Source organism: Eriocheir sinensis, chromosome 13, assembly GCF_024679095.1.
Source record: "Eriocheir sinensis breed Jianghai 21 chromosome 13, ASM2467909v1, whole genome shotgun sequence".
NCBI classification, from domain to species: Eukaryota; Metazoa; Arthropoda; class Malacostraca; order Decapoda; family Varunidae; genus Eriocheir; species Eriocheir sinensis.
The window spans coordinates 2051140-2191161 of record NC_066521.1 but is presented as its reverse complement, the minus strand read 5'-3'; the positions used below and the strand labels follow the sequence as shown (position 1 = coordinate 2191161).

General features: G+C 41.9%; 2 protein-coding genes and 2 long non-coding RNA genes across 4 annotated transcripts; 2 read left to right on the top strand and 2 right to left on the bottom strand.

The window, feature by feature from the left end:
• Positions 1-1155: 1155 nt before the first annotated feature.
• LOC126997791 (polycystic kidney disease protein 1-like 2) lies at positions 1156-16046 on the top strand. Its single transcript, XM_050859007.1, has 5 exons — positions 1156-1262; positions 1622-1787; positions 2590-2717; positions 14823-14976; positions 15852-16046. The coding sequence occupies exons 1-5, from the start codon at positions 1249-1251 to the stop codon at positions 16044-16046; spliced, it is 657 nt and encodes a 218-aa protein (XP_050714964.1). The 5' UTR covers positions 1156-1248.
• A 3784-nt stretch (positions 16047-19830) lies between these two features.
• Positions 19831-80662, top strand: LOC126997789 (polycystic kidney disease 2-like 2 protein). The gene is made up of 11 exons (XM_050859006.1): positions 19831-19853; positions 40797-40989; positions 43296-43425; positions 46827-47092; positions 54448-54626; positions 55008-55145; positions 56474-56669; positions 56773-56866; positions 64145-64156; positions 76490-76673; positions 79618-80662. The coding sequence occupies exons 1-11, from the start codon at positions 19831-19833 to the stop codon at positions 80408-80410; spliced, it is 2208 nt and encodes a 735-aa protein (XP_050714963.1). The 3' UTR covers positions 80411-80662.
• A 20456-nt stretch (positions 80663-101118) lies between these two features.
• On the bottom strand, positions 101119-105800 carry LOC126998260 (uncharacterized). The gene is made up of 3 exons (XR_007752767.1): positions 105551-105800; positions 105074-105184; positions 101119-101705 (listed from the first exon to the last, which is right to left on the bottom strand). It is a non-coding gene; the product is annotated as an uncharacterized LOC126998260 (long non-coding RNA).
• Positions 105801-105802: 2 nt separating this feature from the next.
• Positions 105803-109150, bottom strand: LOC126998259 (uncharacterized). Its single transcript, XR_007752766.1, has 3 exons — positions 108979-109150; positions 106814-107031; positions 105803-105900 (listed from the first exon to the last, which is right to left on the bottom strand). It is a non-coding gene; the product is annotated as an uncharacterized LOC126998259 (long non-coding RNA).
• Between the last annotated feature and the right edge of the window lie 30872 nt (positions 109151-140022).

The window sequence follows — 140022 nt, the reverse complement described above, 5'->3', positions numbered from 1 at the left end:
GCTGTCCTGTAGACCACCCGTGAACCCGGACTCTAGAGGAAGCCATGCAAGTGAATCAAGAACGAGTTCTGGGGGACAGCATGAGCCAAAAGAAGATGGGGCCACTATAAACACATGCCTGCGCCATGACGGGCTGGGGCCGACTACCATCGAGGCCCCTCAAGAAAGCCTACTAGCGCTATAGGCGTACACGTAAAAAAAAAAATCTTGGGTGGTACAGCTCCCGACAGGCGGGCAACTGCAGACATGGTACCGTGTCATAATTTGTCCACCCTGCGTTTGTAACCAAACCCGCGCATTCGTAGATCAGTTTGGGAAAACTCATGACAAAGGGACTGCGCACAACCCCACACCAGGCCAAGTGTTGCCATTTCAAATGTTTGCAAATGTTTGCGTATTGCTGAGGGAGAGAGACGTGCAGGATTCCCAACCGTAACGTGCATCTCCGGTGTCAGTAACAGTATTCGATGTGAAGGGTATAAAAACAAAGGATATTGATTAGCTTTCTATTACAACCTGTTCATATAAAAAAGAACGGAAGTGATAAATAAGTGAGCCTTTTTTGTTATATATATATATATATATATATATATATATATATATATATATATATATATATATATATATATATATATATATAGATAGATAGATAGATAGATAGATAGATAGATAGATAGATAGATAGATAGATAGATAGATAGATATAGATAGATAGATAGATAGATAGATAGATAGATAGGGTGTGTGTTTTGGGGGGTGCGGGCAGTACCAGTGTATGGAGCACATCACACACCAGCACACACACCGCTTCAAAGCAAAGAGCGTGAAAACTTCTGACCACATGCAGCAGAGATGATGAACATAATGTATGTTGTTATCATATATTCTGAAAGTGTGCTCCATTTTCCTTCTATCAATCGTCTTTTCCTCCTCCCTTGTCCTTTCCCGTCTACTGTCTTCTCTCACCCCTTTTTTCCTTTCCTCCTCCTCCTCTTCCACCACCTACTCCCTTCTTCATCTTTTCCTCCTTTGCTTCGTCCTCCCTCTACCTCCGCCTCCTCCTCCTCCTCCTCCTCTTCCTCTTCCTCCTCCTCATCCTCCTCCTCCTTTCTCCCTCCTCCCCCCTCCTTTATTTCCTCCCTCCTCCTCCAGATCATCCTGTCCGGAGAGTGCGGGGAGTCCGAGGTGAGGACTCTAGAGGACAAAGAGAGAAAAATATTTTGCAGGAATGGAATCGACTCGTTTGTAATGGCCGAGCCGAGGTGAGTGTTGTGATGTTTAGTTTATATGACATGGAAGCCAGACCAAGTGCTGAAGAAAAAAATCTAAAGCAAGGCCCGGCATATTATCTTCCTATAAAGAAATACATAAAGAGATAAATATAGATAGATGGACTGAAAGGTAAGTAAATGCTGAAATGGAATATATAAGTTTAGTTTCATAAATGTTTTCCTATTTCCCCTTGAACGAGTTGTCCTGATGAACCTCAAACAGTACTAATATGCACCAAATGTTAACCACTGGCTGATTTCTAATTGCAGTCATTATATAGACCCCTAAAAGATGCACCGCAGTAGTACATATTTTCCTCCTATTTATTTTTGTGTGTGTATGTAAACAGACCCCTAGGAGACCTGCAGTACCTAAGGATTTGGCATGACAACTCTGGGGAGGGTATTTTCGCCTCGTGGCAGCTGGCCTTCGTAAGCGTGAGGGACCTGCAGACACAGCACAAAACTCTCTTTATCGCAAACCGTTGGCTCGCTCTTGACCACGACGATGGAGAGGTGAGAGGTGTTGTAAGAATGTGTGTGGTAGGTGCATCTCGGGTAGCATTAGTGAGGGAAGCAAGGGATGCGGAGGAACATAGGTAAATGTGTGACGGTTAAGTGAGGAAGTTAGTATAATATTGGCAAAAAGTGCACTGACGATGAAATGAAATATGGTGAAAAACGGGAAAAGACGACATGAGGGGAGAACTGAAGTACAGGGAGGATAAGTAACACGATGGGGATGTGACAAGACCACACAAGTGTAGACTGTTGAAGTGCATGGAAGACGAACGGATCGATGGGAAGGTACAGCAGGATTTCCTAATTAACGTCTTCGACAATAATATCAAGTAACAACATATATCAAGTTTATACAGCACGGTTTGGGTTCTCTCATATAACGGATTTTTTTTGCTGGAAGGAAGCGTCTGGGCACATAATATATATATATATATATATATATATATATATATATATATATATATATATATATATATATATATATATATATATATATATATATATATATGTCAATAGAAAAAAAAATGTCAAGGAAATAGCGATATTGCAAATACACAATAATGATTTTGCATGATTAAGAAAGCACTGACAGGAGTACATTTTTGGAACCATGGAGCCATGCAAACAATATGTAGCTGGAAACAGTAAAATGGAAATCTTTGATAACATTGACATCTTGTTCTTAAAATGTGGGGAAACATCTCCGATGTATTTAGATGAAGGTATTCTTAAAAGTAATAAATAACAGAAGGAAGTGTACATCACCACGACTGTCCTGTGTCCTGACATGTTGCAGATCGACGTCACCTTGTCCTCCTCGAGCATGGATGAACTGACCAACTTCAGTCACCTGTACGAAGCCAACAAGCAGCGGGGCATAAAAGACAGACATATTTGGTTCTCTATGTTCTTCAGGCCGCCAAGGTAACCTTATGATCCTCCGTCGACAATGTCAGTGTATATAACAGTGGGCCCTGATCACGTCATAAAGTATTAATATAAGTTGGCTTATTTTAGAATATTGAAAAGAATATATCAATCATGGTTGGCTGCGGACGGAGCAGTTTTTAAAAACACAAAATTGTTGAAATCGCTGATAAACGATGCACAAGTATCTTAACACTGCTCATAGCAGCCAAATTTTTGTTTCAACTAACATGTCGAAACTTTTTGAAAAAAGGTATGTTTATCGAAAGTTTTATTTTTGTATTGAATCATCTTCATACTAGTTTGAGAGGATTAAGGAAAGATCGATATGGTCCAGTGTATACTTTCCACGGTAGGTACAAATAAGAAATAGTGCCTACAGTGTCAACAAAGATTAGTCACCCAGACTAAAAAATAAATAGTAATGGCCTGTCAAGCTCGACAAACCAAATTAATGAAAAAAAATGTTAATAATTAGTCTAGCCAGGAATGCTGGTTCGTCAGAATGACTACTGTTTTTACTAATACTTCAAAATTGGTCATACTCATCCTGATTTCAATTAGTCGGATTTATTGTCTTAAGACCTGGTTTTACATTAATATTAATCATACATATACTAATAACAATTAGTCACACTGACTGGTATTAATTCATCAGACTCACTAAAATTTGAATCCATATTTGTCAAACATTATATTCCAATGTTTGGTTATATTCCCATCCCCATCTCAGTTCACAACAAAGATCCTGTGAAACAAAATAACTATAGTTTCCAGATCTTATAAAAAAACATATAAATCATGATATTTCCATCACTCAGGCTGTGGTACAGAATCCAAGATAGACAATAATAAAAAAATACTACCATTTCTCAGTCCTCCAAGATGACTGACTCATACGAGGCAAAATCAATTATATTTCACAGGAAAAGGAGTACGGCAAAAATCCCTACCTAATCTATGATGGAAAATCTACATGTTATTCAAGCTATTGCAGATGTCCTAATGTCGCACTTCCTCCTGCTACATACATGTAGCAGGATAAAAGAGACCCTCAGGAGCAAAGGGACCCTCGCTGTGTGCATGAGCTGAAAAAAAGAAACGAGCACACACTCGCTCGCTTGCTCTCTCTTGTCAATGGGTGGAGGCCCTCCTCAGAGTAAACACACGGCAGAAGATTTCTATCCTCCTTAGTCTCTTCATTAGTTTGTTATAACCACCCCTCTACACACGACTGTGTGGTGAATGAGAGGTAAATGTACGTTGTTTTCTACCCCTTTGCCTTTACTATTTTGTTCTCAATAGGCAATCGATATTTAATTTCCATGATATGGAATTTCCAGTTAAGATTTTCAGTGATCGGGAAACTAATAATATTAATGCAGAAGAAGAATGCAGCTGAGGGTTGTTGGAGACAGGGGGACAAATACTTGGGAGAGTTTCACGAGTAGGCCATCAATAGTTTCTATGTACAGCAAGATTATCTACTTATATTTATTGCTGTTTTAATATTGTACAGCACTTGAAATCTCACTCTCTCTCTCTCTCTCTCTCTCTCTCTCTCTCTCTCTCTCTCTCTCTCTCTCTCACACACACACACACACACACACACACACACACACACTATTACTCTCCAACGTGACATCCCTCAACAACAAACTGGACGAAGTCATCACCACCATCAACACCACCAGTGTTGATGTAGCAGCCATAGCAGAAGCCTGGCAAATAACCCCTGAAACCTGCAACATCACGGGTTACCAACTATTTCACCGCCTCAGGACAGGTAAACGTGGTGGAAGATTAGTGTTGTACTGCCGCTCTGACCTTCATCCCACCCTCCTCCCTGTGGACCCCCCAGAGGGTGTGGAAGCCCTGTGGGCGAGGCTCACCCCCCCCTTCCCACCCCCGCCTCGCTGCCTCAATCATCCTCTGTCTGGTCTACCACCCTCGTCGCGCCGCCACGGCCAACCAACTCATCCTCACATCATCGACAACATGGGTGACCTCCGATCATAAGAACATAAGAACATAGGGAAACTGCAAGAGGACGGGTGGCCTACACAGGGCAGCTCCAGAATCCCCCCCACTACTCACGGTGGGTGAGGTGTAGTTACAGGGGTTACAGGTAGAGGCTTGATCCTCGTTATACCGGCGGTACTAGGCACGCATCCAGTACCCCGTCACCTTACTGCACCCACACCTCACTGCCACCTGTCGTCCTCGTCCATGTAGCTATCCAGTCTACTCTTAAAACAAGCTATCGTCCCTGCACTAACTATGTGATTGCTGAGTCTATTCCATTCCCCCTACACCCTATTACTAAACCAATGCTTGCCTATATCTCTCCTAAATCTATACTTTTCTAATTTAAATCCATTACTGCGAGTTCTATCCTGCTGGCTAATTCTCAGTACTTTACTTATATCGCCTTTGTTGTAACCCTTGACCCATTTCAATACTTCTATCAGATCTCCCCGCACTCTTCGTCTCTAGTGAATGTAAGTTTAGATGTTTCAGCCTATTTTGATATGGGAGGTTCCTCAGCCCCTGAATCATCTTGGTTATCCTCCTCTGAACTGATTCTAGCAAGTTGATGTCCATTCAAAGATTCCCCTCTGCAAAAGTGGTAATTTGTGGTGATTTTAATCAACTCAACACCAGTGAAATAGAAGAGCAGCTGAACCTCACTCAGGTAGTGGATTTTCCTACTCATGGGAGAAACACACTTGACCTCATCCTCACCGACCTCACCCAGCACTACCTCCCTCCTCAGCCACTCCCTCCCATGGGACGCAGCAACCACGCCTCCATTCTGTGGTCGCCGGCGCCTTCCACCTCACGCCCCGCACGCACTGTTGCCAAGACCTACAGACCCGTGACGGACTCAGCAGTGCGCCAGTTTGGTCAGTGGATCACACGGTACCCCTGGACTGAGGTGCTCACTGTTGAGGACGTTCAAGACAAGTGGAGTAACTACCAGCAAACCATCACCACAACACACCATCACTTCTTCCCAGAAAAATCTCAGCGCACCCACCCATCAGATGCCCCTTGGATCACACCCAGGATTAAGCGCCTCATGCAGCAACGCAACTCAGCATTCTTCACCAACCCCTCCCTCTTCAAGCATCTCCGAAACAAAGTGATACGGGAAATCAAGGCAGCAAAATTAACATACCCCAACAAGATACACAAGCTCAAGCAGGAAAACATCAGCAGGTGGTACTCCAAGATCCGTGACCTGTGTGGATTAAACAAGACCACCGCCTCCATTCCGGGTGTGGCCCACCTGCCCGCCCCGGAAGCAACTGAGGTCATTAACACCCACTTCGCCGACATCTGCCAGTCCTTGCCCAGCCTAGACCTCACCAACTCCCCGCCTACCTACCCACACCTGCACCACTCCCTTTAGTTCAAGAGTACGAGGTTGCCAACGCGCTACTCAAGCTCAAATCGAGACGCTCCACTACTCCAGCTGACCTCCCTATCAAACTTTACCAAGAATTCTCCACTGAATTAGCCACTCCTCTGTGCTCCATCTTCAACGCCTCTCTCCCTCAAAGTCAGTGTCCCGCAGACTGAAAGACAGACTACGTTACCCCCGTCCCCAAAACAAGCTCACCTCAGTCCCTCAGCGACTACAGGCCCATCGCCATCACCCCGATCCCCAGCCTGCTCTGTGAAGGTTTTATCTTCAGATGGGCCTATACTCACCTCGCCCCCCTCATGGACCAACAGCAATTTGGGAACATCAAGTCCTCCTCCACCACTCACTGCCTCATTTACCTCCTCGATTACGTCTACAGGAACCTTGAAAAACGCAAAACATCAGTGGCCCTCACCTTCGTAGACTTCCGGAAAGCCTTCGACCTCGTTCACCACACCACCGTCATCACCAAAGCCATCAGCCTCCAGCTCCACCCCAGCCAGGTGTCCTGGCTCTCTAATTTCCTCTCCCGCAGAAGTCAGGTCGTAAGGCATCAGGGAGCGACCTCCCCCCCTCAGCACCTCACCTGTGGGGTCCCTCAGGGGACCAGGATGGAACCATTATGCTTCCTGATGCTTGTAAACGACGCCATGACGGACACCAGTGCTCGGTGAAAATATGTGGACGACACCACCCTCACTACCACCATCAACAATGACAACCCGGATTACAGCCACCTCCAGCTCCTCCTTGACCGCCTCCACACTTGGACAACCGACAACAAAGTCACCCTCAACACCAACAAGACTACGATAATGCATCTCCACACCTCCTCAGAAACCCTCCCCCCTCCCTGTGTCTCCATCGACGGCCGTCCCCTCCAGGTGGTACAGTCTTTCAAGCTTCTCGGCCTCACAATTGACAACAAACTGACGTGGGGCCAACACGTCAGCTCCCTCACAAAGTCAGCCACCTACCAACTACACCTCCTCCGAAGACTGAAGAAACTGGGGACACCCGCGCGTGAGCTGGCGAGTGTGTACTCCACCTTCATACTCCCTCGGCTCACATACGCGTCCCCAGCTTGGTCATCTTCCCTCAACGCCACTCAACGCCATCAACTCGAGCGGGTGCAGAAAAGGGCGGTGCGGCTAATCCTGGGGACCGGCTATACCACCTACCAGGCGGCCTTCTCCGCCCTGCACCTCACCACCCTTCAGGCCTGCCACCAACACCTCCTCCAGCAGTTCGCCACCAAACTCCTCCACCACCCACGACACAGGAACCTGCTCCCCCCGGTAGCTCCCCCTCCCCGCTACAATGTCCGACACCACAACAAGCTGCTCCCCATACGTGCGCGCACAGACAGGTACAAGAAAAGTGCAATACCGACAATAGTGGGAATCCTCAACACATAGACACTCTACTCCTAAGTTAATTTTAAGTTTGTAATTTTAATTATCTCCATATATAATATGTATATTTTCATCTCTCGAGCTGCTCATCCCTAAATAAACCGTATATTATTATTATTATTATTATTATTATTATTATTATTATTACACACACAGACACATTTCTACTTCAACACTATTACTAGCCTATTTTTCCGTGCTTTTACTAATCCCATAACTTTCTTCCTCAACGTGGGAGATGTGTGTGTGTGTGTGTGTGTGTGTGTGTGTGTGTGTGAGAGAGAGAGAGAGAGAGAGAGAGAGAGAGAGAGAGAGAGAGAGAGAGAGAGATTCAAGGGCTGTACAATATTAAAACATAAATATATAAAAGTAGATAACATTGCTGTACATTTTTTTTCAACAACATAGGAAGCAGCTCAATTTTCGTTTTACAGCACAGAGAGCAACTCAAGGGCAACAAAAAGAGGATGTAAAAATAAGCCCGCTAACTGTTGCTCTCATATAGTGATAAGTATATATAAAGTGTCCAAAAGAGAGGTCAATTTCGGATGGAGAGGTGTCTTGATACACTCTTCTTGAAAGAGGTCAAGTCATAGGCAGGAGGAAATACAGAAGGAAGACTGTTCCAGAGTTTACCAGTAAAGGGGATGAAAGAATGGAGATGCTGGTTAACTCTTGCATAAGGGATTTGGACAGTATAGGGATGAACATGAGTAGAAAGTCGTGTGCAGCGGGGCCGCGGGAGAGGGGGAGGCATGCAGTTAGCAAGTTCAGAAGTGCAGTCAGCATGAAAATATCGATAGAAGATAGAAAGAGATGCAACATGGCGGCGGAATTTAAGAGGTAGAAGGCTGTCAGTAAGAGGAGAAGAGCTGATGAGTAGGGTTTGTTTCCCGGGATCCCGGACACTTTTCAAGGTTTAATAATTCCGGGATATTTTTGCACATCCTGGGAAATCCCGGGATGAAATTAAGTACAAAAATAGGGGCAAATTTGACTGCAGGATGGTTGTGGACTTGTGGTTCTATTTATATTTATATACAGGGTGTCCCGTGAGGAATGTGTGTGTGTGTGTGTGTGTGTGTGAAGGAAGGACTTACTGTTTAGGTATTCTCTTGATTATTATAAAGCAGCCATGGCACCCCCGTTACCCGTAACAGAGCTCGTATAATGAACACCATGTCTGCATATTCCACGTTGCTGTATGTATACGGCATTGAGATGAGCGTGACAACTTAACAAAATTACAAAAAAAGCAGCACACTTTCCCTCCTCGCGTGAGTGACCGACCTGTGACGGTTGACAGTAAACTGTCTGTCTGTCTGCCTGCCAGCACCGCTGATCGCTGTTGCCATAGTTCCCAAAGTTTTAGCTACTGATTGCTACGATGATACATAACTTTTTTTAAAGTTGTTGCGCTACTGTTGTTTTTTTAAGCTGTTGCGCCAGACATATCGAAAGCCTTTGATAGAGTCTGGCACAAGTCTTTGCTTTCTAAACTGCACTCTTTCGGATTTTATCCCTCTCTCTGTACCTTTATCTCCAGTTTCATTTCTGGCCGTTCTATTTCTGCGGTGGTAGACGGTCACTGTTCTTCCCATAAACCTATCAACAGTGGCGTTCCACAGGGCTCTGTCCTATCACCCACTCTCTTCTTGTTATTCATCAATGATCTTCTTTCCATAACACACTGTCCTGTCCACTCATACGTCGACGACTCCACACTGCATTATTCAACTTCTTTCAATAGAAGGCCATCACAACAGGAAGTACACGACTCCAGACTGGAGGCTGCAGAACGCTTAACCTCAGACCTTGCTATCATTTCCGATTGGGGCAGAAGGAACCTTGTGTCCTTCAATGCCTCTAAAACTCAATTTCTCCACCTATCAACTCGACACAATCTTCCAAACACCTATCCCCTATTCCTCGACAACACTCAGCTGTCACCATCTTCAACACTAAACATCCTCTGTCTATCCTTAACTCAAAATCTCAACTGGAAACTTCACTCTCCTCCTCGAGGTTGGGCGTTCTGTATCGTCTCCGCCAGTTCTTCTCCCCCGCGCAGTTGCTATCCATATACAGGGGCCTTGCCCGCCCTCGTATGAAGTGTGCATCTCACGTGTGGGGGGGGCTCCACTCACACAGCTCTCCTGGACAGAGTGAAGTCTAAGGCTCTTCGTCTCATCAGCTCTCCTCCTCCTACTGATAGTTTTCTACCTCTTAAATTCCGTCGCGATGTTGCCTCTCTTACTATCTTCTATCGCTATTTTCACACTGACTGCTCTTCTGAACTTGCTAACTGCATGCCTCCCCCCCTCCCGCGGCCCCGTTGCACACGACTTTCTACTCATGCTCATCCCTATACTGTCCAAACCCCTTATGCAAGAGTTAACCAGCATCTTCACTCTTCTGTTGAAAGAAGTTGAATAATGCAGAGTGGCGTCATCAGCGTATGAGTGGATAGGACAGTTTGTTAAAGAAAGAAGATCATTGATGAATAACAGGAAGAGAGTGGGTGATAGGACAGTGTCCTTTGGAACACCACTGTTGATAGGTTTAGGGGAAGAACAGTGACCGTCTACCATAGCAGAGATAGAACGGCCGGAAATGAAACTGGCGATAAAGGAACAGAGAGAAGGATATAATCCGAAAGAGGGCAGTTTAAAAAGCAAAGACTTGTGCAACAAGAAAGTGTTGAAAAAGAAATCTAGCTAACCACTGCTTCCACAAAGGACGAAATAAAGAGTAGCCATAAGAGAGGTCCGTTTCGGGTGGAGAGGTGTCTTGATACACTTCTGTTAACAGAGGTCAAGTCATAGGCAGGAGGAAATACAGACGGAGGAAGTGTAAACGAAGAGTGTAGCTGATGATGTTGATATCGGCTACTTCATGTCCAAATTCTTCATCCTTCTGACCAATCATCTTCACATTCACATCATCATGTGATGAACAAAGAAGGCCAATGAGTTGACATTCTTCATGAGCACATTCCTACCTGGCAGAGAAGTGGTCATTGTCATTTTGATGTCAGTATGTCCAGATGTACGTCTCTCACGTTCATGGGACTTGATGGAGCCCTCCTAGTACCGGTCAAAGATAGCATTCACCTCATGACTTCGAGATACTGATTTGCTGAAGTTAGCTGCCTGCTGTTCCACTGTTGCATTCTTTGGCCAGGAGACGTGGTACGGCATTGCATTACCATCAGTGAATGGTTGAATGCTTCAATAATGCAAGATGGCTGACAAGAGAGGATTTGTTGCCTTTCCTCATATCACCATATTCATCGAATAGACTGAATGGCCCCTGTGAGCACTTGTCACGAGCATTCCTGCATTCAACCTTTCTGTGTCATACACTGTCTTGTCTCCGACTCTGACATCTTCAATGACTTAATTTCAAGAAGATGAAACTGGAAGCAGTGTCTGAATCTTACAACGGCTTACTAATTTTCTTATAAAAGAAGGGGTACTTATTTGCCCCTATAAAAAATTTGGCCCAGGGGTGCCAGAGTGGCATCCGTCGGATTCTTGTTCAGAACATGTGGAAGAGTAATAAACAACCAAAAAACCTTGTAAAGCCTATACCCTAGAGCAACGTTCAGCTAAAAAAAAAAAAAAAAAAAGTTTCCTGGACTGTAATGTAGAATTGCCGGCGTAAGAATGGATAGGATAGTTTGTTTTGGAAAGTAGATAATCAGTGAACAACAGGAAGAGGTTGGGAGATGGGACAGAGCCCTGTGGGACACCACTGTTAGTACGTTTAAGGGGAAGAACAGTGCCCGTCTACAAAGCGGAGATAGAACGGCCAGAAAAGACTGATGATAAAGGAATAGAGAAAATAATAGAATCCATAGGAGGGTAGTTTGGATTTTGGAAAGCAAAGAGATGTGCCAAACTCTATCAAAGGCTTTTGATATGTCTAGCGCAACAGCAAAAGTTTCACTGAAACGACTGAGAGGATGACCAAGAGTCAGTTAGAAAGGCAAGGAGATCACCATTAGAATGCCCCTTGCAGAACCCATACTATTGATAGCCTACTCGTGAATCTCTCTCTCTCTCTCTCTCTCTCTCTCTCTCTCTCTCTCTCTCTCTCTCTCTCACACACACATTAATATTTTAACTTCAGTTCTATTAGCTTAGCTTTCCATATTTTTCTCTCATTCCGCAACAATTCCATATTTTTATCTAGAATATTGTAACGTAGAAGACGGTGTGTGTGTGTGTGTGTGTGTGTGTGTGTGTGTGTGTGTCAGGAGAGGCTATCAATAGTTTCTGTATATAGCGATAACTTATTATTATACTTATATTTTTTTTATATTGTACAACATCAATTTACCGTTTACCGTTGATGAGGTTTCAGGCCCTGCTCCGCCGCTGATGCAGCGCTCAACGAGGGCCTTAACAATCACAACGTTAGCCTCAATAATAGTCTTCGAGGCACTTATTCTCAAACATCGTAGTGAGTGATTGAGTCTTAATTGCTTTCACGAAAAATATCACATATAACCATTAGTTCAGTTTTCGTGTCTAATGTTTAATATATTATCATTAGAGTGTCACAATTAAATATCCAACGATTATTTCCAACACACTGAACATCCATCACACAAAATTTATCGTTGAGTACAGACACTGATTAATAGCCATGATCGGTCATGTTACGAATTCTCTCTATTTCAGTCTGGGGAACTACACAACACTGGTCATTCGCTGAGTGGTTGATTTCAGGCTTCTTGTACCTCACACAGTTTATGCATTTCTTCTCAGCCATAATGCATTCCTGTGATTTATGATTGCCAGCGCATTTGAAACAATTTGGGGCGTCTCTATTGGTCTTGGCAGTACAGTTGGCCTCAAGATGGCCGTATCTCTGACAATGATAGCATATAATTGCATGGTATCTGTCTCTCACTGTGTATATTCCCCATTATAATTTTAACGTCTTGATTCTTGTGAATTAGCTCTCTTACAGTTGGATCACACCTCAGAATGTAGTGCATCGTGCCGCCTGCTGCAGGCTTACTAAAAACCAGCTCAATCTTATCCTCAACACCCTCAATTGCGTGTAACAACTAACTCATTGCGGTCCAAGATGGTCTCCTTTATTTTTTCCTTGGTCTCCTCTTTATGCACATTGCATATCATGATCTTTGGTTTCATCTTTCCAACACTCTTGGTACTAATTTGCTCAACAGACTCCAGTTTTTGAGCAGCCTCATCCCTTGTGTTCTCATTATCAAAGTTTATGACAATGTTACCTCCATTTGTAAATCTTGAATCAGTTATCTGAATACCATTCAATGCCTGAGAGACTTCATCCATCATGTATGCTGCCTTCTTTTCCTGTGTAGAAGCTTTTACAAATAAGAGATTTTTCTTGACCTTGTCTCTCTTTACCACCTCAGCCCAATTGGATTCAGCATACTCAGCACGTTTAAGTGTGTCAACAACTGATCCCAGCTTATCCTGCACCTTCTCACCCCATGATTCAACTTTATCCTTAAGCACAGATATTTCCTAAGATCATTTTTGTTTGAATTCATCCAATTTTTCCACAATGCTGGTAGCCAGAAATGCTTTAAGGAGGCAAGGGGTGCATATCCAATTTATTTTACCTATTATCCAGGTTGATCCCAGACAAATTAGCACACTTCACATGACACCACCTAGTGCACAAACACCTTCCTGTCCACTTCTCTCCTGGGAATTTTGCACAAACATAACACAAATCCCCCAGTCCCTTGGCCCTAGCAGCCATGTGGACACTGTGCGGGGCTAGGCGCAACACACCCGCTCAGCACCACGGTCACTCACACACACACACTCTCTCTCTCTCTCTCTCTCTCTCTCTCTCTCTCTCTCTCTCTCTCTCTCTCTCTCTCTCTCTCTCTCTCTCTCACACACACACACACACACACACACATATGGTCTCCCATGTTAAAATGTAGAGAAATAAGTAAATAGTTGTGGGATTGATAAAAACTCGGAAAGCTAGGCCAACAGAGTTAGTTTTTTTATGTGCGAGGCGACATTACCCACTGTAACACTTTTTCATTGATATTTGTAATATATATTGTACAGCACTGGCCATTTTAACATTGGACACTGATCGCTATATAACACAATAAATATAATAGTAGGCGTTGTGTATCGATCGTGTCAACCAGATTTTTTTCCCCATAACTTGATTATCTCCATATACAAGGCGTTGGGATGGACTGTGCATATCGTGTGACGAGGGGTTCCACACAGCCCTTTCGGACAGTCAAAGGTTCCCCAACTCTAAATGACAGCCTTCTATTTATTAATTCAATTTTTATTTGTAGGCACATTGCTTAGCTAGATCACATGTATTAGCACTCTTACTTCGACAATGTGCATATAAATGCCACCCAACTTGTATTAATGAGTTTTGCCCGCTAAAATGTGATGTGTGTGGATAATTAACAATAATTATGCCTAAATGATTTTTTTTTTCTTAATTGTGACAACTCTAGCCTGATTGCATGCAATTTTCTAATGTAATATTGCTCCCTCGGGTATTACACTCCCAACGTTGCTTCTGATTCACAGACATATCTTTTTTTTTTTTCATTAAATGACTTCAGGCATCTTATAATTTGTCATTGAGAAAATATCCTTCATATAAGGAATACTGATTAATGTAATGCACATCTCGCTCATCTTTATACCTGATGTCAAATCAATCAGAAAGATTTTCATCATTGCGTATCTCGTATTTCTTCTCAATTCCTTCTTCTCATGCTTCTAGACATATCCCTAACTCAATTTTATTCGTTATTTGTCAACAAAATTGTATCATTATTTAGTTTATTTAGGTGAGGTATCTGCAAGTTTCACAAATTTTTGGGGTATACTTTTTATTTCATAAAAAAATCAATGTATAGTATGTTTGCCATTGTTGAGCAAATATTTCCTTTTATATATTGTTTTGTAAAAATAACGAGATCTTTTGAAAATTGCTAAGTATTTTTTTTTTTTGGGGGGGGGCTTCATTAATGAAAAAAGTATTTGGTTATTTTTTTCATAAGATAAAAAAATGATTAAATAAATAATATAAATTATGTTTCTGTAATTAAGAAGGATAATTAAATTAATGCGATAAGTTCTAGAGAAATGTCTTGATAGTGCTTTAACAAAAAACAGCGAACTGAGAGACATATTTCAAAGATGTTAACATGATGCAAAGTGTGAGTGCAGTGTTACAAAGTAATGTCTACTGACCCAGGTCTCGGTACACTCGTGTGGAGCGCACTGCAGTGTGTGCATGCTTTGTCTACCTCTCGATGTTATGCAGTGCCATGTGGTACTCCACCATCCCTGATGAACCGATGGGTCAAGGCTTCTTCGTACTTGGGCCTTTCTCTTTGACTACTGAAAAGGTAAGGATGCATGTTCGCCCACTGATAAGACTTTGTGACTTAGTCCTTTCACATCCTAATGCCATACTAAGGATGGTTTGATTAATCTGTTTCTATACCATTAACTGAGCTTTGACATACATCACAAATCCATGGTACTCTACTGTATGGCATAAACCAATTGAGTAGCTAACATTACAGCAGGTCTTCGTTTAGTTTCAATGTATATCTGAAAGTTTTTTTCGACACAAGGAAGTTCAAACTACAACATGAAAACAAATGTAAGGCCTCGGCCACACCCCTCGCACCCACCCCCGTCGACGCACACGAGGGATGAGGTGAATTGTTTTTATAAATAGTTCCGTGCTTCACTTATTTGGCATTTTATGAAAAATCTGTATACCACATCGCGTTCAGGAGGCTTTTCTTTGTAAGATAGAAGAGTTTATTTCAGTACTCATTTCATAGCCGCTGCAAATAGTAGCTATACGTAAAGTGTGTCATAAACATTACAGAGGGATTCTTTAACTTCAACTAGTCACAATTTATTTAGTTTTTGTTTTACTGAGTTTTCACAAACATGTTCGGGTTCTGTAATCACTGCTGCGTTAACCAAAATGTCCTATCCAGTGTATGAGTTGAGTTATGGTAATTAATATCGAAACATGTCTGATGTCACTCCTTCTGACCCAGCGATCTCGCGCGAAAAAAGGTCTTCGTCAACTCTCCCTGCTTCCTCGCTTATCACCTTTACCTTTACCCTTACCCTTACCTGCTAGCTGCCAGTGTGGCCACCTCGATTAATTATAATGGAGAGAGAGAGAGAGAGAGAGAGAGAGAGAGAGAGAGAGAGAGAGAGAGAGAGAGAGAGAGATGGCACCCCTTAATTTGTACAGGCATCAGTGGGCTTGGCTTCTCTTCTTGTGGTCTACCCAGTGATCCAGCTCATCATTTGGCTGTACAGGACGTCACAGCCACGGGTGAAGCCATACTCCAGAGCCTTCACCGCCAGGCATGACCAGCAGCAGTGTCAAAGTAAGTGGACCCTTCACACTTCACAGACTCCTCTGCCTTCGTGTCAGAAAGAGTAAACCCTTTATACTTCACGTGCTCTTCAAATATCATGCTATAGTAATCGATCACTTCACTCTTCAAGGACTTTACAATTACTTAATGCTGGAAGACACCTGCCTCCGAACATTTGTTGGCGAACACGTTAGAAACACATTGACAATATGCTGCAAGCATGTTACCTAACTAACTTTCGAGTTGCATAGGCAAGGGGGAGCGTCGCCTCACACATCTGTCGCCTCCAACCACGACGGTCCCCACGCAGTTACCCTTCCCATTTAAAGCCACTTTTGGCAGGATCGATCAACATGCCCCACCCATGAATTACGTGGGCATCCCTTTGGTCTCTTCCTTCTTTAGGGTAGACGTCCGGGAAGTCTCCCTCGTGCCAAATAACCGGAAATGGAGAGCACGGACTAGGCTGGCGACAGACCTCGATTATGTTTCATGAAGCAGTAGCTGGTTCGGCACAGTCGCCACTGCGATACCCCATAATCTTGCGAAGGCACTTGGCACCAAAGGCACCTACACGCCTCCTCATGTCGCTGTTCACTGTCTCACATCCATCTATAGAGTAAGACAGGGGGCATAAAGGAATTAAGCACTGAATCCTTGTCGCCTGCATAAATATCGTGTTGAGCGACTCCATAACACCGTGGGCAAGGCAATTCCACCGAGTGACTTAATAACAACCCCACCACTGTTATGTACTACGCTATCAAGGTATGTGAAAGTTTCAGTGACTTTAATGTATTCACCACATGCCTGAAAAGACTGAGCGGTGGCATCCGGTAAACCTCCAAACGACTGGCTAGTTTTTGTTTTTGTTTTTTTTCATCAGAGGATGCGGCTCAAGGGCAACAAAAAGAGTACAAAAAAAAGCCCGCTACTCGCTGCTCCCACAAAAGTAGAAAGTAAAGAGTAGCCAAAAGAGAGGTCAATTTCAGGTGGTGTCTTGATCCACTCTTCTTGAAAGAGGTCAAGTCATAGGCAGGAGGAAATACAGACGAAGGAAGACTGTTCCAGAGTTTACCAGTGAAGGGGATGAAAGAATGAAGATGCTGGTTAACTCTTGCATAAGGAGTTTGGACAGTATAGGGATGAGCATGTGTAGAAAGTCGTGTGCAGCGGGGCTGCGAGAAGGGGGGAGGCGTGCTGTTAGCAAGTTCAGAAGAGCAGTCAGCATGAAAATATCGATAGAAGATAGAAAGAGAGGCAACATGGTGGCGGAATTTAAGAGGTAGAAGGCTGTCAGTAAGAGGAGAGCTGATGAGACGAAGAGCCTTAGGCCCGTACCAAGAGTCATAAAGGTCGAGCCGCGTATCTTCCCTTCGACAATGTAGGCACGGCCTCAGACCGTGCCTTCAATCCTTACCACAAGTCGCTCGGTAAGGTAAATGCACATACACACACTGCAATCTTCTTCTCACCTACCAGATCTAATGCACTCACACACATACAAACACACAGTGCTATTCATGGAGGTGCTATTACAGCCATAATATTGTCCGTTTCATTCCGTCTGTCCACTCATGAACGTAGATGTGGCACCTGCGCATTGTGAGTTTATGATTGCGTGAAGATCATTTGAATGTTTGTGCATTCAAAAAATCCTCAAACCATCGTATATGAACCGCAAACAGAAGATTTGCATCGATATAATATACCATACAAGGACACGAAGAAACAATTTGTATATCAAATAGTATATAATTTGATCATACTCGAACGATCTATAGCCTTTCAGATACTCATATTTCATCTCATTAAGAGATATAAAGTGACATACGACTCTGCAAGTGTCTATACATAAGGAATTTTGATGTTGCATGTTTAAATAACATGGGTGGCCTAATATATTCGAAATAGCCTAGCATCGCATTCAACAGTTATTATTTAGTATTTCATATTTTTTTTCCATTATTTATCATTATTTGCATGCAGTAAATTATTAAGATACCCTTTGTTTGCACTTGCAGAGCCAGATGTCTTAAATGAAATGAGAAAGAATTTGAAAAACAATAGATCGTTGGAGAATGTGAGCCACGAAGGTTCCCGCCTGCTGGCTGGTTCCTCTGTGATTTGAAGGCGCGTGCTGTTGTAAACAAGACAAACATATTCGCTGCAACTATAATATACGACTTTCCAATTAGGGAAAATATTTTCTCAGGTTGTTTTAACTGAACCGTAACTATTTGCCACACCAAATTTGGAAAATAAACACATTTTTCCTTGAAGGTATGAGGGAAGACACGCGATAGACCTTGCCTTCCCTTCGTCTCTCCAGCAGACCTTCGTTCCAAAAATGCTAGTGACTATAGGTGCGCACCGTTCTTCCCTGCGATCTTCGTCGCTAAACTTTCGTGACTCTTGGTACAGCTCTTAGGGCCGTTTCACAGTCGTTTTGTTTGTTTTGATCGTTACCAATGGCGGTGATCGCCGCTATAGAATATCCACTTTAAACTAGCCGGTGGGATAGTGGCGGCTACGGGATTAACCTAGCCCCGCACCTTACCACACACTCTCAACACCTCTCGCTTCCTCTGCACCCGCCACTACTCCATCGGCCAGTTTCACGTGGAAAACTATAGAGTCGATCGGCGCCATTGGTAACGATCAAAACAAACAAAACGACTGTGAAAGCGCCCCATAGACTCCACTCTGTCCAGAAGAGCTATGTGAGTAGAGCCCCCCACACGTGAGATGCATACTCCATACGAGGGCGGACAAGGCATATATATGGAAAGCATATGTGCGGGGGAGAAGAACTGGTGGAGACGATACAGAACGCCCAACCTCGAGGAAGCTGATTTAGTAAGAGAGGAGATGTGAAGTTTCCAGTTGAGATTTTGAGTTAAGGATAGACTGAGGATATTTAGTGTTGAAGAAGGTGACAGCTGGATATTGTCGAAGATTGTGTCAAGTTTATAGGTGGAGACACTGGGTTTTTGAGGCATTGAAGGACACAAACTTCCTTTTACCCCATCGGAAATGATAGCAAGGTCTGAGATTAAGCGCTCTGCAGCCTCCAGTCTGGAGTCTTGTAATTCCTGTTGAGAGGGTCTTCTTTTGAAAGAAGTTGACTATTGCAACGTTTAGTCATCAGCGTATGAGTGGATTGGACAGTTTGTTATGGAAAGATCATTGATAAGTAACAGGAAGAGAGTGGGTGATAGGACAGAGCCCTGTGGAACACCAGTGTTGATAGGTTTAGGGGAAGAACAGTGATCTTCTACCACAGCAGAGATAGAACGGCCGGAAAGGAAACTGGAGATAAAGGAACAGAGAGAGGGATATAATCCGAAAGAGGGCAGTTTAGAAAGCAAAGACTTGTGCCAGACTCTATCGAAAGCTTTCGATATGTCTAGCGCAACTGTTGTTAGGAGATCTTCACTCTCAGTGTCTTTGCTTCTTAATGCACCACTTCAAGAGTCATCACCAAGACTCAAGCGATTCAGCGAGAAGTACATAAACAACATAAACAAGGTCAATCATATCGGTGATGCCAATAGATAATCCGCAATGATTTGATCAGTAACTTGGATTAATATTCAGTATATTCAAGTTATTGAAAAGATAGGGAGAAAGGCCATACCCCTGCCTCACTCCTTAATTGACAGGGAAGAAGTCGGAAGCGCCTTCCCCACACTTTACAGCACTCTCAATCCCAGAGTAAAGGTCGTCGTCATTGATCCTTGAATTAATGTCAATGATCCGAAGAATGTTCCAGAGTGCCTCATGATGCACTGAGTCAAACACCTTGAGATCAACATTGGTTGCGAGTAGCCATTGTCAATACCCACGATGGGGTTCCACAAGGACAAGAAGTGCTAGATGCAGTATTTTTTAAAATTTATTTACTAGGCTTGACCCCAGATTGATCAGGTCTCTCAAACTTTACAAAATGAGATCGAATTCACAACAGATGAGCGAGCACCTTGCCCGGCACACTGAGCAGTGTAATAACACGGTAATTGCGGTAAGAGGTGGAGTAGGTAGGAAGACACCTACCGAACGGGCGCAAACCACTCCCGGTGAGGTATATATGGGAGGTGAGAAGGGAGCTGAAGCCCTCCAAAGACCCTTCCCATGTCCTCACTAACCGTTTCCCTATTGTCTTACCAACACCGGAGAGAAGTTCAGCATACTCTCTAAAGACAGATCCTCTCTCTATCCACACCACACTACATTCACACAACATATACACCTTTTCCCAAAATTCAAATTTCAAAATGGCACACCTACATCATGTCTCGGAGTCCCCGCCTGGGCGGGGGGGGACCACAAATTTCCACAGGGAGGACTCCCTTTCTGGCTGCCGACCCGAGAGGTGTCTTGATAACTCCTCAAATCTCTTTCTTCTCAATTTCTGCAACATTCGCGGTCTTCGGTCTAATTTTCATTCTGTGGAACACCATCTCTCTTCCTCTAAGCCTCACCTTCTCTTCCTCACCGAAACACAGGTTTCTGAGGCTACTGACAGTAATCTTTACTCTGTTCCCTCCTACTATCTCTATCTTAAATTTCAATCCAAAGCTGGATGTTGCGCCTGCGTGCACAACGACATCACTTGCTTTCGTGCCTACAACCTTGATTCTTCAGAATTTTCCACCATGTTCATTGTCATTCTATTACTAAATGCATCGGTGCTGTTTACCTCTCACCTAACTCTACTAACTATGTAAAATTCTTTGACTATTTGAACTCTAAAGTGGAGCACATATTGACCCACTCTCACTTCGCTGAAATCTCCATCCTAGGAGATTTCAATGTTCACCACCAGCTTTGGCTTCCATCCTCTTTCACTGACCAGCCTGGTGAACAAGCCTACAACTTTGCTATCCTCAACGAATTAGAGCAGTTGGTCCAGCACCCTACACGTATTCCCGACCGTCTTGGAGACAGGCCCAACATTCTAGACCTCTTCCTTACCTCAAACCCTTCTGCTTATTCTGTCAAACTGTTCTCTCCGTTGGGCTCCTCCGATCCTCCGATCTTCGTAAGACTCCGATCAATTCTAAATATTCTGACTGGACTGAAATCTCGGCGGAAACAGATATTGATAAATATTGGGGGGCCTTCACCACAATATTGAACAATGCCATAAGCATATGCGTACCCTATCGAAACAGACGTTCAGCTTTTAAAAAGAAACCCAAATGGTGGAATAACGAAATTCAAAATAGCCTATCTCTTAAAAAACGCGTATACAGTAGATACATAATTATCAACTCAGAGTGAGGCTGACAAACGAGAGTTGGACAGAATTCGCCGCGAAACCAAGAAATTAATAAAACGGAGCAAGAAAAATCTTGAAGAATATATAGCGGAAACGTGTAAATCTAATCCTAAAGAATTTTTTAGCTATGTAAATAATAAAATGTCACTCACTTGTGGTATCGGACCGCTTGCCAATGATAATGGAAACCACACGAACGATGAAAATGAAATGGCAACAATCCTAAATAACTTTTTCGCATCCGTATTTACCGACGAAGATTGTTTATCACCTCAACCACCGGAGGTTAGAAGGACCGAAAAGATGTTAAGTGGCGTGCTCATCGTAGAAAGAGACATTTTACGCACAATTGAAAATATTAAAGTAAGCAAAGCTCCTGGTCCAGACAAAATTACCCCCAGGGTCTTAATAGAAATCAAACATCAAATTTGTAAACCGCTCTCCATCATATTCAATAAATCTTTAACAGCTGGAAAACTTCCGTCGGATTGGAAACTTGCAAATGTCACACCAATTTTCAAAAAGGGGGACAAGTCTCATCCAGGAAACTATCGACCAATTAGCCTGACATCGATTGTTTGTAAGTTAATGGAGACTATCATTCACGACAATATGGTGAAATTTTTCGAAGAAAATAATATGATAAATAATTCGCAACATGGCTTCCGTAGTAAACGTTCGTGTTTAACTAACTTACTTGTTTTTTTTCATTATATTTTTGAGGTGTTCGATGAAAGCAGATCAGTAGATATCATATGTCTGGATTTTCATAAGGCATTTGATAAGGTCACCCACCAACGATTGCTCAGCAAACTATTGGCGCACGGTATCTCGGGTAACATTCAAAATTGGCTTGTGGACTGGCTCTCTGAGCGGAAACAGAGAGTAGTTCTAAACGGTGTTACATCTAACTGGCTTGACGTCGGAAGCGGCGTACCTCAAGGATCAGTGCTTGGCCCCATGCTCTTCTTAATTTATGTTAATGATATCGATGATGGGCTCACTTGCAAAGTATCAAAATTTGCTGATGACACAAAAATTTCTAGTAAAGTAACTGCGACACTCGACGAAGAAGCTTTACAATCAGATCTAGATCGACTTGCACGTTGGGCCAATCAATCTCAAATGAAATTTAACGTTGACAAATGTAAAGTGTTGCACATCGGAAAAAATAACAATCGCGTTCGGTACGTAGTGAATGGCCAACAACTTTCTGCAGTAAGTAAAGAAAAGGATCTTGGAATCACTATATCAAGCGATTTAAAGCCCGGTCAGCGTTGCTCAGAGATAGTTAAAACTGCAAACAAATTGGTTGGCTTCATCGGACGAGTCTTTAATAATAAATCGGAAAAAGTAACATTAAAACTGTATAATTCATTGGTTCGACCCCGTCTTGAGTACTGTGTACAGTTTTGGTCTCCCTACTACAGAAAAGATATAGAAAAGTTGGAATGGTTCAACGAAGAGTAACAAAGATGATTCCTAGGTTGAGAAATTTATCATATGAACAAACGCTTAAAGAAGTAAATTTATTCAGTCTATCAAAACGAAGAATGCGAGGCGATCTGATAGAAGTGTTTAAAATGTTTAAAGGATTCAGTGATATTAATGCGTAAGATTACTTCACAATTGATCGATCAAATAGAACAAGAAGAAATCACAATTTGAAGATAAGTGGTAAAAGATTCTCGTCACACGAAGCTAAACACTTCTTCTTCAATCGAGTTGTTAATGTTTGGAACTCTCTTCCCTGTGATGTCGTTGATAGTACAACAGTTACGGCCTTCAAGAATAGATTAGACAAGTATTTTGAATCCAACCAGCAACTAAGATATTTCTCATTGTCGTAATAACGTTAAGTTCTTTCGAATACTGGTGTCTTTGTCCACTTGTATCGCCCGGTTAGTGGTAGCAGTAATGGTAGTTCTTTCCTCTTTCCTACATAATTTCCATGCAGTTTTTCCATGCTGCATGGCTCTTTTTCCTTTCCTGCCAGCTTTGGCTGGAGGGATGGGGGGGTGGGGAGGAGCCTTCGCCTTTGCTGTCCTTCATCTTCCACCTTTGATTAGATAGTTAGTGTAGCTTGTCACAAACAGCCTCGTAAGGACCAGCTGGTCTGCTGTTGTTTGTTCTTCCTTTGTGATCACAATCATATTTCTGTATCCTGTTCTATCGCTCCTGTACACCCTCTGGACTCGCCGAAGAGGCGATGCTTCTGGCATTTTGCTTCAGCTCGGTGGGACGACCTGCGGATGTACTTTTCCGATTTTCCGTGGAATGATTACTGCTTCCAGAATGGAGACCCCTCTGTGTGTGCTCAGCGCATCACAGAGGTGATTGTCTCTGGAATGGAGGCATACATTCTACGTACTTTCTCTACTCCTCACGCTAAAAAGCCTTGGTTTAATCACGCTTGTTCTCGTGCTGTCAATGATAGAGAGGCAGCTCACAAAAGGTACCAGAGCCTTCAAACTAATGCTAACTACAAACTTTACATTTCTGCCCGGAATCGTGCCAAATCTATTCTCCGACTAACCAAAAACTCTTTCATTAATAGAAAATGCCAAAACCTTGCTTTCTCTAACTCTTCCCGTGACTTCTGGCATCTAGCCAAAAACATCTCCTGCAACTTCACTTTTTCATCTTTCCCTCCACTCAGTCCTGACGGCAACACTGCCGTCTCATCTATCTCTAAGGCTGAACTCTTCTCTCAAACCTTTTCTAAAAACTCCACTGTGGACGATTCTGGGCATATTCCTCCTACTCATAGAAGGTCCGAGAGAATAACCACTAATGTACAATACATGGAGTTGTAATCTGCATTCAAATTGCACAATATCGTTTATTTATTTGTTTCAATACCCTCATGTTAGTAAGCAAAACTGTTATTTAAATTATATCATCAGTCTACACATACCAATTTCATTATAAAATAATATAAAAATATTACAATTTCATCGTTTTTTTATCCAAAAAATCCTCCTACTCATCCCACCTCTGACTCTTTTATGCCTGTTATAAAGATTCTTCAAAATGATGTTTTCTATCCCTTTACTTTCTCCTCAGAAGGCTTATGGACCTGATGGAGTGCCTTCTATTGTCCTTAAAAACTGTGCCTCCGTGCTGTCACCCTGCCTGGTCAAACTCTTTCGCCTCTGCCTGTCAACATCTACCTTCCCTTCCTGCTGGAAGTATGCCTTCATACTGCCTGTACCTAAGAAGGGTGACCGTTCCAATCCCTCAAACTACCGTCCAATAGCTTTACTTTCTTGTCTATCTAAAGCTTTTAAATCAATCCTTAACCGGAAGATTCAAAAGCACCTTTCCACTTCTGACCTTCTATCTGATCGCCAGTATGGGTTCCGCAAGGGGCGTTCTACTGGTGATCTCCTTGCCTTCTTAACTGACTCTTGGTCATCCTCTCATAACCATTTCGGTGAAACCTTTGCTATTGCGCTGGACATATCAATAGCTTTTGATAGGGTCTGGCACAAATCTTTGCTTTCCAAACTACCCTCCTACGGTTTCTATCCTTCTCTCTGTACCTTTATCTCTAGTTTCCTTTCTGACCGTTCTATTTCTGCCGTGGTAGACGGTCACTGTTCTTCCCTTAAACCTATTAACAGTGGTGTCCCACAGGGTTCTGTCGTATCTCCCACTCTCTTTCTGTTATTCATTGATGATCTTTCCAAAACGAACTGTCCTATCCATTCTTACGCCGATGACTCCACTCTGCATTACTCAACTTCTTTTAATAGAAGACCCACCATACAGGAACTTACCGATTCAAGGCTGGAGGCAACATAACGCTTAGCCTCAGACCTTACTATTATTTCCGATTGGAGCAAGAGGAACCTGGTGTCCTTCAACACCTCAAAAACACAGTTTCTCCACCTATCTACTCGACACAATCTTCCAAACAACTATCCACTATTCTTTGACAATACTCAGCTATCACCTTCCTCAACACTAAACATCCTCGGTCTATCCTTAACTCAAAATCTCAACTGGAAACTTCATATCTCATCTCCTACTAAATCAGCTTCCTCGAGGCTGGGCGTTCTGTACCGTCTCCGCCAGTTCTTCTCCCCCACACAGTTGCTATCCATTTACAGGGGCCCCGTCCACCCTCGTATGGAGTATGCATCTCATGTGTGTGTGTGTGTGGGGGGGGGGGGTCCACTCACACAGCTCTCCTTGACAGAGTGGAGTCCAAGGCTCTTCGTCTCATCAGCTCTTCTCCTCATACTGATAGTCTTTTACCTCTCAAATTCCGCCGCCATGTTGCCTCTCTTTCTATCTTCTATCGATATTTTCATGCTGACTGCTCTTCTGAACTTGCTAACTGCATGCCTCCCCTCCTCCCGCGGCCCCGCTGCACACGACTTTCTACTCATGCTCATCCCTATTCTGTCCAAACCCCTTATGGAAGAGTCAACCAGCATCTTCACTCCTTCATCCCTCACGCTGGTAAACTCTGGAACAATCTTCCTTCATCTGTATTTCCTCCTGCCTACGACTTGAACTCTTTCAAGAGGAGGGTATCCGGACACCTTTCCTCCCGAAATTAACCTCTCGTTTTGGACACTCCTTTGACCTCTGTTCGGGAGCAGTGAGTAGCGGGCTCTTTTTTTTATTTACGCCCTTGAACTGTCTCCTTAGCGGTAAAAAAAAAAAAAAAAAAAAGCCCTGTCAGTCACTCGTCCTATTCCAGAGAGGAAGTACGCCGGCACTTGGAAGAACAGGAGACGTCAGCTGGACTTTTCATCCCTCAGCACTGAAATATACAACGTTCCCTTCTCCATGCGGAACCTACTATCTTTCCCGTTGCAACGACACGTCGCCGGGCCCCGATAATATCCCATATGACATGATCCTACACCTTAGTCCTACCACCATGACTCTGTTGTTCCAAATATACAACATAGTCTGGCAGACTGGCATCATGCCAAGTGGGTGCCGCAAAGCCATTGTGCTTCCCCTCCATAAACCTGAGAAGGATGTCACAGCCCTTACACTACCGACCCATTGCTCTAACATCCTGCCTCTGCAAACTCCTGGAGAAGATGATCAATTTTCGCCTAGTATACCATCTAGAGAGCAATGGCCAGCTGTCTCCTTACCAATCAGTGTTTCGGAAGATGAGAACAACAGTAGACGCCCTCATGCTTCTTGACTCAGCTATCTGTCATCTTCTTTGACCTCGAGAAGGCTTACGACACGACATGAGGAAATATGGGATATTAAAGCAGCTCCATGATTTGGGTCTCCGTGGACGGATGACAAAGTTTATTGAGGGATTTCTTGGAGAACGGACCTTCCGCGACAGAGTCGGTACGTCCTACTCACCATCCTATGAACAGCAGGAAGGAGTTCCCCAAGGGGGAAGCGTCCTGAATGTCACCCTCTTTTCCGTAGCCATAAATGGTATTACAACATCGCTTCCTGAGGGGGTGTCGTCCTCCCTCTACGTCGACGACCTGGCAATCTGGTTCTCGGCGTCTCTGATGTCCACCGCAGAACGAAGACTGCAAAATGCCATCGACAGGACATCCAGATGTGCGAAAAAAACATGGCTTCCGTTTTTTAACATCCAATTCGGTTGCCATGCACTTTTGCCGCCTGAGAGGCCACCATCGAGACCCTGATATCATTATGTGCGGATCACGTCTACCTGTTGTGGAAGAACACAAGTTCTTGGGACTCGTCTTCGACAGGCGCCTCACATGGCTTTCACACCAAAAAGCCTTAAAAACAAAGTGCATGAGATCGCTCGAGCTTTTTCATGTGCTGTCATGCACTTCATAGGGCGCTGACCGGACAGTACTCCTACACCTTTACAATGCACTCATCGGGTTGAGGCTGCCCTACGGCTGCGAAGTATATACATCGGCAACAACCGCCCGCCTCCGCACACTTGATGCAGTCCATCATGTTGCAGTCCGACTGTCAACAGGTGCCTTTAGCAAGCCAGGCACAGAACGCCCCAATAATCAATCATCCAGAGAGGAACAACCGATCCCATTTTCCAGTCTAGCGGAATGGAACCGGGCTGCCATGTGGCAGACAGCACCGCAAACAAACCATGGAGCATGCGTTCACCACCGGCTTTCAGCATCTTCGCACTGATATTACGGACCGCAGCTGTCTGTCTACCCTTCAGCTTCCTCACAGCATCTCTCACCTACCCAAGAGAGAGTGGAGTTTCGTGTATTTGTGGATAAGCAGCTGCCCCCTGTAACCAAACTAGAGGGAACTGTCCGCTTGGGGTTTTTGCCGTGTACAACTGCCCAAGGTACTCACCTAATAAACCTAGTACCCATTCACATCTCATACTAACTGCCCATTTACCTTTCGGATAGTACTCATGTAAGATGTGAATTAGGATCGAAGCTTTTTCAGAGCTCGGAATGCAAGTCTAAGATCGTTTGCATTTAGATAACTATTGACTTCCTCAGCGAGACCTCTGGCAAACCTCTCCATATCCCTCCTCAAAAGGTTCTCGCAGCATTCAAGTTCCCAGCCAGCCTGCCATCACGAATTTCCTCTATATTCTTCACTGTCTCCCTCGAGACAACTCTATTCCTAGACCTTGTACGTTCACCAGTGCACTCTTCGGCAGCTTTGAGAGTTACACTTTTAAAGGCATCCCACAATTCGTCAGGGTCTTTCAGAGTACCAAGCACTTAAGATCGACTTGAGACTGCCACTACCTAGTCCTAAGCACACGCCCAATCCTTCAGTTTCTCAAGATGGAGCCACGGAGGGTTGCATCTGGAAATTTTTCGGACCTGATGCGTATTCTCAGTTGCCCAAAAAGTTTGTGGTCGATCGCAACGAACTCCGCACTTCGGAAAAAAAAAGAAGTTAAAGGCTACCGAGGAATGCATTGGAGAGAGAACTGTCACGGACTAGAACCCTTCTGAGAATAAGGAGAGGTATGTCAGAGGTCTCGGTGAGAATGTCGAGGGTTGTCTAAACGCAAATCACATTAGACCTGCCTTCCAAACTCTGAAGAAGCATCGCTCCAAATCCACAGTTCAGACGAGTACTATCGGAACAGCTGATGGGCAGATAGTACAAGATGCGTATGAGTACTGGGCTCGTTGGGTGGAGAACGTTGAGCAGTTGTACATGGCAAAGCCCCCAAGCAAACCGCTCCCTCTGGCAGGGTTACAGCTGGCGGTTGCTGATCCACCAATAGACGAAACACCCTTTCTCTTACGAAGGTGAAATAGGCTGTGAGGAAGTTGAAGGGTGAAAAGTCAGTTATGGTCTGTCATACCAGTGCGGAGATGTTGAAAGCCGGGCGTGAAAAAATGATCCAATGGTTGAATGCGGTGTCGTCTGTAGTGTGGCAGTCTGGTGTCAGACGAGTGCCTCTTGACTGAATTTATTTTTGTTTTACACCAAAGGAAGCAGCTCAAGGACAAGAAAAAACAAGAAAACATTAATGGAAAAGCAGCCCGCTATAACTGCCCCTGTAAAAAGAGAGTTCAGAAGAGTGGCTAACGGGGATGTCAATTTTGGGAGAGGTGTCCCGATACTCTCCTCTTGAAAGTGTTTAAGTCGTTGAAAGGAGAACATACAGATGAAGGAAAATTGTTCCATTTGGACAGTATAGGGGTGAGCTTGAGTAGAAAGTTATGTGAAGTGGGGCCGCGGCAGGGGGGACGGGCGGTTAGCAAGGTCAGAAGAGCAGTCAGCTAACGTGAAAATATCCATAGAAGATCGAAAGAGAGGACCTAACTGTAAATAGAAAGGGAACTAACAAGACTGAACAATTACCGTGGTATTACACTGTTTAGTGTCAGCGAAAAGTGTTCGCTCATCTACAACTGAAGCGAATTCGACCTTATCCGTTAAAGTTTCAGAGACCTGAGCAATCCGGGTTCTGCCCGCCTAGTCAAAAAATGACCGGATCCTAGCACTTCGCGTACTTTTGGAACGCCGACGTGAGTTTCAACAGGGGCTACTTGCATCTTATGTCGATCTTGAGATTGCTATTGACTCCGTGCATTGTGAAGTACTCTGGGACATTCTGCGGGGCATTCCTGCTGAAATTATTGAGGGACTGAGAATATTGTTAAATGTTGGGGAGGCGTCTCTGGCTTCTTCCCTTTTATTTCAGGAGTGGATGTGCGTCCTTGCTCCATAACTTTTCAACTCTTGCATGGACTGGTTATTAGGCATTGTTGTTGATTAAACTCGGGGCATCTGTTTGCAACTTCAAAATCACTGACCTTGTTTTTTGGTGATGATACTGCATAATCGCTAGAGGTCCTGGTACAGGAGTTTGTAGGCTTGCCGGATGACACAGTTCAGTCTGTTCATGCGTGTGATGAATATGTCGAAGTCACCAAAAGTTTCACATACCTTGGAAATGTAGTGTATAACAATGATAAGTCTTACCAAAAAGTCACTCGAATTGGCCAGGCCCACGGTGCTATGGAGTCGCTCAACACGAATATATGGCATTGCAGGCGGATAAAGAGTCGAGTCTCTTAGTCGTTTGTGCTCCCTGTTTTACTGTAAGGCTGTGAGACATGGTCATTGAATAGTGATTTGGAAAGGCGTGTCGATGCTTTTGGTACCAAGTACTTTCGCAGCATTTTGAGGTATCGCTGGAGTGACCGTGTTGAACCAGAGATTACTTGATGAAACGCATCGATACCCATTGCCAGCTTAATTCGTGATTCCTGGATGTTGATCTTCTCAAATGGATCTTTCTGTACGAGACAATCCTGTATGGAGGACTCCAAGGTAACTCATTGAAGAACTAGTCGATCGATCCTACCAGGAGGGACTTGAGATGGACATAGTAGCTGCGTGGGAAATATCTTGGGGTGAGATGATGCTCCTCTGAGCGTATGTTCCCGGTAGTATTCTAACTAATCTCTATGCTGTCCAAATTCCTTATGCAATAGTTAACCAATGTCTTCATTCTTCCATCCCTTTTGCTAGTCCATATTCATATATTCATCTTCCTATGACGTGTACTCTTTCAAGTGCTCAGTATCAACATATCTTTCCAGCCGACCTAGACACTTCATTCGAACACCAATTTTTTTGTGTGCGGAAGTGCTTATTTTCTTCCACACACTACAACCAGTGATGTGAGATGTAAATAATAGTGATTATAAATTCGGGACAATAATGGTAAATGAGCAAAAGACTTGCAAAAACAATGGATATAGACATATTGAGAACGTTGTAGTGTTCCACTAATTTAGTATTGAGCTACATCCAATATTACTTACCCCTTACTGTACAGTTTCTCTGTATTAGTGACGGACGCATTTAGAACCTTCGACAAAGCAGAAAAGACCGTATTACCCCTGCTGCTGCTACTAGTACTGAGTCATCTCAGGCCAACATCATGCTGGCGACTCATTTGCCTCGTGTGTACACTCTTTGCTTCAACCTAACACGTTGCCAGTGATGCTTACAACCAGTGTTGGGCGGCACGTATGGGCTCATTGAATAACTGACCCCTTCCTACCGGGTCTTCAAATATACTTCATGCGAAGACAAACGGACCGATCACATTTCATGGACATTTGAAACATTCTTTATATTAGAGTAAGTGGATCCTTCACTTTTTTTGCATTCTTTAAACATACTTCATTTCAGAGTAAGAGGTCCATTCACATTTTTCAGACTTCAAGTTGACGCTTCCCATTTTTCGAATTATTCAAAAATATTTAATGTCGGAGTATGAGGATGCTTCACTTTATTTTCGGACTCTTCATACATATTTCATAACAGATCAGTTGGACCCTTCATACTTAGCAGACTCTTCATTTATATTTCATATCAGAGTAAGTGGACCTTTCACAATGGAGAAACTTCAGGCTTGCTTCAGATCCGATAAAGTGGATCTTTCACTCTTCAAGGATTATTCAGACCATGTCAGAAAAAAAAGTGGATATTTTGCGAACTTTAAAGCTTACTTCACACCTGAGAAAGTGAACCCTTCATATTTCACGTAGTCTCGAGACATCCTCCGGATTAGATCAAGTGGATCCTGCACAGTTCAGACACACTCTTCAGACATAATATTCATGCTAACAAGAATTGCGCTTCCACCGGTGGATTAGGGAGTCTGCCAGCTGAGTGGTCGAGGGCGCAGTGTCCTGGAGGACCGGGGTTCAAATCCTGATCGCCGCTATAAGCTGTCAATTTTTAGTCATTGCCTAATAGCTTAAAAATGATGTGCTGAAGACCATATATCATCAACCCAGACTGTAGCGAAACTCTCTAGAGCGGAGCAAAGATGAGTTTCAGGGACATCATGTGTCAAGCAAGACCGCGCCACTATAAACTATTGCCTGCACCACTGACGGACTGGAGCCAACCTTCAGGTCCCATCAAGAAAGCCTACAGGCGCTACAATCGGAAATTGAAAAAAGTGAGATGGATCGAAGCAGTGGCTCAGTGACTGTCAGCGCATTATTTTCCTTATCCATGAGAGATTTCATCCAGTATTCCCAAAGTACACGTACTAAAATTTATCTGCACCTGCATAGTTTGTATCTCTTCTGTAAATCAAGAGTTAACAGTCAATCAAATATTTATCAATATTCTTATCATATGTTTCCAGGTACTGTTCAGTCGCACTTTAGCATCTGAATAGGGAAATTATTCCCATCAATGTTTGCACCTGCGAGGTCACTAAACCAGTTGGCATGGAGGAGACACCCAGTGGGGAAAATAGGAATAAACAACACTTAAATTTAATATTCTACAATAAAGCAAGATTATAAAAATGTATTATCCTGAAGGAGCTCAATAAAACGTTACTATAAATATATACTTAGGTTGTCTTGTTTATTGCATGTTCCAGGAGAAGATATGGGCCTGCCGCGAGAGAAACCTGAACAGCACACCAAAACCAAGCATGTGTTGAATCTGACCAACACCGACGAGAGGTGAGAGAGAGAGAGAGAGAGAGAGAGAGAGAGAGAGAGAGAGAGAGAGAGAGAGAGAGAGAGAGAGAGAAAATTACAGGTTTTATACTTTATCACCCATATAAATAACCAAAATGAAGCCGGCATTGTCTCAAGCATCCAGAAAACAATATATACATATACAATCAGCCTCTATTATCTGCTGTTTATTGGCTCCAGGGCCCCGGCGTGGATACCCTCTTTCTCTTTCTTTCCTGTTTATGCATCTGTATTTGGGTAACCGGGGGATTAATCCTCCCAGGGGTCCTGCGTCCCTGCCCTATGGTGAGCAGTCAGGCCAGCCCCTAATCTGGGCAGATTGGGGAGAGGGGTTTGCATCCCCTCCTCCTACTAAAAGTTATTATTTGTCAAAAATAAATTAAAAAGTAGAGGTCGGGGTCGCGGCGCGAGCCTCGACCCCGATCCGGTCTTGCTGGGGGATCCGACCGCGCGGCAGGCTTCCACGATGCACCCGCATCCGAGGAGCCTGCCGTCAATGACGGGTGCAGGGCAAAGTCTACGGGACCCCTGCACCTCGAAGGAGGAAGTACCCCCTAGCCCCTCTTTTTGTTTTGGGGATGGCCGTGGTGGTGAGATGCAGCCCCCGCCCGCAAAACCAGGCCCGGGGTTAACCTACGGAGGGCTCTGCGTGTGGGCTCTTGGAACGTACGGAGCCTCTCAGACGATGATCGACTGCCCTACCTAGTAAATGAGCTCAGAAGGCTGAGGGTGGACATAGTGGCACTATCTGAGACGAGAAGGCCTGGCAGTGGCGAGATCAGTAAGGGGGGGTACACCTTCTGCTGGTCCGGCATGAGCAATGGCTTCCATGTAAAGGGGGTAGCTATGGGCATCTCCAGCCAACTGCTGCCTTCTCTTCCTTACCGAAACACAGGTTTCTGAGGCTACTACTCTGTTCCCTCCTAATATCTCTATCCTAAATTTCAATCCAAAGCTGGATGTTGCGCCTACGTGCGCAACGACATCACTTGCTCTCGTGCCCACGACCTTGACTCTTCTGAATTTTCCACCATCTGGCTAAGACTTCATTGTCACTCTATTACTAAATACATCTGTGCTGTTTATCTCTCACCTAACTCTACCAACTATGTAAAATTCTTTGACTATTTGAATTCTAAAGTGGAGCACATCTTGACCCACTCTCACTTCGCTGAAATCTCCATCCTAGGAGATTTCAATGTTCACCACCAGCTTTGGCTTTCATCCTCTTTCACTGACCATCCTGGTGAACAAGCCTACAACTTTGCTATCCTCAACGACCTAGAGCAGTTGGTCCAGCACCCTACACGTATTCCCGACCGTCTTGGAGATCGGCCCAACATTCTAGACCTCTTCCTTACCTCAAACCCTTCTGCTTATTCTGTCAAACTGTTCTCTCCGTTGGGCTCCTCCGATCACAATCTTATTTCTGCATCCTGTCCTATCGCTCCTGTACACCCTCTGGACCCACCGAAGAGGCGATGCTTCTGGCATTTTGCTTCAGCTCGGTGGGACGACCTGAGGATGTACTTTTCCGATTTCCCGTGGAATGATTATTGCTTCCAGGATAGAGACCCCTCTGTGTGTGCTCAGCGCATCACAGAGGTGATTGTCTCTGGAATGGAGGCATACATTCCTCGTTCTTTCTCTACTCCTCACGCTAAAAAGCCGTGGTTTAATCACGCTTGTTCTCGTGCTGTCAATGATAGAGAGGTAGCTCACAAAAGGTACCAGAGCCTTCAAACTAATACTAATTATGAACTTTACATTTCTGCCCGAAATCGTGCCAAATCTATTCTCCGACTAACCAAAAATTCTTTCATTAATAGAAAATGTCAAAACCTTGCTTTCTCTAACTCTTCCCGTGACTTCTGGCATCTAGCCAAAAACATCTCCTCCAACTTCACTTCTTCATCTTTCCCTCCACTCTTCAGTCCTGACGGCAACACTGCCGTCTCATCTATCTCTAAGGCTGAACTCTTCTCTCAAACTTTTTCTAAAAACTCCACTCTGGACGATTCTGGGCATATTCCTCCTACTCATCCCCCCTCTGACTCCTTTATGCCTGTTATAAAGATTCTTCAAAATGATGTTTTCTACGCCCTCTCTGGCCTCAATCCTCAGAAGGCTTATGGACCTGATGGAGTGCCTCCTATTGTCCTTAAAAACTGTGCCTCCGTGCTGTCACCCTGCCTGGTCAAACTCTTTCGCCTCTGCCTGTCAACATCTACCTTTCCTTCTTGCTGGAAGTATGCCTTCATACAGCCTGTGCCTAAGAAGGGTGACCGCTCCAATCCCTCAAACTACCGTCCAGTAGCTTTACTTTCTTGTCTATCTAAAGCTTTTGAATCAATCCTTAACCGAAAGATTCAAAAGCACCTTTCCACTTCTGACCTTCTATCTGATCGCCAGTATGGGTTCCGCAAGGGGCGTTCTACTGGTGATCTCCTAGCCTTCTTAACTGACTCTTGGTCATCCTCTCTTAGCCGTTTCGGCGAAACTTTTGCTATTGCGCTGGACATATCAAAAGCTTTTGATAGGGTCTGGCACAAATCTTTGCTTTCTAAACCACCCACCTACGGTTTCTATCCTTCTCTCTGTACCTTTATCTCCAGTTTTCTTTCTGACCGTTCTATTTCTGCCGTGGTAGACGGTCACTGTTCTTCCCCTAAATCTATTAACAGTGGTGTCCCACAGGGTTCTGTCCTATCTCCCACTCTTTTTCTGTTGTTCATTGATGATCTTCTTTCGAAAACGAACTGTCCTATCCATTCCTACGCCGACGATTCCACTCTGCATTACTCAACTTCTTTTAATAGAAGACCCACCCTTCAGTAACTTAACGACTCAAAGCTGGAGGCTGCAGAACGCTTAGCCTCAGACCTTAATATTATTTCCGATTGGGGCAAGAAGAACCTGGTGTCCTTCAACGCCTCCAAAACACAGTTTTTCCACCTATCCACTCGACACAATCTTCCAAACAACTATCCCCTATTCTTTGACAACACCCAGCTATCACCTTCCTCAACACTAAACATCCTCGGTCTATCCTTAACTCAAAATCTCAACTGGAAACTTCATATCTCATCTCTTACTAAATCAGCTTCCTCGAGGCTGGGCGTTCTGTACCGTCTCCGCCAGTTCTTCTCCCCTGCACAGTTGCTGTCCATATGCAGGGGCCTTGTCCGCCCTCGTATGGAGTATGCATCTCATGTGTGGGGGGGCTCCACTCACACAGCTCTTCTCTTCCTTCATCTGTATTTCCTCCTGCCTACGACTTGAACTCTTTCAAGAGGAGGGTATCAGGACACCTCTCCTCCCGTATTTGATCTTCCTTTCGGCCACCTCTTTTGTTTCTTTTTAAGGAGCAGCGAGTAGCGGGCTTTTTTTTTATTATTGTTTTCTTTTTTTGTGTGCCCTTGAGCTGCCTCCTTTGTTGTAAAAAAAAAAAAAAAATTGTGGTTAAGGTTGCTCCGGTTGATGAGCGTATAATGCAAATGAGGCTGAAGCACACACTGGGCTTTATGTCTCTTGTTGCAGTGTACGCTCTTGCGAGATGCGAGAAACTGCATGAAGATATGTTCTATGCCAAATTCGACTCCGTATTAGACCAGTGCCCTCCCCGGGACGCACTCATTGTCCTGGGCAACTTCAATGCTATTACTGGCACTGACAGGGTTGGCTACGAGCTATGTGTTGGTCTCCCTGGTTCTGGTACCAGGAACATCAACAACTCTCTCCTCCTAAATTTTGCAAAATCAAGAAGGTTGAGAAATGCGGGTTACTGGTATCAGAGACCAGAGCTGCACTGATGGACTTGGTATAGTGATGCCGGAGGGGTAGCTAAGGAGATTGACCACATCCTCGTAAGTACTCGTTGGAGGATCCTTCAGAATTGCAGGGTTTACCGGAGTGCTGAGTTCTTTGCAACTGACCATAAGCTTGATGTTGCAACACAAGCTTCATGTCATGTCAAAAAGAATCTCGAGATGCAACACTCTTGTGTTCCATCTCGAAAGGTTGAAGGACCTGCATGCCATATGCTCAGGAGTATGCAGTGAGAGTTTCAAGTTGGTATTGAGCGAGTACATAAGTCCATGGGCCAGGCCAATCCGCCGAAAGACTTCCTGGCCAGTCTCACCGTTGTTATGAACTACGCTACCAAGATACGTGAAACTTTCTGAGATCTCAACGTCCTCACCACACGCATGAACGGACTGTACTGTTTCATCTAGCAAGCCTCCAAACACTGGACCTTGGTCTTGGCGCCGACTATAGAGTCGGACTTGGCGTAGATCATGTCTTTTTCCTCAAGTTCACACATCTCAGAAGGGCGGAAGGGACGTACATTGCAATAAGAGATATGAAGCCCCAGGTGTGCTTCAACCTCACCATCATTATACGCTCATGAACTTAACTAACCCCAACAACAGGGGATTGTAGCTAGCTAGAAATGGCTAAAACTCCTCCTATGAGACGTTCGTCCTCAAGGTTTGCCACGTTCATTGGAGAGAAGGATTATTCAGGAAGAGGGAAAGAAGGATGAAGCTCGGGGTGGTCGAATGCGCTGCGTTACTCATCCAGATAGGTCTGCCTCTACTATAAACATGTCTGATTGATCTCGACAGTTTGGAACAACTATAGCGCTGAAACCTAAATAGGTGTGTCAAGACAGCCGGAAACGGTCGGTTCTGTGACTGTCTGCACCTCGACCTTCCACCACCAATGCCCTGGGGGACCTGCGAAATCGGTACCTCCCCGGTGTCGGGGCGGAGATGGGAGTTTCTCTTTCTCTCTCTCTCTCTCTGGTGCTGGGGGAGAAGGCACTCTTGCCGAGACATGACGTTTATGACTTCCTACAGGAGGCGTGCGTCTTTTTTTTATTTTTTAGGAAAGGTGAAGGGAGGAAGAGGGGGGAGTGAAAGGTAAAGTAGGAGGGAAATGCAGTAGAAGAGGAAAGTGGTGGGCCACCTTGCTTTATTTAGGTGCATCATTTCTCTTTTAGTTGGTTTTACATAAACAATGGTAGTGTCAATTTCTCGCTGCAGAGGATTACAATTGTTTGAATAATATATTTGTGAGTGAATACAATGACATCAAGGTTTAAGGTAGCTAGCTAAACTAGGCATGTGTTACATATTATAGACATATAATTTGAGTATTGATAGTGTTACATAATCGTTGGTGTTTAGTGGAGTTTCTGTGTCGGGGGTTTTCAGTGATATAATGGGTTAGGGAAGCTGTTTATTTTCTCCAGGCTGCTTGGGAAGTTGGTGTTGTACCTTTGAATGGTGTTGTCTTTCAGTGAATTGTAAAGTGGAATGTTAGGAACTTCAATACGTTGCCAATTTTTTTTCTGCTTTCCAATGAAGTCTTTGGTTTATTGGTAGTGTTTTGGTGATTGTGTGTATTTGTGCTGTTGTTAATGTATATGGATAACGTTGGCCGGTTGCGAACCTGAGCGTTCTGTTTTGAATTTTCTGTAATTTACTGATTTGGGTCTTGCTAAGTGTATGTGTGGGAATTGGGGGGTAGTCTAGGATGGGAAAAATTAGAGGTTTTTCGAGTTGTGTCTTGATTTTGGTGGACATGTTGCTGAATCGGTAGTTTGTGGAGTGTTTGTGTTGCAAAGATCTTTCTATCTTTTATATGTTCAATGTATCCCCGATTGGTAATTTTTAGTCCGAGTATTTTGCCCTTATTTTGCGTTAAGTGTACATCATCGTTAGTGATAATTTCCTCTTAATATTGTAAATTTGTTTGTGTTTGTTTTGGTCTTCCATTTATTTTCGTAGCGGTTTTGTGTTTCAATTTCAGTAGCTGTGGCCCTCTGAGCCATAGCCTAAGGGCGTCCTGGGTATCCAATGATCTACGTGATGTCATCAGCGTAGGCAACGTTAATGCCTCTTACCGGAGGGGGGTGTACTGAGTGTAGATTGTGAAAAGAGTCGGGGAGAGCACGCTGCCCTGTGGGACACCGCAGTGCAGTGAAAAGTAGTCGCCCAGCGCTGTTCCAAGTCTTATCCTAGCCTACAGGAGATTGGCAGGGCGAGTAGGACTAGGAATGTCTGCGTAATGGGGGACTTTAATTATAGGAATATAGACTGGGAAGACCTAGTGGGTGACCTGGAAGCCGAGGATTTTCTTGAAGTTATACAAGATAATTTCCTTAAGCAGGTAGTTACTGAGCCTACCAGAGGAGATAACATATTAAATTTAGTCCTAACCAATAATAAGAACTTGCTACGTGAGTTGGAGGTGGGCGGAGAGTTAGGAAATAGTGACCACAGAACGGTTCGTTTTATCTTAGACTGGGGGGCAACCCGCGAACCAAACCCAGTGTTAGTGCCAGATTTTAGAAGAACAAACTACGAGGGGCTTCGAAGACATCTTGAAGGGGTAAACTGGGATAATTTAGGGATTCATGAGGGCCAGAACTGCGGATTGGAGAGCCAGGAGAACCAGGTAGAAATGTCTTACAATAATTTAGTTAGAGTAATAGTAGAGGGGCAAAGACAGCATATACCACAGCGAACACTTAGAAAAGAAAACAATGACCCTTAGTGGATGACTCGTGGACTAAAACACGAAATATGGTTAAAGAAGGGAATTTATTAGAAAATAAAGAATCTCAGGGGCCGGTACGTCGAACTATCTAGATTAGTTAAGAAAAACACCAGGATAGCTAAAAGGAACTATGAGATCAAAGTAGCAAATGAGGCGAAAAGTAATCATGAGGGCTTCTTTCACATGTATAGAACAAAAACACGGGAGAACATTGGACCGCTGAAAACAAACACAGGGGAGCTAGTAGAAAATTACGAAAATATGAGCACATTGTTGAACGACTACTTCCATTCAGTATTCACACAGGAGGATCGAACGACTATACCGGAAAGGGTTCAGGTATACGAGGGCGGGGATGGCGATAAATTGAGGGATATAATCATTACCAGGCAAGTAATTCAGGATGAGATAGATAAGCTTAAAAGAACAAGTCGCCAGGTCCTGATGGGATATTTCCGAGGATATTAAAGGAATTAGGTGATGTCGGTTAGTGGGTACTAACCGACATCTTTAAGATATCGGTAAATTCTGGCTATGCGCCGAACCTATGGAAAGTAGCTAATGTGACGCCGATTTTCAAAAAAGGGGACAGGTCAATTGTGCTTCAAACTATCGCCCAATTAGCTTAACATCGGTTATAGGCAAGATGCTGGAGTCCATAATAGCCAGGAACATTCGGGAGCATCTAGAGAAACATAGCTTAATTCACGACTCGCAGCATGGGTTCACGAAAGGTAGGTCATGCCTCACCAATCTCTTGTCCTTCTACAATAAAGTATTCGAGGCGGTAGACAGAGATGAAAATTATGATGTAATCTATCTCGATTTTAGTAAAGCGTTTGACAAAGTTCCTCACCAACGACTGTTGCTTAAATTACAGGCTCACGGAGTAGAGGGTAAAGTTTTGAACTGGGCCAAGGCGTGGCTTAGCAATAGGAAGCAAAGAGTGCAAATCAATAATAAAAGATCTGACTGGGAATGTGTTACGAGTGGGGTCCCACAAGGTTCGGTATTAGGTCCACTTTTTATTTATATCAATGACTTAGATACATGAATTAGTAGTGGTGTCAGTAAGTTTGCAGATGGTACCAAGATCGGTAGAGTAATTAAGTCGGATCAGGACGCTAGTATTCTCCAGGGTGAACTAAACAGATTGTATGACTGGGCGTATAAATGGCAGATGGAGTTCAATGTAGTAAAGTGCAGTATTCTGAGTGTAGGTAGGAACAACCCCTCACATAACTATTGCTTAAATGACACTCTCATAAGCAGGTCTGGGTGCGAGCGGGATTTAGGGGTCTTGTGAGCTCTGATCTCCGTCCAAGGGCACAATGCATTCAAGCTTGAAATCGAGCAAATAGGGTACTGGGATTTATTTCAAGGAGCGTAAGCAACAGAAGCGCCGAAGTCTTCCTCAAACTATATTTAGCATTAGTTAGACCTCATCTTGACTATGCGGTTCAGTTCTGGTCACCTTACTATAGAATGGATATCAAAATGTTAGAATCGGTGCAGAGGAGGATGACTAAGATGATTCAGGGGTTGAGAAACTTGCCATACGAGGAAAGACTCAAACAGTTAAACTTTGAATTCTCTAGAAAGGCGAAGGGTGCGTGGAGACATGATCGAGGTTTATAAATGGATGAAGGGCTTTAATAAGGGATACATTAATGGATGCATTTATCATTTAAGCAATTCATATTAACAGATACCACCCTAAGGAGCTCCTTCCTTTTTCTCCTCCCCTTCCCAGAAAAAAATGGAGACCCACCCTCCTCTTTTTTCCACACACACACAAAAAAAGGCAAACCATTAAAACATACTAAACAGATGTGAAGTAATAATGAGGTGAACCTTTCTGCTCACACTCTTGATGTATTTAACCTCGCCATGTCCTTCTTCTCTTGATTATCTCCCGTCACTCTTGATATTCTTCATTAATCCTCACCAAGCGTAGTTCCTGCTCTTCATCGTCCCCTCATACTCATGAGCAATATATCTTCATCCTCCGGCAGGCATGAGAGGCCATTCGTGCTGGGGTGGTGGGGCCGCGCTCTGGCCTGGCTTTTGGTTCTGGCAGTGATCGGCATCTCCGTGTTCTTCGTGTGGGCCTACGCTCTCCAGTTTGGTGCTGAAAAGACGAGTCGCTGGCTCACTTCCCTTCTCGTAACATTCCTCATGTCCATCCTGGTGGTGGAGCCTCTCATGGTGGGTACTCAGCGTTAGATTTCTTATGTCCCATTTCTATTTTTACTTTTTGCACTTCCTTTTGTACTATTTTTTCTTTCTTTTCTATAATCTTATTGAAATCTATAAAAAGGTCATTCCTAAAAGTGCATAGTCGGAGGTTCATTATAAAATAATGTGTTACATCATTGTTTGGCAAAATAATATCACGTCCTGACGTTCCTTCTTTGTTATTCATTATGGGCCTGTCACACCTTAACGTTTTAGAGAACGTATGGCTAGCGTATGGAAAACGGTGGCACACGCTCAGCATACGCTTGAATAAGTTATGGGTACGCTGCTCGTAGGTTATTGTGTACGTACGTGGGCGGGCCGTACGTCGTCGTCGTCGTCGGGGAGCTCAGGGACATTTTGAGCATGCACATGCAAAACGTATAGCGTACAGAGTACGGCCAACACGCTGGGGATAACCATACGCACGTTATAAGATAATTTAGGCGATCCGTTATCTCGACGTTCTCGTTGATTCTATTTTCACATCATAATTCATTAGTATAATCATAATGGAGCGTGTCGTGTTTGTAACGATCATGTACGTGTGGACGGATAATGTACGTGGACGTTATGGCAATGACGTATGGACGTGTACATCACGCGCTGAGTACGTTTACATCACGCGCTGAGAGTCGCTGCCGATCGTTATCTTTACGCATTCGTCGACGTACACAAACGAAAACGAACGAAGAAGCGTACGCCACCGTTTTACCATACGTTTATCATACTGCCATACGTTATCTAAAACGTTTTACCATTGTTACCTGCTTCATGTCACTTTGCTGTTATAAATTTAACGACATAAGCAATAGACAACATGAACAACGGACGTTAACTACAGTGACCAACATCTGTACATACATGAGTGACATTTATGTGCTGTTTATGTTTTAGCTATTTTCAGCTTTGTCAGCTTTTTATTCATCGCTCACTTAACAAACTGTGCGCGTCTCAGTTCACCTATTTTACCAGTTATATTTCATTGTTATTGGGATTGTTTTGTTTTTGTTATTGCTGTTGCTGCTATTCTTGTGCATGTCAGTACATGATTCATTCATCGCTCACTCAGTACACTCCATACACCAGTTCACCCAGCAGTAGTCTACTCAAGTGCCTTACCATATGGAAACTCGTATTCATCTTTGTGGACCAGACATAAATGTTTGTTAATCCTGCATTGATAAATGTAGACAGAAAACACCAACAGCAAAATGATGATGATAAGAATGATGATGATATGAAAAATATCAAATGTCATGCGATTGCATACGTCCTGCTATATTTTACCCGTTTTCTTCGTAAACTGAGAAGTCAAAACGAAGGTCAGGTGGTCTGACAATTTTTATTTTTTTTCTGGGAGGAATCCAACCTATGAATCCTAAATTAGCTTTCTAGGCCTGTAAATACCTATTCTTTCTTTTCTTAAAAATCGATGTAATATTAGCCATCGTTCAATCAACAAGGATTGACATTGTGCAATTAAATCAGTTTTGTTAACGTTTTTTTTTTAATGTTTGGCTTATAGGCTTTTTTGTTGGGATAGACTGGTCAGCCCCAGCCCGTTAGTGGAGCAGGCAAGTGTTTCAAAGTGTCTTGCTTGGCTCATGCTGACCCACAGGGTTCCACTTGATCTATTTTCGATAGAGTTGATAGATAATTATCAGAAGAGTATGTGGGTAGTTTTAGGCCACTTGATGATGACTGAAAATTGCCAACTTGTAGCGGCTCATTCTGCCCCTTGGAGCTACATTTGATAATTTTTTAGAGATTTTTCTAAAGTCCGAGTTGATAGGTGGCCATCAGGCCATTCGGTGATGACTGAAAATTGTCAGCTTGTAGTGGCGGGTGGAACCTGAACCTGGGTCCTTCAGCACACTGTCCCCTCACGCTGACCATTTAGCCGCCGACTCCCAGCTGATAACAATGAAGCCAGAAGTAGAATACATCAGGTTTACTTTGACAAACATAGTTGATAAATAAAAAATGAAGTGAAACACCCTCACACCACTTTCACCTTAACCAAATAAGTTGTGTTTAGTAGGATAGCTGACAGACGTCTCTAGAGTTAAGTTCTTCCACTTATCATTGTTAACAAGCAACATTTCAACAATATACGCCTACCATTCAGACATGTCTTTCAGGACAAATAAAGTATCGGGAACCAATATCTCTTTCAGAATACTTCTTCACAATAATCTTGTGTAGGATTACTTATTTGATCTCATGGCAAATAGCCATCTAGTAATTGTGTGACTCGGGCGTCTCATGGAAAGGTGTTTTTTGGCGCGGCGGTGACGGCCTCCTGCTGCAAGAGGAAGGAATTCTGGGCGGTGGATGCCGATGACATTGACTTCGATGAAGTGGAGCCAGACCTTGAAATGGACGAAGAGTGGCAGCATCTTGGTGAGTTCTTTCTTGAAGTAATCTCGTATGAGGTGTTTCTTGTTACTCAAGTCTAAGGACAAGTATTAGCAACATTTTGTATTGTGGGAAGTTGTTGTTCTTGTATTAATAATTGTATGTCAGTTTCTTGTTACTTGCATGCGTGGCGTTACATACGTTGAAAAATGATGAGACAAGTATGACACAACATAAAATACATACTAATAAATCAATGCAACCTACAAGTAACATGACGGAACGAATTTGCTGGAAGTACAGATTTCTGTTGAATTAGAAGTTATAGCACCTTCCAAGCATAGGTAAGTTGAAAGAATTGGATATACATAAGTGCCTTGGAAAATATTTTAGTCAATGTTTTGTTGTAAATGTTGAAGCCTTGCGCCTCTTTGGAGCAGTGGTCAGCTCCGCTGACCCGGGTTCGAATCCCGGCCCGAGCAATCAGCTTGTAGCTCACCCAGCTGTTCATCCTCCCTTTTGGGCTGATCGATGAATGGGTACCTGGGGAAGTCTGGGAATGATAAACTGTGGCAATGCCGGATTTCACATTGGCCCCTGTCCTGGGTAATTGGTTCTTACTTACTGCTAGCTCAAATGACCAACGGCTCGGAGCTGAGCACCGCAGCCACGCGCAGTTATATTCTATGTACCCACCTTTACCTGTGTGTAATTTGTATCACTCTTGACCAGCTCTATTCTCCGACTTACCAAAACTTCTTTTATCAATAGAAAATGTCAACACTTTGCTTCTTCTAATTCTTCCCTTGACTTCTGGCATCTAGCCAAAAACATCTCCTCCAATTTCACTTCTTCCTCTTTCCCTCCTCTCCTTAACCCTGACGGCAGCACGCCGCTCATCTGTCTTTAAGGCTGAACTCTTCGCTCAAACTTTCTGTAAGAACTCCACCCAGGACGATTCTGGGCATATTCCGCCTACTCATCCCCCCTCTGACTCCTTTATGCCTGTTATTAAGACTCTTCCAAATGATGCTTTCTATGCCCTCTCTGGCCTCAACTTTCAGAAGGCTTATGGACCTGATGGAGTGCCTCCTATTGTCCTTAAAAACTGTGCTTCCGTGCTGACACCCTGCCTGGTCAAACTCTTTCGTCTCTGCCTATCAACATCTATCTTTCCTTCCTGCTGGAAGTATGCCTTTGTACAGCCTGTGCCTAAGAAGGGTGACCGTTCCAATCCCTCAAACTACCGCCCTATAGCTTTACTTTCATGTATAACTAAGGCTTTTGAATCAATCCTTAATCGGAAGATTCAAAAGTACCTTTCCACTTCTAACCTTCTATCTGATCGCCAGTATGGGTTCCGCAAGGGGCGTTCTACTGGCGATATTCATGCTCTCTTAACTGACTCTTGGTCATCGTCCCTTAGCCGTTTCGGTGAAACTTTCTCTGTTGCGCTAGACATACTGAAAGCCTTCGATAGAGTCTGGCACAAGTCTCTGCTTTCTAAACTGCCCTCTTTCGGATTCTATCACTCTCTCTGTTCCTTTATCTCCAGTTTCCTTTCCGGCCGTTCTATCTCTGCGGTGGTAGACGGTCACTGTTCTTCTCCTAAACCTATCAACAGTGGTGTTCCACAGGGCTCTGTCGTATCTCCCACTATCTTCCTGTTATTCATCAATGATCTTCTTTCCATAAAAAATTGTCCTGTCCACTCATACGCCGACGACTCCATTCTCGATTATTCAACTTCTTTCAATAGAAGACCATCACAACAGGAAGTACACGACTCCAGACTGGAGGCTGCAGAACGCTTAACCTCAAACCTTGCTATCATTTCCGATTGGGGCAGAAGGAACCTTGTGTCCTTCAGTGCCTCAAAAACTCAATTTCTCCACCTATCAACACGACACAATTTTCCAAACACCTATCCCCTATTCTTCGACAACACTCAGCTATCACCATCTTCAACACTAAACATCCTCGGTCTATCCTTAACTCAAAATCTCAACTGGAAACTTCACATCTCCTCTCTCGCTAAATCAGCTTCCTCGAGGTTGGGCGTTCTGTATCGTCTCCGCCAGTTCTTCTCCCCAGTGCAGTTGCTATCCATATACAGGGGCCTTGTCCGCCCTCGTATGGAGTATGCATCTCACGTGTGGGGGGGCTCCACTCACACAGCTCTTCTGGACAGAGTGGAGTCTAAGGCTCTTCGTCTCATCAGCTCTCCTCCTCCTACTGATAGTCTTCTACCTCTTAAATTCCGTCGCGATGTTGCCTCTCTTTCTATCTTCTATCGATATTTCCACGCTGACTGCTCTTCTGAACTTGCTAACTGCATGCCTCCCCCCCTCCCGAGGCCCCGCTGCACGCGACTTTCTACTCATGTTTATCCCTATACTGTCCAAACCCCTTATGCAAGAGTTAACCAGCATCTTCACTCTTTCATCCCTCACGCTTTTAAACTCTGGAACAATCTTCCTTTATCTGTATTTCCTCCTGCCTACGACTTGAACTCTTTCAAGAGAAGGGTATCAGGACACCTCTTCTCCCGAAATTGACTTCTCTTTCGGCCAGCTCTTTTGATTCTTTTTTAGGAGCAGCGAGTAGCGGGCTTTTTTTTATTGTTTCCTTTTTTTGTGCCCTTGAGCTGTCCCCTTTGTTGTAAAAAAAAAATTACTCTGGCGTGCATGCTTTGACTCGAATATATGGGACTTTGGTCAAATTTGTGATCTTTTTCATTATTATCGTCAGGTGCAACTAGATGTTTGGTAGTGTCTGCACCAGCTTTCTCCGCTCATATACCTGAGCGTATGTCGTCTTAAATATTTCATGTTTCATTAGAAAAGGTGTACCGGTGCTCAGATGAACTTATTAACTTATTTTTTGGCTTGGCTCATAGCCAGACATTCTTGATGAGCCCAGGTTGTTGGCGTTAGCCCATTAGTGGCGCGCGCAAGTATTTTACAGTTATGCCATTCTTGTTTGGCTCATTCTGCCCCGCAGAGACCCAATTCATCTTCCACAGAGTTTCGCTAAAGTCTGGATTGAGAAGTGATCATGAGGACGGCGTGTGAGTTGCCTTCGGACATTCAGCGATGGCTGAAAATTTGTCATTGTGTAGCTGAGGGCGTGACTTGAAAGCAATTTCCAGATTACCACGCGTGCACGCTGACCACTCAGCCACCGCCTCCCCTAAGAAAGAAACTGCTCGACATGTGAAATTTACAAAGTGGTTTAGATAACGTCTTTAAGAATGATGCAGTAGCCCCACATGCTGACGAAAACACATGACAACGCTTCAAATGTGCCTTTCTATTTATGTTGCCTTAATTTAAAAAGACACGTTTGGATTCTACTCTGATGAACTGATTTAAACCTAAGTCAGTCTTTGCATTTCCTTTAAGTTCAATATTAACCATAATGTTTTCCCTCCCCGTGCACGACAGAGCCACTTGACCCCACCTATCCGAGGAAGGTACACAGAATCCCCGGAAACAAGGACACTTCGATGCTGGATGAGTTGCGTGTCAAGCTTGTAAAGGAGCGAGAAATGACGCTGGTCCTAAGGGACGTAGGCGCTTACCTCATATTTGTGTTTATGGTAATGATCCTGACGTACGGCGAGAGGGACGAGTCCTCCTACCGCATGGTGGACAACTTAAGAAAAGCCTTTATTAAGGAAGGAGACGATGACTGGGACTTCACGGAGGAGGTAATGCTGTCTGACTTGTACAGTTCCTTTAGAAGAGTAACAGTATCACAGTCATGATTACTGAGAGCATGATAAGGGAAGCCTAGATATTATATGTACATTAATTTCTATAATCATAAAACATAAAACAGTAAGAGAGGCCTGAGTATGGAAAGATACTTGAGTAAATTTATGATATTATCTTATACACTAGTTTCTAATAAAAATTAATGAAAAAAAACATAGGATTGCTAATAGGCAGTACGGTAAATCCGTTTCATTTTCATCTACAGTAGTCTCTAGATGAATAACTGAATAACATGAATGAATAAGAATAGTATGATGAAGTAAAACTGTCATTACTTTTCAACACAAACTCCTATTGCAAAATAAACAGAGGAATGGGTCAGGAGTAAAGTCATGTAAAGCTGTGCCATTGTCTTCATCGTCCTATCCTAACAACTGAAAAAACTGTCATTATCTGGTAGAGCAGCTTCTTGTGAAATAACACTAAAACAAGACATTCTGTTGAGAACTACAAAGCTAACAAGGCAGTAATATCATAAGTTGCAAAGACGATTGTAATCTTCACAAGTACGTTTTGTCCTATCACTGTCAAACGATAGAAAGTCCAGCTCCTGTTATCTGTAAGTTGGTGTGCGTAAGTCTGTTCATATGCCATTCACCCACCCTCTGATCACGTGATGGACTCGTGATCGCCAGCCATAGCTCGTTTCATTACAAAATTACAAGTAGTTACGTCTTCTTTTCTTTATTCTCGATTTTGATTGACCAAGTGGCAGCCAATCAACCAAACACAGCTTGAAGAAACACGTGGAATGTACAAAAAGTATGATTACATCTCAAAATCACCATAAAATATAAGTTTAACGCAACTTCACCATTTAGAATTTCTACTTCCTCAAGAGTCAAGAACTACAATGATGAAAATAATGTCCATAAGCACACTGTTAACTGGAATGAAACGACAACAAAAAATCTCCATTCATCACACGGTATATATGTGAAAACACACACAAAAATTGTCTTGTAACTGAATGAATATTATAAGTAATGGCCAAATGATGAGAATGGTGTTTAGAAATAATTGGAAGGACTCGTAGTATTCAAAATATTATTAGAAAACTAAGACCATCCTGGCCAAAGCCTGAATCAAACTAAGAGTTTCCAGCGCCGTGATTGGCTGCCACTATTGGGGAGGCAGTGACTGAGCGGTCAGCGTGTGGCCGTGGTGAGCTCGTGGATCTAGGTTCGAGTCCCAACGAAACACGCTGATTTTTCGAAACCCTCGCCGAGTGGAGGAAGATTACTCACATGCTGCACAGATCTTCAATGAACCCTAACTTCAGCGAAGACGTTTGTAATGCCCGGGGTGCGAACGGGGACATCTTTACTCTTTTGAACAAATTCACACTGAGTGAGAATGACTAATGAAAAATGTCTTTAAAAGACTAAACTCTTGCTTGACTAAGTATTACTCACAATGGTAGGCTGCCACCACTCCAAAGTTCTGCTGATCTATCAACAGATCGATGGGGAGAAATAGATAAATAAACTTGAAGCTTGAATCTAAACTAACACTCAGCCACGCCGGGTGAGATACTGAGAAATCCTTGGTAGGACGTGAGGCAATTCATTTCCAGTGCACCGTCCGGCCATTCACTGCGTAAATTTAACTCATATGGAGGAATATTTGAAGTATAATTATAATAATTTCATCTACAGAGCAGTTTTGTAATGAGCATTTAGAAGACACGCGACAAATACAAGCTACAAATGACTTCACCGAAGCCTAAAGATACTTAAGTACAAAGACAAACTAGCCTAACAGTCACTAGGAAGAAGGAAGAAGAATAACCTCAAGGTATCTAGGACGCACCTTGGCAAGGGGAAATCGAACTACATTTTGAACACGAATCAGGGGGAGAGGGAGGACTTGGCGTGTGTGTATGTGGAACACGAGACGAGGTGGGCGTCGGAAAACACCTAAAACGGACCTTGCAAGAAGCCAAGACGCAACTCACTTAGTAAGCAATACACTATATATGTGGACATACATTTGAGTATTAACAAGGGGAAGGACAAGAATGTCACTTAATATTAAAAAAATTGAGGGTGGGGAGGACAAGCGAGCGCGCACACCTTCCCTTGCAAGAAACTGAGACGCAGCTGACTATAGGGATGATTGTATGTACGTTTCGGTTCGAGTAGTACTCGGTTTACTCAGTTCTTGGATTTCAGTGAGTACTAATCGGTTTACTCGGTTCTTAGATTTCAGTGAGTACTAATCGGTTTACTCGGTTCTTGGATTTCAGTGAGTTCTAATCGGTTTACTCGGTTCTTGGATTTCAGTGAGTACTAATCGGTTTACTCGGTTCTTGGATTTCAGTGAGTACTAATCGGTTTACTCGGTTCTTGGATTTCAGTGAGTAGCTACTAATCGGCTTACTCGGTTCTTGGATTTCAGTGAATACTAATCGGTTTACTCGGTTCTTGGATTTCAGTAGTACTAATCGGTTTACTCGGTTCTTGGATTTCAGTGAGTATTAATCGGTTTACTCGGTTCTTGGATTTCAGTGAGTAGCTACTAATCGGCTCACTCGGTTCTTGGATTTCAGTGAGTACTAATCGGTTTACTCGGTTCTTGGATTTCATTGAGTACTAATCGGTTTACTCGGTTCTTGTAATTCAATTACTTGATCGATTAAATGCCAAAATTTGGGGGGGAAATTTAAGCGATCGAACGAAGATTGACTAATTAAGCTAAAGTAATCGACTTGGTAAGTCACATTATAAGTCATCAGCCTGCGAAATGAAACTCATCATGGTAGTTAAGAACATAATTTATGCGCAACACTAGCGGTGTGGAATATAAATGTGTATTAGATGCCTCATATACCGACAGATGTCTTATTAGTTATAATCTATAGAACTATAGAACTTAACCCTTCTGTTTTATCTCGAGCAGGAATGAAGTACTGTAGCTCTGAAAATAAGAGGAAAATTTAATATTGTTTGAATTTCACATGGAATGCTAAAGACATTATTTTAAAGTCCTCTGTTCTGACAAATTTGAAGAAGTATCATCTCTGGCAACCCGTTGACCCCCCCCCCCCCCCCCAGCCATCCCAGTACGATCTGCTCCCGCCAGTCGCCTGAGGGCAAAGTAATCATTCGGTACTCGTTTAACCCGGTTTTGAAGAGTACATAATACCTAATTACTCGGTTTGCAGAAAGTACTCGGTTCCCCCATTACTAACTGACTGGGTAAGAGGCAAGCGAGCTAACGGTTGGAGACTGAGGTGTCTGAATGCATGGCTTAGGGAGGAGAGGGACTGTTAAATCATAATGTGTGAAGTGGTGGCTGAGTGGTTAGCGTGCTGGGGTCATATTCACCACGCCATGGACAACATCGGTTCGAATCCCCACGTTACCACATGGGATTTTTCAGTAACCGCCGAGTGACCTAAGGCTACCCACATGCTGTTCAGAAGACCACCCATCAACCCGGATTCTTTAAGAAACCCTCCAGTGAATAAAGAATGAGTTCCGGGGGCAGCATGAGCCAAGCATAACTGGCGCCACAGTAAAAATTGCCTGCGCCATGACGGGCTTGGGCCGACCATCTGGCCCCTGAAGAAAGCCTGCTGGCGCTATAGGCGGGAATTAGAAAAAAAAAAAAAAAATGATCGACGTTACTGAACTTCTTCAGGTATTGGGAGACCTAAAGCGTCTCTTTTCCAGCGTAAAAAGGTTTAGTCGCATAAGGCGTGGTTCATATCGTTAAGCTCTTAAAGATGGAATCATTTTTGCATCGCGTGGCTGAGCTCTTTCCAATAATTCGACATGTATCCCGTAATATGGGGACCAGTACAGTACTGCACATTTGAGGTGAGACCTTACCATTTAATTATAGGGATAACGTTGCTGCGGACGTCATGCACTCGAAGTTCCTCGCTTTGAACCCGAACGAGTTGACTTTGTTTTATTCTTTTTTCAGTGGATGTTTCACGTCACTGCTGATGGTGGCCCCAAAATCCGATGTGTCCTGCACGACTTGCAGAGGCTTCCCATTCTTGTATTTAAGATACTATTTCTAAAACAAAAGTGCATGACTACAATTGCCAACGTTGAAGTACATTTGCCACTTTTCAGACCATTCGATGATCTGGTCAAAGTCCATCTGGATGATTTTGGAATACGCCTTCGTGAGGGCCTTTGCATTCACTTAGTGCCGTTAGAAAATTTCGACATGGAAGATTTCAGTCCTGTTTCTAAATCGTTGACCGGAACAAGGAAAGCCTGATGAAAATATTTGTTAAATCAGCTTGGTCTCATAAACGGAACATGCCCTTAAATATAGATAAGTGCCAGGTTCTTCAAGTTGAAAAATGAAAATGAAATTCGACTGTGAAATGTGTGGTCTAAAACTCAAAAGCGTACAATGTGTTAGAGTACCTGGGTGTTGTTAGTAACTTTTAGTGTTACTTTTAACGTGGTTGGTGTTAAGTGTTAAGTTTAAGGCGCGAACTGTTACCTCACTCGTCACAGGGCCGGTGTTACCGTGGCCTGCTTCACAAGTTGATTGCAGTAGGTGAGATAACACAATAGCCTTTTAGTTAAGTGATGTGTGGCCGAGCGGTAGCCGTTATAAGTTCACTTTAGTTCACTTTAGTTCTCTCTCTCTCACAGGGACATTAAAAGCGTGAAATGAGTTTGAACTATATTAACAGTTTTACACAAAAGTTTATGTGAGCGAGTCGCACGAAGATAAGCAAGCCACACCACAGAGCGCGGACGGAGGATAATCACCGTCCGCCACCTGCTGCCCACTGTCTTCTCTTTTCTTCTCGTTGTTCGCTCGTTTTATTTGCCTGTTGGTTCGTCCGGAAGGGTGTGGCTTCCGGTTTATGACTGCTGATGAAAGTCATCATTTGTTGATTCTTGCGTTAGCTCAGCATGTGTTCCCACGGCCATCAACTCTGACGTGTTCATAACATCCTGGCAAAGGCACTGAGCCTGTGCTTAGACACACACAGTCACACATTCACATGTACATTATAATATATATATATATATATATATATATATATATATTTTTATATATATATATATATATATATATATATATATATATATATATATATATATATATATTTTACAGTGTCATAACTGCGTCAAACCTAAAATTATCACAGCAGCGTAGTGATGCAGCGAATAAAGAGAACATTATGTTAGGCTCCATCAACCCCTCTGGTACCAGGAACGATGGTTGTAAGGATTACGTAAAATTGCGGTGAATGACTATTCCAAATTGTTAGGAGTTTTTAAGTGTTTTTACTTTTCAAAGTAGTTGGGTTAAAGTGTTAAATTTAAGGCGCGAACTGTTATATCATGTCAGGTCCGGTGTGCCGTTGCTCGCTCTCTCCAGTTGATTGAAGCGGTTGAGATAACACAATAGCCTTTACTTAAGTGAGGTGTATAATGTGTTGGCCGAGCGGAGCCGTCAAGTTCACTTTGAGTTCACTTAATTTACTCTCTCTCTCTCTCTGATTGATTTAAACAGTTATTTTGGGCGTTTTAACTATATTAACAGTCTCACAGAATAATTACAGGTTTTGTGGAGGAGTCGTACGCTCATCCACGAGCAGTCATCTGCTCTCGCCAGCCGCCCGCTGATTTCTGCCGGCTTCTCGCGGCTGCAGGAGCAATCTGGTGCAGCAGGCTTGTTGAATCAGCACCGTTCCCACGGCAAGGAGCACCTCCTAAGCGCAACCTAGCACCTACTTGTTAATAAACATCCTGTGGCGCGGTTGTGCCATGGCGTTGCGACATACATTCTCACATTCACATGTACATTATAATATACACATTACAGTCCCGTTAAAAACTGGCGGCTACATGATCCTCCCTGACTATGATGTAGATCCCTTTCAATTTATCAGAACTAAGTGCTGAATAGGCGGGAGGGAGAATTCCGGCCCTTGTCCAGGCAATGGGGTTATCTACTCCCTCCCTACTGCCTCACTCACTCTACATCTTTTTCAACTTGGACGAGTCATAGCTCAATAACTGTTTGGTCTAGAATGGAGTGTAACGCGAGTAAATTCGAGCTATAAAACTTTATCATGAAACTCATTTCTTGTAAAACTTATCATGATTCGTGGTGTGGGAGGTATCTTTGTCAAAGCACTGCATACGTGAGAAGTTAATAAAAGCTGATCATTTAGTAATACGGTGTAATACTGCCACTATACATTAGTTTCGTTAAACGTCGCTTGGAATATGCATATTAGGGCTCCTCACCATGTGAAGGATATTGTTACTCACCTCTTAAAAGTGCTCAAGTTATGGGAAGGTGGAAAGAGGGAGATTGTTCCAGAGTTTACCATCGAAAGGGATGAAAGAATGAATGCGGGGAAAGAAATAATTGATGTAGCCTCCGTGGTCTAGTGATCAGGGTACCTGGCTAGTACTCCGTTGGCCCGGGTTAGAATCCCGACTCAGGCAGTCGGTCTGCAGCTCACCCAGCTGTTCATCCTCCCTTTCGGACCGGTCGATAAATGGGTACCTGGAGAAACCTGGGCAATCCCGGATTTCACATTGGCCCGTGTCCCGGGTTACTTGGATCTTACCTGTCACAGGCTCAACGGACCAACGCGCGCAGCTATAGCGTATGCTCCCACCATACCATAGGAAACGACTAACCTCAAGAAAGCTAATTTAGTAAAATGCAATAGCTGAAGTTTCCAGTTAAGACAATAAGTCGGGGGTTGACCGAGAATGTTTGATACATAAAAAGGGGCAGCTGAGTGTTATCGAAAAAATAGGAAGATAAATGTGTGGAGTATTGTGTAAAGTTTTCATGTGGAAAATTTAGTTTTTAAGATACTGAAGGGCACCAAAGTCCTCCTCGGAAGCTAGGAAGGTCAGAGGTCAAGCTTTCTGTAGCGTCCAACCCTGAGTCATGTAATACCTGTTTAGAGTGTCTTGTGATAAACAAACAAACAAATGCTGGGTAATGTACAATAGTAGAGTCATGAACATATAAGTGGATAGAACAGTTTGCTTAGAAAAAAAGATTAATAATGAACAATAGAAAAGTTGGAGATAGAACAGAGTCCGGCAGGACATAACTGTTGATAGGTTTAGCAGTAGATCAGTTACCGTCTAACACGGCAGAAATACATCGGCTGAGAGGAGACTGGAGATCAGAGTATACAGCGAGTGAAATAGAATCCGTAGAAGACTACTTTAGACTGAGCTAGTTTAGTCTAGACTAGAGACCAGATTATGAAAACGCCTCATACTCACTTACATATTATGTCTGTACACACACTCATACACCATCACAGGTGAAGACATCGGACCATTACTGGCGATGGCTGAAGGAGATCATGCTGACGGAGCTGAGGGCACAAAATTGGTACAACAAGGATCCACCTTACGGACTCAGAGGCTACCTTAACGACCGAGCAAACAGAATCATGGGATATGCCATCCTGCGCCAGGTTCGGAACAAAAATACGTGCAGGTAATGAATGGCAGCCAGGTAAATAGGGAGTTGATTAATAATCACTTTTTATTTCGGGAATTTGTATTTTCTTTATCAGCTCTACGTTTTACTCATGCATATCTATTTTAATTAAGTGAGGCGAAATACGTAGTATAATATATGTCAATATTCAGTGCTCAACCCCACGCATCAAAGAGAGTGACTGTAACGATGGCAACTTCCATCCAGGACATTGTATTCTTTAAAACAGTCTTATTCATGCAGGTCTATTTAAAGTTAATATAAATGGTGTTTACACTCCAAACCTTTATTAGCACACCTAACATAATGAAGAAAGCACCCTTGCAGGAGAGGATAATAAGAATACCAATTGTAGCATCCTTCCTTCTCTTTACACAGGCCTTCCAACCAAATCAAGAATCTGGTGAGCGAATGCAGTGGTTGGCGTGGACTGTTCCTCGAGGATACCCAAGACTACTGCGCTCATTGGCTCACCACCGCTGCATTCGATAAAGCTTGCGATGTACCCGAGTTCAGGTGAGGCAAAGAAAGACAACAGTGAGAGGGATGAATGTGGTATGTAAGGCTAGTAGAGGAACATCTGGAAGATGAGTGAAACGAACTTTAGAGGTGTGGTAGGTCAGGCTATAGAGCAGGGGGAAATAAGATGTAGTAATTGTGAAATACAGCATCCACTCCTACGCGAGGCTGGGTGGTATAAGCTCTAACCTAACAAAATATTAATGTAATGTACTGTGTGTGTATGTGTGTGTGTGTGTGTGTGAGAGAGAGAGAGAGAGAGAGAGAGAGAATTTTTCATGAGGAGGCTATCATTAGTTTGTGTATATACGTGTGTGTGTGTGTGTGTGTGTGTGTGTGTGTGAGAGAGAGAGAGAGAGAGAGAGAGAGAGAGAGAATTTTTCATGAGGAGGCTATCATTAGTTTGTGTAGATACGTGTGTGTGTTATTGATATAGCAGCGCATCACAGTTATATAACTCTGTGCAGCGCATGCACACACCGACGTTCTCTTTCCTCCTAGCATACCCTTTTATCCTATTAATCACGGGATTGAAATTCCTTAAGGGCCTAGATTGAATGATTGATTTGATTAGACTCAATGGACCGTATTGGCTATACGTACAGGCAGCTCCACATGTGGCCGCTGAACTCAGAGCTGTACTTTCCATAGAGTTCATTTTTTAGACTAGAGTGCGTATGAGGCTGTCTCCGGTATACACGGCCATGGTGCCGCAATTGCTCCAAGCCGATGGTTGTACACACTTATTCACTCCTACCCGATTTCAGTTTTTCTCCATGTCAGATAATAGAGTCAGGAAACTGGGAAGGAGTGAAGTGTGTGCAGTCGTTGACTTGGAGCGGTGGCGGCACCAAGCAAGGCCTTGTATCCTGAAGGCAGCCTGAGGCACTCTTTGTATTAACTTGAATGCTATGAAAAGTACTGCTTTGACAGTTTACCGAGTGGCCACGTGTGGCGCTGCCTGTATAGCCAACACAGTCCATTCATGGTGCTTGGAATATGTGGATAGGTTCATAGTAACCAATAGTGTAAGGACAAAGGGACATGAACATACCTGAAGGAAACAAGATGCAAAGATGACGTAAAATATAATAGCTTCCCAAACAGAATTGTTGAGGCCTAGAATAGTATGGGTGAGGATACAATTAGAGCACCCATCACCTATGAATTGCTACAAAATAGCATAGCAGAGGCGGAGTGTATAAAGTTATCTAAATATCCTCGTGTTTAGGATGTTTAAAATAGGATAAATGTTTTTTTTGCACCGATAACATTACGTATCACAAAACACTTCTCACCCATACTCTATCGAATAACCCTCACAGGTACAAGACTGCCGATGAGTTGCAGTCATTCACCTCGTCTGGGCGTCTCGGGAGCTATAGTGGAGGCGGCTACGTGTTGGCGCTGAGAGGCTCCACCCAAGAAATTCTGGATCGCCTCAACTACCTCCAGAAAATTGGATGGATCGATAGATTCACCAGAAATGTCATGCTTGAATTTTCAGTCTACAATGCAAATGTAAGGACAAATATATCTACTTATCTGTATGTCTATTTAGATAGTGTAAGACCATATAAATTTACTCACTTGTTTTCACCTTACAACTTTCTTTCGTCATTAGGTCAACCTCTTTGGCATCGCAACTATCATGGCAGAATTTCTTCCCGGAGGAGGAATTAGACCCTACTGGCGTTTTGACGCAAGTCCGTTCATTCGTAATGCCGGAGGTACGTGATGCTGGTGTTAATGAGAAGTGTGTAAGTCTTTAACTATAAACGCTGAAGCTGCCATGCACAGTCTTTCACAAGTATGTAAGTCTTAAAAGAAGGAATACGAGGTTTAGCATGCAGAGTAAGATGTGAGGCTAGCAGAGAGTACGACGTGAGGCTAGCATAATATTATAATAGATGTGAGGCTAGCAGGGAGCCTGGCTGAGAGTTAGAGGTGAGGCTAGCAGAGAGTAAGACGTGAGGCTAGCATAGTATTATAATAGATGTGAGGCTAGCAGGGAGTCTGGCTGAGAGTAAGAGGTGAGGCTAGCAGAGAGTAAAAGATGAGCCTGGCAGAGTAAAGGCCCCCATACACATTTCGGCCGCCGGAGTCGTAAGTAAAACTGATTGTGTATAGTGGCACCGTACGGCTAAATGTGGGCGGAGTCATGCGGCTGTACGGCGGGGCTCAGAATCTGTTAAATAAAGGTCGATTCACACATGTCAGTGGCGTATCAGTGCCGTGCCAGTTCAGTGTCGGTGAAAACCACTACATTCAGCGACGTGACCGTCACGTCTATGCACTCATATCCGTAGTGACTCCGTGCAGCGTGACCAGTGATTTCCAAGATGGCAAAGTTTACAGATGATTGCCATAATTCTTGACTAAGAAGAGGCTGTGCGTAAGGTCAAGAAAAGAAAGTGGGTACACAAAGCTTGGAAGAAACGAGAAAGTGAAGGAGAGTTTGCTGCTCTGTACAAGGAATTAGTTGATGATGGAACGAAATTTTACCAGTACTTCAGAATGTCGGAAAATTGGTTCATTTCTTGTCCTATATTATTGCAAATTTCTTGTATGAAATAGCTGTCCATGTATTGGGTTGGGACAAATCATACAAAACAGCATGATTCCGAACAAGTTCAATAAGGAGCTCGTCATTCATTCTTGTTGACAAACCTTCAGCACTCCTCCGACGTCCGTGAAACACTAAAAGATATGATCGGTGGCGACGATATTTACAAGGCAAGTATAGAGAAGGTATCGTCATACAGGCGGGAGGAAATCACTCGTTGGCAACTCCTATAGCCTTCACGCTTGGCCACGCCCCATCCTCGTTGTCTGCCCTAACCGACGACTTCACACACCTCACTCCCACCCTGTTTCCTGACCCCAACATTCATTTTTACGAAAAACTAAGACCACCATCATCTTCTTGAGAAAATTCTGCATCACACTAGCATAAATTTGTAACAATAATGTAAAATTACACATACGAAAATCAGAGTTAAGTGAAGGATGGAGTAAACATGTTCTTGCACTTATTTCCCTTCAACTCCTTAGTACTCAGCTGGTTTTCGTCGCATCACTTTTATAAGCCCAGATCCTGAATCTGCATGCTTTTCTGCTTCTGATGGTGTGTGGTATCTCCCGAGGTAAAAATATACATAGGGTCAAAATCGCCGCCGAATGTAAGCCGAGCCGTGACGCCTTCATTCACTTCGGCATTTGTTTACTCAAGTCAGACTCGCCGCTCACACACAGATGGGGCGTGAGGTGAGCGGCGAGTCTGACTTGAGTAAACAAATGAACACCGTCACGGCGTGGCTATGTTTGAAGTGTTTTGACCTATGTATATTTTACAAACACCAGCTGATGAACCAAAGTGAAATATGATCAGGAAAAAAACCAGCTGAGTAAGGAGTTGAAGAAATAAGTGCAAGAACAGGGGCAGACAATTAAAAGGAAGGGGGCTTATCGAGACGCCAGCCAATCATCGTCCAGGATGAGATGCCGTGAACATTTCTATTTATATTTTTTATTCACCGACAATTGCTTCACAGGGTCTATAACAAAAAATCCACATCTTATTTTATTTTATTGTAGTAGTTTATAACATAAAAAACATCCGAGAGGTCCTAATAAAAAAGATCACTTCAAAATTTGGTTCTTCACGTTCTATGAGAGTGACTATACCTCTCTATACTTGCCTTGGATATTTAAATTCACGGCACGGAGGCGTAACTGACACTGAGAGTCAAAACACGGTACTGCACCGGACATGTGTGAGCGCCTCAGCCAAATTCAAAGTAACGATTTTTTTTTTCACTGACACTGAAGAACTGAGCTGACGCGGCACTGACACACCACTGACATGTGTAAATCGACCTTTACGCTAGATTTCTGACGTCCGGTGTCGCGAATTATTCCGAACCGTCTGAAATAAAACGGCATGCCCAGGATATCGTACCGCACCCGGCGCACCGCGGCATAACGCAGAGTGAGCCCGCGGCGAGAGGACCTCTCGTCCCATACATTTTCCAATGGGGAAAATTCTCCGACAGTTTTCTAAAGACTTATAATCTCTTAGTATATCATTCAGCATACCTATTTTGAGGAACTGTATGTCACTGTCAGTCGAAAATCATAAAAAAAATATGCATGGGGCGCCATGGGTATTTTATTCTACCACAGGGGCTGTCCTCAGAGCATAAACAAGGCGGGGGTTTTCTATCCTCCTTAGTTTATTATAACATCACCAGTTTGCCCACGACTGTGTGGTGCATGAGAAATAAATGAAGGCTACGTTGTTGTCTACTTCACAAGTACGCAATCAATATAAGTTTATTTAACGTATAACCTATTGTTTATTTACTGTTGTGTTATATATTGTCCCGCATCCAGTCTTATAATAACCAGTGCTGTAAAATATACAAACAGCCATAATGAGCATAGCAATAACTTAAGTCTGTTCCTTCATAAAGTATTGATAGCCTGCTCCTGATAAAATTACACACACACACACACACACACACACACACACACACACACACACACACACACTTTTTACTTTAATCCTAAGAGCCTATCTCCGTGTTTGCTCTAATCCCTCAAATATATTCATTATTTTCTCTACGTTAACGTCAGACTTTTGTCTGTGTGTGTGTGTGTGTGTGAGAGAGAGAGAGAGAGAGAGAGAGAGAGAGAGAATTTTGAAGCGTTGTGCCATACAAAAAATAATAAATGAGTATAATCATAGCTTTTCCCGTGATCTACAGAACCTCTCTCTCTCTCTCTCTCTCTCTCTCTCTCTCACACACACACACACACACACATTTCATTACTTCGACCCTATTCGACTTTCCGTATTTTCCACCCATTAATTGTTGGGAGTTATTGATCACACACACACACACACACATCGTCTCCCACATTAAAATATTGTAGAGAAAAAAAATAAAGAATTGTTGCGGGATGAGTAAAAACATGGAAAATTAACCTTATAGACTGATTAATGTGTGTGTGTGGGAGAGAGAGAGAGAGAGAGAGAGAGAGAGAGAGAGAGAGAGAGAGAGAGAGAGAGTGCTGATCCATATGAAAAATAATGAGTAAAATCATAGGTTATCTCGTTATGATATTACAGAAGCTATTGATTGGGTACACCTGACCCCCCCCCTCCTCTCTCTCTCTCTCGCTCTCTCTCTCTCTCTCTCTAACATATGAAGAAGTAAATCAAGCAATATAAAGATTAAAAAATGGAAAGGCAGCAGGAATTGATGGAATCACAGCAGAAATGTTGAAGTGTGGAGATGTAGTTATTAAATGGATGGCCAAGATATGTGAAGTAGCACGGGAGGGAGGGGTGGTGGATGCCAGCAGACTGGACAAACCCCAACATTGTCCCAGTTTACAAGGGGAAGGGCAGGAGAGGGGAGTGTGGGAGCTATAGAGGTTAACTCTCCTGGGTATACGCGGAATGATATATGGAAAAATCATAATAAAGAGGGTACAAAGACTTACAGAAGAGAAAATCAGTGAAGAACAAGGAGGTTTCAGGAAGGGAAGGGGATGTGTGGATCAGATATTTTCCTTCAGGATGGCAGTAGAAAAAATAATAGCAAAAGGAAAAAAAACTATACGCTGGCTTCATGGATTTGGAAAAAGCTTATGACAGAGTCGATTGGATTGCATTGTGGGATGTTTTAAAGATTTATGGTGTGGGAGGAAAACTGCTTAGTGCAATGAAGTCTTTCTATGAGGATGCATCTGTATGTGTAAAAATTAGCAGAGAAACAAGTGAACATTTTGAGATAGAAGTGGGGTTAAGGCAGGGGTGTGTCATGTCACCATGGTTGTTCAATATTTATATGGATGGTGTTATTAGAGAAATGAAGGGTAAAGTTGGGGAAGTTGGAGTAAAAATGTACGCTGAGGGAAGGAAATGGGTGATGAATTCAATCATGTTTGCTGCTGACACAGTGCTCATTGCAGAAACTGAAAGTGACTTAAAAAATTTGTGTCAGTGTTTTTTTATAGTGTCTGTAAAAGGAGAAAGATCAAAGTAAATGTCAACAAAAGTAGAGTGATGGTTTGTGAGCGGAGGCGTAGTTAGGTTGTAGATTTTGTATGCCCATATAGAGTGGGAATTGAATGTAAAAAAGAATGCAAAATAATTTTGAATGGTGAAGAAGTGGAGGAGATCAATGAGTTTAAGTACCTTGGATCAGTTATGTGTAAGCATGGTGGTACAAAGAAACTCAAAGGAACACAAAGGAAGAACAAACAATAGCAGACCTGCTTGTCCTTACGGGGCTGTTTGTGACAAGCTACACTAGCTATCTAATCAAAGGTGGAAGATGAAGGACAGCAAAGGCGAAGGCTCCTCCCCACCCCCTCATCCCTCCAGCCAAAGCTGGCAGGAAAGGAAACAGAACCATGCAGCATGGAAAAACTGCATGGAAATTTTGTAAGAAAGAGGAAAGAACTACCATTACTGCTACCACTAACCGGGCGATAAAAGCGGACAAAGACACCAGTATTCGAAAGAACTTAACGTTATTACGACAATGAGTAATATTTTAGTTGCTGGTTGGATTCAAAATACTTGTCTAATCCATTCTTGAATGCCGTAACTGTTGTACTATCAACGACATTACAGGGTAGAGAGTTCCAAACATTAACAACTCGATTGAAGAAGTGTTTAGCTTCGTGCGACGAGAATCTTTTACCACTTATCTTCAAATTGTGATTTCTTCTTGTTCTATTTGATCGATCAATTGTAAAGTAATCTTCCGCATTAATATCACTGAATCCTTTAAACATTTTAAACACTTCTATTAGATCGCCTCGCATTCTTCGTTTTGATAGGCTGAATAAATTTACTTCTTTAAGCGTTTGTTCACATGATAAATTTCTCAACCTAGGAATCATCTTTGTTACTCTTCGTTGAACCCATTCCAACTTTTCTATGTCTTTTCTGTAATAAGGAGACCAAAACTGTACACAGTACTCTAGATGGGTCAAACCAACGAATTATACAGTTTTAATATTACTTTTTCCGATTTATTATTAAAGACTTGTCAGATGAAGCCAACCAATTTGTTTGCAGTTTTAACTACCTCTGAACAATGCTGACCGAGCTTTAAATCGCTTGATATAGTGATTCCAAGATCCTTTTCTTTACTTACTGCAGAAAGTTGTTGGCCATTCATTACGTACTGAACGCGATTGTTATTTTTTTTCCGATGTGTAACACTTTACATTTGTCAACGTTAAATTTAATTTGCCATTGATTGGCCCAACGTGCAAGTCGATCTAGATCTGATTGTAAAGCTTCTTCGTCGAGTGTCGCAGTTACTTAACTAGCAATTTTTGTGTCATCAGCAAATTTTGATACTTTAGAAGTGAGCCCATCATCGATATCATTAACATAAATTAAGAAGAGCTTGGGGCCAAGCACTGATCGAGCCACTTAGATGTAACACCGTTTAGAACTACTCTCTGTTTCCGCTCAGAGAGCCAGTCCACAAGCCAATTGTGACTGTTACCCGAGATACCATGCGCCAATAGTTTGCTGAGCAATCGTTGGTGGGGGACCTTATCAAATGTCTTTTGAAAATCAAGATATATGATATCTACGGATCTACTTTCATCGAACACCTCAAAAATATAATGAAAAAAATCAAGTAAGTTAGTTAAACACGAACGTTTACTACAGAAGCCATGTTGCGAATTATTTATTATATTATTTTCTTCGAAGAATTTCACCATATTGTCGCGCATGATAGTCTCCATTAACTTACAAACAATCGATGTCAGGCTAATTGGTCGATAGTTTCCTGGATGAGACTTGTCCCCCTTTTTGAAAATTGGTGTGACATTTGCAAGTTTCCAATCCGACGGAACTTTTCCAGCTGTTAAAGATTTATTGAATATGATGGAGAGCGGTTCACAAATTTGATGTTTGATTTCTTTTAAGACCCTAGGGGTAATTTTGTCTGGACCAGGAGCTTTGCTTACTTTAATCTTTTCAATTGTGCGTAAAATGTCACTTTCAACGATGAGCACGTCCTTCTAACCTCAGGCGGTTGAGGTGATAAACAATCTTCGTCGGTAAATATGGATGCGAAAAAGTTATTTTGGATTGTAGCTATTTCATTTTCATCGTTCGTGTGGTTACCATTATCATTAGCAAGCGGTCCGATACCACAAGTGAGTGACTTTTTATTATTTACATTGCTAAAAAATTCTTTAGGATTAGATTTACTCGTTTCCGCTATATATTCTTCAAGATTTTTCTTGCTTCGTTTTATTAATTTCTTGGTTTCGCGGCGAATTCTGTCCAACTCTAGTTTGTCAGCCTCACTCTGAGTTGATATGTATCTACTATATACGCGTTTTTTAAGAGATAGGCTATTTTGAATTTCGTTATTCCACCATTTGGGTTTTTCTTAAATGCTGAACGTCTGTTACGATAGAGTACGCATATGCTTATGGCATTGTTCAATATTGTGGTGAAGGCCCCAAGATTTGTCAATATCTGTTTCCGCCGAGATTTCAGTCCAGTCATAATTATTTAGAATTGATCGGAATCTTACGAAATTCGCTCTCTGATAATCAGGCACCTTTTCTTTACTTGAAGTTAGTTTACTTTCTTTCATATTGATGCTGAATGTGATTGTTCGGTGATCGCTAGAACTAAAAATTGTAGTACGGACAGAGAGACAAGAGAATGGGCATTGCAAGGAAGAAGGGTGGTAGGGTCTTTGGGACGAATCATGAATGGCAAAAGTGTGATCATGGAGGTAAAGAGGGATTTGAGAAATACAATAATAGTACCAACCCCCACATACACAAGTGAAACATGTGCCTGGAATGAAAGTCAGAGGTCTTGAGAGCAGGCAGTGAGTTATTTAAGGAGTGCATGTGGTTTGAGTAGAATGAAGGGAATGAGTATTGAAAGTGTGTATGAGCGTTTTGGGATGTGTCACGTGAGTGAAGGGAAGAAGTGTGGAGTGGTGGAAGGAGTGAAGCGACAGACTTTAAAGTGGTTTGGCCACATGGAGCGAATGGAGGAGAGTGAGATGACCAGAAGGGTGTATGTGAGTGAGATAGAGGGAGGGAATTTTAGAAGACGACCTCCAGTGATATGGAGATATAGGGTGCGGGAGTACGTAGGGAGAAGGGTGAAAGATCCTTGAGAAACTTTGAGCAGGCAAGGAGGGAGTGTCTAAATCAGGGGTTCCCAACCTGGGGTACATGTACCTCAAGTGGTAGATTTGGACTTTTCAGGGGGTACATTGGGTCCGAGAGAATAACCACTACTGTACAATACATGGAGTTGTAATCTGCATTCAAATTGCACAATATCGTTTATTTATTTGTTTCAATACCCTCATGTTAGTAAGCAAAAATGTCATTTAAATTATATCATCAGTCTACACATACAAATTTCATTATAAAATAATATCAAAATATTACAATTTCATCGTTTTTTATCCAAAAAATCCTCCTACTCATCCCCCCTCTGACTCCTTTATGCCTGTTATAAAGATTCTTCAAAATGATGTTTTCTATGTCCTCTCTGGCCTCAATCTTCAGAAGGCTTATGGACCTGATGGAGTACCTCCTATTGCCCTTAAAAACTGTGCCTCCGTGCTGTCACCCTGCCTGGTCAAACTCTTTCGCCTCTGGCTGTCAACATCTACCTTTCCTTCCTGTTGGAAGTATGCCTTCATACAGCCTGTGCCTAAGAAGGGTGACCGTTCCAATCCCTCAAACTACCGTCCTATAGCTTTACTTTCTTGTCTATCTAAAGCTTTTGAATCAATCCTTAACCGGAAGATTCAAAAGCACCTTTCCACTTCTGACCTTCTATCTGATCGCCAGTATGGGTTCCGCAAGGGGCGTTCTACTGGTGTTCTCCTTGCCTTCTTAACTGACTCTTGGTCATCCTCTCTTAGCCGTTTCGGTGAAACCTTTGCTATTGCGCTGGACATATCAAAAGCTTTTGATAGGGTCTGGCACAAACCTTTGCTTTCCAAACTACCCTCCTACGGTTTCTATCCTTCTCTCTGTACGTTTATCTCCAGTTTCCTTTCCGACCGTTCTATTTCTGCTGTGGTAGACGGTCACTGTTCTTCCCCTAAATCTATTGACAGTGGTGTCCCACAGGGTTCTGTCCTATCTCCCACTCTCTTTCTGTTGTTCATTGATGATCTTCTTTCCAAAACGAACTGTCCTATCCATTCCTACGCCGATGATTCCACTCTGCATTACTCAACTTCTTTTAATAGAAGACCCACCCTACTGGAACTTAACGACTCGAGGCTGGAGGCAACAGAACGCTTAGCCTCAGACCTTACTATTATTTCCGATTGGGGCAAGAGAAACCTGGTGTCATTCAACGCCTCAAAAACACAGTTTATCCACCTATCCACTCAACACAATCTTCCAAACAACTATCCCCTATTCTTTGACAACACCCAGCTATCACCTTCCTCAACACTAAACATCCTCGGTCTATCCTTAACTCAAAATCTCAACTGGAAACTTTATATCTCACCTCTTACTAAATCAGCTTCCTCGAGGCTGGGCGTTCTGTACCGTCTCCCCCAGTTCTTCTCCCCCGCACAGTTGCTGTCCGTTTACAGGGGCCTTATCCGCCCTCGTATGGAGTATGCATCTCATGTGTGTGTGTGTGGGGGGGGGGGGGGGGGGTCCACTCACACAGCTCTGCTTGACAGAGTGGAATCAAAGGCTCTTCGTCTCGTCAGCTTTCCTCCTCATACTGATAGTCTTCTACCTCTCAAATACCTCCGCCATGTTGCCTCTCTTTGTATCTTCTATCGATATTTTCATGCTGACTGCTCTTCTGAACTTGATAACTGCATGCCTCCCCCCCTCCCGCGGCCTCGCTGCACAAGACTTTCTACTCATGCTCATCCCTATACTGTCCAAACCCCTTATGCAAGAGATAACCAGCATCTTCACTCTTTCATCCCTCACGCTGGTAAACTCTGGAACAATCTTCCTTCATCTGTATTTCCTCCTGCCTATGACTTGAACTCTTTCAAGAGGAGGGTATCAGGACACCTCTCCTCCCGAAATTGACCTCTGATTTTGGACACTCCTTTAACCTCTGTTCTGGAGCAGTAAGTAGCGGGCCTTTTTTTTCTTTTTTTTTTTTTCATTACCCCCTTGAACTGTCTCCTTAGCTGTAAAAAAAAAAAAAGGGGGGAGGGCACACGGGAACCTATAAAATGCCCAAGGGGTACAGAGGAACAAAAATATTGGGAACCTCTGGTCTAGATAGGGAAAGATAAAAACTCTTTTACCGTGGCCATCCCCTGGTGGTAGCTCCTAGAAGCAGGCGTCGATGAAATGATCTCTCTCTCTCTCTCTCTCTCTCTCTCTCTCTCTCTCTCTCTCTCTCTCTCTCTCTCTCTCTCTCTCTCTCTCTCTCTCTCTCTCTCTCTCTCTCTATTCATCTATCTATCTATATCTATCTATCTATCTATCATATATATATATATATATATATCTATATATATATATCTATATCTCTCTCTCTCTCTCTCTCTCTCTCTCTCTCTCTCTCTCTCTCTCTATATATATATATATATATATATATATATATATATATATATATATATATATATATATATACATACATATATATATATATGAATTGACAGAGTAACAGAACCGCGTTCAGGAGAACGCGAGTTCAAAACCCACCCAGTGCCACCAAGCTGGGATTTTTCAGCCGCCGCCGAGTGGCTTAAAACTACCCACATGCTGTCCAGAAGACCACCTATCAACCCGGACTCTAGATACTAGGATTAAAGATGAGCTCCGGGAGGGCAGCATGAGCCAATGCAAGATGGCGCCACTATAAACACTCGCCTGCGCCAGAACGGGCTGGGCCGACCATCAGGACCCCCCGGGAAGAAGCCTACCGGCGCTCTAGGCCGCGACGTAAAAAAAAATATATAGATATATATATATATATATATATATATATATATATATATATATATATATATATATATATATATATATATATATATATATATATATATATATATATATATATATATATATATATATATATATATATATATATATATATATATATATATATATATATATATATATATATATATATATATATATATATATATATATATATATATATATATATATATATATATATATATATATATATATATATATATATATATATATATATATATATATATATATATATATATATATATATATATATATATATATATATATATATATATATATATATATATATATATATATATATATATATATATATATATATATATATATATATATATATATATATATATATATATATATATATATATATATATATATATATATATATATATATATATATATATATATATATATATATATATATATATATATATATATATATATATATATATATATATATATATATATATATATATATATATATATATATATATATACATACATACATACAGTCACCCCCCCGTTTTCGGTCTCACCCATCGCGGTTTCGCGTATACACGGATGCATTGACGCTAAATAGGAAGGCAGAGGAGGGAGGGAGGCAGAGAGGAGGGAGAGGAGGAAGGCAGAGGAGGAGGAGGCAGAGAGGAGGGGAAGGGAGAGGAGGAGGCGGGGCAATGGACGTTAAGGCGGTGTCACACTAGCACTTTTCCGTCGATTAATGCCATTTCCGTCGATTTTTCATCGTTCCGCATGAACTTATCGCATGAATTTGTCAGACGATCAGGATCGTTTCCGCCTGCAAATTTCCGCCTTTGTTTACATTTCCAAGACCAAGACCGAGACTTTCCGCGTGGCTTCAACCTGTCTCAAACGCTCTCCTGCAGTGACAGCCTTCCTCATCCTGGTGTCACTTCTGGCAATGAGAGGTGTCACTAACTCCAGAAGTCTATGGTACTGGCTCTTGTCCAACCTGATCCAATTCTTCAGAGTCTCATGATCCTCTAAACTCAGCTCTTTTAACAGCCTGTGGTACACACTTTCTCTTTCCCGACGAGCCAACCATGAGCGCATCCATGCATGCTTTTTGGCTTGTTTAGCTCGTCTAAGTCTCACAATACACAGTATTAGGTTCAGAGCAGCGTATCTTTGCCGCAGCGTGGACTCCATGTTTGTTTACATTGACGGAAAGTTTCAGACGAAACACCGTTTGTGTGTGACAGGCCGCAGCCAAGATATCGACGATTTTCAGAAAAACGACGGAAAAGGTTGACGGAAAAAGTGCTAGTGTGACACCGCCTTTAGGTTGCTCCTGAGTGACGTCACGGTTAGACTGTGACGTCATGCTTTCCTATTGGCCAGCAGCTCACTCAGGGACGACTGCTATTGGTCGAGATTTTCTCATAGCAAAAAAAAATTCACGCGCCGCCACACTGCAGTGTTGCCAGATTGGGCTACTTATCGCAAATTGGGCTACTTTTGGGAACAAAAAAACATGTTTTATATGACGTGTCAGAGGTGACTTCCCCAAATGCATATTTTCCCATAGGGTTATAGTCCCGCCGTTCGCGGTTTCGCGCATCGCGCCGAAGTCCGAACGAAATAATGACTGTATATATATATATATATATATATATATATATATATATATATATATATATATATATATATATATATATATATATATATATATATATATATATATATATATATATATATATATATATATATATATATATATATATATATATATATATATATATATATATATATATATATATATATATATATATATATATATATATATATATATATATATATATATATATATATATATATATATATATATATATATATATATATATATATATATATATATATATATAATTTTCTTTTTACAGCTAAGGGCGTAAAGATATATATACAAAAAAAAAAAAAAGCCCGCTACTTACTGCTCCTGAATAGATGTCAAAGGAGTGTCTAAAAAGAGAGATCAATTTCGGGAGGAGAGGTGTCCTGATACCCTCCTCTTGAAAGAGTTCAAGTCGTAGGCAGGAGGAAATAGAGATGAAGGAAGATTGTTCCAGAGTTTACCAGCGTGAAGAACGAAAGAGTGAAGATGCTGGTTGACTCTTGCATAAGGGGTTTGGACAGTATAGGGATGAGCATGAGTGGAAAGTCGTGTGCAGCGGGGCCGCGGGAGTGGGGGAGGCATGCAGTTAGCAAGTTCAGAAAAGCAGTCAGCATGAAAATATCGATAGAAAATAGAAAGAGAGGCAAGATAGCGGCGGAATTTGAGAGGTAGAAGACTATCAGTATGAGGAGGAAAGCTGATGAGACGAAGAGCCTTTGACTCCACTCTGTCAAGGAGAGATGTGTGAGAGGAGCCCCCCACACATGAGATGCATACTCCATACGAGGGCAGGCAAGGCCCCTGTAAATGGATAGCAACTGTGCGGGGGAGAAGAACTGGCGGAGAAAGTGCAAAACGCTCAGCCTCCAGGAAGCTGATTTATATATATATATATATATATCTATATATATATATATATATATATATATATATATATATATATATATATATATATATATATATATATATATTGGCTGGAGGAGGTAGGAAGACACCAACCGAAACGGGCGCAAGCCACTCCCGGTGAGGTATAAATGGGAAGTGAGGAGGGTGCTGAAGCCCTCCAAAGACCCTTCCCATGTCCTCACTAACCGTTTCCCTATTGTCTCATCAACACCAGAGAGTAGTTCAGCATGCTTTCTAATGACAGATCCTCTATCCACACAACACTACATTCACACAACATACACATCTATTCTCAAAATTCTAACTTCAAAATGGCGCACCTTCACCCTGCTTCGGAGTCCCCGCCTGGGGGTGGGGGAGGAGGGACACAAATTTCCACAGGAAGGACCCCTTCTGGCTACTGACTTGAGAAGTGTCTTGATAACTCCTCGAGCCTTTTTCTTCTAAATTTCTGCAACATTCGCGGTCTTCGTTCTAATTTTCATTGTGTGGAACACCATCTCTCCTCCTCTAAACCTCACCTTCCTTTTCTCACCGAAACACAGGTCTCTGAGGCTACTGACAGCAATCTTTACTCTGTTCCCTCCTACTATCTCTATCATAAATTTCAATTCTAAGCTGGATTTTGCGCCTAGGTGCGCAACTACATTACTTGCTCTCGTGCACACGACCTTGACTCTTCAGAATTTTGCATCATCTGGCTAACACTTCATTGTCATTCTATTACTAAATACATCTATGCTGTTTATCTCTCACTTAACTCTACTAACTATGTAAAATTCTTTGACTACTTGAATTCTTAAGTGGAGCACAGCTTGACTCACTCTCCCTTCGCTGAAATCTCCATCTTGGGAGATTTCAATGTTCACCACCAGCTTTGGCTTTCATCCTCTTTCACTGACCAGCCTGGTGAACAAGCCTACAACTTTGCTCTCTTCAATGACCTAGAGCAGTTGATTCAGCACCATACACCTATTCCCGACCGCCTTGGAGACCGGCCCGACATACTAGACCTCTTCCTTACCTCTAACCCTTCTGCTTACTGTCAAACTGTTCTCTCAGTTGGGCTCCTCCGATCACAACCTTATTTCTGTATCCTGTCCCACCGAAGGGGCGATGCTTCTGGCATTTTACTCCAGCTCGGTGGGACGACCTGAGGATGTACTTTTCCAAGTTCCCGTGGAATTATTACTGGTTCCAGGAGAGAGACCCCTCTGTGTGTGCCCAGCGCATCACAGAGGTGTTTGTCTCTGGAATGAAGGTATACATTCCACGTTCTTTCTCTACTCCTCATGCTAAAAACCCTTGGTTTAATCATGCTTGTTCTCGTGCTGTCAAAGATAGAGAGCCAGCTCACAAAAGGTATCAGAGCCTTCGCACACCTGCTAACAATGATCTTTATATTTCAGCCCAGAATCGTGCCAAATTTATTCTTCGACTTACCAAAACATCTTTCATAAATAGAAAATGTCAAAACCTTGCTTTTTTCTAATTTTTCCCGTGACTTCTGGCACCTAGCCAAATATATATCCTCCAATTTCACTTCTTCATCTTTCCCTTCTCTCCTGAACCCTGACGGCAGCATCTTTCTCATCTTTCTCTATGGCTGAACTCTTCTCTCAAACTTTCTGCAACACCTCCACTCTGGACGGTTCTGGGCAAATTCCCCCTACTCATCCACCCTCTGACTCCTTTATGCCTGTTGTTAAGATTTTTAGGAGTGATGTGTTCTATGCCCTCTCTGGCCTTAACTCTCAGAAAGCTTATGAACCTGATGGAGTACTTAAAAACTGTGCCTCCGTGCTGACACCCTTCCTGGTCAAACTCTTTCGCCTCTGCCTTTCAACATCTACCTTTCCTTCCTGCTGGAAGTATGCCTTAATACAGCCTGTGCCTAAGAAGGGTGACCGTTCCAGTCCCTCAAACTACCGCCCTATAGCTTTACTTTCCTGCCTATCTAAATATTTTGAAGCAATCCTTAACCGGAAGATTCAAATATAAGGAACATCCCATTGCCTTGGTGTTGAAGAGCGAAACCGAATCGTACTTTTGGCTTAAAACTCAGGGTGAGGTGTCTAATCATCAGGACACCGAAAGAATCTAGAGTATAAGGATGGGCGATCCAATGTTAACGCCTGAATGCCGCTGGTGGCACCATCTATCAGACTCAAAAGAAACTATATGAGAAAAACGTAAATGTGCATGGGTAACTTAATATTTTTTTTGAAATTCCTTCTTTGTATTATTTAATTTCCGTTAAGGGCTCTGTCCTCAGTCCTATCTCCCACTTTGTTGGTTATTGATGATCTTTCCAAAACGAACTCTCCTATCCATTCTTTCTCCGATGACTCTGTTCTGCATTACTCAACTTCTTTTGGTAGAAGACCCACTCAACTGGAACTATATGATTCCACGCTGGAGGCCGCAGAACACTTAACCTCAGACCTTACTATAATTTCCGAATGGGGCAAGAAAAACTTGGTGCCCTTCAACGCCTCAAAACTCAATTTCTCCACCTATCCACTTGACACAATCTTCCAAACACCTATCCACTAATCTTCAACAACACTCAGCTATAACATTCTTCTACACTACACATCCTCGCTCTATCCTTAACTCACAATCTCAACTGGAAACTTCACATCTCTTTTACTAAATCAGCTTCCTCGAGGTTGGGCGTTCTGTATCGTCTCGTACCCCTCCAGTTCTTTCCCCCTCCCAGATGCTATGCATATACAGGGGCCTTGTCTGCCCTCATATGGAGTATGCATCTCATGTGTGGCGAGGCTCCGCTCACACGGCCCTCTTGAACAGTGTAGAGTCTAAGGCTCTTCGTCTCATCAACTCCCCTCCTCATACTGACAGTCTTGTTCCTCTTATAATCCGCCGGCATGTTGCCTACCTTTCTATCTTCAATCGACATTTTCATGGTGATTGCTCTTCTGCACTTGCTAATTGCATGCTTCCCCCCTCCCACTGCCCAGCTGCACTCGACTTTCTATTCTTGCTCACCCCTATGCTGTCCAAATCCCCTATGCAAGAGTTAACCAGCATCTTCATTATTTCATCACCTTCACTGGTAAGGTAAAAGTAAAGTTGGGGGCATACGCTGTAGCAGCGCGTGGCATCGGTGCTCATCTCCGGAACATTGGCCCTTGAGCCTGTGGTGGGAGGGAGCCCATTACCCCGGGATACAGGGCCAGTGTGACATCCGGTTTACCATAGTTTACATTCCTCAGGTTTCCCCAGGTACCCATTTATCGACCAGCCCGAGAGGGAGGATGAACAGCTGGGTGAGCTGCACGCCGACTGCCCGGGCCGGGATTCGAACCCGGGCCCGCGGAGTTGAAGCCAGCCACTCTGACCACTAGACCACGGGTATAATCTCCCTTCGTCTGTATTTCCTCCTGCCTACGACTTAAACTCTTTCACGAGAAGTGTATCGAGACAACTCTCAACCCGGAATTGACCTCTCTTTTGGCCACACTTCTCAACTCTATTTATAGGGGCAGCGCTTAGCGTTTTTTTTTTTTGTTGTTGTTGCCTTCGAGCTACTTCCTTTCCGGTAATATATATATATATATATATATATATATATATATATATATATATATATATATATATATATATATATATATATATATATATATATATACACACACACAGCAAGGGAGGCGGCTCACGGGCAATAAAAAAAAAAAAAATTAAAAAATCCCTCTAGGCGCTGCTCCTTTAAGACGAAACATAATCAGAGACCAAGAGAGAGGGCAGTGCCGGGAGAAGAGGTGTCTTGACACTCTCCTCTTGAAAGAGTTCATATCGTAGGCAGGAGGAAATACGAACAAAGGAAGGTAGTTTCAGAGTTTACCAGCGGAACATCTATTGGCAATACCAGGGTCACTGACCTTGTTTTTGCTGATGATGCAGTAATCCTGGCGGAGTCGCTGGAGGTTTAGGTGACGGCTCTCGAGGCACTGCACGAGAAGGCGAAGCCCTTGAGACTTCAGGTCTCCTGGGCCAAGACCAAGGTACAGGTGTTTGGAGGCTTGCTGGATGATACAGTACAGTCTGTTAAAGCGCGTGGCGAGGACGTGAGATCTCTGGAAGTTTCACGTATCTTGGTAGCGTAGTTCATAACAAAGGTGAGTCTGGCCAGGAAGTCTTACGGCGGATTGGTCTGGCCCACGGTGTTATGGACTCGCTCAACACGAGTATATGGCGTTGTCGGTACCTGTGCAGAAGGACAAAGATCCGGATCTTCAAGTCCCTTGTGCTCCCTGTCTTACTTTATGGTTGTGAGACATGGACACTAAATGGGGACTTGGAGAGGCGGGTTGATGCCTCTGGTAATAAGTGTCTACGCAGAATCATGGGCTTGGCGTCGCAGGGTGGGCGAGGCGACGCGCCCCTCGGCGTATGCCCCCATTGATTGAAGTGTAGAAAGTCGAGTGCAGCGGGGCCGCGGGAGAGGGGGAGGCATGCAGTTAGCAGGTTCAGAAGAGCAGTCAGCGTGAACATATCTGTAGACGGTAGGAAAAAAAAAAAAAGGAGATGCAACACTGCGGCAGAATTTAAAAAGTAGGAGACTGTCAGTAAGAAGAGGGGAGTTGATGAGACGTGAGATACATATGTTTTCGAGGGCCTCGACTTCCTACTCTAGCTCATCCCTATACTGTCCAAATCCCACATGCAAGAGTTAACTACCCTTGGAGTACGCCTTCATTATATTTCTTAGCGACGTTGGGCGGTAAGGAAATGCATAATAATAGACTAATATTCTCTTCCGCTATTTTTTTTTTTTTTTTTAAGTTTCTAATGTGCTGGTCGAATAGACGAGATAAATATATGACCAGTGGCTGGTGAATGTTGCTACTTACTGTCAGTTTTTAATATCTACTTAATACGTCGATATTAACAATCCTGGGAGTAAAAATATATAACTACCAACACTAATGATAAACAGAAACATAATAAAAAACTTGTTTCTAATAATCACAAGCCAAACGAGTGGATGGTCATATAGCGGAGAGAACGGGGAGGAGTCGATTCAAAACAGTAACCTCCACCAGTCTGCCACGTCTTCTCTCGCTTCTCGTCTATTCTTCTCGCACAATAATCACTCATTCTCCATTTCCTCACCGTCTGCCATCCCTAGGGAATAGCTTGATGGAGAACTCGCCCTGTCAGATGTGGTGTTGCCATCTAGGTGCGATTTTAATAACTAGTCCGCGTCCTCAGTCTCGCGCGCACCATTTCCTCTCCTTCTCTAGACTCCTTGAGGACACTATTGGTCTTGCTACACCTGCCAGAGATTAAGAGATTAACCTGGCATGGCAGAGAGTAAGATGTGATCCCTACAAAGAGGAAGAGGAGAGCCTGGCAGATGGTGTGGTGAGGCTGGCAGAGGGTGTGGTGAGGCTGGCAGAGGGTGTGGTGAGGCTGGCAGAGGGTGTGGTGAGGCTGGCAAAGGGTGTGGTGAGGCTGGCAGAGGGTGTGGTGAGGCTGGCAAAGGGTGTGGTGAGCCTGGCAGAGGGTGCAAAGTAAGGCTGGCAGAGGGTGTGGTGAGGCTGGCAGAGGGTGTGAAGAGGCTGGCAGAGGGTGTGGTGAGGCTGGCAGAGGGTGTGAAGAGGCTGGCAAAGGGTGTGGTGAGGCTGGCAAAGGGTGTGGTGAGGCTGGCAGAGGGTGTGGTGAGGCTGGCAAAGGGTGTGGTGAGGCTGGCAGAGGGTGTGGTGAGGCTGGCAGAGGGTGTGGTGAGGCTGGCAGAGGGTGTGGTGAGGCTGGCAGAGGGTGTGGTGAGGCTGGCAGAGGGTGTGGTGAGGCTGGCAAAGGGTGTGGTGAGGCTGGCAGAGGGTGTGGTGAGGCTGGCAGAGGGTGTGGTGAGGCTGGCAAAGGGTGTGGTGAGGCTGGCAAAGGGTGTGGTGAGGCTGGCAACGGGTGTGGTGAGGCTGGCAGAGGGTGTGGTGAGGCTGGCAGAGGGTGTGGTGAGGCTGGCAAAGGGTGTGGTGAGGCTGGCAAAGGGTGTGGTGAGGTTGGCAGAGGGTGTGGTGAGGCTGGCAACGGGTGTGGTGAGGCTGGCACAGGGTGTGGTGAGGCTGGCAACGGGTGTGGTGAGGCTGGCAGAGGGTGTGGTGAGGCTGGCAGAGGGTGTGGTGAGGCTGGCAGAGGGTGTGAGGCTGGCAAAGAGTGTGGTGAGGCTGGCAACGGGTGTGGTGAGGCTGGCAGAGGGTGTGGTGAGGCTGGCAAAGGGTGTGGTGAGGCTGGCGAAGGGTGTGGTGAGGCTGGCAAAGGGTGTGGTGAGGCTGGCAGAGGGTGTGGTGAGGCTGGCAGAGGGTGTGGTGAGGCTGGCAGAGGGTGTGGTGAGGCTGGCAGAGGGTGTGGTGAGGCTGGCAGAGGGTGTGGTGAGGCTGGCAACGGGTGTGGTGAGGCTGGCAAAGGGTGTGGTGAGGCTGGCAGAGGGTGTGGTGAGGCTGGCAGAGGGTGTGGTGAGGCTGGCAGAGGGTGTGAAGAGGCTGGCAAAGGGTGTGGTGAGGCTGGCAACGGGTGTGGTGAGGCTGGCAGAGGGTGTGGTGAGGGTGGCAACGGGTGTGGTGAGGCTGGCAAAGGGTGTGGTGAGGCTGGCAGAGGGTGTGGTGAGGCTGGCAGAGGGTGTGGTGAGGCTGGCAGAGGGTGCAAAGTAAGGCTGGCAGAGGGTGTGAAAAAGTGAATATAAGCACACTTGCACAGTCTACCATTCCTCTCTCCATTGAGCACTATCACTTATCACTTGTCTTCCCTTCAGCTTTCGGTATGTTCATCCTGCTGAACGAGATTGGCTTCGTCTTAGCGACCATCTTCTTCACCTTCAAGGAGTTTTGGAAATGTTACAAGAGTGGCATCACAACCTATTTCAGCAGTTACTGGAACATGGCAGAGACTTCAATACTCATTATCTCTTACGCAGCAATCGCACTCTACATCTTGAGGTATATATTCATTGTACTAAAAGTTGCAGAAACAGTTAGTATTAGTACTATTGATAGTAGCCATAGTACGATGAAAATAGTAGTATAGTAGTACCATCCTTAACTGAGGGTTGTGGTGGAGGCAGGGCGGGGCGGGGCCTGTGACCAGCCTTGCTAGGTCTCCCAAACCCAAGACGCGTAACTTCTGTGATATATGTAAAATGCATCACAGATGCTAAAACACACACCAATACAAGCTTAACGTAAATATTATGATGTATCAAAGAAAAGTAAACTAGTTGATATTTAGTATGATTTTTATATATAGATGATATTTATATGGCAATAAAGAAACGTGGCATACATATTTTACAGTGGTGCAAAGAAAATGTTATTACTTTTATTTAACTTTCGCCGCAGTTCTTAGGTGGATACGGAATATAACAATTATATTTATAAGATAGTTTGAAGGAATGTAAATCACGAGCGGCAGCACTCCCTCTGACCTAGACTGACATGCGTCACATGTCGAGTTCTACGGAGACACGACAACGCTGGAGACAGCGGTTGCTCAGCCCCGACCGTACCATGACCCTCATTTAGAGGTGGTAGTACTATAGCAGTAGTAGTGCTAGCAAAATATGTATCATTTGGAAATACCAGGGCCGGTATGCAGAAAACTTCTTAAAAGCTCCTCTCAAAGCCACTTAAATTCAAAATTCTCCACATAGTTGGGAGCTTTACTTGTGAGTCATGCAGAGAATCTCACAAGGCGACTTCTGACTGTGAGCTCTCACTAAGTGATTTATGAGCTACTTATAAGAAGGGGCTTCACGGTGTATCTTCCCCTACTAATAGCGCTAACGATTGGTTAAAAACACTCATATCACGATAATATGGATATGGTGGTATGTTGTTATCACTTTAAAGTTAAAAGTAGAAATTTTGCTAATGTACTAATTGCAGGAATGAGAATCTCAATATATTATACCTCGAAAAGAATATATGTGGATTTACTTTGGCTGGCGGCAGACGCTGCCCACCTCGGCTCACAACAACAGTCACAAGAAGAAGTCTATAGTCCATTTCACTCCATCTGTCCACTCGTGAACGTTGATGTGGCACCTGCGCATTGTGAGCTCGTGATTGCGTGAAGATCAACTTTATATTTTCAGTGATATATTTGAATGTTTGTGTATACATAAAACCCTCAAGCCCTCTTATATGAACCGCAAGCATGTCGATTTTCATCGATAATCTACCATACAAGCACAGGAAAGAATAGTTTGTATTTCAAACAGTATAGTCTGATCATACTTGAAGGACTTATAACCTTTTAGATACCCATATTTCAACTCATTCAGGTACATTAAGTGATATCTGGCTCCGCAAATATATATATATATATATATATATATATATATATATATATATATATATATATATATATATATATATATATATATATATATATATATATATATATATATATATAAAACGAATTTTGATATGTTGCATGTAAATAACATGGATGATATTCAAAATAGCCTAGCATCGCACTCAACATTTATTATTTATTATTTTACATTATTTTTAATATTAATCGTTATTTACATGCAGTAAATTATTAAAATACTTTGTGTTTGCACTTACAGAGCCAGATGTCTTTTGATATACCTGAAATGAGGTGAATTATATGACTTTGAATAATCATAGATCGTTCGATCATGATGTCACTATATTGTTTGCTACAAGCTTGTCTTTTCCTGTGCTTGTATGTTAAATTATCGATGCAAATGACTGAGTTGTTTTTCGTATACATAAACATTCAAATATATTTTATGAAATATAAGCTTGAATGTCTATCACTCAATTGATTTTCACCTATTCACGAACTAGAAACGTAAAGGTGCCACATCCATCAAAAAATTCCCGCTTTGTTGGTGGACAGATGGAATGAAACAGACTATAGTACCGACACCAACAACTGAACAGTACCAGCAAACCTTGTCAGCCCTGCAGGTATGCAATTGCTCAATACTATTTACTTAAAACATTTTTCTGATAGCAACCCCATATTTTCAGAGTACAAGTTTAGATATGCGGTCCCGCCCAATCGCTCCATTTCCTTGGTATATCCATACTTGTTTTTACCTTAAAAAACAGTAGAGAGGTAAAAATTAGTTTGATCCAGACTCAGACTCCAAAGAGAGGAAAAATATAGTCAAGGGCTCTCTGTCACCTGCCCTGACTGCAAGGATGAAGCAGCAAGCATGGGATGAGACAGCAACTCTCATCAACACATCCCATCCCATGGCAAGGGCAAGGCAAGGGCAATGGCAAGGGCCGAATGTGAAAAACGGTGGTACACCGTTCAGTCCAAAGACAAAGAGCGCATTAGCAGCTATAAAAAGGGAGTGGTAGGAACTGGTGAGTGAACTTTTAGCTAAATATGTCGTCTGAAATGTCTGAAATCTGGCTGGTTTGGTCATATTGGACAGGATTTCACCATTGTGAGTAGCTCATACGCTTCTTAGGAGTCCTTGTCCACGACTCATAACGTATCGACGTGCTACGACTACTCACAGCTCATTGCAAACTTTTCTGCATCACTTATACGGCTTAAGAGCTCCTCTTACAAGGTTTATGAGCTGCATCTACCTCATAACAGACTTATGATCTTTTCTGCATACCGGCTCAGGTTGCCACGCCCTCTTTTATTCTACCAGTTTTGATTGGCCAAGTGGCTATTTTTTTCACACTGTCGCAGTTTAAACGGGTTTATGTAAGAAATCATTTATATTGTTAATTTACTGTTATATGACACCACTCTGAAGAAAATTTACTCACAATGTTCAAGGTAACTCAAGGTAAATGGACCAGTTATGAAACTTTTTCACTGGGAAATATTGGCTACTGGTTTGATATCTAGAAACTCGTGCTAAATAAGATTCTTCTTTTACAGGTACTTGGAAGTTCAACGAGTACTTGAAGTGTTTAACATAACATTTGGCAATGGTTACGTAAGGATGGAGTATGCTGCTCTACTGGATCTTTATCTACTATATGCTGTGGGATTCATTGTATTTTTCACTACCGTCAAGTTCATCAAACTCCTGCAGTTCAACAAACGAATAAACCTTTTGGGGCTGACCCTGTCACATTGTTGGGATGACCTTCAGGTGTTCTTCCTTACTTTTGGTGTTATATTCTTCTCTTTCACGACTCTCTTCTTTACAATTTTTAATCTCCAGCTGGAGGAGTTTGCAAGTTTATTGGCAGCATTGCAGATGAGTTTTGCAATGATGCTTGGAAAGTTTGACTTTGAAAAGATGACCATGGCAAACAGTCTTTCCCCAGTGATGTTTTTTGTATTCTCCCTGAGTACCACCATGATTCTCATCAATCTGATGCTCACTATAATTATTAGGACATTTACAAAAATCAAGAATGACCTCAAAAACAAACCGAACAAGTACGACATCATAGACTACGTCACTAACAAGACAATGATTTTGCTGAACCTCCGGACAGAGAAGCCACTTCCGAGGGTTTCTCCGCCTGTCCTCGACAACACAGCATCCCAAACTCAAGACACCTCGGCCAGCACAGAATTTCCGGAAAAGGTGGACGTCCTCCTTGCCTATATCAACGAGATGTACTTCAATGGCAAGATGGATTTATCCGATCCCTACAACAAAAAGTCTATGATGGGAGGGAAATCAGCCAAGTTATATGGGAAAAGTTCTGGAATTTAATAAAACTGTAAACTCTGCAATTTAAGACATAAGCGGATGCAATATCATTTGAGAAGACTAATCATAAGCAAAGGTAAAGAAGAAAAAGTTTTTTTTAGTTTTGGAGATACTGTCAGGATTTTACAACGAATAGAAGTGTAATTGGCGACAATCCATATTCTGTTTTAGGAACAGGGAGAGGAGTAACCCATTTTCATTGTTTCCTAGACTCCCATGTATACACACGGCTCTAATGCATATATGTTCTAGATGTGTTCACCGTGCTACCGTGATTCCGTGATTTAGTGTTCACCGTGCTACCGTGATTTAGTGTTCACCGTGCTCCCGTGATTTAGTGATCACCGTGATTCCGTGATTTAGTGTTCACCGTGCTACCGTGATTTAGTGCTCACCGTGATTCCGTGATTTAGTGTTCACCGTGCTCCCGTGATTAAGTGTTCACCGTGCTCCCGTGATTTAGTGTTCACCGTGCTCCCGTGATTAAGTGTTCACCGTGCTCCCGTGATTTAGTGTTCACCGTGCTCCCGTGATTAAGTGTTCACCGTGCTCCCGTGATTTAGTGTTCACCGTGCTCCCGTGATTAAGTGTTCACCGTGCTACCGTGATTTAGTGTTCACCGTGATTCCGTGATTTAGTGTTCACCGTGATTCCGTGATTTAGTGTTCACCGTGATTCCGTGATTTAGTGTTCACCGTGCTACCGTGATTTAGTGTTCACCGTGATTCCGTGCTTTAGTGTTAACCGTGATTCCGTGATTCAGTGCTCACCGTGATTCCGTGATTCCGTGATTCAGTGCTCACCGTGATTCCTTGAATTAGTGTTCACCGTGATTCCGTGATTTAGTGTTCACCGTAATTCCGTGATTTAGTGTTCACCGTAATTCCGTGATTTAGTGTTCACCGTAGTCCCGTGATTTAGTGTTCACCGTAATTCCGTGATTTAGTGTTCACCGTAATTCCGTGATTTAGTGTTCACCGTAATTCCGTGATTTAGTGTTCACCGTAATTCCGTGATTTAGTGTTCATCGTAATTCCGTGATTTAGTGTTCACCGTAATTCCGTGATTTAGTGTTCATCGTAATTCCGTGATTTAGTGTTCATCGTAATTCCGTGATTTAGTGTTCACCGTAATTCCGTGATTTAGTGTTCACCGTGATTCCGTGATTTAGTGTTCACCGTAATTCCGTGATTTAGTGTTCACCGTAATTCCGTGATTTAGTGTTCACCGTGATTCCGTGATTTAGTGTTCACCGTGATTCCGTGATTTAGTGTTCACCGTAATTCCGTGATTTAGTGTTCACCATAATTCCGTGATTTAGTGTTCACCATAATTCCGTGATTTAGTGTTCACCGTAATTCCGTGATTTAGTGTTCACCGCAATTCCGTGATTTAGTGTTCACCATAATTCCGTGATTTAGTGTTCACCATAATTCCGTGATTTAGTGTTCACCGTAATTCCGTGATTTAGTGTTCACCGTGCTACCGTGATTTAGTGTTCACCGTAATTCCGTGATTTAGTGTTCACCGTAATTCCGTGATTTAGTGTTCACCGTAATTCCGTGATTTAGTGTTCACCGTGCTACTGTGATTTAGTGTTCACCGTAATTCCGTGATTTAGTGTTCACCGTGCTACTGTGATTTAGTGTTCACCGTAATTCCGTGATTTAGTGTTCACCGTAATTCCGTGATTTAGTGTTCACCGTAATTCCGTGATTTAGTGTTCACCGTGCTACCGTGATTTAGTGTTCACCGTGCTACCGTGATTTAGTGTTCACCGTAATTCCGTGATTTAGTGTTCACCGTAATTCCGTGATTTAGTGTTCACCGTAATTCCGTGATTTAGTGTTCACCGTGCTACCGTGATTTAGTGTTCACCGTGCTACCGTGATTTAGTGTTCACCGTGCTACCGTGATTTAGTGTTCACCGTGCTCCCGTGATTTAGTGTTCACCGTGCTACCGTGATTTAGTGTTCACCGTGCTACCGTGATTTAGTGTTCACCGTTCTACCGTGATTTAGTGTTCACCGTGCCGTGATTTAGTGTTCACCCGTGATGTAGTGTTCACCGTGCTACCGTGATTTAGTGTTCACCGTGCTACCGTGATTTAGTGTTCACCGTGCTACCGTGATTTAGTGTTCACCGTGCTACCGTGATTTAGTGTTCACCGTGCTACCGTGATTTAGTGTTCACCGTGCTACCGTGATTTAGTGTTCACCGTGCTACCGTGATTTAGTGTTCACCGTGCTACCGTGATTTAGTGTTCACCGTGCTACCGTGATTTAGTGTTCACCGTGCTACCGTGATTTAGTGTTCACCGTGCTACCGTGATTTAGTGTTCACCGTAATTCCGTGATTTAGTGTTCACCGTGCTACCGTGATTTAGTGTTCACCGTGCTACCGTGATTTAGTGTTCACCGTGCTACCGTGATTTAGTGTTCACCGTGCTACCGTGATTTAGTGTTCACCATGCTACCGTGATTTAGTGTTCACCGTAATTCCTTGATTTAGTGTTCACCGTGCTACTGTGATTTAGTGTTCACCGTAATTCCGTGATTTAGTGTTCACCGTGCTACCGTGATTTAGTGTTCACCGTGCTACCGTGATTTAGTGTTCACCGTAATTCCGTGATTTAGTGTTCACCGTGCTACCGTGATTTAGTGTTCACCGTGCTACCGTGATTTAGTGTCACCGTGCTACCGTGATTTAGTGTTCACCGTAATTCCGTGATTTAGTGTTCACCGTGCTCCCGTGATTTAGTGTTCACTGTGCTACCGTGATTTAGTGTTCACCGCAATTCCGTGATTTAGTGTTCACCGTGCTACCGTGATTTAGTGTTCACTGTGCTACCGTGATTTAGTGTTCACCGTGCTACCGTGATTTAGTGTTCACCGCAATTCCGTGATTTAGTGTTCACCGTGCTACCGTGATTTAGTGTTCACTGTGCTACCGTGATTTAGTGTCACCGTAATTCCGTGATTTAGTGTTCACCGTGCTACCGTGATTTAGTGTTCACCGTAATTCCGTGATTTAGTGTTCACCGTGCTACCGTGATTTAGTGTTCACCAAGTGTGTTGTGCAATCTTTATACGTCATCGAGGATTTTAACTGTAACTGGTATTACTTGAAGAGGCTGTACATCGTTCATCGGTAACTTCATCGTCGCTTCACTGCTGAGCAGACATCACCGCCGCTGTGGGACGATAAGTGTACCTGTCACAGGGCAACAAAATTTAGTATTTCAACAACACAAACCCGAGTGATACATTATTACTTATTATAGCGAGTATTTTATTTATTTTATTACTATAGTAAACGGTCAGATCACAACTCACTGTATTTTCTTGTTCGTTGCCAATTGCCAATCGTTCCTGACCCCCGACCTATTTATTCCCAGGGGTATAATTATTCCCGGTACCGCCCGTTAAGTCCGAAATTTTCCGGGATTAGTGGGGTCGGCTAATCTGTTCACCGGCACTCCCTCACCAAGACAGTCAGGTGTACGCGGTCAGTTTCTCAGGTGTTCACACACCCGCCCATATCCCACAGCCACCGAGGGCTTAACGAAGGAAGCCACCCGGCACTCCTTAAATAATCCTAAAATTGCCAGGGTCAACACAGGTGTTTCTGTTTTAATCACCTTCCCTATTCCTCTTTCTCCGCCCATACCCATATTTATTCCTCCTCCTCCTCCTTTAACTATTTCCTCCTCCTCCTCCTCTAACTCCTCCTCCCTCTCTAACTATTTCCTCCTCCTCCTTTAACTAAACAAGCCTCTCTGCCGTCCAACTAATTACCCCCCGCGGGACTCGACCCGACCCCTACTTAACTCCATTCAGGTGTTCAGTAGAACTCCTTCCTGGTATTCAGCAAGCCACCCACGGGTTTCTAAATATATCGTAACTGTAAAGTTTTCTTGCTACAGAAATAAAATAAAGGAATTGTAACCATACCCAAATATTTCACCTGCCATAAAAATAGACAAACAGGACGCAGAGAGTTACGACTCCGTCTATGTGGAAATAATCACGAATAATAAGAAACTAACACTGGCACCGTATACAGGCCTCCAAAATAACTGGCAACCGACGACACTGCCCTGTACGAAGAGCTTCACTCTTTAACACAAAGCAAAGAAGCAATAATAATTGGAGACTTTAATTGCCCTAACATTGACTGGGGACTGATGACTGGAGATCAAGTGGGTAACAGGCTTATAGATATGGTGGAGGATTCGTTCCTCACTAAAGTTGTAACTCAACCGACAAGAGAAAACAATCTGCTGGATCTGGTATTAGTAAGCGACCCCGACCTCATTCGCGACTGTGAAGTTGGTGAAAAAATTAATGGTTGCGATCACCACTTAATCCGTTTCAGTGTCAACATAAGTCACAAACTCGTAGACAATCCGTCAGTGATACCAGCCTGGGCCCGTATCCTCGTCAACTATTAATACTAAACTTGGTATTAATTTTCGACTTTAGTATTAACTTCACTCTCAAAGTGTATCATCACCAACTATTAGCCTAATCCCTACTATTAACTTCGGTATTAACTTGGGAGTGCTAGCGAGGACTTCTAAACACTTAATAGGAAAGTTAATAGTAAATCTCAGACCCAGACCCATATCAAAATGGCCGCCGGAGCTCCTCGCCCAGCCCACCTCCGCAATTTAGAGTCCGAAAGGACTCTTTGGAACTGTATAACGATTGTGAACTCGTCAAGAGATACATATTAGACCGTGCAGGAATGGAATATGTGACTGATTTGGTGAGAAGAGAGCTACAAGATCCAGTTCAAAGGGAGCATTCCCTCACCCCGGGGTTGAAAGTGATTTTGACTTAAAGATACTTGGCTACAGGAAAAATGCTGCAGTGTTCAAGTGATGAGTTTGGGGTAAGCTAGAGTAGTGTAAGCAGGGTGATTGCGGAAACTCTGGCCGCCCTCAGTGCCCCATAGGTAGTCGGGAGGTTTATCCAGTCTCCCCTTGATAGGACGGAGATCCGTGAAGAGCAAGCAGAATTTTACCAACTTGCCGGTGTTGTGGGAGTGATAGACTGCAACCATGTGAAAATAATGGCACCAAAGGAAAACGAAGCAGTTTATGTGAACAGAAAAAAAACTTACATAACTTGAACATACAATTAGTGTTTGATGCCTTTGTTATTGATTAAAATGTGAAATATTTTAGTTAAGGAAAACGAAACATGGGAAGAAAAAAAACGTTTATTTGTAGCAGAAAGGTACACACATGCAAATGAAAAAGATGACATTAAAATTGCATTAAAATGTAATTTAAAATATGATTAATAATTATTGTTGCTTTAAAATCAAGTTAGAAAAATAAATTAGTCCTGCCGGTCATTCGTATGGAGATAATGGTGGTAAGAAAGCTTGTTAGTGACGTCTGCGAGTGTGAGGAAGGAGGAACGAAAGGTCGAGGTGACCACATCGCGTACATCATGACTTATGTGTGAAGTAAAACGAGGTTACTTGGTTTCTGTTTACAAAGTTCCAAGTGGAAAAACAACTTTATTGTGAATTCAGTGTATACTTTTCTGGAGTACTGTGTTTACTGAGTGAATTGGTGACCAATCTGTTGCTATTTGTGTCTTGCTTGAAGATATTCATCATTGCATTCAAAGCTATGTTATTAATGTGCAATAGTCGTCATAACAAAATACGTAGTAATTAATTATATATGTCAAACTATTTATTTTCATGAAATCATGGTATGACCACTGAAAAACATAGCTTTTTTTTATCTTGGCTCCATTACAAATTCAGTATATAATTACTCATATATTCAATAAAGTAATAGAATCCAGTTTTCAGCATCTTTTATTATTATACCAATATTCTAAGCACTCAGCTTGCAAACATGCTTAGGTTTATGTTGTCAGCTTGGGTCGGACTTAGGTGAACACTTTACCAAGTGACCTAAGATTACTCAATGCTACCAAAGCTATGGTATTAACGTACAATGGTCATCATACCAAAATACGTAGTAATTAATTATATATGCCAACCTATTTATTTTCATGAGATCATGGTATGACCACTGAAAAATATAGCAATTCTATCTTGGCTCCATTACAAATTCAGTATATAATTACTCATATATTCAATAAAGTAGTGGAATCCAGTTTTCAGCATCTTTTATTATTATGCCAATATTCTAAACACTCAGCATGCAAACACGCTTAGGTTTATGCTGTCAGCTTGGGTCGGACTTAGGTGAACACTTTAACAAGTGACCTAAGATTACTCAATGCTACCATATAGGTATACTACATCTTTGATTGTGAGTGCATCAGAGAGCACTGGAGAGCAGCATGAGTCTAATTAGGTGCTAATGAATATCCTGCCTGCATCACAGACTACATAAAATGATAATATGATCGGTGCCTAAAGGTGTTATAAGCTATATATATATATATATATATATATATATATATATATATATATATATATATATATATATATATATATATATATGTATATATATATATATATCTCCCACTTTTGAAGTCCAAATGACGCCCCTGATTGTAACAAAGTATCTTGTAACACCACGACTGGGTGCCGGTGCAAATCTCCTCATTTAACACCGATAAATTAATCTAGGCTCAAAGGAACTTAGAAAAATCCATGTTAGAGAGTGCTGGCTGTGGGGATTGAACCAGTGACCTTCGACATACAAAGCCATGTCTCTGTCAGTCGAGCCAATAAAGGTAAAGGTAAAGTTGGGGCATACGCTGTAGCAGCGCGTGGCCTCGGTGCTCATCTCCGTAACATTGGCCCTTGAGCCTGTGGTGGGAGGGAGCCCATTACCCGGGGACACAGGGCCAGTGTGACATCCGGGTTACCACAGTTTCCCCAGGTTTCCCCAGGTAGCCATTTATCGACCAACCCGAGAGGGAGGATGAACAGCTGGGTGAGCTGCACGCCGACTGCCCGGGCCAGGATTCGAACCCGGGCCCGCGTAGAAGCCAGGCATGGTGACCACTATACCACGGAGGCGTATTGGAGCCCAATCTCAAGTGAACCCACTCACAATGGCACACATTTTTTTTCTGGTAAATTTTGTGCTTCGAATGAATTTGCTAACCATTTCTGTCGAAAAACGGCAGAGATTTTTTTTCACCCCTTCCACTCTAACCTCCTCAGTAATAAAAAAAAGTGATAAAATCATAGCCTTGAGGCAGTAATAATCAGCCCCAGCATTAAAAAAGTATACTGCTGCCCTATGAAAGGCATCTCTTAACTCCGATGAAGTAGGTGGTGACTGTGGTGGAGCAGCTTCATTGTCATCCTTGCAGTGGCAGGTGTCATTGGGCCAGCAGATGATGAAGCAGTGGCAGGTGTCATTGGGCCAGCAGATGATGAAGCAGTGGCTGGTGTCATAGGGCCAGCAGATGTTGAAGCAGTGGCTGTTGCCGGAGCAGCTGATGGTATCTTTTCCACAAGTAATGAACAATGTGCTGGGATATATAGCAGCGAGGCTGAAAAAAAGTGTCATATATTAGTCAAGATTAATGCTTGTAATTTAACCCCTTAACTTCGGATTTCCTACAAGAAAACATCACCAAACTACAGAAATGGAACAAAAAGTAGCTGCTACAATTCATTGAAGAAAATGAAGTCTTGCACCTTGGGAGGGGGTATCCAGCATACCAATGCCACATGGGAAACGTTCCACTATCCACCGCAGAGGCAGAGAAAGACCTGGGACTACTATGTTACCAGGCAACCAGTGAAAGCCAAATCCATGCCAATCGTAGCGGACGGGTTAAATAGGTAGGTACGTAGTTGAAGAAAAAGGGTCTTAAAGGTGAAATATTACTTATTAACAGAATTCCACTATTTGTTATTAGTTGTCAAGTAATTGACTGATAAAGTGTGTATCTACAAAGAATATGAATTCAAGAGTGATTAATAAATTGTTTTAACGAGAATATAAAAGTTTTTGCCAAAAACATACAGGCCAGTCAATATTTCACTGCTGCCTGACTGCTGCTGCTGTTGCTGCTGTCCTATCCCTAGCACATCATCAGCTGTGTCAATGCTGAATGGTTCTGGTACCCCTTCAAATACATGAGACGAGCAGCCTATGATGTCATACACAAGTGTATCTACCACAGTTAATGTCATAGTTATATAGGCAGGCGCCTTTGTATCTGTGGTGCCACACGTGTGGGGTACTCAGGTGCTGGGGGAAATGTCATTGTTATGAAGGGGCAGGGGTAAACCAGTGTATGCTGTGAGGCCTTGGTGTGGAAGTTCCCTGTCTGAACTGTGCGCCTAATCCCCCATACAGTGAGGGCCGTTTTTTACTCCCTCAGGGGCTGTGCAGCTGAGAGAGTGGTGTACATGAGTGTGAATGTGTGCGTGAGTGTGTGCCTGTCTTGGCTGAAACCCTTCATTGGGGAAGACAGCCAAAAGGTATTTAGATAGACTGATAGTCAGACAGATGAACATTAAAAAAAATTTCTATATCAAATATGCAATTCACTGCTATGAACTTATTAACTTTAAGCTGAAATAAAGGCATTGTGGCCAGTATAGCTGCATTCTGTGAGCACATAAAAAAACTAACTTATATAAGTTTTACATTTAAAAACATAACAACTAAAAAAAATTACCAGTCTGCCGCTGCTCATTCTTGTACTTGGCAATGCGAGGCTTTGAATTTTGTTGTACGTTGTACCAACGCCTCTCACAGTCATCCTGCGTACGGGGTCCACTCCCAGGGAAGGCACTGTCAGGGTATACATGTGAAGCAAGTTTCTTAATCGTTTCACTGTGGCATGCTATTTATTTCCCATACCTTCTACAATAACATTTAATACATGCTGTGATGAAAAGCTAAATCAGTACCAGTATTTTTTTTACATGCATCATAAGACATTAACTTTTTAGTTGTTATGAACATGGCCATAAATACTACTTTTCATTACCTACTTTTCTAAAATGTTTTTCTCTAAGTAGGATGATATTACACAATACAGCTATACAAAAAATTTCAAAGCATTGATCTTAATTCCATTCTTTTGAGTACTTCTCACCATAAACTGTTTGACCAACGCTATCAAAATAATATTTTAATCTTACTTTACCATTCATCATATCTACCTATTCCGAGATAGTCTTAACATAAAATACTTGTAAAAGTGTTGAGAGTCTGGCATGCCCCCCCCATGCTCCTGCCTAACGAATTTATTAGACTTCTTCCAAGGTATATATAAGAACTGGGATGCCCACATCCCCAGTGATGTTATATACCTGGACTTTCAGAAAGCCTTCGACAAGGTACCGCACGAGCGACTCCTTAAGAAACGGCACTCAGCGGGCATTGGAGCCAATCTGATCGCGTGGATAAGAGATTGGCTCACCGACAGAAAACAACGAGTACTACTAAACGGACAGCCTTCCGATTGGCTTCCAGTCACTAGTGGAGTGTCTCAAGGGTTAGTGCTGTGACCCATTCTCTTCATCATATATATCAACGACCTCGAATCAGGACTGAAATCAACAATATCGAAATTTGCTGATGACACCAAGGTGGGTGGAAAGGCCCTCACAAAGACCGACTGCAAAATCATTCAGAAAGACCTCAATCACATTACTGAATGGTCGGAAAAATGGCAAATGTCCTTTGATGTTGACAAATGCAAAGTCATGCACATTGGGTCTAAAATAGTAACCACACATACATCATGAATGGGAAACCTCTGCAAGCGATGCAGGAGGAAAAAGATCTTGGAGTCACTATCAGCAGTGACCTGAAACACGCGAATCACTGTAAAAAAGCCTACAACATAGCCAACACTATGCTCGGGTTCATCGCGAGGAACTTCGAGTGTAAACGCCAGACGTGATGCTATCCTTGTATAATTCCATGGTAAGACCGCACCTCGAGTATGCAGTACAGTTCTGGTCTCCTAATTACAGAAAGGACATTGATTTACTGGAAAGGATTCAACGACGCGCCACAAAGATTATACCAACCGTAAGGGCTCAACCGTACGAGGAACGACTCAAGCGACTCAATCTCTTTACATTGGAGAAAAGACTCCAGCGAGGGGATATGATTCAAGTCTTCAAGTAACTGAAAAAATTCAATAACGTCGATTACTCCAAATTCTTTGAACTGCAAACCAACCTAAGAACTAGAAATAACGGTTTACCCATTCAGACTAGTCGATGTAACACAGACATCGGAAGGAGTTTCTTTTCAAACCCAGTCATCCGTCACTGGAACAATCTTCCTTCAGAAGTAGTAAATGCGAATACCATCAACTCCTTCAAATATAGAATCGACCGTCACTTCGCTGCGTCAGGAGTGAACTGAATATTGAGGTGCTTTCATCTGCTCCTCAATATCGAAGTGCTTTTCATCTGCTCCTCAATGTCGAGGTGCTTTCATCTGCTCCCCAGGCCCCAAGTGGCTATCGAGCAGATTAAATCACCAAAGCGGGCAACCTCGTAATGAGCCAATAGGCTTTCTGTTGCCTGCATTTCCATGTTTCCATGTTTCACCTGTGCCTTTTATGGCAACATTACTGCTATTGTGTTGCATTTAGAAGGGAAGTAACCGGCTTTGCAATTTGAATATTTCACTTTCCTGCTTTTTAATTTTAGCCAGATTTACCATTGGCACAAGAGCCCTGTGAATTTTATTTGTTTAATTTTAATAGCACTGACTTGATGAGTTGTGAAGGAAATGTAGAGGCACGTATGTTATCATTGAATATTATAATCTTGAGTGTACTTTGGCTGCTTCTGTATCTTTCTTCGAGCAAGTTGCAAGCCTACGGGATACATTTGTTGAGTCAGTCCACATTCACTATTACATCGTATGACTTCTTAAAGAGTTGAAAATGGATTGGACATCATTCAGTCTTAAGTAAGATTAGAGCATCGTGCCAACAGCCGCCTTGTTCAATCAATCAATCAACAGGGGCATACACCGGGGGGCACATCGCCTCGCCCACCCTTCGACGCTAAGTGCGGGGATCACCCTTCCCTTCCTGAGTACCTCCTGGGAGGATCTGACTTGCTCAATCCACGAACTATGTAGGCGTCCCCTTGACCTCCTCCACTCAGGATTATCTCTTACAGAGACGAACTTGATAAGCAGGGTCGGCTTCAGGATTGCGTGACACATGCCCGTATAGCCGGAATTGGCACTGGCGGACTATAAAAGTAATAAATGTCGAATAACTCTCACGGAGTAGTCGCCGGTTTGATACAGTCATTCCAGCGATATCCCATGATTCTGCATAGACACTTATTACCAAAGGCATCCATCCGCTTCTCTAAGTCCCTATTTAGTGTCCAAGTCTCACAACCAATACTTAATATGCACTTAATATATATACATATAATATATGAATAAAAAGTTATATTTAATTGAATTTCTGCTTGACATACCTCATTTTTTTCCTGCATAATTTCGTACAGTGACCTCATACGTTTCTAGTGTCCCATACACATATGATCTTTACAATATTTCCCCATATGGCTTATCTCAAGCTTAGCACCGCTTTTTTTTTTTTTTCACAAGAAAGGAAGCAGCTCAAGATGTGTAGAAAAAAAAGTCCGCTATACGCTGCTCCTAGAAAAAGATAAAAGTAAAGAGTGACCAAAAGAGAGGTTAATTTCCGGTTGATAGGTGTCTTGATACTATCCTTTTGAGGGGTCAAGTCATAGGCATGAGGAAATACAGATGAAGGAAGGCTGTTACAGAGTTTACCAGTGAAGGGGATGAAAGGATGAAGATGCTGGTTAACTTTTGCATAAGGGGTTTGGACAGTATAGGGATGGGCTAGAGTAGTAAGTCGAGTGCAGTTGGGCCGCGGGAAGGGGAGGGGAGGCATGCAGTTAGCAAGTTCAGAATAGCAGTCGGCATAAATATCGATAGAAGATGGAAAGAGATGCAGCATTGCGCCGTAATTTAAGAGGTAGAAAACTGCTAGTAAGAGGAGGAGAGTTGATGAGACGAAGAGCATCTGACTCCATTCTGTCTAGTTGAGCTGTGTGTTTGGATTCCCCCCAACATATGGGATGCATACTTCATACGAGGACGGACATGGGCCCTGAATATGGACAGCATCTGTGGAGGGGAGAAGAACTGGCGGAGACGATACAGAACCCCCAACCTCGCGGAACTTGATTTAGCAGAAGAGATGTAAAGTTTCCAGTTAAGATTTTTAATTAAGGATAGACCAAGGATGTTTAGTGTAGAAGAAGCTGATAGCAGAGTGTTGTTGAAGTATAGGGCATAGGTGTTTGGAAGATTATGTCGAATTGATAGGTGGTGATATTGAGTTTTTGAGGCATTAAAGGACAAGGAAATAAGAGTAAGATCTGAGGTCAAGCGTTCTGCAGCATCCAGCCTGGAATCACGTAATTTATGTGGGGAGGGTCTTCTGTTTAATGATGTTGAATAATGCAGAGTAGAGTCATCAGCATAGGAGTGGCTCGGACAGTTTGTTATTGAAAGAAGATCATCAGTGAATATCAGAAAGAGAGGTGGAGATAGGACAGAGCTCTGTTGCCGCCACTATTGAGAGGTTTAGGCAAAGAACAGTGACCGTCTGCCACAGCAGCGATAGAACGACCGGAAAGCAAACTGGAGATGAAAGTACAGGGAGAGGAATATAAACAATAAGAGGGAAGTTTGGAAAACAAAGACTTGTGCCAGACCCTGTCGAATGCTTTCGAAATGCTGCAGTTCTTCGAATTCTTTCTATTTTCCTGATATATTTATTTTTCTGTAGAGAGCACATGCAACTACATATTCTAAACAAATCGTCATGGTCAGTTAGCTTTTTTTGTCATTTCCTCATCCATGCAGTGGAGAACCACTTTTATGTTTCTCTTGTAATCCTTTAAATATATTTCCCAGGGGATAACTTTTTTTTTTTAAGTAACTCCTATTTTTTTTCTAAAGTGCTTTCTTAATTTGATCGCCTCCACTTTATGATGACAGCTAGATCTGTTTCCTTAGCTCACTTACAGTATATGTAATTCCACTACACACTTGTCAATAACTATAGAATATATCAATGTCTTATTGCACCCTTTGCACCCCTCTTCCTCTGGTCATTTACCCATTCTTCCATATCAGTTACGTAAATAAAATCATTAGTTTTTTTTATTAGTTTTTTTGTATTATTTATTCGAATGACCCCTGTGTGAAAATTCCATCGAACCCTTATTTTTCCAAATCCATGTACGGACAGTCAACTCAGCCTTCACTGTCCAGTAACACGTCGATTGCTCTTGTGTGGAAACTCGCAAGATCCTCCTCCTGTGAAGTTTGTGGGGGACATTCAACTTTTTTTTAAATGTTTCATCCATAAATCTTTAATTATAATTAAAGATATAACCTGTGTGAGACTATAATTATAGTCTCACACAGGTTATATCCAGTATTTGTCAGTGACAGTGGTCAGCATTTCATTGGTTTTTCGTTGTTTCCTTCCTTGTATACTGATATTATTTTTTGCACATGTCCAGCCAAGCGCCACCTTACCTTCCAATGAGCTCACAAAATATTTCGGTATATTGTCTGCCACATTTAATCTCCCAGTGAGCTCAAAAACATTTATGTATATTATCTGCCACCCTTGATATCCCAGTGAGCTCACAAAACATTTCAGTATATTATCTGCCACACTCGAGGGGACCCTCCGCCTGTGAAATCCGATAACTTCGAGGACATCACTTTTTGAGAAAAAAATACTTAAGACAACTCTACCATTTAACCATACTCTATGAAAGTTTCAGGTGTCTACGACAAAATTTTCCCTTCCGCCCCCCAAAAAGCTATCATGGGTATCTTTCAGTAATCCTCCCTCTGCCTACCCCAGTTTTCTATTTTACGGCATTATTTATAGCATTTCACATTATATAGGATTTTGTTTACTTAATTTTGTGATGTTTCTGAAAAAAATATACCACTGTTCCTGATATGGCATCATCCCTTGAGGAGAGCGCTTAGCTTCTGAGCTGCTCGCCCTATTGGGCGGTATCGGAGAAAACGGCCGTTTTCTCAAAACTACGTTTTTCGTATTTGAGGTGACAGTCCTCCCTTAGTTTCTACGAAAAAGAGTAACAGCCGGAGGGTCCCCTCAATCCCCCAGGGAGCTCACAAAACATTTCAGTATATTGTCTGCCACATTTCATCTTCCAGTGGGCTCACAAAACATTTCACTATATTGTCTGCCACATTTAATCTTCCAGTGGGCTCACAAAACATTTCAGTATATTGTCTGCCACATTTAATCTCCTAGTGAGCTCACCAAACATTTCAGTATTTTGTCTGCCACAATTTTCTCAGAGTGAGCTAAAAAAACATTTGAGAATATTATCTGCTAGTTGATCCTTACACTCTTTCAATAATCAGTTTGAAGACCCATTATAGCTTGAAGTCTTTGCATTGCCCGGAAATCCTCTTCACTGTTTCTTAACCCGACCTCTGCCTGTCACGAAACTCACGAGAAATTAATCAAGACCCGGAAAGAGTTTTACCTGTGCCGGGGAAAGCCATTCTTAAAGCAGTCGGCCGGAGATACCCCAATCGCAGAGTGAGTTTGGGAGGCCTCCCTTGGGCGGGTCAAGCACTACACTTTCCTAACATCTTGATTTTCTAACGGATAGTTTACTTCTTGTACTTCCACTTTTATATACCTAAGTGCCTTTTCAATTAAAACCCTCTTCTGTTTGTTTCTTTGCCTCAACATACATTTCTTGATTGCTTCGTATTACCTTGACGTATCTACAGAATAGTTTTTATTATACTCTGCATTTCCCTAATATTTTTTCTCAAAGGTCCTTTCCTCCTTTGTGAATCCAACGTAGCCATTTATATATCCTATTTATCGTAGCTATTTCGCAACTTTTATTGAACCAGGCGGGGTTTTTTTTTTTTTTTTGGGGGGGGGGAGATGATTTTTTCCGGTCCCATACTCCCTATCTATCTGCGGGTATGTGGTCCCCGAGTTCAGACGTTCGGCTTTACCTCCGATACTTATCACACAAACACACCATATCCACACAGACATGTTATAGTAGGATATCAATGTATTATTATTATTTAATATCACCACGAATTAGGCATACAATTATTGTCAATGGAAAAACCCACGACAGATAGATCACGCCACCTTATAGGAATGTCGTCCGTCAGTGTTTACCGTCTCAGTTTTGTATACTTCGCACTCCGATGGTGCGTGGAGGTCACCTTGACATACGTGACCAATTGTAAGCCTAATTCGTGGTGATATTAAATAATAATAATACATTGATATCCTACTATAACAGGCCTTGCATGTATTGGAAAACGTCATTAACTCCGTCGCAACGGCAAATCAGCAGGTTATTAGCAACATGGTTGATGCAGCGCACGGTAGAGTCACACCTGCCTTGTTCCCTCTACACGATTTGAGAACGACTGTCCAGATCGGGTATCAAAATTATAGCCTAACGCCATTATTCACCCCGGACATGAGTCAATATTTTTACCCCTTGATTGAGTCCAGCCTCACCCCTGATGCCATAATCATTCATGTTCCATTTCAGACGGCGGACGTGTTTGAGGCACACGAAATTATCCCGTTCCCTTTTTCAGCAAAGGACAGTGTGTTAGCCCTGGACACGTCCCCGTCTCTTGTTCTAATCGCAAAGGATTTCGCTCTGTATTCAACGGGTAGCTACTCACTCTTGCAGTATTGCAAGGAGACGGTCTTCGGGCGATTCTATTGCTCTGCGTCTCTCTTTGCCTTCCTTCCAGTTCGGGGAGGGGTATGCGAGATCGCCCTCACCCGCGTGAACGCGTCTGACGCTCTTTTCCCTGTGCCCCTACAAGCAGCTAACACCAACGCCTGTTTTCCATAAGAACTTTCAGGGTCTGCATTATTTTTATTTCCCTGTCATTCTATGTATCGGTCATCTGCCCGGAGGGTACCACTTATCAACGGGTTACTGGTCACTATGCCATAGCGGAAGCATCCGCTCCACTAACATAACAACGTACCCGTCCCGGATCCGTCTGGTTTTCACGGCCAATATTTCCCATCGAGTGTTTCCTCTACGGTCTCTCGATGACATTCATTTCTCCAGCATCTCGTATGTGACTAATTCCCTTAATTCATTGTCTTTCGCAAACAAAACAGAGTTTGCGGAAACCCTGGAGGAAACGCTGCCTGATTATTTGCATCTCCCCAACCTGAACCCTGGATTTTTCGTACCAATGTTTCTGATGTTCGTCAGTCTCGTCGTCATGTGCTACCTTATTAGGAGGAACTCTGTCCTGCATGATTATTTGGTTGTGCAGACACGGCGACTGGATGCAGAGAGGCCACTGGCAAGGTAGTTTTTCCTTTTCTCAGACAAGTCAGGGGACAGAAACCTGGCTGCTCCTATACTTAACATTGTACTGTGTTTCACTACTGTATTTTTTTTTAGGAGCTAGATCAACGTTTCATTGTCTGTAACTATGCCAGTTGATAGCTTCTTATACATGTGTCCTTATATTTATCTTTTGAGAGGTTTCTTATGTTTCATGTCACACACGTTGTGGTTTCCCTCTCACTCTTTATATTATAACTCCACATCTGTTCTTACATAGCCAGTGTTTTAATGTAATTGTATCATAGGCAGTCTGCTTGACAAACTCCCGCTATGTATGTTCATGGTAACTAGACTGCTATTTAGATTTTTGTATATCGCGAGGTCGCGATCACTGGTAGGTGACCGAGCAGTGTTATAGTAGGATATCAATGTATTATTATTATTTAATATCACCACGAATTAGGCATACAATTGTCAATGGAAAAACCCACGACAGATAGATCACGCCACCTTATAGGAATGTCGTCCGTCAGTGTTTACCGTCTCAGTTTTGTATACTTCGCACTCCGATGGTGCGTGGAGGTCACCTTGACATACGTGACCAATTGTAACAATTATTTTCCAACCTGTAACTCGCCACTCCTTCACGAGAGTCCGACTGACACACAACGACAGTCGCTCTCGCTCCGTCGCTTCTTGTACATAAAGGCTACGAATATAATTCGCCTTAAGGAAGCTGAAGTCTTAATCAACACCCTTTAAACGCCCCCCGACAAGCCCGTTACAGACACACACACCATAACACCACGGGCCCGGCCAATCCATAGTGCAGGTGTTCTTAAAGTAGTGCCTCAATACCACCAGGGGGTATCGAAACTTGGGGATATCCAAAAGGGCATCCTGGAAAATATTGAATCTGACAGTTTGACAGTGAGGAAATATTTTGTGTAAGTATTATACTTTATTCATTTATTTACTGAAAATAAAAATTAATAGAGTCCATATAATTCAGCTGTTTCTTCATAGCCGTTCTGTTTTCTCTTTCTTACAGGTGTTGGAACCCACAGGTGGGCTCTAAAGGGAGACAACACACTGCTTGCACTTGCGACAATTGACTTAATATTCTGAGCCCAGACTCACTAACGCCTCGCAGATACGACAATCTTAAGTGGATCCAATATGGCGGAGATAAGAATGTCGTATCTTGCGATTCCCCAAAAAATCTTAAGTCAGCCATGTTTTGATTTTCCTGCCTTAACGTTGTTTCACACTCCCGCCGACAGACGGCGTAGTGTGTTGTTGACATATTTCGTTCAACCAATGGCAGCGCTCGATACGTACGTACTCTAGAGACAGTAGCCAATCACAGGAACCTCAACACCAGTGCAGGACGTGGCCCGTGACAGAGGCAGGCGATGTTGTCTTTCCCACCGGGAGTACGGAGATGAAGTGAGGAAGTTCAGGGCCCGTATCCTCGACAACTATTAATACTAAACTTGGTATTAACTTTCGACTTTAGTATTAACTTCACTCTCAAAGTGTATCCTCAACAACTATTAGCCTAATCCCTACTATTAACTTTGGTATTAACTTGGGAGTGCTGGCGAGGACTTCTAAACACTTAATAGTAAAGTTAATAGTGAATCCCAGACCCAGACCCATATCAAGATGGCCGCCGGACTTCCTCGCCTCCGCAATTTAGAGTTCGATAGGACTCTCTGGAACTGTATAACCATGGTGAACTTGTCAAGAGATACATATTAGACCGTGCAGGAATGGAGTATGTGACTGATTTGGTGAGAAGAGAGCTACAAGATCCAGTTCAAAGGGAGCATTCCCTCACCCCGGGGTTGAAAGTGATTTTGACTTAGATACTTGGCTACAAGAAAAATGCTGCAGTGTTCAAGTGATGAGTTTGGGGTAAGCCAGAGTAGTGTAACCAGGGTGATTGCGGAAACTCTGGCCGCCCTCAGTGCCCCGTAGGTAGTCGGGAGGTTTATCCAGTCTGCCCTTGATAGGGTGGAGATCCGTAAAAGCAAGCAGAATTTTACCAACTTGGCGGTGTTGTGGGAGTGATAGACTGCAACCGTGTGAAAATAATGGCACCAAAGGAAAACGAAGCAGTTTATATGAACAGAAAAAAACTACTTACATAGCTTGAACATACAATTAGTGTTTGATGCCTTTGTTATTGATTATAATGTGAAATATTTGAGTTAAGGAAAACAAAACATGGGAATTTTTTATTTATTTGTAGCAGAAAGGTATACACATGCAAATGAAAAAGATGACATTAAAATTGCATTAAAATGTAATTTAAAATATGATTTATAATTATTGTTGCTTTAAAATCAGGTTAGAAAACAAATTACTCCTGCCGGTTATTCGTATTGTGATAATGGTGGTAAGAAAGCTTGTTAGTGACGCCTGCGAGTGTGAGGAAGGAGGAACGAAAGGTCGAGGTGACCACATCGCGTACATCATGACTTATGTGTGAAGTAAAACGAGATTACTTGGTTTCTGTTTACAAAGTTCCAAGTGGAAAAACAACTTTATTGTGAATTCAGTGTATACTTTTCTGGAGTACTGTGTTTACTGAGTGAATTGGTGACCAATCTGTTGCTATTTGTGTCTTGCTTGAAGATATTCATCATTGGATTCAAAGCTATGTTATTAATGTGCAATAGTCGTCATAACAAAATACGTAGTAATTAATTATATATGTCAACCTATTTATTTTCATTAATCATGGTATGACCACTGAAAACATAGCTTTTTTTATCTTGGCTCCATTACAAATTCAGTATATAATTACTCATATATTAAATAAAGTAGTAGAATCCAGTTTTCAGCATCTTTTATTATTATGCCAATATTCTAAGCACTCAGCTTGCAAAGACGCTTAGGTTTATGTTGTCAGTTTGGGTCGGACTAAGGTTTATACTTTACCAAGTGACCTAAGATTACTCAATGCTAGCAAAGCTATGGTATTAACGTTCAATGGTCATCATATCAAAATACGTAGTAATTAATTATATATGTCAACCTATTTATTTTCATATCATGGTATGACCATTGAAAAACATAGCTTTTTCTTATCTTGACTCCATTACATATTCAGTATATAATTATTCATATATTCAATAAAGTAATGGAATCAAGTTTTCAAGATCTTTTATTATTATGCCAATATTCTAAACACTCAGCTTGCAAACACGCTTAGGTTTATGTTGTCAGCTTGGGTCGGACTTAGGTGAACACTTTAACAAGTGACCTAAGATTACTCAATGGTACCATATCACTGTAAAAATAAATGTTTTTGGGAAAACGCGATAACATGTTTTCCGCTGTTACACTTCTAAAACACAAATACGCGTATTTATATAAACAACCATGTTTTACTAAAAACAGGATGGTTTCATAAACATAGGTGTTCCATTATAAACACATGGTGTTTAATACCGTTTATTCAAAAACACAAAAAGCTGTTTATGGGTTTGTTACACTTCTAAAACACCTTTAGGTGTTTTAGAAGTGTTAATGTGTTTAAGTAAAAACACACAGTAGTTTATCTTAAAACATTTGTTTTGCATTAAACAACAGCATTGTTTCAACAAATTATTTTTGATTGCAATTACATCACTGTCAAGATTTTACTCATTAATAAGTAAAATTGTGACAATGATGTAATTGTAGTCATTAATAATTTACTGAAAAATTGCTTTAGTTAATACAAAATATGTTTTAAGATAACCTAATGTGGATATTTACTCACTCACATTAGTGCTAAAATAAACATTTATATGAAATTTGCAAAGAAGAGAGAGAGAGAGAGAGAGAGAGAGAGAGAGAGAGAGAGAGAGAGAGAGAGAGAGAGAGAGAGAGAGAGAGAGAGACTTTACTTCATTAGAATTTTAAATAACGTTCCGTTCAGGTAAACAAGAAAATAATAACTTATTTTATAGATCTACCCTTGAGTCAATTTTGATTTTTTCTATCTCTACTTGGTACAAAAGGCTAACTTTAGCAGACAAAAATAAACTGAACAAAATAGTTAAAAAAGCTAAAAAGTTAGGGGCATCAGTAACATTCACAGATATTCTATATCAAGAGGCAGCAATAAAACAAGTAGGAAAAATAATGCAGGATCAAACTCACCCTCTTAATAACTGTTATAACTTTTTAAGATCAGGACGAAGGCTGGCACTGCCATTGATTAAAACAGATCGCTACAGAAAATCTTTTGTCCCAAGCAGTATAGTGCTCTTTAACCATTTTTATCCACAAAAATAATTTTAATACCTTTTAAAAAAATTATGCTTTTATGTTTTTTATGTGTTATACTCTTATCTATGTAGAATACTTTTGGAGCCTGTTTTTGCTATAAAGAATTTCACTTGTATGCATTTATGTAGAACAATGTGACCAATAAATTATCTTATCTCTTTCTTATCTTAGAAGGATAGGGGGAGGAAGGAGGATGGAGGCAACTTACATTATGTGAATCCTCCTATGCTCTCAACAACCTTTCATACTGTGCTACAAAATGATTATAACCTGAAGACTTCTCCAAAGTGTATGGTTCATTTAACACATACTGTTGCAGGAATCCTAAAATCTGTGAATAAATCCTTGGATACCCTAAGTCAAATATGTAATATGTCCCAAGCAATAAGATTACTGCATCACACACATCATCACCTGTTTCACATGGAATTGTACATCCATCCCCAGTGATATATACATCCTTCAGGCTTTTATTTTCAACAGTCAAGATGATGTGAGGAGGAGACTTTTCAGCACTACTGAAGTCTTTATCTTGATCACCATACAATTCTCTTAGCAGGATAACTGGCTGAGACTTCACACCTCTTCCTCGTTTGAAGGAAATTTCATTTTCAATGTAGTGAATTACATCATATTCATGCAGTGAACTCTGGAATAGCAAGACACATGTGTTGAAGGTCATTCTATGAAGAGGTTCAAGAAAGCAAGAATTTGTCACTATTTAACAAAACTGACGAAACCATTCTAGATCAAACGAGAGGATAAGTGCGAAAGTTAAATATCAGAGTCTAAAGTACATTGATAAAGGGAGAGCTCAAATTCAAACATGAGGTAATTGAAACTGATTACAGCTTCTTAAGTAATTATAATTAATTACTCTTACATTTTATTAAGATCATAATCATGATTACTTTTGCAATTACATTAGCATCATTGCCCAGCAAACACATGACCTTAAAATGACGTCACCTCCTGGTCACCTTCTGGTCATATTCCAAGAATGACCATGAACCAATGTCAAGACGACGTTGCAGAGTGATGTTGTCATGGTTTAACCATGAACCAACGTCAAGATGACGGCGCAGAGTGACGTTGCATGACAACCATGAACCAACGTCAAGATGACATATGTATGCCTATTAAGCAACATGTTACCGGGTTATTCATCTGTAAGAGCCCAGGAGGGGAGGGATAAGAGAAGGCCAGAGGAGAAAGACGAAATTATAAACCTTTCCGCCTTTACCATTACCTCTTGCAATTCTATTTAATCAACATTTTCTAATTTTGTTTTCAAATGAAGCTTAGCCCACAGGAAGAGGAAGAGGAAGAGAGTAGCTCCGTTAACGCAAACAAATGCCTCCCAGAATATAGGCAGCCACAACATACTGTGAAAACATAAATACCCTCACCATTATTCCACATGTACACGCCATAAATAAATAAATAAATAAAGTAGACCTATGAAAGTCATTTTAAGCTTTAATTTAGGTACCTTGTTAATTTTAAGCATGTGGAAGATAAGTGCAATTATACTCGACCAATCGGGACGAGCCCTGTCCCGTGTGGCGGGCCGGCCAAGCCGCCAACAGCTGTGTTATCCCTGAGTGCCCTTACAATCTGCCTCGAATTGAAGTAAGTTCATGCCTTAACCCCACTTCCATTAACTCCTTCCACACAGGAGTAGCACATAGAACCATCACACTAGTTTTAAGTACCCACAGCACCACAGAAACATTGCGGGGAGAGGAGATATAAAGCCACATTCCAGGGTTTGTGTTTTGTGTTTTCTAGCAAACCAAAAGAAATATATTTTTCAAGTTCATTGAAATGGCTTGAACCTGGGTACTCTTGGGGCGTGAGGGTGTTGGGGAGAATTACTGGGCATGTATTAACCTGGCTTGTGTTAATTACGTAGGCAATGAGTGATTTGGCTGACTGATCCTGAAGAAGACGTGGTACTGGGGTGGGTGACCCTGGGGATGTTTAGCATATGTGTGAGAGAGAGAGAGAGAGAGAGAGAGAGAGAGAGAGAGAGAGAGAGAGAGAGAGAGAGAGAGAGAGAGAGAGAGAGAGAGAGAGAGAGAGAGAGAGAGCGAGGGAGGGAGGGAGGGAGGGTGGGTGGGTGTGTGTGTGTGTGTGTGTGTGTGTGTGTGTGTGTGTGTGTGTGTGTGTAACTTAGCAGGTTGGCCCACACCACTCAGGTTCCAAGTCATGAATACAGGCACACAACCAGCTGGTCAGGCTGTAATGATGCTGTGGTGGTTGTATTTCTGTGCTTGTGATGAAAGGTGTTTTGAACAGTTTGTCCTGTTAATGCATTTGGAGCAGGGGAATACACTTGTGTGACAATGCGTGTTGCCTTGTATGTATTCATAAAGGCTACTGACTGGTACAGCGTGAACTTTGTGCTTGAAGGTGTTGAGTGTGGGGGCTGATACTGTGTTTTGGAAAAGGGAATTCTGACTGGTATAATAATGATAATAATTGCAGCAGACTTGAATAAGTCAAGGGCTTTTTGTCCGCTCCTTACGTAAAAAGATTTTTAAAAAGTCAACTATTTAGAACCTAATTTAGTTTATAGACCACGTCATATTTTTTGTGCTTCCACATTTTGTCAAGATAATCTTTAAAGCTATTTAATGTATTAGTACATCACTTTGTGGGGCAGTGAATTCCAGTCATTGGAAGTGATGGGTCTGTTCGCTCCCAGTTATGCAAGCTTCTTATCATGCCCTCGCAATCTCGTTGTCCCAACCTCCGCAAGTAAACATGGCACATCATTCACATCATTCACGTATTTCTAAACTTATATCATATCACCCCAGTCTGTGGTATTTCATGCTTGGAATGTCCAGGGTTTTTAGTCGGTCGGCATATTTGGTGTTCTTGAGTGTGAGGACGAGCTTAGTCAGTATTTGAAGAATACTCTCAGATATACGTTTATCCTCCAATTTTGCTGGTTTCATACAATATGGCATATCATTCATTGTAAAACGAATCTGCTTTATTCTCTGATTGAATGCAAAATAAATCTTGCTTTGAGAAGAACCTGGTTGCCTGAGCCTGTATACTTCGCAGTTAACCGAACACAGTCATGTGTTCAGTTGGTTGCAAAGTCTATGGACTCAGGCTGCCAGATTTCTCAAAGTATAATTTGCATTTGACTGCAGAATAAAGTGATTTGTTTTATGATGGAAGAAGTATTTCCAAAGTATTTTGGTGAAGTTTATCCCATACTGCGTGATGCTTGCACTATAGACACCCCTAGGGCACCCAGAGGTCACCCCATGGGTCATATTTGGGTTGCATCCAGGTCATTCCTAGGTCATCTTTTGGTCATTCAAAGGTCATCTGGCGACGTCGCCGTGCGACGTCGTATTGATGTCGCTGGGAGTCTACAAGATGACGTCAAAGTGACGTCGTCCGACGACAAAAACGTGACCAAAAGGCACCGTCACCGTGACGCCAGGGTGACGTCATTGTGTTTCCAGGGTAGTAATACAGTGGACCTCCCAACTTGCCAAAGGTTAGAGTCTATTATATGCACCTTATGAACTATAAATTATAGTGAATGAAGAGTAGCTACACAAACAATATAAGGTATGCATTCCTACAAGGTGCAATCAAACGATTATTTGAATGTTACTCTATGAAAACTGGACGAGTCGCGACTCGCAGAAATATGTTTACCTTCCAATCCCCCCTGTAATTGCGATTGTAATCATGGTTAAAACATCATGTAATTGTAATCGATTAAAACAATTATACTGTAATTGTAATCGTAATTGTGAAAATATAAAGTAATCATTATTGATTACAAAACATAAGTAATCGCCCCATGTCTGCTCTAATTACAGTAGGGAAAAGTAAGTTCATTATGAGATATGAATATGAATGTTCAGTGTAAAGATGCTTCATTAAGTAATAGATCAATGGGGAATGGATGTAGCAAATGAATAGATAAAACATTTGGTATAGGTATGTGAAGAAAAATAGAAAGCAAGTAAAATTACTTACATGATGGTCAGTCTTGGGAACCTTCTTAATCAGTGTGTCACATATCTTGTTCAATTTAGTCTTCCAGCTTTCAGTGGTATCCTTGAGAAGTCTTTCCATCTCAGTTTTGATCTGTAAGCCAAAATAAAATTGTCAAGATCTACTTCAGAATGTGCATACAGTATAATTACTCCCTTCACACATGCATAACATGAAGGTTCCCAAATTCAAAAAATTGTTTTGTCTAGAACCTAGTAAAACTACCTCAGTTAAAAGCAGATCCTATTAGTTTTCATCTAATCACATAATACTGCATAAAAAATCTGAAATATTTTAGGCCTCCCACTGTATATTGCATCCTTTGATAGCACATTCTCCTTCTAAAGGGGGTATATGTAGCTAAATACAGTGATGTATACATTAAAGACACATAATGCAGTGTGGGTTTCAAATACATATGCAACATAAAACTACATCATTAGAAAAAAAAATACTTACAAAACTGCTCTTCCAGAAGCAAGGGAACTTCATCAATATTGGTGAGATGAGTCCACCAGGAAGTGTTGATATCCACTTTTGTCGGTTCACCATTGTAGCAGTTAAAAGCATATTTATATGCTCAGTGTTAAGATTTTTCTTTTTCATTTCCTGGCAAAGTTCTTTGGTGTGCCTCACGAATTCGTCTTCGGTCAGCTCACGTTCTTGATTCTCTATAGTGGTAAACTGCTTCCTACCCAAAGCAAATCTTTTGGGGCTGGATGAGCATGTTGTACATGAGGCATGCTCTTTCTCTTCTGTTTATAACGCTCAGTTCGAATGCTCTGACTGAGGGCCCTAGTAAACTGACTCTGAATCGAAACAAAAACATTTAAAGGATATAGGCCTATACAGTATCTAGTCTTGCGTTTAGAAGATATAGGCCTATACAGTATTGACCTCACATTTAAGTCTAAAATTTAAATTATTAATATGGATTTAGCACTTTATTTGGCACCTCAAACCTACAAGATTATCTATCTATTGATTACCAGATGCTTCAATCTGTAGAGGTGGCCACAGATGAGTCACCTCCATGCACTCCTATTCCCTGTCAACAGGCACCTTTCCTTTCACTCAACCCCACTCTTATTCATATACCTCTCAACATCTCTCCATCTCACTCGGTATACCTCTCCTTGCTGCCCCAGCACCTCACCATTGTATACCCTCCTAGTAACTCTCTCTTGCTCTACATACATTTCACATGCCCGAACCACCTCAAGGTGTTCGTTTTCACACTCTCCAGTACATTCAATCCCACACCATATTCCTTACGTACTTCCACATTCATCCTTCTGTCCCTCCATGTTATTTCACGTGCACCTCTCAAGTAACTCATGCCTTCCTGGTCAGTTTTATCATAGGCTTTCTCCACATCCATAAAAGGAGCATACAACTTTTGTACTTTCTCTATAGATACTTCTCCACTTACAATCTTTGCATAAGGCTTCAGCTATAGTTAGAGCATACCAGGGATGTTTTAAGCCAATTTCTATATTATAGTATTAGAGACAAGTTCTGCTTAAGAAAAATTTGACCTGGGCAAGATCCCTGTTCATTACATAAGCATACAAATGCCTATTGATAATAAATGGTAGCATACTACTATCACATTCTGGCTAAAGAGGTCCATGATATTCAATAAGCATACTGGTGAGATCCAGTAAATATCTACATGTACATATACCATTAAGGCAAGACTGAAAACACAACAGAGCTTACCCATGGAAACAAGCCTTCACGCTTGATGGATGGATAAGCAGACACCATCTTCATTCCAATTGCTTTGTATGTCCCCATAGGATTTGATTCAATCAAGGGATAAAACTTTAGATAATAATTTTTTGTCTCTTCAATCAGCTGTAGCCACACTTTTCGGGAACAGGTAGGCTCTAGTAGCATCGCTTTCGTCGCCCCTGACAGTTCAGGCAGAGGTGGATCTGTGAAATATTGTACTGGTATGGAGTATGGAGTGAGTAGGGTGGAAAATGGAGGGAGGGAAGAGCAAAAAGCACTGTAGATTATAATTATCTGTGCGGATGAATGAATGAGGAGGTCTGTGAAAGATGCAAAGGTATATAGATGTATTGGATGTGGTCTGTTGGACCACTAAGAGGTGGAGAAGTTACAGGAGTAGGTAAAGATGTAAGTTCTGGAGAGTGGTGTAGAGAAAACTAGGCAAGTATGATTTGGAATGAATGGATACAGTAGGTGAGTATGGTGTTTAAGGAAGAATCCAGCATGTGTAGATATGTTTGGGGTAAAGAGGTGAGGTAGAGGTCTGAAGAGGACAGCATGGTGGGTGGACTGGGTGAGAAAAGTGGTTGAAGGGAAGAGAGCATACAGGGAGCAGCTGGGAAGCAGAGGGAATGAGAACTTGGAAAGGCAGAAAAGAAAATTATTTGTGGAAATGGAGAACTGAATAGTGGGATGAGGATCTTGGGAGCAACTTGAGTGAGAAATGGAGCATAAGAAGCTGTTCTGAAAGGATTTGAAGGGAGTATGGGAAGGGAACATGGGAGTTGGTGAGGGTGTGAAGAATGAATGCAAACAAATCTGGCAACTGTAATGGTAAGTGAGGGGCAGGAACAGAATATATAAATACTTTCCACCCTTCCAAAATTGGTTAGTCCAAAGTTACCTTTGTTATAGGCACCAGTGCATCACCAATCTAATTACTATAATTCACAACTAGGGTCATAAACTAAAACTGCAACTTACGTTGTGGTATTCCATCACTTAATGGTCAATCTGACTCCTCTTCAAAATTTTGTGTAGGGGAGGTAGGAGGTGAAGGGGGAAGGGATAGGGTCTGATCACTGAATGAACTGTAGGGGGATGGTGCTAAGATGACAGTAGAATCGGGTGAGTGGGGAGGAAGGGAAGCAATGAAATCTAGGAGTTGCTGTTCCTGTCGTGGGGACGAGGGATGAGGAGCATGTGAGGGTCCAGCAGTAGGGGATGAAGGGTGAGGAGGGTTTGATGGGCCAGTGGTAGGAACTGTGGAGGGAATGTGTGAAGGGGCAGGGGAGTGGACTAAGGAAGATGAATATGGACTGAAGGCTGGAGACAAAGGCTGTGAGGTGTTGGGCTGCTGAGAGTCAGGAGACTTGTCCACTGCTATAAAAAAATCCGAGTGTCTCTTTGTCTGATGGGACGTTGAAGTGCAACTGGTTGAGCCTGCAGCAGATACACCAGTACCCCAGTAAAAGTACATTCTTATACAGTTTTCAATTTTCTAATACCTAGAAACTTATGTTGAACACCTGCAATGAACCTATAAGTTTCCTCTACTTGCTGCTCACCCAATGTAGCTTTATCTGCATAGCCTCAGATTATGGCCCCCTACTTTATTTTATATGCCCCCCCCAGGGGAGCCATGGCCCCCAGTTTGGTACCCCCCCCACACCCACACCCACACACATATATATATATATATATATATATATATATATATATATATATATATATATATATATATATATATATATATATATATATATATATATATATTTATATATATATATATATATATATATATATATATATATATATATATATATATATACCTCATGGTTTTATGGCCCCAGTTTGGGAACCACACACACACACACATACGCACACACGCACGCACCCACGCTCACCCGCGCACGCACGCACGCTCACCCGCGCATGCACGCACGCATGCACGCACGCACGCACGCTCACCCGCGCATGCACGCACGCATGCACGCACGCGCACGCAAACCCCCACACACACACACAGATATATATAATGTATAGAGCATAAAGAAATCTTTAAGCCTACAGTTAGCACACTATGGTTATCAAAATAACCCTATATAGCCTATGCAGGCAACAATCAGAAAATGAAGAGTTAAATGTACCTGCTATTAAAGTAGATGGCCGTTGAGGTGTGGCATCTGGACTGTCACCTGCAGGAGCTTCAACCGAAGAAGCTGAATTGTTGCTTATGTCTGCCAGTGTGTCTCCTTGGTGTGCAGCAGAACTAGTGGCAATTGGTGTGTCCTGTTCACCTTGCTGTGGAGCAGAAGTACTGGTACTGGCAGTTGATGTGTATTGTTCTTGGTGTGCAGTACCACCATGTACGAGTAACTTGCTGCTGGATGGTGAATACTCTTCATCATCAGTTAACAGGAGTAAAACTTCATTTTTCACTTCTTCTAACACTTCATTGTCTTCTATGAGGCTTCCACAAGCCTCCAACACAAGGCGGGCCGATCTTGAGACAACACAAAGTTTATCCTTTGCTGCAATAGTTAGAAACATATTAACTTCATTTAACTCTTCATATAGCTACAGTACTAATAATTTGGAAGGTCACCTATGACTAGAAGTAGACTCTTGATATAAAGTCATTTTAAAGGTAAATTGTAGTAAAATAAACATGTAGACAATACTGATAAAGAGGTAATCATGGTTATTATACATTAAAAATTATGCTCTACAAGATGCACCTGCTTTTTCCAATTTAGACCTACTTGTATTAGTTCATGTTTCATTCACATTTGGAAAATAAATATTAGGGCTACTGTACAATCTCATACACCACAGCTTCTAATAAATTCTGTGAGAAAATCTGCAAATGTTTCAGGTTAAAAAAAATAAATGAAAAAATAAATTTTAGAAAAATAGAAACTTAGTATTGTTCGACATAATCATTAAATTAACGGAGGTACAAAGAATCGGTTCATAATTCTGAAAAAGGATCATGACAAAAAGACTAAATTCATGAATTCTGAGGTACCAGTAACAGGGTTCAAATGTGCAGTATCGTACTGCATATACAGCAATTTTGACTGCTTACCTTTTTGCAAAAGACTGTCTATATCTGTCTCACATGCAACCGTCTTCCTTGTTTTACGATTACTGCTCCATATTCGAAACACTGGCATGCTATAAATGTAACAAAGAGATAATAATACAGGTACTGAATATAAAGCAAAAATGAAGGGCTGCAATCATATAATGCTACACACTCTTTAAAAAAATGTGCTTACTAACATATAGGTAGATATCTTTTTTGTGACAAAATATTGTAGGATTAACCAACACATTGGCAACCATGCTTATCTTGTGTGTGTGTGTATGTATGTATGTATGTCTATATATATATATATATATATATATATATATATATATATATATATATATATATATATATATATATATATATATATATATATATATATATATATATATATATATATATATATATATATATATATATATATATATATATATATATATATATATATATATATATATATATATATATATATATATATATATATATATATATATATATATATATATATATATATATATATATATATATATATATATATATATATATATATATATATATATATATGAATATATAATGCACATCACAGCAAGGCACAGCATTCAAAATCAGCTTTTATCTTTTAAACTTGTGTCAGCTTGGAAACATAAATACATAATGGGATCAATATTAGGAGTGGCCAGCTTGCACTGAATACTGAAACACTAATAGCCCCATCACCTACTCCAATACAACTGCTTTAAATTATACATGTTCAACAAAATGACAGTATCTGTTTGTTACATACATTTCATTATTTACATAATGAACAGGTAGAGGCCAATTATTCACTATACTGCAATAGCTCAAAACTCTTAGCCTTCCAGTTGGTGTCACTACATATGAATTGTAATGGTCATCATAGCCACAATTTGATAGCTTGTCAACTACAAAGAATTTCATCTGATCATACACTAAGTTATGGCACAAAAGACCAAAGACTGGAACCAGATTTTCCCAACTCAGTAGTAATGCTACTCCAGGTTTATATGTATGACCCTTGATACTCACTGCTGGTGACATGTAAGCCAAAAGAGGCTCAACTACTTCCAAATTGTGTTCTAGGAATAAGCTTATACATTGTCCCTTGATATCTGGGAATTTTACTGCAATGTCTACTTCAGTACCTTCTTTAACTATATCCCCAGCATAGAGGAAATTCTCATTGCCAACTTCCAAAAGAGGATTAGAGCAAAGCATTCTGTAACACATATATTTCTGGTGGTACTCTGACATGGACTTTGATATATTTTTGAAACAATGCCACTTCTTTTGTTTAAAAAAAACATGCTTCCCTTCAAACCGAAGGCACCACTGATTCCTACCTGGGCCAAATCTCTTAATTTGCTCAGGTATATGAAGGCAGTAATGAAATTTAGGAGTAATTGTCTCAGATGGAAAAATTTCTTGAAATTTGTAATGGTGACTGCTAATCAGCTGGTCTAGCTGTCCGACAGTGTTTAGATCAGCAAGTGGTGACGTAGCTAGCATTGTTATTTGTGAAAGCCGTACAAAATTCTTCCACATCTCATCATCTCTCTTTACTTTATGTCCAATTAAGAATGGTAAAGCATAACACAGGGTCAAAATTGATGCTGAAGTTTGCTTTATTTTCTTATCAGTAGCTAGTTGCTTCTGGTCTATTTTCTCAGGTTTATGACTTGAATCTAGGTATGAAAATGCAAAGTTTTCCATCTGAGCATTCAGATAGGCCAAGCTGAAATAATTCTTGCAATACACAAAACTATACAGCATTAATGCCATTTCATAAGGGACAATGCCTTCTGTTAACACATGCATTGGGTCATGGACAAGGCATTGACTTAATGGAAAATCTTTTATATTACTTAGAGCACTAGCTTCTTTAATTCCCCACATTTTACTCCAATACTCCATGGATGCCTTACTCAAAGTCTTCAAAGCAGCTGTTCTCTCACTATGTTCTACAAACTGGCGTTCCTCACATTCTACATGGCAAAATTTTTCTTCAAGTCAACTTTAGTGACTTCACAAGTTCTGCAAGGCTTGACAGCAAAAGCAACTCCTTCTTTGAAACCTCCCAGCCATTGTGCAGCAAGAGTATCACATGGAACCATTACCAAAGCCCCATATACAGTTTGCTTAGAACCATTTATTTCTATTTCTATTCCTTTTTGCTGCATGTCATTCAAAGTATTTAAAAAATCCTGAAGAAGAGTCTTAACTCCAAATTTTCTAATATCCCTGCTTTTGGCTATAGCTACGAGCTGAATAGATGACAGCTTTGATCGAAATTGAGGTGGAATATTTGCTAAGCTGTAGTAAAACATGGAGAGCTTGTGCTTTTTTACATGAGTGCCAAGAGGATTCACTATCTCCATGTCATCATGATTTAATATTATTTGCAATGCATTTACATTCTGCTGAAATACTGTATGCTCCCTAATAAATGTTCCATCACATATATCATGCATCATATCATTTTGTGAGTAATGGGATGTTTGCACTGCTCTTAATACCTCTGGCAATTGTAAGAGAGCCTGAATGCTCTCCTTGAATGGTACATAATATCCAAGCTTCTTTATTTCTCTTGTTTCTCCATTGACTGTTTTACTTTCACTCCCAACTAAAACTTCTTCAGGTGAGTTTGGTAATATTTATGTCTATTATGGTCTGTACTTATATTGCTGAAATCAACATGTTTAATAGACTCCAAAACCTCACTTCCCAATTTTATTCCAGAAGTAGTGACTACCTTATTAACTGCTTGGGTCACATAATGAGACACTAATAGTGATGTGTGTGCAATGATATCATTAACAGCACTCTTTGGAATTCTGTGTTGTGTTTCTAATTTCAATGCATATTCAGCATTCTTTAAAAATGCAAAATTTTCAAAGAGAGTATTTGTTTCATCACTGGGTATATCAAGAACATCTCCAATAACAGATTCTTCACCACCAGTAGCTGCCATATGTTCATCACTGATGCTACCAACTTCTTTGTGGCATCGCCAATTGTGTTGCTTAAAAGCTTTCCAACTTTTAGTAGTGTAAGCACATGTGCCAAGGTTACATGATATTAAGAAATTAGGACTATTTTTGTGCACTCTAAGTATATGATGAATATATCTACTGACTTTTGAAGTAGAGAAAGGGCACATAGAGCAATTATGCATAACAGCACTCATGATTAAAAGGTTATTTTTTTTCCTCAGCAGTATGCATCAATTATGTACCATACCAGTAGCTACACCACATGAATGAAAATTAGAGGTCATTCATTACTTCAACTTAGCACGGATGACATTTATGGGCTGAGTTACTGAATTTCTGTATGGAAGGCTATGGCCAATCTCATGCACCAGTTAACTATGACTTCATCTGATCATTTACCCCAGCCAATGGAGATAAGAGGGGGAAGAGAAACTGGGCAACAACAAAAGTTAGGGTAACCAGTACACCTGTCAGTAAGCATGTTTGTGTGTGTGTGCAACATATATGTTACAACAACTCCAAAATGTAATAGCTTTACAGTACATACCTTTATACTATTACTCTTTATACACACCTTGCAGCTACCAGTGTTTGAATTACATGGAAACAAAATTGGATCGTCCTGGGTCACCTCCTCACAGCTACACTTGGACTGGTATCCAGCAGCTGGTATCGGTGTGGCCTTTCGAATAGTGCTTTCCCATACACACACCTGTAACAGCAAGAAACAAAGTAGGGATTTGGAGACATTAACTCGTAAAGCGTCAGAGATGTATGATGTACACTAGAAAACTTCTGCCGTTTTCCTGATAAGTTGCACCATCAAAATATGTTCAAATACTGTTCTCATACATTGCAAGCATTGCATGTGCTAACATTGATGTTGTCCTATTTGCATTATTTATGTTTACCTCTCTAGTGTTTTTTTGCTATGTTGTTTAATGCTTGTGAAACACCATCATATGTGAATTGTGACATGCATGTTGCTTTCTTGTATGTAATACAAGTACATGTGATGAAGAAAATGTCTCTGAGTGATGTTTTTGACAATTCGAATCAAGTTTGTTGTGCTTTTGTGTTGGTATTTACTAGATGCCGTTATGGCTCTGAAATATGGTTTATTGAGAATTATGACATGCATGTCGCTATTTTGTAATCAAACTAGTAAAAACAAGTAGATACATATAATGGAGTGGAGGTATATGAGTTGACTTTTATGCCTTTTAAAGAATAACTGCTGATTTTTCCACCATTTGCGGAATATTTTGTGGTTCTAAAAATACCCCTTCCAGGCACTTCTGGGAGCAATGACTGTCATTTCCGTTAATTTCACATCACTTTGGATAAATTTTGCCAAAACAACAACAATAATGAAAAAGTAGTAGTAGTAGTAGTAGTAGTACATAGTAGTAATCAAAAAAGAAGAAAAAGTAGTAGTAGTAGTAGTAGTAGTTGTAGTTATGATGATGAAGAAGAAGAAGAAGAAGAAGAAGAAGAATATATGAGTATTATTATTATTATTATTATTGATAACATTATTAGTTCTATTATTCTCAAGTTGTTGTTATTATTATTATTATTATTATTATTATTATTATTATTATTACTGCTAGTAATAGCAGAGATATAGTGGTTGTTGTAGTGGGAGAAATAGTAATAGTTCTAGTAATAAATAGTAATGATAGGTGCAGAATTAATAATAATAATAATAATAATAATAATAATAATAATAATAATAATAATAATAATAATAATAATAATAATAATAACAATATCATAATATTATCATAATATATCATAATTACCTATTAGAGGTTTTTACTGTTATTCTTGTAATCATCATTATTAGCAATCCTCAGGGTAAATATTTTACAACTTCACCAGTCTTTAGATGGCTTTCCTATCTTTTTTTAAATGATAAAGGTATTCATACTGAGTAATTTAAACCCCATATATATCCACTGCAAATTAATGGTTACAGAGATATAAGGACTGATAGGTTAAGTTAATTTACCCTTATAATAGCTAACCGAGGGCTCACAAGGGGATAAAACCACCCTGTTAGGCTTGGTTAAAATAGGCTTGATCAGTTCTGTTCAATATCGAAATAGTTACAGCTGAATAGAAAGCAAAAAAGCTTGATTTAAGCATCTAGGGAGGCGGTGGCCGAGTGGATAGGGTGGTGAGTGTGGGGTGGGACTGATGTCGACGCATGGGTTCGAATCCCCACCAGTGCTACCTTAAAACTTTGTGTCATTTGCCGAGTGGCTTAAAATCACCTACATGTCACCCTGACACCCAAGTTCTAGTTGCATCTGTATCTATAAAATTCACTGTATGTCTGACTGTGTGTGTTTGTTTGTTTGTTTGTTTGTGTGTTGATTTTTTCATCACTGACACACCGTCAGAGCCAGCTCAACCAAACTTGGCATGCAGATACTTGGGCACCTCTGGATTGTCCTCGGGGGGTCTAAATTTGAGTACCCCCTTCGGTTACCACGTTACAGGACGTGCCATGTGAAGAGAAACTTTAATGAAAACATACTTTCCCTCATAGCGACTTAATGGTTGGTCTGATCCCATTTTTGAGGGCATACTTCCTTTACGGAAGAAAGAGATCTACAACTTTGCTCTCTATGAAAATTTCTGTATCTGTGACGCAAATGGTGTTTTTTTTTTGCACTTTTATGTTATTTTTGGGCACTTTCATGTTACGGTTGAATTACTTTGCCTCATAGCGACTTAATGGTTCCACTAATGCACCTTTCCTTATAATCATTCTGTCTATAAACAATGCCTGTACAACCTTGCTCTCAATAGAAAATTCTGTATCTGTGACACAAAATGCGCTATTCGGTATTTTTAAGTTACCGCTTAGGGTACCGTTAACTTATAAAAAGCGGAAAAACGCAATTTGTTACTTTTTTTATTGATAGCGAAGTTATAGAGCTATTTTCTCGAAACAGAATGGTTATTATAAAAAGTGCATCTCGGGAACTGTTAAATCTCTGTGATCCAAAGTATTTAAATGGTACCATGAACGTGGCCAAAAATAACACAAAAGTGATGTAACGGTTCTCTCTCTCTCGCTCTCTCTCTCCCTCAACAGAAAAAGACACACACACACACACACACACAGAGAGAGAGAGAGAGAGAGAGAGAGAGAGAGAGAGAGAGAGAGAGAGAGAGAGAGAGAGAGAGAGGCACAGACACAGAGAGAGAGAGAGAGAGAGAGAGAGAGAGAGAGAGAGAGAGAGAGAGAGAGAGAGAGAAACAACCCTGGCAACCGGGTAACTCAGCTAGTATGCAATAAAGATGAGCTTTGGGGTGTATAGCATGGGCCTTTCAGGTGCCACTATAAACCCTCGCCCGCACACCAACGGGCCTGCCTCTGACCAACATCCAAGTGGCAGACACGCCTACGGTGCATAAGGGCTAGGATGTAAAAAAAAAAAAAAAAAAGCGACCTGTCCCTGACCCATGACCATTGTGAGACGCAGAGAGCTGTGAAGTTGTATTAACTTACCATGCTCTGCGGCATAGTCTACAATAAGCCGATATAATACTCCAACACAGAACACTATCATCGGATTGACGAACCTAGTCTCTCTCTCTCTCTCTCTCTCTCTCTCATAACCTCTTGTTATTAATGTAACTAACTTACTTGTAATAGTGCGATATTCATTATCAGTTGACAGGCAGGGATGGCCAGGTAGAAAACTTTGTAAATTTTAAAACTCCACCACTGTCATCAGTCTCCGCGTTTTAAGATGGCCGTTCCTGGATCAAGATTTTCTTTCTTTTCCGCTAAAACTCTTACCATAGTTAACAGAACTAATCGAACCTATTAAAACCTAACCTAACAGGGTGGTTTCATCCCCATGCGAGCCTGCGGTTTGCTATTATAAGGGGATATTAACCTATCAATCCCTACCTAGTCACAGTGCAGGAATATTCACAACCTCAAGAACACTCACACGTACCTTGACCTGTTGTTGTTTTTCTTCGAGGCTATCGCTGGTGGGACACTTGGCCAGTGTTCTTCAAAAAGTGTGGAAGTAATTGAAACAACCGCGTGCGTCCCTCCGGCCTCCACCGTTGAACTGCGTATACAAGACTCCGACGCGTATCTCATGAGCGTGTTCGTTTTCGTGTCGATGCGTAACGACAGTTGCTTTCATTAAACTAAATATATAACCATTCACCGTTTTAGTAACCATGTGACTGCTTTTGTAATTAGCAAGTCATTTTGATATTAAACTCTAGACAATTATTTTACAAGAAGCGTGGATAAGTATTTCACAAAAAACATTCATGTTGGGATGGAGTTCGAACGATTGGTGCTGAAATAAGTGAGAGTTAGGATACTAAATCTCAAGCTTTTGGTAATTTTACTGGAAAGTCATCTAGCCTAAGTTCTATGGAAAAGATATTCAGTGCAAACATTCAGTGACTAAAACCCTTTGTTTCTGTCAGAAAAGAATTAGCATTCTGTAATGAGTTTCATTGCTAGCACACGTTGTGAGGCGTTGTTAAGTGAACACACGTGTTTATTTTTGTGATGTTCAGATAATAACAAGTGTGTTTTAAGACACCCTTAAATCGCGTAATGATAATACATTATCTGTATACTTTGTCACATTTATTGATGTTCACCATATGTTATTTCATCATTATGACGTATTCAAACCATGCGTTCATTTGTATTGCATCCACATATCTATCTATCTACATCTTTATATATCCATATATATATATATATATATATATATATATATATATATATATATATATATATATATATATATATATATATATATATATATATATATATATATATATATATATATATATATATATATATATATATATATATATATAGCATGAGTCTAATTAGGTACTAATGAATATCCTGCTTGCATCACAGACTACATAAAATGCAAATATGATCGGTGCCTAAAGGTGTTATAAGCTAATGATGGTAAAAAATATATATATATATATATATATATATATATATATATATATATATATATATATCTATATATATATATATATATATATATATATATATATATATAAAACTGTCTGCCCTAATGTCCCTCCCACTTTTGCAGTCCAAATGACGCCCCTGATTGTAACAACGTATCTTGTAACACCCACGACTGGGTGCCGGTGCAAATCTCCTCATTTAACATCGATAAATTAATCTAGGCTCTAGGGAACTCAGAAAAACCCAAGTTAGAGAGTGCTGGCTGTGGGGATTGAACCAGTGACCTTCGACATACAAAGCCATCTCTGTCAGTCGAGCCAATAAAGGTAAAGGTAAAGTTGGGGCATACGCTGTAGCAGCGCGTGGCCTCGGTGCTCATCTCCGTAACATTGGCCCTTGAGCCTGTGGTGGGAGGGAGCCCATTACCCGGGGACACAGGGCCAGTGTGACATCCGGGTTACCACAGTTTCCCCAGGTTTCCCCAGGTAGTCATTTATCGACCAGCCCGAGAGGGAGGATGATCAGCTGGGTGAGCTACACGCCGACTGCCCGGGCCGGGATTCGAACCCGGGCCCGCGTAGAAGCCTGGCATACTGACCACTAGACCACGGAGGCGTATCGGAGCCCAATCTCAAGTGAACCCATTCACAATGGCACACAATTTTTTTTCTGGTAAATTTTTTGCTTTGAATGAATTTGCTAACCATTTCTGTCGAAAAATAGCAGAGATTATTTTTCACCCCTTCCACCCTAACCTCCTCAGTAATAAAAAAAGTGACAAAATCATAGCCTTGAGGCCGTAATATTAAGCCCCAGCATCAAAAAATTATACTGCTGCCCTATGAAAGGCATCTCTTAACTCCGATGAAGTAGGTGGTGACTGTGGTGGAGCAGCTTCATTGTCATCCCTTGCAGTGGCAGGTGTCATTGGGCTAGCAGATGATGAAGCAGTGGCTGGTGTCATAGGGCCAGCAGATGTTGAAGCAGTGGCTGTTTCCGGAGCAGCTGATGGTATCTTTTCCTCAAGTAATGAACAATGTGTTGGGATGGTCTCTAGCAATACAGCAGCGAGGCTGAAAAAAAGCGTCATATATTAGTCATGATTAATGCATGTAACTTAACCCCATAACTGCGGATTTCCTATAAGAAAACATCACCAAACTACAGAAATGGAACAAAAAGTGGCTGCTACAATTCAGTGAAGAAAATGTAGTCCTACACTTGGGAGGGGATATCCAGCATACCAATACCACATGGCCTATCCCTAACACATCATCAGCTGTGTCAAAGCTGAATGGCTCTGGTACCCCTTCAAATACATGAGACGAGCAGCCTATGATGTCATACACCAGTTTATCTACCACAGTTAATGTCATAGTTATATAGGCAGGCGCCTGCGTATTTGTGGCGCTACAAGTGTGGGGCACTCAGGTGCTGGGGGAAATGTCATTGTTATGAAGGGGCAGGGGTAAACCAGTGTATGCTGTGAGGCCTTGGTGTGGAAGTTCCCTGTCTGAACTGTGCAGCTAATCCCCCATACAGTAAGGGCAGTGAGGGCCTTTTTTACTCCCTCAGGGGCTGTGCAGCTGAGAGAGTGGTGTACATGAGTGTGAATGTGTGAGTGAGTGTGTGCCTGTCTTGGCTAAAACCCTTCACTGGGGGAAGACAGCCAAGGTATTTAGATAGATTGATAGTCACTGACAGATGAACATAAAAAAAAATTCTATATCAAATATGCAGTTCACTGCTATGAACTTATTAACTTTAAGCTGAAATAAAGGCATTGTGGCCAGTATAGCTGCATTCTGTGACCACATAAAAAACTAACTAATATAATTTTTACATTTAAAGACATAACAACTAAAAAAAATAACCAGTCTGCTGCTGCTCATTCTTGCACTTGGCAATGCGAGGCTTTGATTTTTGTTGTACGTTGTACCAACGCCTCACAGTCATCCTGCGTTCGGGGTCCACTCCCAGGGAAGGCACTGTCAGGGTATAAATGTAAAGCAAGTTTCTTAATCGTTTCACTATGGCATGCTATTTATTTCCCATACCTTCTCCAATAACATTTAATACATGCTGTGATGGAAAGCTAAATCAGTACTGGTATTTTATTTACATGCATCATAAGACATTAGCTTTTTAATTGTTATAAACATGGCCATAAATACTACTTTTTTTTACCTACTTTTCTAAAATGCTTTTCTCTAAGTAGGATGATATTATACAATACAGCTATACAAAAAAATTATAAAAACATAAATCTTAATTCCATTCTTTTGAGTACTTCATCAAATCTACCTATTCCGATATAGTCTTAACACAAAATACTTGTAAAAGTGTTGAGAATCTGGCATCCCCCCCAAAAAAAAAATTAAATAAGGAATAAATAAAATAACAGGTAAATATGACTTGACTCTCTTATACTAACCCCCTTTCCACCCTAACAAACTTGGGGACCTACCATGTTAGGTTAGGACGTGTTAGATAGGACAGGTTTAGCAGGAGTTGGTTTAGTTATGTTACTGTAGATTGTTGAGGGAGTGGGGGTTGCAGCAGAAATGGTCATGATGATGCTATTCACGTGGAGCAGTAGGAAAAAGTATGTTCTGTTTGGAAACTCTGTGGTTGTGTTCGTATACAAAAATACCCATTTGACGAGGTTAGGTTAGTTTGCAAGCTACTTGAATCATGAATATGTGAATATGTAACAAAAAAAATAAAAGCGTTAACCTTAATTTCATTATCTTGTGTATATTCCAATCTAACATTATATCACCATAATCTGTTTGACCAATGCTATAAATATACTATTTTAATCTTACTACCTATTCCCACCTACCTATTCCCATATAGTCTTGACATAAAGTACTTGTAAAAGTGTCCATAGTCTGGCATGCCTAGCATCCCCCCCCCCCCTTCCCCCCAATAAAAAAAATAATAAAAAAATGAAAATAAATAAAGAATAAAAAAAGGGCAAATATGCCTTAACTATCTATACCAACCCCCTCTTCCCCCACAACAAACTTGGCATCTTAAGTTAGTGTAACGGTCCAAATGTGCACTCTTCTCATATCACAATCATCTCCATTGTTTGCTTTTATCATCATCACCATCATTTCCTCATATCATCACCATTGTTATCGTTTATCATCTTCACCATCACTTCCTCATTGTAACGATCCAAATGTGTAATGAGTGGGTGAGTATGGAATGCAAGTGAGTGAATGATTATATATTACAACAAACGAGCAAGTGAGCGGATGTGTGGACGGGTGAACGAGTGTGTGTGATAAGTAGAGATTTTTTTTTTTTTTTTTTTTTTTTTTACGTTGTTGCCTTTTGCGCCGGTAGGCATCTTCCCGGTGGGGCCTGATGGTCGGCCCAAGGCTTCTTCCAGGTGGGGCCTGATGGTCGGCCCAGCCCGTTCTGGCGCAGGCGAGTGTTTATAGTGGCGCCATCTTGCATTGGCTCATGCTGCCCCCCGGAACTCGTACTTGATTCGAGTCCGGGTTGATGGGTGGTCTTCAGGACAGCATGTGGGTAGTTTTAAGCCACTCGGCGGTGACCGAAAAATCCGAGTGGTAGCGTGAGGATTCGAACCCGCGTCGTCCATCACGCGGCGAATGTGGGTCCAGTACGCTATCACTTCGGCCACCGCGTGAATGAGGGTGTGAATGGATGAAAGACTGTTCTGAAATCCCTCATCTCCAGTCTCGAACCCTAGAATGATTAATAGTTAGCTAGCGATAGATTATCTAGTTGTAATGCCGAGGTCAGGGAGTACACCGGGGGAAGTTGAGTGCGCAAATAAGAACAAGTCACGTGAAGAAGGGGGAGGAGCTTAGCAAGAAGACCAGGCGAGCAGGCAAGGGCAGGGAGAAGCACGAGCCAATGAGGAGACGAGCACCACTACAGCAAGGAGGGCAGCCAGGGAGGAGACAGAAACCCTGAGATACAGGCAGACAGTGAGAGGCAGAGAGCGAGACCGACGAGCGGTGAAGGACGCACGTTGAGAGGTTAGCGTGACCGTCCATCACGGCTCTGTGAACACCACCGCAAGCACGGCAGAGGCGAGGCAAGGCACAGCAAAGCTCGGCAAGGCGAGGCGAAACAAAAGCACGGTAGAAGCAGCCTCTTCAACAAACGCCTTAAACTAGCCTTGTCGTCATAACCACCTCCACGGCTTCTTCAACCACGCCTCAGCTCGTAAACCACCCAACCACGGCCTCTTCAACCACGCCTCGTCAACAACGCTGCTGCAGTTACCGGCCCTGGCAGTCTCCCCCCCCCGGCGCCTCAATCGCCCCAGTGCCCTCCTCCATCCTGCACCAGGCAGCACTTCAACGCAGATAAGCTTTCAAATGTTCCCCAATCTCCCTGATAGTCAGTTAGGTTCAATAATATTCAGTTATGTATGTATTCATTTAAAATTGTCACTCCGCTAACCGCCCAGGGGCTGTAACTATATTCATACATAAGAAAAGTTATTACGTTACTGTAAGTGCTATAATTTCAAGCCTGTCAACCTGCCGTTTAGGCATTACTGAACACACACCCACACCCACACACGCACATTATCACCACTTCCCCCTTAACTAAACATTGTCTCGGAGTGGTTCACACGGGAATCCACCCACCCTCCATCATTACCGCACTAAAGATAACCATCACAACCCAGAACGAGTGTTCACTTGTCCTGAGGCTTGTCTCAACATTATTGACAACCGCTCGGAAGTAGCCAGAGACCACCCCGCTACCACATTACCATCTAAAGAGTGGCCGTCAGAAGGAATGTAGCGTTGGCTTGAAAAAAGACTACATTAGGATGTGTTCGGTAGGACGGGGCAAGTTTGACATGGTTAGGTTTAGTTACGTTAGGTTGTTGAGGGAGAGGGGGTTGTGGCAGAAATGGTCATTATGAAACTATTCAGATACAGAATGAAAAGGTATGGTCTGTTTGGAAGGTCAGTGGTTGTGTTATGCAAAAAATACCCAATTGATTAGGTTAGGTTAGTTTGTAAGCTAACTGAACCATGAATGTGATTACTAACCTTGTAACAGCTTCTGCCACTTCCGTCCACGCTCTCTTCTTATCCTCAGGGGTGATACTCTTCCCATAACACCCTCTGATTATACGTATTTTTTCATGAATTTGATGTAAGAAGACCGTTTCATCTGGCGACTAATTAAACTTACTCCTTTTCTGCGCTGGTTCCCCGGCCCGTAGATGTGCTCATTGGGGCAGATGACGTGGTTATGGTGCGGTAATTTCAGCAGAGCAAGTCGTGACGCAGGAGGGGAGATAAGGGTATTGACGAGTGACAGTAAAAACAGCCTTTGAGGCTGCTTCTATCTGCCACAAAACTCAAGATTTTCTTGTTTGCCATTTATTATGTTTTTGTTGTACATTTATACATGTTTTCTTTATTTTTCTTTTGAAATATTTACTTAATTCATGTCGGATGTTTACGTTTTGCACGGAGGCGTCCTTAGCAACGAGCCCGCCAAAAAGAAGAAGATAATAGTAGCCAGGATTTGCTAATACACTCAAAGTTGACGAGGATAGCTGTTACTCTCAATAATTTGAAACTATAAACTTTGATAGTAACTTTAAGAGTAAAAGTTAATAGCTCGTGAGGATACGGGCCCAGGTAAGCCAATCACTTGTCATGTGGAGATTCAGCTTGGTATATTGTTGCTAAAACGTGCTAGTGAGTGAAACATTTTTGTTAACCTGCATGAAGGTATCCTTTAGGTAACGTTATAAACGTGTCTTTGTCAGTTCTTACCCATGACTTTGTCCTCCAAGTTGTCCATGATCAGTCTCATTACCCTGTTTTGACCTCCTCTGTAGGTAAAAGTGTAATATACTTGCATGCACCAAGTTATCTCAACATGGAGAGGGGAAGGGATATGGGGGCACACACACTTCAGTATGTGATGTCATTTCAGTATTTTCATAGAAGCGAGGCCATTTTCTGAGCAGCAGAGCTTAGCAAACATATCGGTCATTAAGATTTGCCACTTCTGCCACCAGGGCACTGCCCAGTAATGTGGCTAGGATTAGGAGTGGAGCTCAGACATTGTCAGCGGCTCAGATATGGGGAAGTAGATAAAACGGCATACTTTCCAAAGAGCAGTTTGCTGTATTATGGCTTAAAACACTGTCGCTCTACTATAAGTGCAATAACAATAAGTAAAAAGCTCTTTCATAGTGCTTGAGATAAACTAACTTCCTATTAAAACATATACTTTAAATTCACTATTATAACTTAGTCATTGTATTTCTTTGTTTTCTTCATTTCCACAGATTACGAGAATTAACTATGTAAACTTTCTACTTCATTACTTCTTAACATTTAACTACTGGCCACTCACTTTTACCTCAGAGATCTCTCTCTCTCTCTCTCTCTCTCTCTCTCTCTCTCTCTCTCTCTCTTATGATCCTGGTTATGATGACCAAGCAAATAATTTTCCTTTTATAGGAGACTGAGTCACCTGAAAGTGTAACGGGTGCTACAACACCTAGCAGCCCATATGTCCCAGCAGTGGTGCAGCGTCGGACCATTAAACTTCCAGGCAGGAGACACAAGATGGACACAAGATAAAAAATTCTGAAGAAGCAAGACCAAGCATATATTACTGAATAGTTTGCAGAAATGTGTAGATTTCCTTGAATAGTTTCAACCAGAATGACTGCAATAGCTAGACCTTTTCAGGACTTTGTTGAATATTGCAGGACATGAAATTCTGTATTTCTTATGTATCACTAAAGGTCTTTTTTTTTTTCCAAAACATTTTTTGTATTTGTAATTTATTTGTTTTCTATAGGAAATAACATATAAAGATGTTTAATAGCAGGCTGTGAAGAATTGCTCTAAATAGTTCACACCACAGGTGCTATAAGCTTCACATGTTATTAAGTGTATAATAAGCTCAGCCATATTGTCCTGCAGTTAATTTTTAGTCAGATAATTTCTCTCCTTTTATTACAATTTAAGTTGTGATTGTGTTCATGTATACCAGCAGTTTTTTCTTTAATTATATTAGTAAAGAAGTTGTTATTATATATAAAGTCAGATTAAGTGATTTTCAAAATCATTTTAATCAAGTTCATTTAGCCTGTGTCACACTTAAAGTTATACGCCTCCGTAGTCTAGTGGTCAGCGTGTCTGGCTTCTACTCCGCAGGCCCGGGTTCGAATCCCGGCCCGGGCAGTCGGCGTGCAGCTCACCCAGCTGTTCATCCTCCCTCTCAGGCTGGTTGATAAATGGGTACCTGGGGAAATCTGGGGAAGGTAGTCTGTGGTAACCCAGATATCACACTGGTCCTGTGTCCCGGGGTAATGGGGGCTCCCTTCACCACAGGCTCAAGGGCCATTGTTACGGAGATGAGCACCGAGGCCATGTGCTGCTACTGTGTATCCCCCCAACTTGACTACTTTTACTCTCAAAGTATAAAATTGTGTGTTTGTGTGTGTGTGTGTGTGTGTGTCATCCTGGAGAGCCCAAGGCTTCTCTCAAAACTCTGATGACTCGAGAAACATTCTTGCTTCCAGATATATTTTGAGAGCCAACAGTCGTCGTGGAAATTTTTCATGGTATAGTGGAATGTGTCTTGACAGTGGGCAGTGCCATTGTCTTTGAAGAACTCCACCGAGTTCTTAACGAAACACACCCATACACCAATTTGCTTGATGAGTTCCTGTATTTTATTGCCAGTACACTATTTAACACATTTAAATATTTAATAAAATTAAATATTTAATAAAATTAATGTACTTATTAATGCCCACTTTTTCATTGTTTTCAACTTGTGCCAGCAACATGTGAGTCAGTACTTGAGTAAGGTTAGGTTACATAAATGAAAAGTGCATATTTGAGTTAAAAAGAAACATTATTTTCTTGTCAATACAAAAAAACAAAAAAACTAATTTCAAGAATTTTTTTTTTATAGTGTATGGACAAAAAAACTATTTTCTAGTTATATGTTGTGCTATAAGTAGAAAATGAAGTAATTATATATTTTTCACAACTTTTTTGCATGAAATAAATATCAATATATATAAATATTTTGCCTCAACCTAAAATCATAAAATACTTTCTCAATTATAGAAGCTATGAAACTATGAGTGGGAATAAAACTGGGTGATGAATCAAACCTTGACAGGTGTTGTTTGGCTGCTAATTTACCAGCAATAGGTTACCATGTGACGGAGATAAGCACCGAGGCCACACACAGCTATGTGTACAGCCCCAACTTAACCCTACCTTTACTAGACTCATCACCTATAACACCCAGTAAAACTAGCATAGTAAATAGTAAATGTAATACCTTATTACAGTAAATATCATTGAGACAAGAATGAGCCATGGAATAACTAAATTACCAAAATATCCAACAAACATATAATGCATGTTGCAAAGAATGGGTAATTGCTTAGCAGGAGCAGTCTATTCATCATCATCATTTCATCGACGCCTGGGGTGGGTTTCATCATAGTGCTCTCCTAGGCGTGGTGACGTCACGCGCACTTGGGAGAATTCCTTGGGCGTGTTTCATCACCGCGCCACAAGCCACTTCCAAGTAGTATTGGGGGCGGTCTTGGGAGAAACCAGTGTTGCCAATCTTCAGCGTCGCTTTGACATCCAATATGTCTTCAGTTAACCTAAATTACACTTCTTATTTATTATTATGGAATTATAAATATAAACAATTGATATTTAGTTGAAATACAGCGATAGTATCCTCATTGTAAGGAATATGTGCACGTATTTTTGTTCCGTCTGCATCGTCAACGGCACCACGGTGTATACAAACATTTAGCCGGGCGGCGCCCCGCCAGGCCCCGCCTACATACGTGCCTCAACGCGCAGGGCCAGCTAGATTTTGCTCAGAGATATCCCAGAGACCACTCTCTCTTAGAATCCGTGAGCCGTGAGTAGATCCTGGTCACCTCGCCACCATGTCCCGCAGCTTGTTCAGTGCATCAAATAACACTTGCACATTGATGCTGTGGTAGTCCTTGCGGTTGACGTATATTTATTCGTGCTCATGTGGGGCCACTATTCTTACGTGGGTGCCATCAACAGCACCCACCACACAGGGAAAACCAGCAATTTCGGCAAACTCCGCCTTCGTTCTCTGCTGCCCCCCCCCCCCGGTTTAAAGGGAAGCCCATGAACAGCCTCATATTATCTTGTGTCACGAGAGCATCCACGGTCTGGGTGATGATTCTGCTGACTGTGGCCCGAGCAACTCCAAAGTCATCTGCGCTGCAGTGCTGCATTTTCCCGGTGGCGAGGTATCGCAATCAGCGCCACTTTCAGCTCCGCTGTGACCGCACGGCTCCTCTCGGTCCTTTTGCCAATCACGTGTCGCAACAAGTCAGTGACAAACAACAGGCCAGCACGATCCACCCTGTAGCTTTTCTTGAACTCGGTGTCATCGTACTCGCTAAAGATGCCCCTTCTCATGCGAAAATTCCTTGGTCAGTTCTGGCGGGGTTGTTCACGGGCTGCCATGTTTACAGTCTGACGCTTGGGACCTTCCTTGGGAGTGGTTGGGAGACCCTGCACAGCCTCCCAAGGCGGCGAGCGAGATAGGCAGAGTTCCAAGGCTTGGGAGCTTTCGTGAAACATGCCCAAGGTTTCTCGCACGCTTGGGACTCCTTCAGCACACTTCCATGAACTTGGGAACTTTGATGAAACCCACCCCTGCTCCTAGGAGCTCCCACTAGGGGATGGCCACGGCAGAAGAGTTTCCAACTTTCTCTATCCAGACACTCCCTCCTTGCCTGCTCAAAGCTTCTCAAAGATCTTTCCCCCCTCTCCCTAACATACCCCTACACCCTATCCCTCCATTTCACTGGAGGTCGTCCTCTAGCATTCCCTCCCTCTATCTCACTCACATACACCCTTCTGGTCATCTTACTTTCCTCCATTCGCTCCATGTGGCCAAACCACTTTAAAGTCTGTCGCTTCACTTCTTCCACCACTCCACACTTCTTCCCTTCAAACCCGTGACACATTCCAAAACGCTCGTACACACTTTCATTACTCATTCCATCCATTCTACTCACACCACAAGCACTCCTCAAGTAACTCATTTCCAGTGCCTACGCTCTAGACCTCTGACTTTCATTCCAGGCCCACGTTTCTCTTGCATATAATTTATGAGGGTTGGAGCAGTCTATTTGAGCAGTCTATTTGAGATGCATATTACTTATTTCCTGTGGTATGTTATGATACTTTTTAATGGGGATCTGTTTAATACCACAATTCAGCTATGAAAGTGCTACAGCAAATTTACCCCAGAATTCACTATAACAAGCACTGCGGCATATATTGTCCAGCCGTCTTCACTCCCAAATCTATTTACAAACTAAAAGAAACCCGCTTTAACCTATTGGATGGTAACCTAACTCTGCTAAAATTGTAACCTATAATTTCCACTGGGGATAGTAGCCTATCGTTACAGAGGAGAGTAAACTGTCAACCCAAGTATGAGACTCACCAAATCAACTCTTGTATTTTCATAATTGTTTCCTGGTGATAACTAACTCCACACAAAAAAAAGACATGATAGTTTACCCAGTAATGAATAGTTTGTGTCTCTAAAATAGGCCGCTAAAAGCTGCTAAACAATGGCAGGGGGACACCCAGAAATATGTGTAGGGAGATTGTAGGGCAGAGAAAAAGACTAAAGGGCCCCATACACGCTCAGGCTGCCTTCAGGCCGCCTCACGAAAACAGGACTGTTCAGGCCAAACTGACCGTGTATGGGGTAATGAGGCGGCCTGCGCAGGCCGCCTTGAGGCGGACTGATTCAACCTGTCGCTGCTAGATTTTTTCCATCAGGCCGTCATCCGGTTCAGGCCAGTTTGATCGTGTATGGGCAAAAAAGGCGGCCTTGAGGCCGCTCGTGCCAGTGCAGCACTGACCAACAGAGCGTGAACATGTCGGTTGCACAGAGCAGCACCACCTCTTCCGCTGAAGAGCGTCAGTCTATGATTGAATTCATAGAGATTTACAGGAGCAATCCATGCCTCTGGAAGATAAAATCAAAAGAATACAGCGATAAGGTTAAGCATATGACCTGTTGGTGGAGAAATTAAAGTCAAAAGATGATGGCGCTAATAGAGATGCAGTAACCAAAAAAATAAACAACATAAGAAGCTCCTTCAGGAAAGAATACAAAAAAGTTCTACAATCTACGAGGTCAGGTGAGTAGAGTATCCTTGCACAGAGTTCATTTAACGGTATATTCTCATTACACTTTCACGAATTACTATGTTGATTACATCATTCCAGTATCATTCTAATTTTTGAAATGTGACATTAGGATATAATTTGATGTTTCGTACATTTATTATTTTTAAGAATCTTTATAACTTTTCTTTAATATATTGTATTGCTTTCACCACCGACGACACAGTAGGAAGATGAACTACTGGACAATTTGAGAAATTGCAATATAATGTAATTATATTTATATATAACAATGTCTAATATTTCTGCCAATCACTCATTGCGTTAACAGATTGTTTATCCGTGTATTATACAGATGGAAATCAAATATTAATTTAACAGTAAATCTTTATTTCACTTAATTTTTTCGAAGTTATGTATTCACAATAAAATTTTATATGAAGGTAGTTATTTCTTATTGCATTAATTACACTATTGAATAGCCAGCTAATTTCAATAGACCAATATTTTTTGCTAATTTTATTTCCTTCAGTGTCCACAAACAATCAAAACCATCAGTTTAGTTAGTCATTCATTATTACAGACATGGCGTACCGAAATACGAATTAAATATCTTTTGCAGGTGCTGCTACTGATGACGTATATATCCCTAAATTATGGTATTATGATCTACTCCTCTTCCTGAAAGACCAAGAAATTCCTAGGACATCTCAGTCAAATATGTCACAGGTTAGTGAAACAACAGTTATCTCTTTATTTTACTATCATCTGAAGCACACCATATGTATGCACCTACATCTCAGATGAATGACAATAGAGTAATGAGATTAATTAAATTCTAGCCTCCTGCCATGTCAACGCACCTACAGTGTTGAAATACTCTTTATACATATCTCGTACTTGGTGTGCTTCCTCCGAAGCTCTTCTGCTATAAGTACTCTCCAAACCTGTCAGCAAAGTCTCAGGATTGTTGTCAGTATCGTTTCCATCACGCACAGAATATGTTTCTCCTGAACGTTCTCTCAGAAAATTGTGTAGAATACATGTAGCCATAACCACAGAATCAATGTGTTCCACTTTCATATTTATTGCTGAATGGTAAATACGAAACCGTGATGAGAGGATGCCGAACGCGTTTTCAACCACTCGTCTGGCTCGTGACAACCTAAAGTTAAATACTCGACGATCGTGATTCAGTTCCCTTTGAGGTACCCTCAAAGGAAATCAGTGCGTAGGGAAAATGCCTCATCTCCCACGAACACAAATGGAAGGGCAGTTTCAGAGTTTGTGGGCACAGTAGGTCTAGGTAGATGGAGATCGTCATTGCAAAGTTTTTGATAGAAGACTGTTTCTTGGATTACTCCCCCATCAGAATTTCGCCCGTTTACTCCGATGTCGCACATGATGAATTCATATCGGGCATTGACGACAGCCATCAAAACAATACTATTAAAACCCTTATAATTATAAAAATAAGACCCACTGTTTGCTGGAGGCACGATGCACACATGCTTCCCATCAACTGCACCAACGCAGTTTGGGAAGTCCCACATGTTCTGAAAATCATGAGCTATCCTTTTCCACTGGTCTTCGTGTTGAGGGAACTGAAAGCAACGAGATAACGAACATTAATGCACATTTTTATATATATATATATATATATATATATATATATATATATATATATATATATATATATATATATATATATATATATATATATATACCTTATAGGTGAATTTTACCTCATGGGTGGTGTGGAAAAAAGTCTAATACAGAATAATATTGCTGGTGTGATCAGTATAGTGTGGCATTGCAAGTGTACGTAGCCTAGCCTATGCAATGTTTATATCCTTCAATAATACTTTAGGTGTCCGCATAGCCTATTCCATGAAAAAGTGGCATAGTTCCCTAGAACAATTGATCACATACTTGAAGATAATTAAAAAATAAAAAACTTTAATTCAGACTGAAAGAATGATAGTAAAAATAAAGAAAAATCAGCATAATAGGCAACTGAGTGGTTTAAAGGTCGCAACGTGGTGGCGGTATCCATGGCCGCTGTACTGTACGTCCCGTCTGGATTGTAATTTAAAATTGCTGTCACTTCTTAACCATTGCAGAAAACAACTATATTTATAGAGTATTTTATGCTTAGAATTGTGTAAACTTGCAGTAGTTAAATTTTCCGGAGACACTCGTGAATCACCCTGTATATATATTAATTCAACGCAATGAACCTAATGACACGTTCAACTTATAATTTAAATTTTCCATCAGACTGAGGATCAGAACGCAGAGGTAGAGTGTAGTCGTCCATCATCGAGAAGTAGCAGCATTTCAACTGATCATGCTACACAATCAGCGGAGATTTCAGAACCAAAATTGGTTCTCAAACAGCGGGAGCGAGGAAAAAACTGAAACCTTCGACTAGTTCTGCTGAAAATGTTCTCAATGTCATAGGAGAACGCTTGAAATCTTCCCATCAAGAGGATGAGTTTGATATTGTGGGAAAAAATGTTGCAGCAAAACTAAGAAGAATGACAAAAGATATGCAACTGATTGCAGAAAAACTGATATATGATACATTATTTAAAGGCCTCAGCGGAGAACTTAATAAAAATATGGAATTAAAGGACTCAACACAAGTTCCTTTCACTTATGCTACACCAATAGGGTCTTTTCCAGTGTCTACACAGAACGATAATCTTCAGGGACAGCAGGGAAATATAATGGCGTATTTATAAGTATAGAGGATGAAATTGTTTTTTTTTTTTTGTGTGTGTGTTGCTTTAAAGGTGCAAGGAAATGCACAAAGTTATTATACAAATAATGAAATGCCTTATTGAGGCACAATGAGTCATATCTTCTACCTGTTTTTTAATGGAAGGCAGAAATGTTTATTAATTTTGGTTTAATTGTATCATTCAAATAAAGGAAGCTACCAAATATGTTTTGCTGTGGGGCATCGCTTGAACCATGCCTCTCTTTTTTGCTGCACAATGAGTCATATCTTGTTTGTTTTTCTTAATGGAAGGCGGAAAATGTTTTTTAATTTGGTTTAATTGTATCATTCAAATAAAGAAAGCTAGCAAATATGTTTTTTTTATATCTACACTTATTATGTCAATTAAAAGTACTTAGTATTATCTATAGTACTCACTTTCATGTAATCTGGTTGCAGCGCCTCTCTGATTGCACGACATGTCTCTGGAATAATGCGACCCAGGGCTTGAGGAGAAATGCATGTAGAGAACTTCAGATCCTCGTAGGAGCGACCAGTAGCAAGGAAACGTAGTGTTGCGGACAGTCTCTCATGAGGAGAAATGGCAGATCGCATACATGTATTTTGCTTCGCTATGTAAGGAGTCACGAGAGAAAGCAGCATTTCGTACGTTTCCTCGTCCATCCGTAGATAGTTTCTCCAATCTACTGGTTCTGATTTCAGTTCCTGCAATAAATTCACGTGTGACATGCTTTCCTTCTTCCCTAGCCAGTCCTTCGCCCACACTCTCCTCTTTCTCCTCTTCTTCTTTTTCAGTAAAGTAGCTGCTACAGCTGCAACTGCAAGCAATTCTAATTCTTCAGGTACCATAACATCCATCCTCACTCCACTGTTTCGCTCAAAGAACTGAGCGAGGCCTTGAGGCAGGACTGAATAGTTAGTGGGCGAAAAGGCCGCCTTCAGGCCGCCTGAGGTGAAATGGCCTGAAGGCGGCCTGAGCGTGTATGGGGCCCTTAACCAAGATAAATTTTGGGGGTGCAGGGCCTGAAACCTCATCAACGGTTAACGGGTGGGGCCCGGCCCATCCTTGGTTGTGCTAGTGGTCTAAGTTATTACAAACTACAAAGTAAGACTAAATTATTTACCGAGCATGTATGAGTACCCACATTACCCCTTGGTGAATCTCCTGCTAGTATTACAAGCCCTCCATATCTGTTATCACAAGTGTTTACAGCAGGATATTTGATTCAAGTGGAGAAGTTCACAATCACCACATATTCAGTGAATGGTATTATATACGATGTCCTTATAAAGCAATGTTTTGATAGCACTGTGACGTTTTCTTCCTTGTTTTGGCAGCGGGTTTTCCTCTTCTTCATTCCTCCTTGTGTTGTGGAGAAAATCTGCCCTACGTACGGGTCACGATAACTTACGCCATGTCTGGAGCTGCCGTAAAGTTACGGTGCCGGAAGAGTGTCGTAACTGTTTAGTGAATAGCCCAAAGCAGCCGAAGGTTGCCTTAAGACATTTTTTGTGACTTACGAACGTCGTAACTCGTTAGTGAATCTACGCCCTGGTACTTTAGGAGTATTTAAAGGAGTTCGTAAATTGGGGTGATGAAACGCTGTCACTTTTCTTATATTTTTTGAATCTACCTTAATACTACTTTAACACTACAAAGAGGCAAAAATATTATTAAAACCAGCGACTAGCTCAACGAGACTCAATGAGTCTTCAGGCTTTCACTCACTGCTGGTTACTGACGTCAATATTGTTACAACATCGAGAAATTCTTCTCAAAAATAAACGGTTACAGATTTATAATCACTTATTTCCTAAGTATAACCACTAACACAATGGACAAATACCCTTTCCTCTACGGTACCACTTCACTCCGTACTGACGGTAACAAGGATGAATGCTCTGTCCATGTTGCCTAGGGGAGGACAACTAAATGTACAGAAAGCGAGCAGAGTGCTGGCTGATCTGAGGTCTATCCTGCAAAAATGCTCCTTATATAGGGGGGTTTGGGCATGACATACATACATACATCACGAGGGTAACATAGGAGTCTTACATCAAACTTATATAACAATCTTCCTAACCGGCATGGTCTATAAGGTTGGGTCACGCGGCTGACTTTTACAATATCATGAGCTAGGGGGAGTACCGACTGATTTTATGTACAAGGAGCGTGAGGGTGAGTATCATAGGAACATCCTTATGGTGTGTAGCTTATAGTTAAGGGATTCTAATCCTTATAATGAGGAGAGTGGCTGTCACGCAAGAGGTGACTCACCCGAGCAGCTCGGTTTACGTGAACCTTTGACTGCTGATGGATGTCCCGTTGATCGTGTGTTGACCGCTGGTAGATAAGTCTGAGTTTGGGGACACCCTGGCGCCTTGTCTTTATGTCCTCCGGGTTCCTCGCTGTATTCATTGTCCTTCAGTGTTCTTGTAAGGGGGATGTTTAGCGTTCTATACCGCTGTCGCCCTCGGTAGATATTGTGGTGGATGATGGTGATACTGCGGCTAGCGTAGTGAGTGGTGTCGCGTCCCGCGGGGCACCACACAGGAAATTAAAAGTTAAAAGTTGGGAGTAGTAGGCTAATATTGGAAAGGGGTTATCAGGTTGACTTGGAGTTGAACTTTGGAGTATCGAGGCTGAAAAACTTTAATTAAGAACCACTGCCATAGAGTGACTTCGTGGCAAGACCCACCATTGTCATGCACTGCGCTACCAAGGTATGTGAAACTTTTAGTGATCTCACTGTCCTCAAAACATGCATGAACAGACTAAATAGTGTCATCCAGCAAGCCTCCAAACGACTGGACCTAGGAGACCTCTAGTCCCGGTGATTTACATAAGAAAATAGAATCACATCAGTACGAGACATTGTAAGTGGACCGAAATAACCCACACGGCGTCAATATGCGAGTGTTCCTGGATGCTCAGTACATGCTGCGGGACATAGTGATTAAAGAGTCTTAAGAATGTACTCTGGAAATGTTTGAAAAAAAAATCTTCCTTATATATTTCATACTCAGGGACAGTGTTTTTATTTCAAAATGCTGGGTGTTGCCTTCCTATTCAGGATACAAGAAGGGCATCAAGAAGCTTACGACATAATTAAAAATCAAGTTTTAGACCGCAGTGCTTTTTTCTAGATTTCATAATTTTAAACAAACTAACGGGGATAAAACGCCTGGAGGGGCGTTGCTTTTCTCACTTACCGCCTCCACCCCTGATGCTCCCTCCGAGCAAGCACCAACGCAGATAACCTTCCCACTCTAAGCCACTCTTGGTAAGGTTAATCAATTTGCCCAGCCGTGAGTTACGCGAGCTTCCCTTTCGTCTTCTCCTCTTCAGGTTTTCTCGTTCATAAACAACCCTAAAAGCAGGTTCGACGTACGGAAATCGTGGCACGTGCGCATGTAGCCTGGGATGACGTAAACGAACTAAGCTAGTAACAGGGCTCGATTCTCAAATGGAGTAATCGCTGGTTGGGCACGAAGTCATTCCAGTGATACTCCAGTGTCTTGCGAAGGCACTTGGTACCATTAGCATCGACATGCCTCCTCAAGTTACTATTTAGTGTCCATGTCTCACAGCCACACAGTAAGCACAAGAGATTTAAGATTCGAATCTCTGGCCGCGTATATAGATGTAGACAACGTCATGTATTCGTGGTTAGCGAGTTCATATCACCGTGGGCCGGCCAGTCCGTTAAGCGAATTGCTGGTAAGATCCACCATTGTTATGCACTACGCCACCGAGTTATGTTAAAATTTTGGTAACTTAACTGTCCTTAATACAGGCATGAAGAGACTGAACTGTGTCATTCATCAAGCCTCCAGACGACTGGACATTGGTTTTGGCTCAGGAGACCTTCAGTCCGGGTGGATTCCCCTCTTAATGCAGTAATTCAAGAGCCATCACCAAGACCTCTAGCGACTCAACGAGAAATACAGCATCAGCAAAAAATATGTATTGCCAACATATGCTCCGGAACGACTTTAATGAATAACGTTGCCTAACACCCAGTCCATGGAAGTGTTAAAAGTAATGGAGCAAAGACGCACCGCTGCCTCATTCCTGAATTAACAGGGAAGTAGCCGGAAATTCCTCCCCCATACTTTACAGCACTTTCAGTTGCAGAGAAAACGTCCGTCATCAGTTCGATGATCCTTGCAGGGATCCCACTGATATGCAAAATGCCACATTGCCTAACAATGCTCTAAGACAAATGCTTTCTGGATATCGACATAAGCTGCTAGTAGCCCCTGTCAAAACTGATTTCGGTGCTCCACAAGGACACAAAACTCTCGAATCCGATCAGTTGTTGGCTTACCAGGTGTGAACTCAAATTACTCAGGTCTCTGAAACTTTAGCAGATGAGATCGAATTCACATCTGTAGTAGATTAGAGAGCACATTGCCCGGTACACTGAGCAATGTGATGCCACGGTAATTGTTTCAGTACTGTTGGTCCCCTTTCTCTCTTCAGATAGGGACAACCCTCTTTTCCAGTCAAGAGGAATGGCACCGGACAGCCAAACGGCAGATAGCACCGCATGCAATCGCCGGAACATAGCTTCACACCCGTCTTTCAGCATCTCTGCGTTGCTATTCCTCACAGCCCATCTCACATCCGCATAAGAGGGTAGAGTTTCGTTTATTGGTGAGTCAACAACCGCCATCTGCACACCAGCCAGAGGGAGCTGCCGCTTGGGGGCTCTGCCATGGCCGTCTCAATTTAAGAACCCGCGCCTGGGCTTGCGAGCTTGCTGTGACGTCATCCACGGAGTCGATTGGTTTTCAGTTTAATCAGTTGGCGGGTAGCCATCGTGCAGTGAGGGTCAGTGTTCCTCCCCGACGGAGATCAATCCATATCACTTATCTTTAAAATTGAATGTATACAAGGTAACGATGTTAAATGTTTGATAGTAAATCTAATGTTACTATACATTTAATCAGGAATGTAATATCTTATTAGTTGTACTTGAATTAATCAAGGGATAGTTTTCAAATGGGTACGGGTTCCAGAATGAGAGGGATGCAGTATAGCCTCAATACACTTTTCAGTGATGATGGTCAGTGTGCTTCAATAACCACGAGATAGTTTTGAATTTTTTTTTTCCAGTATGATAGGGATGCAGTATTATGGCCTCAAGACACTTCTCGGTGGTGGTTTCATAATCTATACTTACAAAAAGCACGGGATAGTTTACAAATAGTTATGGTAATTTCTAGGAACTTAGGGATACAGTATAGCCTTAATACACTTTTCATTGATGCATAATGTTTTAGTGATATTAAACATCTGTAGCATGACCACAAAACAATGACAGCGTGAGGAATGTCGCATTTATTATATATTAATCCTCCGTTCCTGGCCTGAAAGAGCATGAAAACAATTTTATTTTATCATTGTTTTGTCATGATCTTGTTTCAGACGTTTATAAGAATGAGGGTACGTGTGACCTAGTATTTGTGTATTCATGTTGAAACGAGTGGGTAACAAACAATCAGTCACCCCACACTGATATCGATATTAATACGATAAGAAGCATCGTAGAAATGCTCACACTTTACCAATTCTATTGTGTATTCACGATTGCTGTAAATGGGATATCGGTATTATTACAGTAAGAAACATTATCAAGATCATCAGACCTGAAGTTGTTAATGTTTATTAATATCAATATTTAGGGGAGGTGGTGGCTAAGTGGTTAGCGTGCGGGCCCCGCATTCACCAAGTTCTAGACGATACGGGTTCGAATTCGCCGCTACCACCTTGGATTTTTCAGTCACCGCCGAGTGGCCTACGACTACCCACATGCTGTCCTGAAGACCACACATCAACCCGGACTCTAGAAGAACCATCTAAGTCAATCAAGAATTAGCTGCGAGGGGCAGCATGAGCCAAGAAAAAATGGCGCCATTATAAACACTTGCCTGCATCAAGACGGGCTCGGGCCGAACACTAGGCCCCTCAAGAAAGCCTACCGGTGCTACAGGCTTCGACGTAAAAAAATCAAGGATGTTTCGTACTGATTGATATCAGCGTGGGGTGTTTCAATTCATATATCGATCCTTCTTTCTTCTTTTTCTTTATCACCTATGGTTTCTAACTTTAGACTTTTCTACCTGGAGCTTTTACTTGCATTATTTTTACCTATGACTTTCTTATGACTTTTTTCTGTTATTTATTTTACCACCCAAGTGTGATTTTTGTCATAAATTCTTGTTCACTTATCAGATTTACAGTCATTTCCTTTGTCTTTCAACTGACACTTCTTGTCCTTCATGTAACTCTCATAATTCATGTTTAGAATATTGTAGAATATATATGTAGTATATTGCAGACCATGGAAATAAGAAACGTAAGGATCAATAGTAGTTTGAACACACTAATTTATAATAACAAATGGAAAGCTAAAGTTAAGAAGTATGGACGAAAGAAACAATATGGGAGCGTAGAGAGCCAAGCGGCGGCAGTACCGACTCTGCGTGACGTCATCAATCTCAGGCGCGGGTCTTTACAAAGAGACGGCTTTGGCTGTGCCAAGTACATCTGCCCAATGTACTCGGCAGAACGAGCTCGGTGCCCATCCGCATCTTATATTATATACCCATCATCCATTCGGATGGTACCTTACAGTGGGATAACTGGGTACTGGGCACCTCAGCTTTTTTTTGTTCGCTTATTTATTACAATTGAATTTTATTTTTATTTAAATTTAGATTTGATTAGTGACATAAAAAAATTATTAAAAAATAGCATCTTATTGACCATTTGAATATCTGTCAGGCCTTGCGAAAGTCAAAAGAAAGCATGCTCGAAATTTTTAAGTCTTCACATATGTACACGCTGGGGGTAAGCTACCTCAGGAAAATCTTGGACCGGTAATAACACGTATCCGTTGGTACGTCTTGTAAAAATTTCAACCTTCTTGATACAAGCATTAATCAACAGTGTCTCCAGAATCAAGAGTCGGGAAATTGGATTTTTTTTTTTGGGGGGGGGGGGGGGGGGTATTAAGAAATGCATGTTGTCATCACTTTCGACATACAATTTACATGTTTTTTTACGTTTGGTCTATAGCGCCGGTAGGGTCTCTTGATGGAGCCTGTAAATTAATCGGCCCCAGCCCTTTAGCGGCGCGGTCAGGTGCTTTATAGTGGCGCTATTTTTGTTTTGGTTATGCTGCCCACCGTAAATCTTTTTGATCCTCTTTAGAGAGTTGTAGCTTGACAGTTTTACAGATTAACAAAACCATATTTTTTGCGGAACTGTAATGTCAGGAACTAAGTAATTTTACCACGAACTGAAGACATCTTTCAGACGGAAGTGCACTGTGTTGTCGTGTTGACCCAAGCTATGATATGCAAGGATAAACTGTATTCCCAAGTTTCTGAAATAGCTAACATAATCATATTGAATATATGACCAGGTATGTTTACAGGATGTTTTCCAATGATGTTTTTTTCAGAATATTCAAAGAAGCTGAGTGTTGTCAAAGGAGAAGGGAGAGGTGTTTGGAAGGCAGTGTCGAATTAACAGGTGGAGACATTGAGTTTTCGAGGCATTGAAGGACACCACGTTCCTCCTGACCCCTCCTGACCCATTCAGAAATTATTCGAAGGTCTGAGATCAACCGTTCTGCAGCTTTCAGACTATAATCTTGTAAGTCCTGTTGAAAGGGTCTTCTGTCAAAAGATGTTGAGAAATGCAAAGGCATCGGCGTTCAAGTGGATATGGCAATTTGTTTTGGAAAAATAGTTAATGAAAAAACAAAAAGCGAGTGGGAAATAGAACAGAGCTCTGCGGGACACACCTGTTGATAGGTTTAGGAGAATATTGGCCGTCTACCACAACAGATAGATGGTCCGGAAAGGAAACTGGAGATAAAAGTACAAAAAGAGGTATAGAATCCGTAGGAGGGTAGTTTAGAAAACAAAGACGCTTTTAAAAGCTTTCGAAATGCCTCAGGCAGCAACAAAAGTTTCGCCAAAACGGCAAAGAGAAGATGACCAGGAGTCAGTCAGGAAAGCAAGATCAACAGTAGAACCCCCCTCGTGGAACCCATACTGGCGACCAGAGAGAAGTTTAGAAGTTTATAGGTGCTGTAGAACTTTCCTGTTAAGGATT

What these genes read in the sequence shown, in the direction of transcription:
- LOC126997791 (XM_050859007.1), top strand. An exon ending in TTGACCACGACGATGGAGAG is followed by an intron (nt 1,788 to 2,589) that starts GTGAGAGGTGTT and finishes GACATGTTGCAG; the next exon opens with ATCGACGTCACCTTGTCCTC. An exon ending in TCTCTTTGACTACTGAAAAG is followed by an intron (nt 14,977 to 15,851) that starts GTAAGGATGCAT and finishes TAATTTGTACAG; the next exon opens with GCATCAGTGGGCTTGGCTTC.
- LOC126997789 (XM_050859006.1), top strand. Translation starts at nt 19,831, where the DNA reads ATGGGGTTCCACAAGGACAAGAA. An exon ending in CGGAACAAAAATACGTGCAG is followed by an intron (nt 54,627 to 55,007) that starts GTAATGAATGGC and finishes CTCTTTACACAG; the next exon opens with GCCTTCCAACCAAATCAAGA. An exon ending in ATCGCACTCTACATCTTGAG is followed by an intron (nt 76,674 to 79,617) that starts GTATATATTCAT and finishes CTTCTTTTACAG; the next exon opens with GTACTTGGAAGTTCAACGAG.